The sequence below is a fragment of the Symsagittifera roscoffensis genome, chromosome 2 (assembly GCF_963678635.1).
Source record: "Symsagittifera roscoffensis chromosome 2, txSymRosc1.1, whole genome shotgun sequence".
NCBI classification, from domain to species: Eukaryota; Metazoa; Xenacoelomorpha; order Acoela; family Convolutidae; genus Symsagittifera; species Symsagittifera roscoffensis.
The window spans coordinates 26109016-26253194 of record NC_087063.1 but is presented as its reverse complement, the minus strand read 5'-3'; the positions used below and the strand labels follow the sequence as shown (position 1 = coordinate 26253194).

General features: G+C 36.9%; 3 protein-coding genes and 1 non-coding gene across 9 annotated transcripts in view; 3 read left to right on the top strand and 1 right to left on the bottom strand.

The window, feature by feature from the left end:
- Positions 1 to 39850: 39850 nt before the first annotated feature.
- LOC134838955 (5'-3' exoribonuclease 1-like) lies at positions 39851 to 106678 on the top strand. 2 transcript variants are annotated; one of them, XM_063854327.1, is made up of 33 exons: positions 39851 to 39986; positions 40513 to 40631; positions 44828 to 45036; positions 49310 to 49419; positions 63565 to 63729; positions 65815 to 65946; positions 70900 to 71068; positions 71675 to 71742; positions 71899 to 72085; positions 75906 to 76035; positions 76233 to 76388; positions 77462 to 77551; positions 77721 to 77991; positions 80594 to 80813; positions 82688 to 82758; positions 83096 to 83188; positions 83369 to 83514; positions 84193 to 84288; positions 89182 to 89325; positions 89815 to 90064; positions 90462 to 90595; positions 92796 to 92944; positions 94602 to 94730; positions 95326 to 95480; positions 95574 to 95627; positions 95881 to 96084; positions 96469 to 96662; positions 101128 to 101287; positions 101894 to 102217; positions 102471 to 102650; positions 103833 to 104081; positions 105780 to 105944; positions 106303 to 106678. In XM_063854327.1, the coding sequence occupies exons 1-33, from the start codon at positions 39912 to 39914 to the stop codon at positions 106420 to 106422; spliced, it is 5118 nt and encodes a 1705-aa protein (XP_063710397.1). In that variant the 5' UTR covers positions 39851 to 39911; the 3' UTR covers positions 106423 to 106678. The 2 variants fall into 2 exon arrangements, with proteins under 2 accessions (XP_063710397.1, XP_063710396.1); XM_063854326.1 differs by having other exon boundaries at positions 101119 to 101287.
- Positions 54509 to 54592, top strand: Trnay-gua (transfer RNA tyrosine (anticodon GUA)). Its single transcript is given in 2 exon segments — positions 54509 to 54545; positions 54557 to 54592. It is a non-coding gene; the product is annotated as a tRNA-Tyr (tRNA).
- An 11328-nt stretch (positions 106679 to 118006) lies between the features above and the next one.
- LOC134840070 (uncharacterized) lies at positions 118007 to 123111 on the bottom strand. 2 transcript variants are annotated; one of them, XM_063855723.1, is made up of 4 exons: positions 122690 to 123111; positions 122054 to 122374; positions 120429 to 120620; positions 118007 to 118493 (listed from the first exon to the last, which is right to left on the bottom strand). In XM_063855723.1, exons 2-4 carry the CDS (start codon positions 122267 to 122269, stop codon positions 118431 to 118433), a joined length of 471 nt encoding a protein of 156 aa, XP_063711793.1. In that variant the 5' UTR covers positions 122270 to 122374; positions 122690 to 123111; the 3' UTR covers positions 118007 to 118430. The 2 variants fall into 2 exon arrangements, with proteins under 2 accessions (XP_063711793.1, XP_063711794.1); XM_063855724.1 differs by having other exon boundaries at positions 122787 to 123111.
- Positions 123112 to 130399: 7288 nt separating this feature from the next.
- Positions 130400 to 144179, top strand: part of LOC134838880 (short transient receptor potential channel 4-like) — a 20163-nt gene continuing 6383 nt past the window's right edge. For 2 of the 4 annotated variants that reach the window (XM_063854179.1, XM_063854177.1), the window contains exon 1: positions 130400 to 131238. The gene's annotated coding sequence lies outside the window, so the exon portion shown is untranslated. Of the gene's footprint in view, positions 131239 to 132872; positions 132942 to 141871; positions 141972 to 144179 lie in introns of those variants that run through there. The other 2 variants (XM_063854176.1, XM_063854175.1) reach the window with 2 other exon arrangements.

Genomic DNA, 144179 nt, shown 5'->3' with positions numbered 1-144179 from the left:
TTATGCCACCGCAAAAATTGTGACATATAATGCAATTGAAAAAAAAATAGGTGGGCAGTTGAAAAACGGTCATGTGTGTTTTGTTGACCTATACATTAAAAGTTCCTGGGAATTTATACCAGAAAGTTGGACAAAAATTACACTCCTCATTATCCTGCTAATAAGAATCCTCTGCATGGATTGGAGTTGTATTTTTTATATTTTTTCAAAAAAATCGGAAACTTGTTCAAATTTTTTTTGCGCATAATTTATTTTTTTAAATTTTGTTTGCCTAAAAAGCGCTAAATGAAGCCTTTGAAATAAGTTTAAGCTTTTCAATTTCACCAAATCATTTTTTACCATTTTAGTAAAATCAACTTTTTTCAGCCGAAACTTTTCATATAGCGAGCGTTACTAGATCGCTTTACTCCTTCGAAATTAGACTAAATTACAAAAATATCAAACCGAGTTTTCCATTGACCCTTTCAAAGTAATTTTAATCACAGCTGAAAGTGCTTTAATGTGATATATCACTAAAAACATTGTTGTTGTTTTTTGCCCGCACTGAAGTTTCATGGATAATAATCGATTATATTGGATTTTCATTGTCAGTCTCTATAAAATATTAAAATAACCGATTATAATCGATCAAAAATGGGTTATAATGATACTATTTATTAAGCAAAAAAATCCAATAAAATCTATTATAATCAATTATAATCGATTATCTTCAACTTATTTTCAAAAAATTTTATCAGAAAAAAAATAATTCATCTATTAAAATCTTTCGTTGTGCTGTTTTCATTTTTTCATAATAATTTTAAACTTAATTTAATTATTTTGTTCTCTTACGAAAATTAACTTTTTCCTAATTTCAATCGCGTTTATAAAAAATTATAAAAAGACTTGTATTTTTGTAACTTTTTTAATTGAGTGTTATTCGCCAAGCCCGCGCTTAAACCAAATCGGGTTGCAGTGGTGTGGTGGTTGTTGTGGCGGACGCGGTGTGGCGGGTGTTGTGGGGGGTCGTATGAGGGGGGAGGGGACATGTGGGTGATGTGTGAGTGACGTGTGGGTGATGTGTGAGTGACGTGTGGGTGACGTGTGGGTGACGTGTGGGGTGACGTGTGGCTGACGTGTGGGTGACGTGTGGGGTGACGTGTGGGGGGACGTGGGGGGATTATAAAAATGAATTTTAATGGAGTTTTATTTTTCGAAAATAATCGATTAAAATTGATTAAAAATCCATTACGTCGTCTAAATTTGCCATGATAATCGATTATATAGACAACATTTTAGTCAACAAAAATCCATTGTAATCGTTTTTTATCCATGAAACTTCGGTGCGGGTGTGGTGCCTGATTTTGTGTGGAAAACAAAAAGAGAAAAAACTCTAACGCACGCGAATACGAAGTTTATCCCCGCATTTCAATGGTTTGAACAGTTATGCGCGGTGCAAGAAATAAACCTTTCACCGCTAAATGTTCACCGCTACTGACTTCTAACACTTTGAAGTTTTCCGCTCTGACAAATAGTTTACCATCGCTTAGAAACGTCAGAGAAAATCCTATAACCACTCTTTTAGTCCTGTCGTACTACATTTTAGCTGCACACTTTAGCTCTGATTACTAAGCAAGCCATGCAATATGTCAAAGCAAAACTGTTTACAGATTTTTATTGTAAGCTTTAAATTTTTTTAAACTGTTTTCACGCTCTCATTTTTGTTTATAGGGAAACACTGGGTGTAGGTTTAGATAATATGCTGACGATTTTTTACTTGTGTCATTTTTTCTATTGAAAACTACAAAAATTCTAAGTTAGTTAGACAAAATGCCTAAAAAATTGATGAAGGCTTTATCACAAAAACTTCCGCCAACTATGTTCTGTACGCTCTGTTTGTTCTGCCGCAATAAAAAAACTTACCATCCCATTTAGCGCACACATCTTGAAAGGTTGTCAAATTTCCATCATACTCAACAGTCACAGATTCCAAGGTCACACAAAAGGAGTAGATTTCCGCCAGACCATCTGCATTTAGTACATTGCCAAAATCACTGCTGTCAGTTTCACGTTCCAATTTGACGTACAGCGAAATGATCTCGGGAACCTCGGCTACGTGAGCGAAGAAAAAGTCGTCGTAGTCAATTGGGAAATCCTGACGCATTTGATCTCTGTGACAGCCGTCGCGTACGTTCAAGCTTGATTTCAGTGTCTAGTTACAAAATTGATAAAAAAGAGACATAGACAGAAAGAAAATAAAGTTTTTAAACGAAATTTTTTATAAAATTATTGAAAAGTCCAAAAGATACTTTGAAAAATGTCACCTAATTTTTCAAAATGACTGAAATTATTATTCAATCAGTAGCATGTTAAAAAAATGGATGCTTTAACCCCTCAGGAAATTGACATCCTCTTCACCCAAAAAACAACTCTTGGTATTTTTTACGATATTCATTTTGGGCTGACAATTTGTAAAATTATTCAAGTTTTACTAATTTTGGGCGTCGTGGGGCGAGAAATTTGTTCGTCATTAACTTCCACGGTAGCTATTTTTGGCTCAATCATTTTTCCAATTATTTGCCGGCATGGTTGTAGTGCAAAACTTTTTGTATGTTAGGTCTCTCTGAGGTTTCAGGAAAGCTCAGATTATATATGCGGTCGACCTAAAAGAAAATTTTTTGATAAAAAAGCAACCGCCATTCGCCTTCGAGAAACTCCTTGCTTCACTACCTGTGCTTACTTATAACTTGTTAAAATGTTTTTAAGATTACGATAATTTGAGAGTTTTGTATTATTTACTATACAAAATACTATTAAGCCATCTGTTGAACTGTAAGCCACTGCCCTGGAACGGGATAGCCAGGTGTCGCTGGCCATGAAAGCTTCGACAATGTCAATTTCTCGGAAGTCAGTCTTGATCCTGATGTTTCCCAGAGAGAGAAGAAAAAACAGGAGGAGGGAGGATGTGAACACAGGCCAGGGGTATCTGGCTACAAATCTTCCGTAATTGTAGAACAGTCGGGAGATGGATTGTTCGGGCAAAAGCATTAAGGAGTAGAAACATGACCTGCCTTTTTGAAAACTCTGATTGTCAATATCTAAAAAAATGTTTTAGAATGAAAGATAATTTAAAAAATAATAATTAAAAGATAACGAAACGCATAAAGCTTGAAATTTTAAACGTTTTTTTTTCTATTTAGAAGAAGTTTTTGTTTCAATTTGGGGAGATTTTAGGTTAAAATGCTGAACACAAAACCTGCTGAGAATTTTTCGCAGTGCAACAGGGTAGATCTGGATCCAGGATTTTATCAAGAGGGGAAGGGTGGATTTTCAAAAAAATGTCAAAAATTTTGTCGACCTTTTTTTTGGTCGACCAGATTCGAGCTCCACCAAAGCATCATAAAGACCCTGCAGGCAAATTTTTGAAAAACAGGTCAAAAAAGGCGTTTTTGGGCACTTTTGGTTAATTTGACCCAAAATTAGCGCTTTTTGGCGCGCGCTTCCCCCTCAAAATTAGTATATATTGGCGCCAATGGCGCTTTTAGAAAATCTTTGGGGTGCGTCAGCCAAAAATGGACATCTCACAATAGTACAAAAGGGGGACCCTTTGGGTCGGCAGGGGGTCGAATTCCTGAGGGTGAAGCGCCCGCCTCCCACCGTCAAAACTACAGAATTCATTAGTGCCAAAATTAAATCAAAGCGAGACGTACGTAGCCCAACAATTTTTAAGAAGGGTATAATCTCCAAAAAATGTGCAAAAGATTGTTGCTGAAAAATAAATGGTTTTGTGTATAGTAAAATAGACATATATAGACATTGTCTGACTATCAAACGAAAATAAATCAAATTATAGATTGTTTTGGAGGTTATATCTCCCTTAAAAATTGTTGGGCTATGTAAAAGGCTCGCTTTGAATTAATTTTGGCAATAATTGATTTCGTAGCTCAGGCATAATTTTTGATTTGCTAAAAAATTCAAAAATGATCCGTTTTTGCGGTAAAATTTTGGGTGCGAATATTGCAAACCAAATTGCACCATAGTAACTCAGCATAATAATTCTGCTAAAATTTACCCAATATGAGAAAAACACGCTTCCAAATTAAAGTTTTTTAGGTTTCGTCCGGATAATTTTAATCAGCACTAAATTAAATCAGTTTATATTGAACCGCTCAAAATGAAACATGCTATAGCATGGTAGCCATTGTTAAGAAGTTTTTTTTCAAAAAATTGTTTCATCGTTTTTTTAGTGACGGGTGAACGACCGGCTTTTTGTCATAAGATAATTTTTATTGCGATTTTTGAAATCCGAATTTAAGTACTGACCATTTTTGAGGCACAACTTGGGAAGAAATGAGCAGATACAATTAATCAGTGGGTATCCAGAAAGACCAGAAGACTCATCTGAAGATTCTTTTTCAGACGCCATGTGTTTTCTGAGCACTGGGCGAATTCTTCCAATTTTTCTTCAAATTTTTATATTTTTTCAACTCTTTTGCCCTTATCAAATTTTGAGTGGTACTCAATTTTCTTTTTTATCCAAGTTCTCCCATTTAATCAAGTTAACTATTGAATATTTTATTCTAAGATTCTTTTTAAAAGAAAAGTTCCCTTTTTTGCGATTGCTGTAAATTTTCAATGATTGTGGTGTGATAAAAAGTGGTACCAATTGAGTTCATTACAAATTGGTTGGTTGTAAAACTGCACAATAAAATCATCTGCCGTTTTTAGCTTCCGATTACAAAAAAAACTTCCTTTAAAATTTAAAAAACAGTCGTAAATAAGTTGAAAACAGGTGTTTCGATTTGAAAGAAAATTTCCTTTACGTCTTCTAGTTACTTTGAGCCCGCAGTTTCCATCACTCAGCAACCTGATTTTAATGACGCACGAATAAAATTAGTGAAAAAGGTTGAAAATAATGCTAAGCATTTTAGTTTTTTATCTTAGCAGAAGTATGGCTTAAATAGTTTCGCTTTTTGGCTTTTTAGTTACTTATTCTAAGCATCAGTAGATTCTAAGAAGTCGTAAATAAGTTGTAAACAGGTGTTTTGAATTAAACCAGGTGTTTCGAATTTGAGTTTGGGCCGATAAAAGGTCGCGTCAAAAATACAGTTAAGCGCGCACCAAAAAACGGGGATATTTGTTAAAAACTTACCAAGAAATGAAAAAGTGTCAAAAAACAGCAAACTGCCCAAAAACACCAAAAACAATGAAAAAGAAACTTTATTCTTCTGGAAAATTATTTTATTTTGCTGTTATTCTACTAATTTTGTTCTTTTAAGGGCAAGTTAGTCAGTTAATCATTTTGTACTGTTAGAACAGGACAATTTTTATTTCGCAATTGACATCGTTCGCAATCGCTATAATAGTTTCAGGACTTAATAGTCCGATCAACTTTTCGATGAAAGATGGCTAGGATGGGATGGGATGTGAAATAACAATAACAAGCAGAGATGAAGAAACCAAGCGTTGCTTCCCAAACTCCGGGAGCCGTAGCTATAACCTTCCAGAAGCCCTTAAAACTGCTTAAAACTCTTTCTGGCTCCACTACTTTAAATTGAAAATTATAGGAGGCATTGTTTTGGTGGCGTTTTGGCAATATTTCTTCCAATGCCTCAAATTCTTTCAATGAAGTCCAAATTTAGCGCTGACTTTCTGTTTTATCGGTAATAGCGTATTTTAGGTGTTTTGAGACTTTTATTTCAGGTTGCTAAACCAATGAGAGCAAGGTATTTCGTACATGATTCGATGGTAATTTTAGACCATATTTTTTCCAGTTTGTCATCGTTGAACTTCTTTCGATTGGGTTCAAACTTTTTAAACTTTTTAACTAATAATTGGAGAAACAGTTTTTCTGACTTTGAACTAATTTTGAGCACTGAGTACCATTTTCTGTCTGGAATGGGATAGTTTTTTTTGCGACATGAAACAGTTTCAAGATCAATTGCGCACAACCGATCCAGGGTCCAAGCAATCTCAAATTTTGTCCCTCCCCGTTGAATTTCTCAAGAATATCTTCCTGTTTTTCCAGTTTTTCTATACACTACCTGTCACAACTTTCAAATAGGAGTATGCGGAATCTTCACGGCCTCGGATATGACCATTTGCTCCTGCTTTTTCTGTATTTGGGCGTATTATAAAGTAAATTCTTCAAGAACTCCAGTGATCAAGTCGGCGCCCGTCTCTGTTTTTCAATTTCCAAGTTGGTTGAGTCCTCCCTCTGGAGTTTTTTGAAGTTCTAAAATGTGAGCTGCGACGAGGCTTTTAGGGGACTTCTGGTTCTTCTAGGTTTTAAAAAGGCCTTTCAGAACGAAAATTCCGCACCAATCTGACGACTGTAGTAACAAATGTAAGCATGCATACCTGCAAACCCGCAAGCACCATCCATCCCCTGGTCGTGAAGCAATAGACTTTGTTCGGAATCTCCCTGGTACTTTACAATCAGTTTGTTCATGAAAAAAAAACAGTTGGCAATTTTCACTTACTGTCATGAGGCGACCTTCGGTACCTCATTCTATTGTATTTACTTATGTATGTCTTATTTAACTATGTCTTAATTATCTACTTATAGTGCAGTAAATTGATTCAAGGACAAATCTCACTTGCCAAATCGTTTGTCACTTGAGAACCTGAAGCGGTCACTTGCGAAAGCCTTAAGTGTGAAATCTAGCCGTTACAACATTCTTGTTATTCAAAACAATACATTCAATCTGGAATCGTTATTCATATATACATTATTCTATTCTATCTATTTATAAATCATATTTAATTCAATATTCGATTTTTACAATCCCGTTTTCCCTACTCCAACTGAGGGAAATCTCATGGCGCAGCCAGCAGTTCCTGTGAATGAAGACAAGGACTGACCTACTCGGAATACCATCCTTTTGGGCGAAAACATCGGTTAAACCACCTTTCATTTGGGAGACTTGGGTGGGACAGTTTTTTTTGGCCGTTAGTCTCAAAGACAAAATTTCACCGGGAGAGGTACTAGTTGCCCCAGCAGAGTTAGTGGATGAACCTAACCCGAAGCCTGAAGCACCGGGGACTGATGAAAGTGCAGCAGATGTAACCAATAGGAACCTCCGAGTTGCAGCAGCTAACAGAAGAATCGATGAGTACAATCAAGAGAGGACGAGGAAAGGACCTCGCATTGGACATAGCTGGTGTTACCATGAGGCAGAGGCGCGTTTGAAATCGCGACTTTTCTTCGCACCGGGAAATGAGGGAAAAAAACGATTTTTGGATTCTTACCCTCACCTGGACCCCAATACTAGCTCTTTCATTGATTTTCACAAGTGCTGCGAAGATCTTTTCAAGGCAGAGCGGGACTACACGGTCGAAAGGATTAAGTTGTATACTACAATTTTAATGCAGGATAATGACTCATTCTCATCCTTTTATGCCCGACTTAGCGCTCAAACTGCGCTGTGTAAGTGGCCGCTCGATCAGGAAAGAGCGACGTTGAAAGACTTGTTAATTGGCCGCATTCGCGATGTGGAGGTTCAGAGGCAATTAATCAGAGCAAAAGCTAATCTTGATGATCCTCTACAACTGGCATTGGAGAATGAGAACGGGGCTAAAACATCAGAGCAATTTCAGAAATTGCTCCCGCATCACAACGCTACTTCCAATACTACCAACTCTATTCGAGTCAAGCAGGAACCAACTTCAAGTACAACAATTCAAGAATCAAGGAAATAGCAGCCGGGGAGGAGGTGTAAACCGTCCTAACCAACGACAAAATCAAAATAAACCATGTTATTTTTGCGGTAACCCGTTTTCTCTTGAACATCGCCGGTCGTGCCCGGCCAGAGAAACTACTTGCATTGCTTGCAAAAAGAAGGGTCATTTTGCTAAGGTGTGTAACAGTACAAAACGACGCGTTAACATGGTACAAAATGACGAGATTTCTTCAGATCAAGAGTGCAATTTCTTTGACGTAAATGGTGACAGCGAGCCGGATTATAGGGTCATGGCGATAGACGTTGTGCAGATTAACAATGTAGAATTTCTGAAGGCAGTGGGAGGACAACCAAGGAGCCTCAGCATTGAGTTACGATCTGGTAACTCCTTTTTCTATGCTACGGTGGACACTGGCAGTCCCGTGTCTTTCTTAAACAAGAAAACGGCGAAAATACTCATGAAGCGGATTCCCAACTTTAAATTTAAGGACGTCGCGAGACACCCATTAGACGTTACTTATGTTGATTATAACAAGAAACCAATTAAACTGTTCGGATCACTAGAAATCCCTATTACGTCGAAGGGTTGGAAAATCGAAAATGCGTGTTTCTTGGTTTCCGAAAATTGTACTCGGAATTTACTCGGGTTGAACCTTCATGAGAAATTGGGAATTGAAACGGTGCAACGCAGACCGGCAGAAGTTAGCTTGGCGGAAGAAGAGCAGGAATTGGATCCGACCTCACAGTTCTGGAGGGATCATTTTGTCAAAAGGTACCCTAATGTGTTCAGCAGGCTGGGGAGGTCAAAAATCATAAAGTATTCACAAATTTTAAAGACCCTTTGGTGCCTAGACAAGTTAAAGGCCGAAAAGTCCCTATACATTTGCAAGATCGAGTCACGGTTGAGATTAAAAAGTTTCATTCATCATTTCATCGTGCCATAGTCCTAACAGCAAGGAAAGATGGGTCTATAAAACTCGCGCTCAATGCTTATCCCATGAATGCCCAAATCTGGCAAAAGAAAAATCAAATGCACCTGTCGATTCAAGACTGGTTTCTACGGACTGACGGATATGCCTACGGAATTCCAGAAAGCGATGGACTGTACTTTACAAGGATTGGAAGGCGTCATATGTTACCTTGATGATATACTGGTTGTCACTAAAGGAAGAGTTGAGGATCATAATGTACTGGTCGAAAGAGTCATGAATCGATTGAATGAAGAAGGATGGGCGTTGAAACTTAGTAAATGTGATTTTTCAGTTAACAAGTTAGTCTGGTTAAGGTATGAAATTGATGAAAACGGTAACGCTCCGAAATTCTCGAAAATAGAGGCCATCAAATCCCTGTTGCCACCAAAAACCCTTAAGCAGTTAAGATCGTTTATGGGGACCCTCAATCACCTTCAACGATTCATTCCGGATTGGCACAAATATACAGTTGCATTCAGAGCTTCGTTAAAAGCGGAGAATAAGAAATCCTTTTTGTGGGGGGAAGAGCAAGACATTGCGTTTCAGAAAATTTTAAATCTCATCGCAAACATCCCTAAGTTGTTTCACCATGATGCTTCGAAAGCTTCGCGAGTTAATTGTGACGTAAATCACAGCGGGCTGGGGGCTTGCTTAGAACAAGATGTGGAACCAAATGTTTGGGCCCCGATCGCGTTTGCCTCTAGGTTTCTAAACTCCGCGGAAATCAAGTATAGTACCAATGAGTTAGAGCTTCTGGCCATTGTATGGGCGTGCGAACATTTCCATACATACTTACTTGGTCAGCGCTTTTTTATTCTAACCGATCATAAGGCCATTGTTTCCGCCCTCAACGAAACGTATGGCAAGAAATCTTATCAGTCACGACTCTCTCGCTGGGCGGACCGCCTTATTCCGTTCAATTATCAAATCGAACATATACCCGGTTCCTCCCTAGGTATTTTAGACTATATTATATGTCCAGATACCCGACTTTTGAAGCACCTTTAATGTCATCGCATGATGAATTATTTGTCATTAAATCTATTCAAGCTTTTCACAATGCTTTAAATTCGATTAGTACTCAATCCAAACCTCAAATAGTGCCGGTGGGACAAATTTCAAATTGTAACCAATTTCAACCAACCAGATCGTTTGGTAAAACTGGAGGCAACATTAGCTAGCTACCTCTCAACTAAAACGGCGGACCAATCAACAGTCGATTCATCTAGCCAATCGCATTTTGGCAAACAGTTTAGTTCGTCGTCTCTAGAGGGCGTCGCGAATAATACTCAACCTGTTAACCAATCCCAACCGATCCAGGATTTTATCAAGAGGGGAAGGGTGGATTTTCAAAAAAATGTCAAAAATTTTGTCGACCTTTTTTTTGGTCGACCAGATTCGAGCTCCACCAAAGCATCATAAAGACCCTGCAGGCAAATTTTTGAAAAACAGGTCAAAAAAGGCGTTTTTGGGCACTTTTGGTTAATTTGACCCAAAATTAGCGCTTTTTGGCGCGCGCTTCCCCCTCAAAATTAGTATATATTGGCGCCAATGGCGCTTTTAGAAAATCTTTGGGGTGCGTCAGCCAAAAATGGACATCTCACAATAGTACAAAAGGGGGACCCTTTGGGTCGGCAGGGGGTCGAATTCCTGAGGGTGAAGCGCCCGCCTCCCACCGTCAAAACTACAGAATTCATTAGTGCCAAAATTAAATCAAAGCGAGACGTACGTAGCCCAACAATTTTTAAGAAGGGTATAATCTCCAAAAAATGTGCAAAAGATTGTTGCTGAAAAATAAATGGTTTTGTGTATAGTAAAATAGACATATATAGACATTGTCTGACTATCAAACGAAAATAAATCAAATTATAGATTGTTTTGGAGGTTATATCTCCCTTAAAAATTGTTGGGCTATGTAAAAGGCTCGCTTTGAATTAATTTTGGCAATAATTGATTTCGTAGCTCAGGCATAATTTTTGATTTGCTAAAAAATTCAAAAATGATCCGTTTTTGCGGTAAAATTTTGGGTGCGAATATTGCAAACCAAATTGCACCATAGTAACTCAGCATAATAATTCTGCTAAAATTTACCCAATATGAGAAAAACACGCTTCCAAATTAAAGTTTTTTAGGTTTCGTCCGGATAATTTTAATCAGCACTAAATTAAATCAGTTTATATTGAACCGCTCAAAATGAAACATGCTATAGCATGGTAGCCATTGTTAAGAAGTTTTTTTTCAAAAAATTGTTTCATCGTTTTTTTAGTGACGGGTGAACGACCGGCTTTTTGTCATAAGATAATTTTTATTGCGATTTTTGAAATCCGAATTTAAGTACTGACCATTTTTGAGGCACAACTTGGGAAGAAATGAGCAGATACAATTAATCAGTGGGTATCCAGAAAGACCAGAAGACTCATCTGAAGATTCTTTTTCAGACGCCATGTGTTTTCTGAGCACTGGGCGAATTCTTCCAATTTTTCTTCAAATTTTTATATTTTTTCAACTCTTTTGCCCTTATCAAATTTTGAGTGGTACTCAATTTTCTTTTTTATCCAAGTTCTCCCATTTAATCAAGTTAACTATTGAATATTTTATTCTAAGATTCTTTTTAAAAGAAAAGTTCCCTTTTTTGCGATTGCTGTAAATTTTCAATGATTGTGGTGTGATAAAAAGTGGTACCAATTGAGTTCATTACAAATTGGTTGGTTGTAAAACTGCACAATAAAATCATCTGCCGTTTTTAGCTTCCGATTACAAAAAAAACTTCCTTTAAAATTTAAAAAACAGTCGTAAATAAGTTGAAAACAGGTGTTTCGATTTGAAAGAAAATTTCCTTTACGTCTTCTAGTTACTTTGAGCCCGCAGTTTCCATCACTCAGCAACCTGATTTTAATGACGCACGAATAAAATTAGTGAAAAAGGTTGAAAATAATGCTAAGCATTTTAGTTTTTTATCTTAGCAGAAGTATGGCTTAAATAGTTTCGCTTTTTGGCTTTTTAGTTACTTATTCTAAGCATCAGTAGATTCTAAGAAGTCGTAAATAAGTTGTAAACAGGTGTTTTGAATTAAACCAGGTGTTTCGAATTTGAGTTTGGGCCGATAAAAGGTCGCGTCAAAAATACAGTTAAGCGCGCACCAAAAAACGGGGATATTTGTTAAAAACTTACCAAGAAATGAAAAAGTGTCAAAAAACAGCAAACTGCCCAAAAACACCAAAAACAATGAAAAAGAAACTTTATTCTTCTGGAAAATTATTTTATTTTGCTGTTATTCTACTAATTTTGTTCTTTTAAGGGCAAGTTAGTCAGTTAATCATTTTGTACTGTTAGAACAGGACAATTTTTATTTCGCAATTGACATCGTTCGCAATCGCTATAATAGTTTCAGGACTTAATAGTCCGATCAACTTTTCGATGAAAGATGGCTAGGATGGGATGGGATGTGAAATAACAATAACAAGCAGAGATGAAGAAACCAAGCGTTGCTTCCCAAACTCCGGGAGCCGTAGCTATAACCTTCCAGAAGCCCTTAAAACTGCTTAAAACTCTTTCTGGCTCCACTACTTTAAATTGAAAATTATAGGAGGCATTGTTTTGGTGGCGTTTTGGCAATATTTCTTCCAATGCCTCAAATTCTTTCAATGAAGTCCAAATTTAGCGCTGACTTTCTGTTTTATCGGTAATAGCGTATTTTAGGTGTTTTGAGACTTTTATTTCAGGTTGCTAAACCAATGAGAGCAAGGTATTTCGTACATGATTCGATGGTAATTTTAGACCATATTTTTTCCAGTTTGTCATCGTTGAACTTCTTTCGATTGGGTTCAAACTTTTTAAACTTTTTAACTAATAATTGGAGAAACAGTTTTTCTGACTTTGAACTAATTTTGAGCACTGAGTACCATTTTCTGTCTGGAATGGGATAGTTTTTTTTGCGACATGAAACAGTTTCAAGATCAATTGCGCACAACCGATCCAGGGTCCAAGCAATCTCAAATTTTGTCCCTCCCCGTTGAATTTCTCAAGAATATCTTCCTGTTTTTCCAGTTTTTCTATACACTACCTGTCACAACTTTCAAATAGGAGTATGCGGAATCTTCACGGCCTCGGATATGACCATTTGCTCCTGCTTTTTCTGTATTTGGGCGTATTATAAAGTAAATTCTTCAAGAACTCCAGTGATCAAGTCGGCGCCCGTCTCTGTTTTTCAATTTCCAAGTTGGTTGAGTCCTCCCTCTGGAGTTTTTTGAAGTTCTAAAATGTGAGCTGCGACGAGGCTTTTAGGGGACTTCTGGTTCTTCTAGGTTTTAAAAAGGCCTTTCAGAACGAAAATTCCGCACCAATCTGACGACTGTAGTAACAAATGTAAGCATGCATACCTGCAAACCCGCAAGCACCATCCATCCCCTGGTCGTGAAGCAATAGACTTTGTTCGGAATCTCCCTGGTACTTTACAATCAGTTTGTTCATGAAAAAAAAACAGTTGGCAATTTTCACTTACTGTCATGAGGCGACCTTCGGTACCTCATTCTATTGTATTTACTTATGTATGTCTTATTTAACTATGTCTTAATTATCTACTTATAGTGCAGTAAATTGATTCAAGGACAAATCTCACTTGCCAAATCGTTTGTCACTTGAGAACCTGAAGCGGTCACTTGCGAAAGCCTTAAGTGTGAAATCTAGCCGTTACAACATTCTTGTTATTCAAAACAATACATTCAATCTGGAATCGTTATTCATATATACATTATTCTATTCTATCTATTTATAAATCATATTTAATTCAATATTCGATTTTTACAATCCCGTTTTCCCTACTCCAACTGAGGGAAATCTCATGGCGCAGCCAGCAGTTCCTGTGAATGAAGACAAGGACTGACCTACTCGGAATACCATCCTTTTGGGCGAAAACATCGGTTAAACCACCTTTCATTTGGGAGACTTGGGTGGGACAGTTTTTTTTGGCCGTTAGTCTCAAAGACAAAATTTCACCGGGAGAGGTACTAGTTGCCCCAGCAGAGTTAGTGGATGAACCTAACCCGAAGCCTGAAGCACCGGGGACTGATGAAAGTGCAGCAGATGTAACCAATAGGAACCTCCGAGTTGCAGCAGCTAACAGAAGAATCGATGAGTACAATCAAGAGAGGACGAGGAAAGGACCTCGCATTGGACATAGCTGGTGTTACCATGAGGCAGAGGCGCGTTTGAAATCGCGACTTTTCTTCGCACCGGGAAATGAGGGAAAAAAACGATTTTTGGATTCTTACCCTCACCTGGACCCCAATACTAGCTCTTTCATTGATTTTCACAAGTGCTGCGAAGATCTTTTCAAGGCAGAGCGGGACTACACGGTCGAAAGGATTAAGTTGTATACTACAATTTTAATGCAGGATAATGACTCATTCTCATCCTTTTATGCCCGACTTAGCGCTCAAACTGCGCTGTGTAAGTGGCCGCTCGATCAGGAAAGAGCGACGTTGAAAGACTTGTTAATTGGCCGCATTCGCGATGTGGAGGTTCAGAGGCAATTAATCAGAGCAAAAGCTAATCTTGATGATCCTCTACAACTGGCATTGGAGAATGAGAACGGGGCTAAAACATCAGAGCAATTTCAGAAATTGCTCCCGCATCACAACGCTACTTCCAATACTACCAACTCTATTCGAGTCAAGCAGGAACCAACTTCAAGTACAACAATTCAAGAATCAAGGAAATAGCAGCCGGGGAGGAGGTGTAAACCGTCCTAACCAACGACAAAATCAAAATAAACCATGTTATTTTTGCGGTAACCCGTTTTCTCTTGAACATCGCCGGTCGTGCCCGGCCAGAGAAACTACTTGCATTGCTTGCAAAAAGAAGGGTCATTTTGCTAAGGTGTGTAACAGTACAAAACGACGCGTTAACATGGTACAAAATGACGAGATTTCTTCAGATCAAGAGTGCAATTTCTTTGACGTAAATGGTGACAGCGAGCCGGATTATAGGGTCATGGCGATAGACGTTGTGCAGATTAACAATGTAGAATTTCTGAAGGCAGTGGGAGGACAACCAAGGAGCCTCAGCATTGAGTTACGATCTGGTAACTCCTTTTTCTATGCTACGGTGGACACTGGCAGTCCCGTGTCTTTCTTAAACAAGAAAACGGCGAAAATACTCATGAAGCGGATTCCCAACTTTAAATTTAAGGACGTCGCGAGACACCCATTAGACGTTACTTATGTTGATTATAACAAGAAACCAATTAAACTGTTCGGATCACTAGAAATCCCTATTACGTCGAAGGGTTGGAAAATCGAAAATGCGTGTTTCTTGGTTTCCGAAAATTGTACTCGGAATTTACTCGGGTTGAACCTTCATGAGAAATTGGGAATTGAAACGGTGCAACGCAGACCGGCAGAAGTTAGCTTGGCGGAAGAAGAGCAGGAATTGGATCCGACCTCACAGTTCTGGAGGGATCATTTTGTCAAAAGGTACCCTAATGTGTTCAGCAGGCTGGGGAGGTCAAAAATCATAAAGTATTCACAAATTTTAAAGACCCTTTGGTGCCTAGACAAGTTAAAGGCCGAAAAGTCCCTATACATTTGCAAGATCGAGTCACGGTTGAGATTAAAAAGTTTCATTCATCATTTCATCGTGCCATAGTCCTAACAGCAAGGAAAGATGGGTCTATAAAACTCGCGCTCAATGCTTATCCCATGAATGCCCAAATCTGGCAAAAGAAAAATCAAATGCACCTGTCGATTCAAGACTGGTTTCTACGGACTGACGGATATGCCTACGGAATTCCAGAAAGCGATGGACTGTACTTTACAAGGATTGGAAGGCGTCATATGTTACCTTGATGATATACTGGTTGTCACTAAAGGAAGAGTTGAGGATCATAATGTACTGGTCGAAAGAGTCATGAATCGATTGAATGAAGAAGGATGGGCGTTGAAACTTAGTAAATGTGATTTTTCAGTTAACAAGTTAGTCTGGTTAAGGTATGAAATTGATGAAAACGGTAACGCTCCGAAATTCTCGAAAATAGAGGCCATCAAATCCCTGTTGCCACCAAAAACCCTTAAGCAGTTAAGATCGTTTATGGGGACCCTCAATCACCTTCAACAATTCATTCCGGATTGGCACAAATATACAGTTGCATTCAGAGCTTCGTTAAAAGCGGAGAATAAGAAATCCTTTTTGTGGGGGGAAGAGCAAGACATTGCGTTTCAGAAAATTTTAAATCTCATCGCAAACATCCCTAAGTTGTTTCACCATGATGCTTCGAAAGCTTCGCGAGTTAATTGTGACGTAAATCACAGCGGGCTGGGGGCTTGCTTAGAACAAGATGTGGAACCAAATGTTTGGGCCCCGATCGCGTTTGCCTCTAGGTTTCTAAACTCCGCGGAAATCAAGTATAGTACCAATGAGTTAGAGCTTCTGGCCATTGTATGGGCGTGCGAACATTTCCATACATACTTACTTGGTCAGCGCTTTTTTATTCTAACCGATCATAAGGCCATTGTTTCCGCCCTCAACGAAACGTATGGCAAGAAATCTTATCAGTCACGACTCTCTCGCTGGGCGGACCGCCTTATTCCGTTCAATTATCAAATCGAACATATACCCGGTTCCTCCCTAGGTATTTTAGACTATATTATATGTCCAGATACCCGACTTTTGAAGCACCTTTAATGTCATCGCATGATGAATTATTTGTCATTAAATCTATTCAAGCTTTTCACAATGCTTTAAATTCGATTAGTACTCAATCCAAACCTCAAATAGTGCCGGTGGGACAAATTTCAAATTGTAACCAATTTCAACCAACCAGATCGTTTGGTAAAACTGGAGGCAACATTAGCTAGCTACCTCTCAACTAAAACGGCGGACCAATCAACAGTCGATTCATCTAGCCAATCGCATTTTGGCAAACAGTTTAGTTCGTCGTCTCTAGAGGGCGTCGCGAATAATACTCAACCTGTTAACCAATCCCAAAAGGATATGCTAATTTATCGTCATAATTCCTCGCCGAAAGAGGGCGTTAATTCATGCTCTCAGTCAACCAGTCAATCATATGCTAGTATGCAAAATTGTGAGTATATATCATCGCCGCGAGAGCTCGACTTTTCATGCTCTGGTAGTCTCGACCAATCACAGCTCAGTATGCAAATGAGATACGCTAAACCGGAAGTTTTTGATCACACTCATTGTCTCCGACCTTACATCTCAGAATTCAGTCACGATATGGATACTTCAATTAATCTTGCTCAAAACACAACTCTCAACTCTATTCTAAATAAATCTAATACTTCTATTGACTTCGCAAATAACACAATCGAACAAACAAATCTCCTCAATTTTGTTGAAAATTTTCTACTAGTTCCCCTAATTTTCGTACCTCAAGTCAACAGAGACCCGGACTCTCTACAGTTCGCCCTATGGATCGCCTGGTTACTGGAGAACAGACTACACAAAAGGCCCTAACTCAGTTCCTCGACAAGTGCCGGAGGCAGAGGCAAACGAGACTGGCCAGACAGGGGGAGATACTCAGAATGGGGGTTACTGCCATCAATAACCACAAACCGCTGGTCACTCAGGATAAAAAGAAAGTGATCGGATTGCCAGGATTGTTCGATGTGGATCGGCTGGGAGAGCTGACAGGAGAGGACCCGTTCTTCGGACCGATTAGGACTGCGATCATTAATAAGGATGTGCAATCCTTCAACAAACTCGGGGCGTACATGGCTCAATTCTGGACGAAGGCGGCGGTGGTGAAAAATTGTGTCCTGATAGATAACAAATTGGCCATACCCGAAAAATTACAAAGTGCTATTTTTATTCCACTTCATCGCTCGCATACAGGCCAGGTGGCCATGATGGTCGCCTCGGAATATATATGGTGGCCATTTCTCAATCGTCAGATCGTTAACGTCTGCGAAAAATGCCCGAAGTGTACTCTATTTGGTAAGAACATCAAAATTTCAGCGACTTATAACTCAGCTAAGCCTTTACCACCGTTGTCAGCTCCGAATCAAGAATTGCAACTTGATTTTGCGGGTCCGTTAATAGATGATAAGAAGGGGAAAATCTATATTTTAGTCGCAATAGATCGTTTTTCTAAGTTCCCTTCGGTGATGTTAACTAAGACAACCAGTGCAAAAAAAAATAGTCAAATTTTTACGATCTTAAATTCGTAATCATGGTATACCGGAAAGCATTAGGACAGATAACGGATCTGGGTTCAACTCTGGAGTCGTTAAAGAATTTTGTAAAAGAAGAGTCATAAAATATCCTCACAGCGGTGGGGGATCATCGGAGTTGTGGGCTGGTGGAGAGGTCGATCCAGACCATTAAACGGAAGTTAGGAACAGATAATTTAGATCCTAATTTTAGAAACCTGAAGTCGACTTTACAACAAATCATTGACGATATTCGGAAAACTAAGCATTCTACGTTGAAATTATCTCCTTTTGAGCTACATTTTGGGAGGAAGCCTAACACTGAGTTTTCTTTAGCGCGTGATAATGTTGTTCATTCTCGAACTTCAGCGCAAGGACTGGAGAGAAACCTCCTAACTCCGGAGCAGCAATCAAGCCAAGAATACAGCCGCGATAGGAGTAAAGTTGTACCCAGAGGAGCGTCACACAGTCCGGAAATCCCCTGTAAATTCAAACGACTCTTTGGTGTGAGCGAGCGTATAGCAGATAGTCAACCTTACAAGGCCTTGGAGATCCTTGCGAAGGCGGCTTACACCTGGAAGCAGTGGAAACGGAATGTGCCTGCACAACAAGGACAAGAACTTCTCCGCGAATTGGCGGCTCGTTATAGTGACCTCGCAAACTCGTTGAAATCGGGGATCACAAAGGGAACCCTACGTTTTTACGACAACGTTCGCGATTCTTCAGCACCAGCACTCTCGCATTCCCAGCGAATGAATGTGTCGTCCTCTTCGAGGACCAGAAGACTCTCAAAAACACGTAAATTAGAAAAATTAGTTTTACAAGATCCTCTAAGAGTCAAAATCTTTCGGAAAGTTCTTGATCGAAAATCGGGAAAGCCTCTGTTCAAACTAGCAAAAATCAAGAATACTCGTGTTACGGACCATACTTACACTACTGACAAAGGGAAAGTCTATCGGAAAAATCACTTAAGCCTAGGACATAAATTTAACCACCCTAAGTTTTCAGCTACGCCTGGCGCAGTGGGAAAACGGTTACAGCGACAAATTGCTCCTCGGCCTCAATCTCAGCCATCTACTTCTCCAGCTACGAGGCACATAAATGAACCTTCGAAGGGCAAGGTGATTGACCTAACAGCAGAGTCATCAAGCGAGGACTCCTTAATCACCGGACCCCAGCTTGAGTTGGTGGAGGCACCTGTTACAACGCCTCAAGGATTGGCTCCCGCGGTCGTTACGTCGAAAGCTCCGGTTGTTCATCCTCTGACAAACCCCGCCTCGACATTTACCACAGGGGCTCAAGCAACGCCTCAGGTTCCGCCCATCACACTTCAGCCACAGATTTCCGGCACCGTTCCTCAGGCTGCAGCTCAGGACCCGGCTGCTACTGGTAATACGGAGGTTGGCGATCCCACCTCCCAATCTACGAGCGATTCCAACAGATCTTCTAATGACGAGGCTTTATGGCGATCCTCTTCGCCATTCAGTCAAGAGTGTAACCGAATCCAACCCTGCGGAGTCTTCGTCACAACGACCAATCACAGAACAGACAATCACTACGCCTTTCACCCCAATTGTTCGCAAAGAATCGCAAGTGCCTTTTCCCAGAACTAAATAGCAAACTACTCCGTTTAAAAAAATCAGAATCGACGAGCAAGATGAAACTTCTTAAACTTTAAAACTCACATAAACTCCGCTCTATTTGTCTTATGATTGGGTTATAGCTGACCTATTAACATGTGCTTAATGTCTTCCTCATTATTCTGCCTTATACATTCTGAAATTTATACTAAGATAAATTTTTTCTTGAGGGGGAAGTGTCATGAGGTGACCTTCGGTACCTCATTCTATTCTATTTACTTATGTATGTCTTATTTAACCATGTCTTAATTTGGTTCGACGAATGGTTTCTGAATGGTTCCTCGAAAGCTACAAAAGACTGATAATTTGTGCAGATTTTACGCAATTTATTCAGCATTTCTTCTTTTTATTTTCTGCCAGAAGAACTTGGATAATGTTCATGTTGTGCATGTTTTGAGTTTTATTAGTAATTTTATGTAAAAGTGCATTTTTTATTTGTAAGTGTTAATTTTTTCAGTAATTTTACTATACAATGTAGTGAATTGTTTGATTATATATGAAATTTAACACTTTAAGTTCCTTTATTTTTTTTACGAAAAGCATCTTAGCAACTAATTTTTTGATGAAATACGGAGAATGATGATGGAAATTGGATTTTGTAGTCCCCCAATTGAAAGAATTAACGATACAGTAGATAAATTTACAAAAATTGTAACCAACTTCTAGTAAGTTGTATAATTTTCTTAAAAATTTACTTTGAGAAAGATGGAAAAATTTTTATATGAAATATCAGACACAAAAAAACTATGATACTACGTTTTTCTCAGTGTAAACTTTTACCGTGGCAGAGCAATTGACAAATTTGGATGACAATTTTTTGGAAAGTTTGGAAATTTCAAAGAATTTTTCAAAAATTAAAGACAAAGTGATAAAAGAGAACTGAAATGAATTGTAGCATGAAATATGACAGAAAAAATAAACCAGTTGAGGTAAAAATAAGAAGTAGATAAAAACATCTTATTGGTCGAAACTTAAAAGTTTTTGCATATTTTTATCTTAGTTCCAATGAAAAGTTTATGCAATTTTGATTGGATATATTTCAATTTTTAATAAAATTTTAGGATTTTAATCTCTCCAGAAAGTAATTCACGCTTCATTAACTCTGTGGCGAACTGCTAATATGCATCTGTCATATGATCGTGGGATAATTATGCGAAAAAAGATAAAATAAGTCATAAAATTAATAAGTATAATGAAGGTGTCATCCGTTCTCCTGATAACGTGGGGAATAAAAGATAAAGTGGGATACTAAAGTAATCAACCGTGAGGAGCTGTCAAGATTTGCCTGATATCCCATGGAGCAGAATAATTAACTTGTCAAAGATAATCCCCTCTAGACAATTTTCCCCCGATAACCTGAGGGAATTTAAAAAGATTCTATCGAGAAAAAAAATATTCTGCGACATATTAGTTTATGATCCCACACTCTGAATCGAAACTTAATTTTTGTCGAAACTTACCATCTGAAACTTACCATTCAATTTTTTTTTCGATTTTTAATATAAAAATGTTTTTTCAAGATAAAAATTTGTTTGCAAGTAAAATAAAAAAAACTTTTTAAAAACTTTCTGAAAATTACCTTCTGAAAATTACCATACCGATTTTTTGTAAGACAAGATAGGCCTTACATATCACAAATCGTAGAAGTTAGCTAAGAAACGCAAGTATCGGCAAAATCGAGCTCAAAAAATTCGGGCGTCAAAAATTTTTCTGAAACTTACCATCTGAAACCTGCTATCTTAATACATTGGGAAACCAATTCCCTATCTTAATACATTGGGAAATCTATTCCCTATCTTAATACATAGCTTGCAGACCGGATGCTTTATTTCCTATTTTAATACATAAGAGTCGGCAACCAACCCCTCCTCACTCTCCCTCACTCTTCTACTACTCGTGTTGCAAATATGTTTTGTTCTATCTGGAGGGAATATAAGACCATTTTCGACAGATCATTTATAAACGTTATCAATATCATTTTGAATTTTGATCGAAGATGAAATTGAAAGAAGTTTTAAATCATCAGCGAACAGATAGCAAATCGAAGAAAGAACTCGCCCTGGCATATCATTTATGAATATTGAAATTAAAATCGGACCTAGAATACTCCCTCGCGGAACTCCATAAGGAACAGAGCACGGCGATGAAAGGACACTGCTAATACGTACATGTTGCTTGCGATCAGAGAGAAATGAACTAATCAGTGTACAAGTTTCTTGTCGAAGTCGAATTTTTCTAGTTTAAAAAGTAATCTGTTGTGTGAAACGCCGTCGAATGCTTTTTTAAAATCAAAAAATACACACCTAAAAACTTCAATTTTATTGTTAAAATAAAAGAGCTTATCAACGTAATCAAGCAGCAGCGTAAACGTACTTCTTCGATATCGAAAGCCATGTTGACAGTCAGAGAGTTTATGGCGAGTTTTTTCATTAAGAAAATTGTACAAAATTTTTTTCCATTCCGAGCGAAATTCATGGTAAGATGCTTATCCCACGGTAGTTTCTGGTATCTGCTTTAGATGCCGATTGATGCAGTGGCGTCATACATGCATTTTTCCAGGAAACGGGCCATGTAAAAGAGATAACTATTTGTGAAACAAAATAAAAGCATAGGGAGCGATAATACTCGCACCGGTTTTCAAAATTTAAAAAGTAATCTGTTGTGTGAAACGCCGTTGAATGTTTTTTTAAATTCAAAAAATACACACCACCTGTCCTGCTACTTTAACTTCTCGACAATTTTTAGGTTTATAGCAGGTTTAAAACTCGCACTTGTCCTTCAAAATGGCCGACATCACTGTCTCGGGCAGAGTATTCCAGTCGTTTATCACACTCGTTAGAAAATTGCTTCTCAGTTCTAAGGTTTGGCTTCGGAATAAGTTTTTTTTACCTCTCTTCTCTCAGTTGATTATCTCGGATAAGGCTCTTTCTTATTTCAATTCTTCTTCATATATCTATTACGTTGTGCCATTTCTGTGCTACGGGTCAGCTATCTGGAAATCATCAAAAGGTGACTTAGGAATCATAGAAAGTGTGCAGCGGAAAGCGATCTCGTGGATTTTCATGACAAGCAATAGCCATATCTCCTATAAAGACAAACTCGTGAAACTTAACATCCTTCCTTTGTCTCTATACCAAGAGCTTCATGTTGGACTGCTGTTTGCAAAAATACTAGCTGGAAAAGTTGACATCGACTGGAGAAGCCATGTAAGCATCACTGACGTTGGAAACCGAAGAGCTCAAATGACACAAAATTTCGTCTGCAAACAAATGTGTCTGAAGAAGTGCGAGTCAGATTTCTGGTTTCGGGCACGTCGTCTTGCTAATCTGTACAATGAATACTTCAAATGTGACATATTGTTTGACCCAGAATGCAAAAACAGACTTCTAGGAATGTACACAAAATTTTCAAAACTCGCTACAACAAATCAGACTAATGCACATGGCGCATTTTATGCAAATGCAACAACTTAGAGACCTGAAGAAACCTACACTTATAACTGAAAACTAAACTTTGAACAATGCAATGACTGGGTTTTATGCAAACCCTTGGATTATATTCCTAAATTTTTGTTATTATATTATTATTATATGTAGGTTGTCTGGTTGCAAGGTTTTCCAGCAAGTTTTTTAGTAACTTAAGGAAGCATACTACAAATTTGCTAAGCGTTTTCTTCTATTGGTTTTGAGAAAGAAATGAACGAATCGCAGTTTTATGAATAATGTGTTTGAAACGTTTTATGAGTTTTGATTATTCTGTAGATATTAGTTAGATTTTTGATCCTGAAGATGCACTAAAATTGTGCAAAAACTGTTTTAATTTACAATTTTTAACGTAATCGAAATAAACAAAATGGAGAAAAACTGGAATCAATAAGTTTGAAACGAAGAATAGAAAACGAATACAGCACGAGCTGAATTTAAATTTCTAGCGATCAGTCGGTTCATTTTAATGTCTTATTTTTAATTTCGCTTTTAATCGCCAACATGTTTGACCTCGAAACTTTCCGAAATTTGAACGACGAATTGAAATACGAGCTGTATAAAGACTTGATCGAAAATGTTACTTATTTTAAACGAATTATCGAAAACTTAACTGTATCAACGAAAGATGAAGAAAAAGGAAACAAATTTATTGATCTAGAAAATTTTAAAAACACGGGCAATTCGAAAATTGCAGAAAACAACTTTGAAAATGAATGGAGCAAGATTGAAACTCGGAGCGGAAATCAGAACAAACGAAGCAAAAATAACCAAGAAAACAAGAATAACCAAGAAATCAAAATACAAGCAACCAAAATTCAAGTTGAAAAATTCGACCAACAACGAAAACATTTATTTGGTGGGCACACAATTTCTGCATTGCTGGAACGCGTGAGAAATAGTAAATCGCGACATTTTAAAGATGTAACTACGCTAATTGGAATAAATGACTGCCTCTCAAATGATTTCGACGCGAAGGAAGCCGTGAGTAGCTTAGAAAAACTAATTTATCTCGTAAATCATAAATTCTCCCCAGAAACAATTTCACTATGTACTGTAACTCCCTTAGGCGCTTTTAGAAACGATTTTAATCCAAATGTACAGAAGCTAAACAAGCAAATTCTTAATTTAGTACGGAATGTAAAAGACTTGGGCGAAGTAAAATTGGATATTTTAGACATAAACAAAAATTTTAGTCAAAATACCGATGCGCTTAGCTCGGATGGTTTGCATCCTTCTGATGGGGGTGTTGAAATTTTGGTGCAAAGTTTTAGAGATTCTTTTAGAGGTTATGATATTAATGCAAACACATGTGAGATTCTAACCCGCCCCAGAATGAAGCAAACCCAACAATCATCAAATTTAGATCCAAAAACGGCAGAAATGATACAATTTTTAAAAAAAAAAGGTGCAAAATTCTTTAGGAAATACTAGTTTCGCATTTTTTCTTGGTGCAAACTTTGGCGATTATTTAATTTATTATGCTGAAAATTAAATGCTGGTTGTTTTGTGCAATATTTCTAATTTCTAAGGCTCAGATAGAAAATATAGAAAAAACCATTGTTTACTGGGGCTATCTAAGCTGCCATCAAAAGATGTTAACATCGAAATGTGGGATAAATGAGAGGAGAGCTACCACACTGACTCATCTTTTCCTTTTTGCGTTGTTACTAACCCAAAGTGGGGATGTTGAAAAAAACCCTGGTCCTATTGAAACCATTGAAACAGTCTACGGCGTCTGCTCAAAAAATTGTGCAAATCTTAAATTTGTTCATTTTAATTTTCAAAGTATTATTTGAAAACGGATGCAATTGAAAAAATTTCTTGATGATATGGGCGAAAATACAATTATAGGAATTTCCGAAACGTGGTTTAAAAAAGAAGAAAGTGACAATTTATGGAATCTCCACCCTAGAACGCATGCGATGTTCACATATGATAGGCAATCAGCGGTAAAAAAAAGAAAGGCGCTGGCGTTTTGTAATATATACCAGTCAAGGTTTTCCAGCAAGTTTTTTAGTAACTTAAGGAAGCATACTACAAATTTGCTAAGCGTTTTCTTCTATTGATTTTGAGAAAGAAATGAACGAATCGCAGTTTTATGAATAATGTGTTTGAAACGTTTTATGAGTTTTGATTATTCTGTACATATTAGTTAGATTTTTGATCCTGAAGATGCACTAAAATTGTGCAAAAACTTTTTTAATTTACAATTTTAACGTAATCGAAATGAACAAAATGGAGAAAAACTGGAATCAATAAGTTTGAAACGAAGAATAGAAAAAGAATACAGCACGAGCTGAAATTAAATTTCTAGCGATCAGTCGGTTCATTTTAATGTCTTATTTTTAATTTCGCTTTTAATCGCCAACATGTTTGACCTCGAAACTTTCCGAAATTTGAACGACGAATTGAAATACGAGCTGTATAAAGACTTGAATATGTTAGTTAATTTGTGTTATAATCGAAGCAGATCAAACTTTATTGATTTTTTGGAACAATTAACGCTTAACATAGATAATGCATTTTCAGTTTCTAATAAAAGTACGCTTCTGGGTGATTAAAACATAAATTACCTGGATAGCAAAGAAAAAGAAAAATTTAGATTCTATAATTATTCCATATGGATTGAAGGTTTTTTGTCTAAACGAAGAGACCAGAATTAGTTCCTCCACTAAAACTCATATCGACTACATTATCAGTGACTATGAAACAAACGGCATTGAATTTTGTTTTGATACACCTTATAAAACCGATCGTTTTGCTTCATTTATTTTGACGGATATAAAATGCGGCAAAAGTTTACCGAGGATAATTTCGACTTTCAATAAGAAAAATTATCAGAAAAATGTTCCACTCTCCGCTCTTCCTTGGTATCTCTTATATCAATGTTCTTATATCTCTTATATCAGACGCACAAAACATATTATCGACGAAGATTTATTTAATTTCTAGTGCTCTTCAGCAACATGCTCCAATCAAAAAAAATTTTGTTCGTAATTTTAAACCAAAAAATGTGTTGAAAACGGAATGGTTCGATTCAGAATGTCACCAATTGTTGATTAAGAAACAGAATTCACTCAGATCATATCTCAGTCAAAGCACAAGCAATAATTGGTCAAAGTACCAGTTTTTACGTAATCAAATGAGCCAATTGATTAGAAGTAAACAACTCGATCTTTCAAAAAATTGTTTTTCACTTCTCAGCACTATCCAACAAAAATGGAAATATAATAACCAAGTTAGAGGTACATGTTCTGGCAAAAATCGAATTACAGTTCTACGAAAATCCTTCAGTGAAATAATAAACCAAGACAAAAAAATTGCCAATCATTTAAATTACGTTTTTTCAAATTTATGCGAATTTTTTGGCGCTAAAAAGCCTCCGAATTACATCAAATCTGCCTCTGAATATGCGCCTTTCCATTTTCAACACATTACAGTGAAGCAATGCTTTGATATAGTTCGACAAACTAATGTCAGAAAACCACTCGGACCTTGTACCGTACCTGCTTGGGCAATCATTGACGGTCAATCAGTTATAGTTCCACAGTAAGATTTTGTCATAAATACTTGCTTAGATGAGAACATTTTCCCGATCGAACTGAAAAAAGCACACGTAACCCCTTTGTTTAAAAAAGATGACCCAATGGATGCAAAAAATTATGGGCCAATATCAATAACTTGTGCTTTTTCTAAAATTTTTGAAAAAAAGTTGCATGCCCAAATAACAGAACGTCTTGACAAATTTCAAATAATGACACCATTTCAATTCGGATTTCGCAAAAACATTTCAACACAAGATGCTCTTGTTTATGTGACTGCCCTGAGGATTTTAGTAGGTCTAGCTGGGGCAGTCCGAAGGCAGATAGGTAACACAGTACTCTGTGGGTGCAATAGACGCCCACTTGAGAAAATTACTGCCTTCAAAGTTTTGTCTGTTTGGTGCAGCACCGAGCAGGGAAAGCTTTTTCTTTAAAATACAAGTTCGACTATTGTACTACGACCGACTAAGAGTACATTACACATACGTTTTTTCATAGAGGTATTCATATTCTGTCATTGTATTTTAAATCAACATAAACTGTGCTTGATTGGGTAGTGAGTGCACTATCTTTTAAATTGACTGATAACATCATATTGTGCTAGTTTTCAAATCTTACGACCGATAATCGGTTAGTGTGAATAAATTTTATACAAACTGTACTCTGATAACATACAGGGATTCGTGGTCACTATTTAATAGAATCTTGTGAAACTCATTGTGTTGTGTCATTATTATCGTTAATAAAATTATAAGGTCACTAGCAATCGAGTTAAAGTGTATAGGCATTAAGAAGTGACAAATAGAGAATGAGTCTAGACAAGTCAAGGATACCAAAACGAGGTAATAGCTCTAGGAAATTCATACCTGAAAAGCAAAGAAAAACGATGACCGATCCTTTTGTGGATTGGATCAGGCGATCCCGGTCCGACAAAGGGGAGTCGGTTTCAGGCAGAATGGTTGAAACGAGAAGTCAGAAGACCTCAGAAGAGCGTAAAGAACTGTTAGAAGTGGAGATCAACACAGACCATGTCATGAACGACAACCAGGAAGTACATGGACTGGAAAGGAGAGGCAGAAGGCTGGCAAGTGAATCTACCTCGGTAGAACAAGGCCATGATTTTGCCACTTCCACCGGGACATTGGATCGAGAGGAGATGTCGGAACTGTCCGACATCTCAACTGAAGTAGCGGCGACGAGAAGATCTCCGACAGACAACACTATGATGGCAGGCGGAACTGGGAAACAAACAACGTCATCATCGTTCTCAGAAAGAATGAAGAACACCTTCGGAAACATCTTTCCATTCACCATGGGAGGAGGCGCAGGGAACGAAGTTGAAACCCGGGAGGAAGAGGATGAAGAGAAGCAAGGGGACTTTGGATCTCAAGTCAGCCTCAATAATTCGATCCAGGAGAATGAGGCATACGTCGGAAGAGAGACTGGAACCATGGACAAATTTGGTGTAGTGACAACGATAAGCAAAGAGGCAAACACACCGGGCCAGTCAAAAGACTTCGCGATTATGACGAGTTCAGAGCCACAAACTGGAGAGAGTAGAAACAGAGGGCTAGGCAACGCGTTAGCGGATCCTGAAATAGATAAGGAAAAGACTTCGAGACAGAGAGTCAAGGCCCAGATCTCGACCAGCACGAAGCTACCTGGGACCGACAGGGTTGCACCGCCACTAGTAACGCCACTCGTGAATAACGGGGCAGCACTAGAAGAAGCCTTAAACAACATAGTGGACAGTTTAGGAGAACAAAATGAACAGATGTCAATAAGGATGAGTGAACTAGAAAGAGCAGTTCACATTGAAAGAGAAAGTCTGCGAGAAGAAATAAACCGCAATAGACAAGAAGTTGGCAGGAGCGAAAAACGCTTGAAAGAAAGAACGGACGAGCACATGGCGAAGAACTTGTCGCGAATGACAAGAGAAGCGGAACAGCGAGAGTTACGCTTAAGAGACGACATGGAGAAGTTAAGAAATCAGCAAGAGCAGTCTCTTGGGACTCTTGACACAAAGATAGACGCGATGATGGAGAGGCGAACTCAGGCTATCATGGATAGGTTGGACGGGCTACTAAGCAGCAAGAGTGGACCAAAAGAAGGAGAACCGAACTCGGGAGGTCCCAGCAGGGAACCGAGGGTGAACTTCAATGAACATCAAAAGAGGAAGACGTATGGATCCACTAGAGGCAGGGGCAGTTCATCAGGCTATGCCACAAGGGGTAATGGAACATGGGGCCCGGACAGTAGAACAAGTTCAACGGGGAACAGACAGAACTCTAACGAACGACCAACGCAAGGCACACATGCGACTGGGAGAAGTGATTCCGGCAACAGGGGGCATGCAAGCCCGAGAAGGAGTCATGTGGGCCAAGCGGGAAACACTCACGGTGATACGGATTGCAGGGATGCACCGCAATCAGAGCCTTTGACGAGGTGTGAGGACACTCAGGCGGGACACTCAAGGGATGCTACGGCAATGGCCACAGCATTTGAACCACTAAACAGGTCTTTGGAGACGTTCCTTACAAGGTTATCCAGAACCAATGAACGCAGTGAGAAGTCCAGAAGAGTCTTTAAGAAACCAAGATGCTATAAAGATGAATATGATGGCTGTATTGATACCTGGATAGAGGTAATGAAGCTGCATTTCGAGGAAGAGGACTTGTCGGAGAGACAGGAATGCAGTGCGCTCACCAGCAACTTGGAAGGGACAGCCCTGAACTGTGTCATGGCCAAGAAGCAAAATCAACGTGACACTGCTGAGAAAATCATCGAAATCTTGTTAAACCGTTTCGGATCAGGGGTGCAGGGGCACCAGGCGATGATGCGCTTCGAGAAACGGAGGCAACGAGAAGATGAAACGATAGACAAGTTTCTCGATGACTTGGAAATCATTAGAAGACGCAGCCAACCGGATGAGTCAAACCGAAGGATGAACCTGGCCGTAGCCTCAAAATGGTGTGAAGAATGATGAACTTCGAACAATGCTAGCAACGCATTACACACCATTATCAACCAATGCGCCGACACCAGAGGAGTTGAGGCTCAATTCAAAAGAGTATCTTTTGTTGAAACCTCCTTCGAGATCTGGATACTACAAGAACAAGTATGGCAATTTTAACAACGGACCAGCAAACCAAGGGAACAATTGGTACAAACCGAGGGATGATATGGACAAGAGACGCTCTTGTGCCAATTGCAGTTCAATGGACCATCATGTGTCAGCATGTCCAACTTACAAACAAGGCATGAAAGCAATAGGCTTTAGCCTCGAGGACGAAGATGCGTCAGAATTGGACCATGAGGATTTCATGAGAGGAGTAATTGCGAAATTCGGCCCGAGGTGTTTCTTTTGCAACTTGGAAGGTCATTTTAAATCAGATTGTCCGCAATTCTGGGATGCAGTGGCAGACATCAAGCTTCCAAGACATGAAGAAGGTTTGTCAGGAGTGAAAGCCAGCAAGGCTCGCCTTTTGAGTGAAGCGGAGGCACGCAGAAAGGATAAACCTTAAGAGCTGGCGGCAAAGAAAATGCAAGCGGTAACAGAGGTGACACGTGAACCGGAATCAGCAACTGCGGCTGATGACTTCAAGATCGATTATAGGGCAGCCGCGAGGGACGCTCTAAATAGAGTGCAGCAGGAACTGGTGACGAATGAGATCGAACAAAAAGTGAAACTTGAACTGGAGAATGAGAAACTTCAGGAGCAGCTGAATACCTTCGAAGCAACGGAGTTTGAGGAGACGAATGCACCAAGCAGTTTGAGCATGAAATTTAATGTGATCTCCGGTCAGAGGTTCGGCATGGTGCCGCAAGGAAGCAAGATACAGTCGATAATTTCAGTGGCTGGACACCAGGTGATCAGAAATCTGAGTGAACCATCCGAGTTCACTTTGATGCATTTGGACACATATGCAGATTATCTGAGGCAGGTGGAGCCACGCACCGAGTCGAGAGCTGTGCGAGCACTACTAACGACGGGTGGCCCTCGCATGAAGAAACTTCATGGACGCTACCTTGAGGTCTATGGGCCGTATCAAATAATGCTGAACGTGGATGGAATCAGTATCTACACCAGGACTTATGTAACAACAGATGATGACCAAATGGGGCAAATCTATTTGGGTGAAGAGGAACTCAAAGTCCGCAGGATAGGCCATGACGCAATGATGGAACAAGATGCAGTACACATTGGGTATGAAGCAGATGTGACCGCACATCTGCTCGACACCAACGGAACAAAACTCGGAGTCACAGGGCTTCTGGACACAGGAGCGGTAGTGAGTGTGATGCCGATAAAAACTTGGGAAATAATGGGCTTCACGCGGGAAGATCTAATTCCAACGAATCTCCAACTGGCCGCCGCCAATCGAGGAGCTATCTACGTGGCCGGAAGAACGCCAATAACGGTCCTCCACATGGGAGGACGGGATCTGTGGATGAGCTTCCTGGTGGTAGAGAATCTAGACGACGCCGACCAATTCATCTTGGGCCGGGATTTTGTCAGGAGTTTTGACGTGATGATTGACTTGAACAACGGTCTGATACGGATTAGAAACCCGGACCGAAAGTATGTTAAGAGACCAATTAATAGGATAATAACAGACGAAAACAAGGTACCAATTTTTTTGGATAGAAAAGTAAAATTACAACCAGGACAAGCTGTGGTAGCAATTTTTAGAATGAGAAATTTGAATTCGTTAAGTGATAGTAAACAGGTTTGCTTAGTACTGAATCCAAATAGTCAGAGTTCGGTGATTTTAGGCCGGAGCTTCTCGGTAACGCGAAACGGACTGTGTGTCAGTGTGTTGTTGAACACACTGGACACCACGGTTTCAATCCAGCGTGGAAAGAAGCTTGGGTACGCTTTGCCGATGAGGACCGACTATGAGGAGAGCACAAAACTTGAAGAAACATAGTGTGAAAGACTGTCCTTATCATGCCAATAAAGATAAAATTTTAAAGAGGATTAATGAATTAAAACCTATTCATAAATTGTTTTCAATGAAATCCGAAACGGACGACGGCTTATCAAGCTGCTCGAACTTTCCGGAACGCCCCTCGTCATATTAACTAGAATCCGACAAACCGGTTTTGCCAGAGATAGAACATTTAAATGAAACGGCCACTTTTCAAAGACTGATGGCTCAGGCTTTGACGAGAGTGACCAAGAAGTACGGGAATCTCGTGATGTGTTACGTGGATGACGTAGTCATAGCGACACCGACCCTGGAAGACCACATTGATAGGCTCATCAAAAGAGCTGGATTGAAGTGCAAACCATCGAAATGTGAAATCCTTAGGGATTCGATTAAGTACCTAGGAAGAATGGTGGATAGGCATGGTGTGAGGCCGGACCCGGAAGCAGTGGAAGCAGTGTTGACATGGAAGGCCCCCAGAACGGACACACAGCTCCTGAGCTTCCTAGGGTTTGCCAATTACTACCGAGAATTCATAAAAGGATATGCGGACAAGGTGTATCCGATGCAGAAGCTGATGCGCAACAAGGGAAAAAATTCGAATGGAACGATGAGGCACAGGTTGTTTTCGAGAACATAAAGCGGGAACTGTGCGAAGCGCCAGTGCTGGGCATGCCTACAGAAAAGGGCATGTATGTTCTCGACACAGACGCATCGGTGGTAGCCATCTCAGGAATCTTGCATCAAGAGCAAGAATGGAACGGAAGAACAGTTCTCCGTCCCATTGCATACGGCAGCAAGGTCTTGAGTGACACAGAGATGAAATATGGCGCACCAAAAGCAGAAATGTTTGCAGTAGTCACCTTCGTGGAAAAGTACCGTGCATACTTGGGGAGCGCTCCCTTCAAGTTACGCGTGGACAACAGAGCGTTATCCTGGTTGAAAGCCTACTCGATGGATCAGAGTTATATTGGTATTCCAGGGCATGCTGAGTTACCTGTAGAGAAAGCAGCTGAGATAAGGATTCTATCCAAGGAGGACCCGGTCCCCTTGGATCTGTTGCTGCGTTCAAACCTGGTCCAACAAGAACTCTCTCGCATGAACATAAACAGCCTCTCATTATTGGATAAAACGGTGCAGGTCACACCACAAGTGATGCGGATGCTGGGTGGATTGTTAGAAAGAGAAGTGACCAGAGATGACCCCGAGTGGACAGCAGCAGTGGCATCAATAACAATCAGGGAGACGGTGAAGATCATGCCGTCCAGACAACAGCACGAAGAGAACGAGAGGGATTGTAGGACAATAGTTCAGCAACTAGTATCCTCAATACCCCAAGAGATTTTAACCAGTAATTCCTACGGACAGAGAGAACAAGGGAGCAGCAAGCGAAAGAAAACCGTCACCTTTGTGGAGCAGGATAAGGGAGGTAAAAAGGTAGAACAAAATCTGCTGCAAGACTATTTGTCCGGGGAGACGAATGATGAAAAGAACCAGCGATCACAAGATCAACACCCGGGACAAGAAAATTTGTCCGGGGAGTCTGAGATAGGCGAGAAGATTCCTGATGAGAGAACAAGGTTTTGTCCGGAGAGTTCAGATGGATGCGAAGAAGGCACAGACATGATCTGGAGGAGCGTGCAGCCTCCAGCACAACCTCTTTGACGGATGATGATTCCCGAATCTCAGGAATGGACATCTATTCAGACAGGAACTCGAGTTCGGGATCAGAACTGTCAGAACTAGCGATACACACGCTACTAGTGGAAACTCGGGCAAGGGACCTGCACAGAGAAGTGTACCAGGATCCTGACAGTGATCGCTACCTAATACCAAGCGAAAGAGTCTTTGACAACGCAGTGGATGACTTGGAGACGATAGCGGTATCGAAACGTTCGATAAGCCTGTTGCCGCAGAAAGAGGTAGTCAGGACTGATCTTTAGCCGTTTAAACAAGAAACACAGCCGTTGGCGAAAATTTGGTGCGTTAAGATGGAAGAAGACACACACCAGCCCAACGAGCTGAATAGTCAGATGAGGGTCATGAAGACGTACATAAAGGCGAGATACCGACTCTCGGACCTTCTAAGGGCGCAGAGAAATGATCGCATGACAAGCAACCTAAAAAGGTGGTTCGAGAATGGTTCGCCGGATACAGGGGACCTCGAGGAAGATAGTTATCGCGTCCTGAGACAATACTTCATGCAGAAGGAAGGGAGGTTATATTTGAACAAGGACGGGATCGTGGCTTGCAAAAATAGAGAGGAAGACAGAGTCCTATACAAGTATAACGCGATAATCTTACCGCAACTCTATCAGACAGAACTACTAATCAGGTCACATGATCAGATGGGCCATCAGGGGATCGACAAAGTATATCAGAGGATCCTGAAGCGCTTTGAGTGGCCTGGGATGAAAAAGGCATGCGAGAAATGGGTAACAGCATGTCTGTCATGCCAACAGGTCAAGGATCCAAGGAAGTTGCGATTTCCTTTACAATCGATCGAGTCGTCTGAGTTCAACGAGGTGGTGCAAATAGATCACCAAAAGATATGCATGACAGACAATGGTTATAATCAGGTGCTGGTCATGATAGATCATTTTACGAAGTATGCAGAGGCCGTGCCCTGCATAAGAGCCTCGGCGGAAGAGACATGCGACCACCTGATCAACACGTGGATAGCAAGACATGGTTGTCCGATGACGTTTCAATCGGATAATGGAACAGCTTTCGTAGGAGAGCTTACGAAAGAGCTTATGAGACGCTCACAGGTCGCTCAAGCTCACTCCACGACATACCACCCCCAGACGAACGGCTTAGTGGAAAGAAAGACTGAACAGGACGTTAGTGTCGATGCTGAGAGTATATTGTTCCAGGTACATGACCGATTGGGACAGATACCTTCCACAGGTGATGGGAGCATATAACAGCACGCAACACTCCACCACCGGAGTCAGTCCACACATGATGCTAACTGGACACGAAAAGTCATTACCATTAACCTTCTTCTACCCAGAGTATGAGGGAAAGAAAACGTCCCCACAGGTCTACGTGAGGGATGTGATCAGACGCCAACAGGAGTTGAACGATTTGTGTAGACGAAATACTCAGCAGGCACAGGCAAGGCAGAGGAAAAGATTCGACAAGAAAGCAGCTGGTGCAAAGGCTTACTCGGTGGGAGACTACGTATGGGTATTTCAGAACGTTATACCACCGAAAGGGACGAAAAAGCTCCTAAAAAAGTGGAGGGGACCCTTCATGATTACAGAGGTCCACCAGGAGGGACGCTTTTATAGACTGAGTACTGGCCGAGCCGCCCACTACGAGAACATAAAGCCACACAATCCATCGACAGAAGACTGGTGTATACCTGCGGACATGGAAGAAGAGGATTATCTAATGATGGATCCTGCTTGTGAGGTCAATGAAAAAGGCACCAGGGAGAAGAACGATGGAAACGAATTCGTAGAGGAAAGTACGGATACACCACTGGACCTGGATCCAAACGAACAGATCGAAGCGGACGATGAAACCTTACCCTACGCAGAGGAAGATTGGCAGGATCCCGAACAGATAGAGGTTCCCAAGAACTTGGAACCGGATCTTCCGTTCACGATACAGACTGGTCAGAAGGACGGGACGAGACCAAGAAAGAAATACAATCCTTACGGTGACGACTTTGTAGTGGATAGGATAGATCTGAAGAAGATAGTGGAGGAAGTAGTGGGTCTAGAGGAAATAACTGTGTCACAAGACATTGACATAGTCGATGATCACGACGATGAGTGGGTTGACGACTGGTCAAAACCCAAGGTAGAATTCGACGACGAGCAACAGCAGTCATACGAACAAGACTTGACGAACCTGCGTGTCTTAGAGTGGCTGAATGAAACGACCTCGAATCCTGAGGAGACCAGTGTCACGATTCAAGATGTAGATCGTGAAAGCATGAAATACATCAAGACCGAACGAGACGATCCTTCCTGGGCTGCCCAGGAAGGACGACTACTCATTCCGGCTTCTAACCTCGACTTGATACCCGGTATGTGATCTAAGGGGACGTCGATGGATATTTTTGTCCGGGGAGTGGAGGTAGGACTTACCCACACTGAAAACTTGATAATAAAAAAAATTAAGAATAGCAAGAGAAACAGGAGACTTAGAAGCAGAGACAGGCGAAAAACCTAGGAAACCTGACATAGGCAGGGTAGTTGAGTCATTTTTTAACTTACAAAATGAATATTCAAGTAACATAATACTAACAGACAGTGATTTCATACTCACAAACAGAACATGTGCGATAGCAATCACAGCAGACATGAGTTTTAGGACAGCGTTAGCGGCAGATTTTAAGAGAGAATACAAAAACGTGGAATTCCTTTGGAAGCAAAGACCAGGGATAGGGGGCGTAGCAGCCTTACCTCCGGCGGCGTCGCAGATACCGGGAAAATACCTATGCTTCTTGGTAACGAGGGCGACGGAGAAGCAGCACGTGGACCCAGAGAACCTAGTCTTGTCCTTGACGAGGCTGAGGGACTTCCTTGTGGAAATGGACGTGAAAGAGCTCTCGCTTCCAGTGTACGATCCAAACAGAGGAAGACTGCATCCCCGGGAATTGTACGCGCTTGTACACGTGATATTCTCTGATACGAACATACAAGTATATCTACATAAGAAATATTACTTAAGTATAGGCTGAGTGATGTGCGAGAGAGTGTTAGGCCAAAGACTAAGTTGTATGTTATGTGTTATGTTATGTTATGTTATGTGTTAGGTTATTAAGATCATGGGTAAGTAGGGGTTAGTGACCATGAACAACTAAATGACGATCTTAGGAATAGATCCAAAGTTCGGACTGTCCAATCTTAGGTCGAATTCCAAAATTTTAGAAACCAATTGATTTTAATAAATTTTAGGATAAATATCTTTTTATCTGAACTGTTTTTAAGCAAATTTTAACGATATATGTTAAGGTGAAACTGACAAGTGTGATATTTGTGACTTATTTTCTAGATCCTGATTGACCATTTAATTACTCACTTGAGTCAAAATCTTGGAATCAAAACCGAATCAAACTTGAAAGAATAGAATGGATAACTTCAACTTGGATGAATTGATGGACCTGGCAGAGGCATATGTAGGACCGATGATAGATGCGATCTATCGTCGGCTGATCGATCGAGACTTCGCTCTGGAGGACCCAGAGGTAGTCATGTGCTGACCGCCCTGATCAACATCTTGGGGCACGACAACCGTGGGGACCGCCCCACGGAAGTCCTGTTGATGGCAGCATATGGAGAAAGAGGAGTACTAGACCGCCCGAGCATGAGAGTGATGAGGTGGAGAAACGGGGCTCTCTCAGGGAGTGACTTGGCGAATCAGCCTGGATTGGGAAGTTCTAGGACCTACCAACCAGGTGAGATGCCTATGCCCTCCAAGCCCAAACCTGGGTTGACGAGAATGCATCGGGAGATGAACAGCGAGGCGATCTTGTCTGGTTACCACTGAGACAGCTGTGCCACCAAAAAGGGGGAAAGTAGAACAGAAAATTCAGACGAACCAAACCATGCAAGATCTGGATGAGATGAACGATGAACTGAAAAGTACGAAGAAGGAGCTGGACGAGATGACCAGAAGCATGCTCCAGATGGAGGAAGATCGGGACATGTGGAGAAGGTTGTTTGAAGACTGCAAAAAAAGCAGGGTCAAGAGATTGAGCGCTTAAGGCAGGAATACAAAGAGCGATCGGAGCAGATGGCGTTGACAACGGCCGTAGAGAAAGTGATACCTGCAAGGGATATTCCTCGTGGGCAGTCCCCGATGGAGCTCTTGACGCCTCGAGAAATGAGTCAAACAATAAACAGGAGGCACCGACGAGAGAACAGTAACGGAAGTTAGATTGTCTAAAAGATTTAGATCTTTTTGAGACAATGTGCAAAATTCTAAACATTCCGATGGGAGTGAAGAAGATATGGGCGAGGAAACGATTGAGGCCATGGCTCAGAGCTAACATGACTGCATGTTTGTACGAGTATGCGAAGAAGCATATGTCGAAGCATGGCAGAGTGTACAGTGGATATTAGCTGGACATTGGAGCACGAGCTTTTAAGCGAGCTCTCGTGACTCGTCGGAATGCAGTGACCACCGCTGTGAAAAGAATTTCCAGGACAAGTGAACGTAGTGGAAAGGAGAAAGCAGAGATGCTGAAAGAAGATTTGGAGAGAAACGTGACGTTGTGTCTCCACAACAGCTTCTGCAGGAACAGAGAATCTAACGTGGATCCCCTACCTTGTTGCAAACAGAGGGTAGAAGAGCAGAAGTGTTGGAGGACGGCTTCCAGCAGCGTCAGGATAGCTAACGACGTGTTGCAGGATACGGAAACTGAGAGTGCAGAGTCAGTATCTCAGGAGGAAGAAATGGAACCTTGATGAGTGACCGAAAAACAAGATGCAAAAAGAGACGAAATAAGAAGAATTTAGAAGTTTTAGAACTTCTAAACGACGAAAAAAGAAGAAAACAAAGGAGTGATGAAGAAAAAGTTAAAACTCAGAATTGTTTTATGTGTGTGAAAAAACTCAAGTGAGAAACCAAGCAACCAAGTTGTAATTGAAAACTGAAACATTTAGTTGAGTTTTGAAATTGTTGCATTTATAAATTTGCATTTTGATTTTAGTCGAGTGGCTTTAGAGACACTGACTTACTATTTATTTAGAAAGGCTTAAGTGAAGGAGTATATTTAATTATTCCAGCCTGCATGACTGTTTTTAATCAGCTAGGAGAACCGATCACTTTGTGGTGACATGGAAGGCTTGAGTAATCTCTCGAAGAGGGAGATTATTTCATTGTTCTTGCTAACCACAGAGTTTCTTAGTTTTAATATTCAGGACAATAACAAGCAAGATTTCCGAAGTGAGAAGCATAGTAGGAAAATTTTAGCTTGTTGGTTGGCAGGACTGTCCTGCAAGCCAACACCTTTTAAATCTAATAGAAAAAGTTTTAATCGGGACATTGACACTGGAAGTCAGAAAATATGTTTTATCTTAAGTCATATTCTCAATGTGCAGATTGATGAAAGAATTTGAAGGCTATAGTGATGTAGTATGATGCCATTTGTGTTCTGCAGTGAGTCGATGTGACGTGGAAAAAGGTAATTTCGTGCATTTTGTAAATTCTGTTCGATGACACTGTATCTATTTTACGAACATTGCGTGATTCAATGAGGACATTGACCGGACTGTCCGGCGAGTATGTGACATTCGACCAGAATGGCCAAAATGCAATCTCTGCAGAATTCGAATTTTTAGCAGCGAGCCTTCCGGATTGGTGATTATTAGGAATTAAGAACGTTATTTGAACGATTGAACAAAACGTGAAGGTTAAAGGATTCGGAAATTACTGATTTTTAAATTTTCGAAGTGATTACGTAACATTTCTGAGAAACGTCAGAAACGGCCATTTTGGCAAAAAAGCTAGAAAACAACAGAAAAACATTAGCTGCGATCACGAGAAGCACGGAAATTGTGAGAAAAAACGACAACAAATCGCGGAGTTAACAGAGAGCACTCCGAGTTGCAACTATTGTGTCACTACAATAGTTGCAAGGCCGTTGCAGACAACGGTGAAGGGTGGAGAACAGCCTTCCGGATTAAGAAGAAATCAAGATTAGCGAGCTTGATTCAGTGGATTCAAGAATCCGGAAGGGTTTCGGAACTGAGACTTTTATTCTTTTATATAGACTTTTAGCTTCTTGTCATGTCCTGATTTGAATTTAATTAACAACTGGCTTCATTTTGATAAGGATGAGAAGCTAGGAGCTGGGGGGAAAGGGTTGATCCATCTTCGATGGAGATGATGATTTTTATCTACTGAACAAAAACAATAGTAATATAATAAATAGTAGTAGCCCTGTTTTTAGGAGTGACCTCGTGGTCTGGGGATACTGAGACTCAGCCATGAGCTCACTATTTCTGCATGTAATTAAGTTAATTTGAGTGTTTTGACCGAAGCCGAAAGCAGTAACGTTTTTGTCGACCCGATGTTAGAAAAGACCACCAAAAGTACTGGCTTGGTAGAGACGGTGAAAAGCATATAAAGCTCTGTTTAGACGTTAGCCAGTCGTCTTAGGACTTAGTTTTATTTTCCGTCGATATGTATCTTCCGGGCGAATGTTACAAAGACGCGGTTTTCTAAATACTGCTACATAGCCCATTTTTTTGCTATTATGCGGCTGATAACGCGAAGAGTTTGAGTGGCATACATCTGGAAATATTTTGCCCTAAATATGACGAAAATGACGCTCGCCCCTGGAGAGATAAAAACAGCTGTAAAAATGCCTAGGAGTTATGAGTTTAAAAATTCCCCCTAAAGAGGGCTTTCAATCTTTTTTCTACTATGATACGCCTCAAATCTCATGGTTTTTACAAGTCAATCGTAATTTTCTGGATTTCAGATGAATTTTTGAAACTACTTTCGATACTTGCCACAAAAAAAAAACAGAAAATTAGATAGGGCGATATGGGAATACCCAAGTTTTACAGATGGATCAGTGAGCGCTATCCCTGCCTGTCGGAAGTTATCAATGAGACCCAGGTAACTTGAAAGCACCTATCTCTTAACAAAATTTGGATATAGTTCAGGAATGAAAACACGAGTCGGGTTAAAAAAAAGTTTCGATTCTTGTAGTAATCAGCATCAATAACTGGAATTAGATCATTTCTAAAAATGGAAACTTCATGGAAATGAATATAAGAAAGTGGAGTTAAATCACACAAACAGTCAAATTGAAATAACCAGCGAGGGTTCTCAGACAAATAAACGTAGCCTAGCGTATGTATGAAGCTCGTCTTTGATGTTCAATATAAAATTCATTATAGTTATGCAAGAATTGGGCCATTTACCTTTATACCGCCTCATATGAATTTATATCTGACTCTTGTTTTAATTTTTATTTTTATCCAGTGCGTCCAATTTTGAAAAGTTCGTTCTTTTGCGCTGCTGCATTCGACGCCGGTAAAATCTGAAAACATTCATAAATTATCAGATGCGGAGATTTAAAGGGAAAGTGTCAAGAATCAAAGTTTTACCCTTCTGTGATAATTTTGTGATCTGCTTTAAGGTTCCAGAGTTTGACTGCTTGTACCTGGACATGAATGGAATTATACACGTCTGCTCACATCCAAGTGACGACGTTCACTTTAGAATGTCAGAAAAAGAAATGTTCGTGGATATCTGCAGGTACTCATCATATGCATTGCGCGAAAATTTCGATCTAGAAGCAGGAACTTTTTCATTCATGCACTGCGAAATTTCTGATATCTATTTCAAAATTGTTGATTAACACTGAAAACAAATAAGACATTTTATTCATTCGCGTAAAAAATTTGTGAGCTTGAATTTATTGAATGTTTAAATATAAGCAGTTTCACAAACATTGAAATCATTTTTTTCCCTAATTACTTCAAAAAAGTAAGACCCGAATTATAATGTTTTTAAACCTACTGTAGCGGCAATTATTTTGTTAGGTTAGCCAAAACATTTTTTTTACCGTAAATTGACCAGTTTCAGTCGTTTTACACCAAATTTGTGTATGAATTGCATAAAGGTCGACTACTTTTTTGGCTCATCGGACAACCTTCGTAAAACATGTATCTGAAATATGACCGGAAGGGCTTAATTATATTTGATCATTTATGGTTTGCTTAGAAATGCGTGAAGTAGACTAGAAAAACCCGACCTGAGGAGTAAATGCAAGATAATTTCATGGTCGATAAAACATTGGCTAAAAGATGTGGATTGTTTCTCTTACTCAGTTAAGAGAAATCGCTATCCCGCGGGTTAAGTTTTTTGTACATACATTCATAACTCTCGTTGTACATTGCATTTCTTGTCGTAGTAACATTCCTAATGTCCTATTGTTCCCAATTTTGTAACGAAAGTAACGGAATATTTGTGCTCGGGGTGGGTTTTTTTTCTTCAGACAAGTTTCGACTTTTTAACTAGCTATTTTTGACAAGATTTCTTTATATCATTTAGAAGGTATTGTTGTCCTGAGCTTAAATTTGAAAGGATATTTTACCTATGATCATTTTTTGTAAAATATGGGGGTTTACAGATTGCCATTTTGGCCAATTTGGGACAATTAACGCGCGATATATTTCAGTCTTTAATCTGTCATATATTTCAGTCTTTAATCGGAGATTTAATCAGTCTTAGAAATTGTTCCAAATTGTTTGAAGGAAGCTTATTTGTCATAATTGATTAAATAACTAGGAGCGAAAGCTATCACTTTGTACCGTACTTTTTATGGCGTGTGGGGGGATTAATTTTCACATAAAATCTCAAATTTGAACAAAAAAACTTCTTTTTTATTACATTTGATTTTTCTATGTTATTACTGCTCCGTAGATCTGAAGAGGCAGTCGGAACATTCAGGGCTTCGCCCTGATACGAGCAGTCTTTTTACTCTTGTGAGAGTGAGTGCCTTGTAATGGGAAAATTTTTCCGTTTAACAAACAAGTTTTCTTGCAAATCTATAAGAAAATGAGCATGCTTTATAACGAAGCTCACATGCTTTTGTGCAGCTGGCAATTTATTTCGAGGTTGCATGCAATGCGCCCTATTAAGGTATCAAAGTTTCGCGGTTTGAGTCCCGGATGCACCTCTTTTTTTGCTGCCTATGTATTTAGGTATTTCGGCTAATTGGTCTTTGTCTATTTTCGGCGAATTGGTCTTCGTCTACTTTAGGTTTAATATTGCTATATTTTTCTTTTCTCCAAACGCTTAATTTAATTTTTTTTACACCTGAAAGCTAGAGAGTGAAGTGTTTCATTACGAACCCAAGTTGCTAATTTCTTAAGCAAAGCTTGCGTTATAGCGTGAACTTTCTTTTTTTCCTACCTAAGTCCAAATAATGTTTCGAGTCGACTTTCGAGGCAAATATTGTTGCGACAAAATGTTTTCATTTTGAAAGTGTTCATTTTGATCAATAACCAGCTGTTAAGTACAGCCAATGCTAAGGATATTAACACAGACTTTTATATTACAAATAGCACTTTAGCTTCAAGGTATCATGAATCTGTAGCGTAGAGGTAGGGAAGGAGACCCTACCTCTACTAGTGTTGACTAGTGTTGCGGATTTGCTAGGGATCATGGAGCAAATGGGAGGACGTGAGAATGTAAGTCTCCAGCTCGGGGTTTCGGTTTTTCAAAAAATTTAGCATTGGCAATTAAATAGCAGCTGTTGTATCTCCTCTATTGATCGCTAGTGTTTTATTGCTGGAGAGGGCAAATAGAAAAAATTGCACCTTTTTCTTTTCACTCGTTACGTTTGATCGCTTGGATTTGCAAAGTGCTGTTTTGCCTCTGTCTAAATTCTATGTTTAGGTTTTTAAACATTGCATATATAACGATAAAACTTAGAATTTTATTTTATCTGACGAAGATTACTCACAGCTTCCTGGTGTGCAACTGAAGCTCTGTCGGCCTAAATTCCGAATTCATTTTATTTATTCAAATTCCGAAATTTTTTTTATTTGAGTGCGTTTGCGTGCATGGGAACATTGCTTGTTTTTCCTTTCCTCGGATTATTTTGTAAAAGTTGGCGTTTTGGGTGTCGAATTAGTTTTCTTGTCAAAAAAATCAACTGTGTAATGTTTTTTTTTAATCGAAAATCTCATTAAAAATCTACAACTAGTTTTAATTGTAGTTCTGTTTTTTTTGTGTGTAATTGCCCATTGATAACTGATCAACTTTGTCGAACAATAATCAGAATTCCAACGAAAATTTTCTAATTTAGTGTGCTCGGCTCACTAGTTGTGGGTTAAGCTTTTATTCCCTTATTTACTCTTGTCGTTGGGTTTCGTTCATTCAATACGGGGCAAGGTTAGTGAGTTAATTGATCTTATAATTTTGTTCTCGTTTTGGCGAAGGGTTTTCATTAGATATTAAATCGTCTTTTGTTAATTCAAATTCTACTTATTGTTCACCGAAATAACTGTTGAGTTGCGTCCAAGGAAAAATCAAAATTTTTTGGAGTTTTTCTCATTTAATACGCTTGCGATTAGCAAGCGTTAACAAATCGTAATTTAGACTTTTTTCCAGGTTAATTACTTGTATAACAGAGTTATTGAATATTTCGCCAATTCTCTCATCTTCAGTGAATGATTAATTGTATCAGCAAGTCTGAATAACTTGCGTCAACATTCCATTTATCAGGTGTTTTGCTAATTTGCATTATTTGGTAGGAAAAATTGCCAATAGAACAAACAATTTTAGTGCTTTGGATAACGCAGGAGGCAGCTCATCGTGCTCTTTAGACTTGGCAACATCGAAAGTCTCCAATTTTGAATGTATAAGACAGTGCTACGTTCGAATGAATTAAACTGACATCACTTTGAAATTTGCCAACAGGAGCAAAGATAGATTGAAAGTCAGCAGCAGTAGTTTTACCACTGTGCGTAATCGGGGAAAGACTTGAAGATTTGATGTACTTAAATAGTGGCCCAATGCTTCTGTTTTTTTTAACCGAATTGGCGTAGACTTTAAATTTTTTTAAATTCATTGATGGCGGCGTTTTCTGGCTAGCAACTGGTTAACAGAATCACTGAATTTTTTTGAGTCAACTCTGTTTATATCGAACACAACGGACATTTTTTCAGCATATATGGGTTTTCATTGTCTGCTCTATTTGAAAATTGCTTTTTAATTTGGTTGTAAATTTACCAACTCCAATTTCATATAATTTCATTTTTATGTCTCTTTTACCCGCTATAATTGGCTGAAAAGGTTTTGGCTAATGTTTTATGTCTGCTTTTCTACCATTTACTAATTTTTATTCTTAAAATGAGCTTAATTTAAGAGAAACTGAGAAATTTAATTTTTTATAAATCTAGTTGTTTTTTTTCGAAAAATTGTTTTTGGTTTCATTTGCTGTCGTCTAAGTTAGTCATGCTATGTTTGTGCTGAATCCGAAGTGGTGCTCCGCCTCGGTGCACCAGGGAATTCGATCCCCCGCCGACCCAAAGGTTACCCCTTTGTACTATTTTGAGATATCCGTTTTGTCGACGGACCCTAAAATGGGGTCTTTATAGTTATTTAGGAGAGCTCAAAAAATCAATTTGGTCGACCGAAAAAATAAGTCGACAAAATTTTTGAAATTTTTTGAAACTCTTCTCCCCTGCCTCTGTGTTTCGAGAAAATCCTAGATCCGCCCCTGCCTGACGACCAAATGAAAGCGCTTTAATTGCTGCCTGCCTTTTTTGAACAAGGATGTGCACTTAATCAGGAAGCTTAGGTAGTGGCAAATACTCTTGAAACAGTGTCCTGAGCCTGAATGCTGTAGTAAGCTTCTTGTTTCGGGTATTGCTTTTTGTTGGGCTGATTTTCATGCTTTTAGAACTCCTTTTTGCCTATTAATGTTTTTTGTTGTTCAGGTATATCGAAGTGCTGTTTCGCATCATATCTCCGAAAAGGACATTTCTGATGGCAGTGGACGGTGTGGCACCGAGAGCGAAGATGAACCAGCAGAGAGCGAGGAGATTCAAGACTGCCAAGGACACCCAGAAAAAGGAGAAGGAGGCCCAGGCCAAGGGGGAGGTGCTTCCAGATGAACCCCCCTTCGACTCAAACTGCATCACACCAGGTTGGGCTCATGATAAAGCTAAACAGTGTGAGCGACTTTTGGCTTTCTATTAAAGCATCACATTGCTCTTATCCAAGCTTTCAACCTATCATAATTGTTCCAATCACTCAAAAAGAGTGGGAACGGGAAGGAAATATTGTATTAGGGTTTTTTAGCAGATTTTAAATATCTTAAAGAAAGCTCCAAGGGCCAAGTTTCGTATCATTTTAAAGCCGCGATTTTAATTCGAAAATCTCAGAAAAATGTTTGTCGAAAAAAGATTTGAAATACTCTCACTGTTTGTTTATTACAAGGCTGGGTCTGTTCCGTTATACGGCCCAAAAATGAAGAAAGGCGTTATGGGACGGGGCAAAATCGAGCAATTTCTATCAAAATTTAGTTTGTCATTTGATAAAATAGCAATATTTTTGGTCCTTTTTTTCGGCGAAATGAGCTTCGGTATCAGCGGCGGATTTAGGGGGGGGGGGGCGGACGCCCACCCTCAGGGATTCGACCCCCTGCCGACCCAAAGGGTCCCCCTTTGGTACTCTTTAAGAAATCCATTTTTGGCCGACCGACCTTCAAATTTTTTAAAGGCGCCTTTGGCGCCAATGTATACTAATTTTGAGGGGGGAGCGCGCGCTGAAAAAAACGCAATTTTTTGGTCAAAATTGTCCAAAAAGTGCCTAAAACGCCTTTTTTTGGACTTTTTTCAAAATTTTGCCTGCGGCGCAGAAAATTTGGCCAATACAGGGACTAAACTGCGCTTAGGGGAGAGCTCGAAAAATCAATTAGGTCAAAGGTCGACAAAATTTTTGAAAATTTTTTGAAAATCCGCCTCCCACCCTCGAGAAAATCCTAGATCCGCCCCTGTTCGGTATAATAATGATTTCCAGCTTTTGTCTCGGCTGGTTTCATTTTCAACCAATCATAATTGAGCATATTTATCTCATTTGTTCCCGTTTTCGAAATTGTCTAAAGTATCTATTTTGGGCCGTATAACGGAACAGACCCTCAACTTTAACGCAATTTTTGCTGTTATAAATTTACATAAATAGTTTGCTTTTTACACGCTTGATCAGCTTAGTGTATTTTGACTTAACTCTAACTTAACTCGCGAATAAAAACAGTTTTTTTGTTTTCAGTTTTTTTCAGACTGATTAATAGCGCTTTTTTTTGAAAAATCTTTTCTAAGGAAGTTACAATAGTTATAATCTGCTCTAATTCAATAGAAAGAAAAGACACCTCCGTTTCTTGAGGACTGTTTGCGATGATCTTGTCATGTCTATTCTTTTGGACAATGGAGTTTCATAGAAGTTACATGATGAGAGCCACTTCCAGAATGCCATCCACCGCTTTTTTGACATACCATAGCATTGTATTATGAAATTTATTTGATCCCAACGGCAATTACATCGAAAGACATTGTCTCTAGCTGTGACAATTGTATCGCACGTCTTGTAGTTCCCGGCACAGGATACACTTGCCAGCTGCTCTGTTTCACTCATAAAGCGCGTTGAGCGCTGCGTTTTCAAGCTCATTTCAAATTTGACAAAAACACAGTAATTTTATCACAACAATTAGGCAATGAAAAAACTGAAATTTAGTCTGCCACCAAAGCAATGTTTCACATTAAATTCAAACTTTTAATTCCTTCGGCATTAACTGAAACAACCATTTTTAATTCAATAATCCAATTACAAAGTTACCGAAGTAGAAATATGAACTTTTTGTTTAATAAGTCTTGAAATAAGTTGTTTATTAGTTTTGTAATTTAAGTGATTAGAAATACTACAATTTGTAAATTTTTGTAATTAGAAATACTTCAAGGTTTTTTTTGGTTGAGCTTGATTTTTATCGAAGCTCCTTTTGAAGTTCATTTTCTACCCATAGCTCAAGTTATGTCGTGATTTTTGACCCTTCGTTTGAAATTAGTGAAATCGGGAACTAAGCATTAAATCTATATTTTTTCCGAGCATCACTTGTCTTTCTCATTCAAGCAGTTGCAAGAAATTGGAAGTCGCTCTGTAATTTGTACAATTACCAACCCATTTTGATTCTGCATACTATCTTTTTTTTTGCTTAAATGGTTGCGGCTAATGGTTATTTCAAGAAATTTCTGTTTCTGGAGTTACGGGGAGTAAACGGTTCGAATTTTAAAACATTTTAGCATAAAACTATCTTTGACCAAGTTTTGGTTTCGGCTCAACTGGCGTCAACCCAAAAATTGTCGACTTAGTTGTCGCCTGGTAAATGATTTTAAATGCTTATTTTACATTAGGGAATTTGTTGTGTTTTTGACACGTTTTATTCAGGTTGATCATTTTAAGACATGTAGTTTGTTACTTTTGTGATAAGCAAGGGTTTTACATCCGGTAACAAGTTTTTTCCGTACTTAATTTTGTTCACAGAATAATCATAATTAGAAATGGCAAATTTACTCATGTGCCATTAATATAGGTTTAGTGTGAGCTTGCCAAGTCGCTGTCGTCTTGAGTAGGTCGTTCGATTGCTTGCTATGTAGGTAGTATGTGCAAGATCTTGTAATCTGATTTTTTTCTGGGTGTTGACAGAAATCTTCGGTTGTTTTTATGTTAATTGGGTGTCAGCTTTAGTTCTGTCTGCTGGTTAAGTGTTCATTTATTTGGTGGGATTTTTGCTATAATTACGATCTGATGCATTAGAAATTTTGTAGCATCTATTCGATGCTTTTTTGCGGCTAGTGTTTGTGATTTATTAATTATCCGTGGCTGAGTGGTTAGTGAATGAGACTCATAGTCGGTCGCGGATCGAATCCGAGAGGAAGCCGTATTTTAACTAATTCGAGGCTTATCTCTACTTTTTCTTATTGCCTTTTAAAGAGCTGCTTTTTGTCGTGTTCTCGCTTGTGTTTACGAAGAGCAGTTTCGCCTCTGTTCAAAACAATCCGACCCTCTTAGTAAAATCTAGAAAAAAATATTATCTTTCTAATCCCTTTACCATATTGTATGAGGTTTATTATATTGTACCTTTACTATATTGTACCTTTAGTATATTGTAGGTCATGATAAGTTTTACTTTCAGGAAAGTCTTAAAAGTTTAAGTCGCTTAATTTTTTTTTTCGTGGTTTGCTTTATTTAAAAAAAAATTTACGTCATTTCTTTTTTTTTTGTTAAATGAAGGAAAACTCCACTATCGAGCAGCAAATTTGAAAAAGTCACTAAAAACGTTTCATAAATGGATTTCTCTTTTGATTCAGTTTTCTTCAAATGAGATAACGTTGTGAAAAAAGTGCCTAACAAGGAGTATTTGAAAGTCAAAGATCTTCAACGTGATATATTTTTTCGAAATTTGAAAATTTCTAAAAACTTTTCAGTCAACCTTGTTTTCAGTTTTCTTGTTCTTTTACATTTTTCTAACTGTGTCTGTTGGTTGTGTTGTTTTTTGCATATTTTGCTCAATTTTTCGTGTAGCCTTTGTGTTTATCAAAACTTTTTAGTCTATTTTTTCGATCAGTTTGAAAGGATGAATTTTGAGGCAAAACGAAACAGTTTTTGCAAGCCCTAAGTGACTAAGTGATACCAAATCTAGCAAAGTTTCGTTCATTATTTTGCTCACAATTTTAAGACTTTATTGTTTAGTCTTTTCGTCTTGTATAACTTTTGTATTTTTCTATGTCAATTTTGAGCATCGTAATTTTTTCAGAGTATGTTTTTTGGCTGCTTGATTCTAGTTAGTTTGTTAGTCTTAGCTTGTTTTCAAGCAACTTAGAACCTTGGTTCTGGTTATCTTTTTCGGTTTGACATACCATTTTGTCTGCAATGGCTTTGGGAGAGATTAAGTTTTGTGACTAGCCTATATAAAATAGGAAATTCTAAAATCATTAAAAAAACTTTTGAAAAAAATTGGCCATTTTTCAGGCTCACTCTAGGTGTACTCAAGTTTCGGCTGCATAATTATTGCCCGGAAAAATTTGTGTCAATGCTAATTTCAAGCTTGGGCGGATTTTCAAAAATTTTGTCGACCTTTTTTAGCTCGTCCAAATTGATTTTCCGAGCTATCCCAATGCACTAAAAAGACCCTGTTTTGGCCAAATTTTCTGCGCAGCAGGCATATTTTTGAAAAAAAAGCCGGCCAAAAAGGCGTTTTTAGGCCTTTTTTGTTAAACGTTGCACAAAAAATTGAGTTGGACAAAAAATAACTTCCTTGTGATTATACTTTGGTGAAGCCTGAAATTCGAAAAGCTTGGACTTAAAATCAGATTGGATTTTGGACTTTGAGGTTGCTTTAAATAGATAGAGTTATTGCTTAATAGGAACTGAATTCATGGACCGTCTGCAGCAGCACCTCAAGTACTTCACAGCCCAGAAGGTGTCCACGGATAGCAAGTGGCAGGGAGTAGAGATCATCATGTCGGGACACGACGTTAGTCGCAGTTCAATTTTCGTTAAGCTAACATTGCCCCAAAGAATTCTTTAAAAAATCTGCTTTTTCTGCCCTACGAAAAATTTTTAGTACTCATGCGTTTATCACAAAAAGTTACTGTCTACTATCAATTTTCGAGCAAAACATTTCAATGTAGTACATGAGCAGAGCCCTATCACAAAGAACATAATAGATTACTAGAGTAGTGAATCGATATTATTGTTGTGTTTTAGAGAATAGAGTAATTTTATAAGCCAAATTCTGCCAATTCCTGCTTGATAAAAACAGGTATTAAAAAATTTATGGGATCGAATTTTTTTTCTCAAAAACAACTATACTGTTACTAACTTTCTACTACCATGTGAAAATTCTGGGGGGAATTTTGACCCATATTTTTAGATTTTTTCCATTTAATCGAAATTTACCCTCCCAAATTTACCGTTTTAGGTCCAATCGAAAGAACGAGTTGTGGGAAGCTCCACTTTATAAGCGGTTACGCCCAATTTCCACAAAAAATTATGGTCCTCGGAAAAATCAAAGATTTTTTTGAAATTCCGACTTTATATTCGAAAACTATCCTCTCAAATCAGAGATTTTGGTATCATTCAGAAGTCTAGCTTGTGTGAAGTTCTCCTGCAGAAGCGGCCTAATTATTTTAGTGTAAAAATTATGGTTCTCGGAACAGTCAATTGTTTGTTTTGACCGTTTTTCTAACTTTTTGATTTTTCTCGGAAACTACCGTACAAAATCTGAGTCTTTGAGTTCATTGTAAAGAACAGCATTAGAACGTCCCCTTTTAGAAGCTACGCCCATTTTTATCAAACAAATTGTTAGCGTCCTCATTAACGTCAATTTTTCTAAAAAAAAATTACCGTTTTTTGAAACTGTAATTTCTCGAATCTGAGACTTTGGGTTCAATCGAAATAACGTGTTGTGGGAAGCTTTCCTATGTTAACAGCTACAATAAAAATTTTCAGCACAAAAAGCAATGGTTCTCGGAAAATTCAAATTTTTGAATTATCGATCGTTTTTTGGAAACTTGACTTTTCTTGAAACTACATTATCAGTTCTTAGGTTAAGTGTTCAATCGAGAAATTTTCTCTGCTTAAGCGGCCATGACGTTATTTTTGCAGAAAATCATTATGGATTTTGGAATGTCAATTTTTGGCCGTTTTTCATAAAACGAGAACTTTTCTCACAAGCGGCGACTCTTTAATTCTTTGTAAGAATTATGCTGTGTCTTCAGGAAGATTCCAATATCTAAGAAGTTTTAACTCCTCACACTTATTTTAATGCAAAAACAACTAAGGTTTTCAATTTTACTCCTTAAAATATTAGGGAGGTTATACGAAATGACGAAAAATAGAATTTGTTTTAAGCTCAAATTTAATTTATCGAGGTTTGAGTTTTGATTTATTTTCAAGTTCAGCTCATTTACTTGGTTAAAAGGAAGGCAAACTCCACCATTGAACAGCAAAAATGTAAAGGGTATGATAAACGTGATGGACTTAAAATTTCGAAAATGGAATATTATTATCAGATTTCCCAGCGAAATAAAAGTTTTACCTTTTGATCCAGTTTTCTCAAATTGGGTCTATTTTACCAAAAACGTGTCAATCGTAAATTGTTCCAGGAATACAAAGAGGTTTAGAAAAAAATTGCTCGCTTCAACTTGAAAGCGTTTTCCACCTTAAATTGGCGAGGGAGGAGGTTTTACGAAATAACGAAACATAAAACTTGCTTAAAAATATACTGCGACATATTTCTGAAGGGCGAACTATTAAAAGATTTGAGAGCTATACGTGTCTCATTCTTAATGGACCTGGCTATTTTCAAGGTACCACTATCGTAGTAATATCTACGGTAATCCTCCAACTATCCTACTAAATAATTTTTATGGGCTCTTTTCGGATTAAGTTAGCATCCTCACCACCTCCCCCCTCCAGATAGACCAAGTTAAGTCTTCCACCCCAGCATTAAATTTGCATTAAATTTGTTCAGCGCTGCATATAAAATGCTCGATTCTGATTGGCTGAAAATTCCAAACTTTGAACCAAGTCAACATGCTCCACCAGGGGCGGTTAACATGCCCCCCTTTGTACTATTGTGGTATCCATTTTTGGCTGACTTACCCTAAAGTTTTTTATCAAGGCGCCTTTGGCGTCAATATATACTAATTTTGAGGAGGAGCGCGCGCGCCGAAAAACGCAAGTTTTTGGTCAAATTTTCCAAAAAAAAAGCCTAAAACGCCTTTTTTTTTTTTTTTGGTTTTACAAATGGATATATTTTGCAATTAAGTTGAAATTGAAAGCGCGACAGTGAGTGAAACAAACAATAAAATACCACTCGCGTGGAATTAGCGGCTGATCGATCAGCGGCTGCATGATAATTAGCGGCTGCATGATAAATATGTCATATATTTTTTTCGCGAGTGCACGCGAGTGGTTTTTTAATTGTTTGTTTCACCCGCTTTCGTGCTTTCAATTTCAACTCGAAATTTAAATTGCCAAATTTATCCATATCCATTTATGGGGGGGGGGGGGGTGAAAGGGGGAGAGTTCTCATGCTGGAGAGACCGAATGCTGGAAAAGTTTCAACCAATCAATATCGCTACGCTATATATTAATTCTTATATCGAAGTCAATAATAACAGAGAATGATAATAAAACATAATAGATGCAAATATAAAAGGTGCAGATATAATAAATTTAGTTTTTTGTTTTTCCATTTTTCGTAAATCATATCTTTGAAAAGTTAACTTTGTTCCAATCCGCCTTCGATCCGGCTTTATTTTCATTCATCTGCTTATTGTTTAATCGCTCAGTTTTAACTTCAATGGCCTGGATTTTATTGCTTACTTTGAGATTTTTTGCCATTTTCCTGAGATTTTTGAATACTCAATTCTGAATGGCTGAAAATAAGCCAAAATAAATTTCCTAAGACCCCTTTTTCGTCCTGTTTTTTTTTTTCAAAAATTTTACTGCGGCGCAAAGTTTTTGGTCAAAATAGGGTTTTTATACTGCTCTGGAAGTGCTCAGTAAATCAATTTTGTCGACTTAAAAAAGATCGACAAAATTTTCGAAAGTTTTTGAAAATCTGCGATTTTATAATATTGAATGTATAAAAAGGTTGAGAACAATATACTGATAACATTGGTTGGTTTGCCTTATACAAATGCGATCTTTTTATTCTTAAGCCGACTTCTAAAATGGCCGAACTTCGAGGAGATACGAAGGTGGTCAATTTTTTCACTGGAGCTTTTTTTGTGTTTTTCTTGTAATCTGGATAAAACTCTGAAGCGAATTTGAAGTAATTTTGAGTAGTTTACCAAATATTCTTTAATATAGGCCAATTCGGCCTATTTACAAATTGACTTAAAATTGTGAACAAAATATTTTGAGATAGTACTGAAATTTGATTGGCTTATTCTAGCCAATCAGATGAAGCAAAATAATTTCAGTTCGAGGTTGAAATGGTGGCCAGTCAATAAGCAGAATGGTCTAAGAGCAGAAAAATAGAAAAATATCAATTTCTGTGAGCTAATCGGTAAATTATTTATCAGAATCGTAAATAATAGCAAAGCAGCGAAAATTGCATGCATATTTTGAGCAATTTAATCAAGAATTTTTCAAAAAATTTAATCAAAAAAACTTAATGAAATTAGTCAATTCATGAACAATTTATTCGTTTTCTTGGTATTTTTTGACGATTCTAATATTCGTTTTACCAATTAGCCCGTATAAAACAGTATTAGTCAATATTTTTCTGTTTTTCTGCTCTTGGGCCCATTCTGCACTTGGGCCATTCTCCTTATTGCTCCGCTTCCGGTTGAAATATTGAATTTTGGGTGGAATAAGTAAAAAGAACCGAACAATTGTAAACAGACTGGCGTCGTAACTTTACGCGTTTAGCCATAATTTTGTGTAAAACAACTAGAAAAATCGAACATTTGAAAGCTGGGGAAGCCAAAATTTTGAGTTTGGGCCGTTTACTTTACTCGTTTTTACGGTTTCAAGGCTACAGAATTCGGTACTTAATTTTTGGCATTTTTGAAATGCATATTTTATACAGAAATGGTTGTCAAAAATAATACATGCATAGGGGGGAATAGTTAACAAGGCCAAAGGGGGAGAAATAGTTAACAAGATCCAATAACTCAAAATGCGTCGGTCGGTCGTTTTAAAACTTTTTCTTAAACGTAATTAACCTGCCTTTTTCGCGCAAACTTATTCGATGCTTTAATTGTCATCATCAAAGCACTAACTAAATTGAACAACTTTAGGGCAGTCTATTTATGCTAGAATTCCAATTAGTTTCTTGGGACCCCTTTATCACACTAGTTTCTTGAATTCTACTGGGCTTGGTGGTAGTGGTGGTGAAAGGACGGAATAAAATGGTGGCCAATCAATAAGCAGAATGGAATGGTCCAAGAGCAGAAAACAAAATATAAGCTGATCGGTAAATTAAAAATAATAATAGTCAATATTACCAAAGAAACGAATATTTAAAGCATTATTTGAGTAATTTAATCAAGAAGTCTTAAAAATCAATGAAAAAAAAAATGATGAAATTATTTAATTCATGAATAATTTATTCCTTTTCTTGCTATTATTGGCGATTCTTATTCTTGTTTTGGCTCTTTTTCCTTTTGCTTATGAAGACCACATATGATTTTCATGGCCCAATTAGTCCGTATGCCGAATTCAACAACAATCCGACAATGTGAGCAAAAAATTACTCTAAAAAATTTTCAGGTGGGGAGAAAAGGAAAAAGAGCCCTTGTTTTTTTTAAATTAATTTACCGGTATTAATCAGTAAAAGTTAATATTTTTTCTGTTTTTCTGCTCTTGGACCCATTCTGCACTTAGACCATTCTGCTTATTGCTCGGCCTCCGTATAATATATAGAGCCACGAGATAAGTGTTGAAAGTTGAAATTCGTGTCTTTCGGGATACATTGCATGGACAATTGTGACTGTTTTTGAAACACATGAACACGCGTAAGTTAATTGGTTGGATGGAATTGGAAACAGAGAAATTGGGCTCTTTTAGCATTCGCTCTATATCACTGCAATATTTGCTGAGAATATCCGCCGATAGCTCAGTTGGTAGAGCGGAGGACTGTAGAGTTTGCTGTGATCCTTAGGTCCCTGGTTCGAGTCCGGGTCGGCGGAGAATGTTTTTGTTAATTTAGAACTTATCATATGGTTATTTATCATATGCTGTGATCTATCACGATTTTGTTGGATCTTGAAAGTAATTTTTGAAAATTCGCATTAGTTTTCTGGGTACTACTATGATAGAGTGGTCCCACGATGATAGACAGGTCCTACATACATTTAGCATGTTATAATTTTGAAAACTAATTTGTGAATAAATTATTCGTTTCAAAAATCTCGCGGAACTGTTCAGTTCAATAATTTTAATTATTATCTTGTTTGTATTAAGAAGTATCCTCGCTTGAATTTATTTTAAGGTTTAACAACCATAATTGGGGTGACTTCTTTGTCATTAAAACTCAATTTTGGCGGTTCTTTTTTAATTTTCTACCTTAAAATGGTGACGGCGAATGTCTTACTAAGTACCGAAAGATCTCTTTCTGAATGACGAAATCATAATTTCAGAGCCCTTGGTGTCTTATTCGCAAGGGAACTGTTTATTTTAAAGGGATTTTTTCGGGGTGGAGGAGAGGTTAAAAAGTTTTGAAAATTTGTCGATCTGTTTTTAGTTCGACCAAATTGATTTTCTGAGCTATCCGAAAGGCATATTTTTATGCATTTTTGGAAAAGGTTGCATGAAAAATCGCGTTTTTTTTGGCGCGCGCTTCCCCTTTAAATAAGTAAATATTGGCGCCATTCGAAAAATTTAATTTCCATCAGCCAAAAATGGATATCTCTAAATGGTACCAAGGTGGAGGGACCCTTTGGGTCGGCACGGGGTCACCGCCCCCTAAATCCGCTACTGCATAGTAGTAGTGTTCTGCAAATTAACCCATTTTTTTCCGTATGGGATCCTTTTCCTTTTCAATCCACCTCACATGAGCATCTTTTTTTATGGGGTAAGGAGTAGTTTTACAAGGATATTTATGAAGAAGACCAAATATGTTTGTCATGACCTAATTGGTCCGCATGTCAATTTATATAATAATTCGACAATGTGAACAAAAATTTTACTTGAAAAATTTGCAGGTGGGGGGGACCTCGAACGGTAGATCTCGGCAAATCCATGTGGTTGACCTAAAAATAAGATCGACAAATTTCTAATTTTTTTTGAAAATCAACTCCCCGAAAAAATACTAGAGCCGTCCCTGGGATTGGATCATCCCTTCTTTATCTATCCTTCCTGAGTTATATCCTTTTGGGTATACTCATAGAGTAATGTCAGATAAGGTACACCGTCTGCTCGTCACGCTATCTTATTTTCGGCCGGATAGATTCGTGTAACTTCTTAGTCTAATACCAATCTTAAAATCTTGCGAATGCAGGTATAGCAACTGCACCTGCATTTGCAGTAACAGTACTATAGCCTTGGTGTCATACTCATGTTGTTATCTATAACTATATTATTGTTATTAATTATTTCAAGGTCAACCGTGTGTGACCTTTGTTCGATTACGAAGAGATTCAGTTCTCTCAACTGTAGCAACAGCATACAGTTAGCCATTAAATCTCAGGCTACATAAAAGATGGTTTCAATATTAAATTAAACTCTTTGGAAACCAACATCGTTTTCACTATCAAAACCACAGAGGTTCTAGCCGGTATCACATGGCGCAGCCAGCAGGATCCGGGTTTTTGTCTCAATACAACAGGACAGGTATGAGAATCCCGGTATTCTGGATTTCAGCAAACTCGGACCCACCATGGAATTTTGAAACCTGGTCTGATCAATTCTTAATAGCTGTTACGGTCAAGGAGAATGTAGATCCAGAAGTACTATTAGAAGAACCAAGAGCAGAACTGGAAGAACCTCTACCCAATCCTGAACCACCAAGAGAAAACGAGGATGCGCAGGCAGTAGCAGAGAGAGAAGCTCGTAACAGATTAGCACGAGATAAAGTTCTATAAGAGAATGAAGAACGTAATACACGAGGAACTAAAGTGGGACACAACGTATTCTACCACGAAGTTGGAAAGCGTTTGACATCCCGACTATTTCTAGCTTTAGGCTCAGAAGGCAAAAAAATTTATACAAAAGAATCCGCCCACGGAGGTATCCAAACTCAGGTTTCGGGAGATAGTGAGATTGGCAAAAATCACTTTCGAAAAGACAAAATGTATCACTTATGAACGATACAAATTATTTACACGATCACATGAATGGAATGAAACACTTGAATCCTTTCATGCGGCATTGACTGCACAAGCAGCCAAAGCGGAGCTGGGGGGGGGACTGGAAGAAGAGCTAGTTAGAGATCTGTTTATATCCAGGATGCGGAATGTTGTACTTCAAGACACTCTAACGTTTGAAGCATTCACACCAGAAGAAGTAAAGCGAGCAATAAAATTCGAACAAAGTAAGCAAATTGCGCAAGTATTTCAAAGGTCTTCAACAAGTACCACTAATTCGGGATTGTTCAACACGCAAACTAAAATAAAACAAGAACCAATCATGGAAATTGGAAACAAGGGGTGTAACCCTAGACGTCAGGGTCGAGATCAGAACAAAAGGAAAAATTACGAAAATCGGAATGGCACAAGATCTAAGGGAGATCAGAAACAATGCACGAGATGTGGAAGAATATTTGGAGAAGGACATTTGAAAATCTGTCCGGCAATGGGTAAATCGTGTAAGAATTGTAATAAACCCAATCAAATCACGAAAATGTGCAGATCACAACAAGTTAACGAAATCAAAAACGAAAATTCGAGTTCGGAAGAAGAGTGCAATCTGATACAAAATTTTGATTCCTTTGAAGAATTCGAAATAATGTCGATCGAAAATGAAAGAACGTCAATTGTAGCAGTCGAGCAATACATCGATAAACGAGTAGTAACTAATGCCCAAGCAGAAGGAAACTGTGGTCAACAAGAGCCAATGGCGGAATCAGTGAAAGTCGAATCCACAATCTCATCATGTAGAAGCGTTGAAGGCTTTGGTGAGAGTTGATAATCATATTGTGAATATGACCATAGACACGGGTAGCCCAGTATCATTTTTGAATTGGACATCAGTAAAACAAATTCAGGACGGATCTACGAGTTCAAAATTTATTCCTGCGGAGAAGCTTAACCTGTCTGCACAGTTTGTACACAACAATAAACGTCCGATTCTGATCCTAGGAGCGTTAAAAGCAAATCTACGTTCTGCTGGATGGGAAGTGCACGGAGCACAGTTGTTAGTCACAGAAAAACGCATGCGATGTATTGTGGGATTAGACCTTCAGGGAAAATTGGGGATTCATACTACTCAGAAACCAGCCCCAACAAGAAGATCCAGGTTTGACGTGCTACTATGCGAGCAGACAGAAGGTTGGAAACAAAAATTTGGAAACAAAGGGGAGTCGAAAAATCATACTGTGAGCACAAAATTTAACAATCCATTATGTCCGATACAAGAAGAAGGTAGGCGAATACCTATACATATCCAGGATAAAGTACAAGCAGAATTTGAAGTTTTTATCGGAAGGACATCAAAAAATTGGATAGATGTACAATCGATTGTTCATTGCTCCAATTGTTATCACGGTTAAGAAAGACGATTCAATGAAATTGGCCTTGGACGCAAAACCCATCAGTAGACAACTGTATAAAAACAAATATCAGATGCTAAACGTTGATGAACTGATGGATGGGATTAGCCAAATAATAACTGCGAGAGCAGCAGGCACACTGTACTTCACAGTGTTGGATCTAAAGTACGCTTATAGTCAAATAAGATTAACTGCGGACACAGCGAAACAATGCAACTTTAACATTGTTGGGGGTCAGGCAACATGAACTTATAGGTTTCTGACAGGTTTTTACGGGCTGGCGGACATGCCCGCTGAATTCCAAAAGGCGATGGACAGAACATTGAACCATGCGCAAAACACCTTTTGCTTCTTAGATGATATTTTAATTGTCTCGAAGGGGGAAGAAAAGGAACACGAGAAATTGGTTCGGACTGTCTTACTATAATTGGATGAAGAAAATCTTGCGTTGAAATTTTCAAAATGTGAATTTTTTCAATCATCGGTTAATTGGCTAGGAGGTATTTTGCCATAATTTGTCGTCAGAAGGTATTTTACCAAAAATCACAAAAACAGAAGCAATGGCAAATCTTCAACCCCCCAAGTCGTTGAAACAACTTAGATCCTTCATGGGCAGTAGTAATCATTTATCTAAGTTTATTCCGAACGCGGCTAGCTTAGCAGATAAACTCCGATCTTTGCTGAATGAGGAAAACGAAAAAAGATGATGAAAAATATTCGTCTGCCAGTGAAAAAATTTGAGCGGGATAGCCAACATTCCGTAGTATTTGAAGCGAGTAAAAAGGCAGTAGCAAATATTGGTATGATTAATTATTATAATCCATCTAGAGAAACTCGGGTAAAATTTGACGCAAGCCATAGTGGTCTAGGGGCAATCCTTGAACAACTGACAGAACAAAATGAGTGGGTACCAATAGCATTTGCTTCGCGGTATCTAAATACCCAAGAAAAAAAAACTCTAATGAACTTGAGCTGCTGGCAGTAGTTTGGGCCGTAGATAGATTTAAACATTACCTGTTGGGAAAAGAATTTGTTATAGCAACAGATCATAAAGCATTAACATCCGCGTTGGGGGAACATAGATCGAACAAAACGTACCAATCTCGACTCACTAGGTGGGTGGATCGATTACTGCCTTATCAATTTAAGGTTATTCATATCCCTGGAAAGGATATGGGTATCGTTGATTATCTTTCGAGAGAACCCAATGGGAAACCATGACCCGAATCTGAATTAGATGAAAGATTTGTGGTAGCTTCGATTGAGAACTTTCATAAAGCGCTCGAATGTTTGAACAGTAGGCTTATTGGTTCAGATCCGAAGTTTAATGTAAATATTCTAGAACATTCTGGAATAAGAAACAATATTAGCCACTGTAAAGACAACTCATCACATGGTTGCTATGGCAACCAGTTTGTTCAAAACTGGACAAGGCTCGACTGGAACGAAAACGGTCAAAGCTCACGTTTTCAAAAAGAATTAACGAGCAGAACACACTAAACAAGATTTCTCGTAACAAACAGTCGGTAAAAATTCAGATATTAATAATTGCACTAATTTAACAAGAAAATCGGGGGAAACTGTGAAGATGGAAAAAATCAGTCGGGGTCAGGAAAATCGAAGAAGGTGGTGAAGATTATGAATAGACCAAACAAAGAGAGGGAAGAACTGACAGAGCAGGTGACAGAAACAACATTCTCAAGAACCAGAATGGTAAAGAGAGGAGCGTGCAGTAGACAGGACTCGGACATTTCGGAGTCAGAAGTACCACAGATTGAGTGGCGAGCAGTCGATAGGTAGATTAAACCTAACAGACAATCAGGAACTTCATCTGCCTGCCCAATAGCAGCAAAGTTAGTTTCATTCTGGGACCTCATGGGGGCAGAACGAACGGATAACCCGAGAAGTATGCTCGAGCTAGAAGCGCAAACAGAATTGGAGAACAGAGCTCAACAAGACCGAGAAATTGACATAAATGCTAAAGATTACAAGCCGCCGATAGTAGAAGTGGATCTTACTGCAGAAAGTCCGTCGGACAGTCCGGAAGTTAGTGTGATCGGGAAGAAGAAAACAACTCATAACTCTAGGAAGGACGAGTTTCGCCAAACGGAGTTGCATAAGGGGGAAGTCTGAATAACCTCACCAAGGTGCTCGATAGAAGTCTTCTGGCGGAGTTAATTTCAGAAGATCCCTGGATGGATAAGCTTCGAGTGATAGAAAGAAACGATCCGCATAGCTTTGAACTATTGGGCCATATACAAATCCCCTCTGGCATCAGCTGTCCGTGGTGGATGACTGTATACTAGTAGACAACAGGCTGGCAGTCCCAGGGCAGTTGCGACAAGCAGTCTTGAAGAGAGTTCATCGCGGTCACCCAGGCCAGGAAGCCATGCTAGATGCTTCGAGATACCTGTGGTGGCCGCACATGCATAATGACATCGTCAATATGGCGGAGGAATGTAGAAGATGCACTCGCTACGGTAAGAACGCTAAATACATCATACCAAAAAATGCTAGTAAACCTCTTCAGGAAGTTCAACTGGACTATGCAGGCACTTTAGAAGATCATAAAGGGAAAAAGATATATTTGCTGGTAGCAATAGATAGGTATTCGAAGTTTCCGTCGGTAAAATAACTAAATCACCGGGGGAAAATCGTCAACGAAGTTTCTTCGTTCCTACATTGACACCCACGGAATACCCGAATCAATCAGAACCGATCAATTATTTGGATTTACGGGTAAAACAATGAGAAAATATGGTTCTGAAAACAACATAGAGCAAAAATTCTGTCCCGTTGGGGATCATCGCGTGTGCGGATTCGTTGAACGTACGATTCAAACCGTCAAAAGAAGATTGGGGGTAATGTTACTGGATGAAAATGTGATATCGATAAAACTCTGTCTTAGCACTATCACTCGAGATCTTCGATGGAGTAAGCAAAAAACAACTCAACGTTCGCCGTTCGAAGCTCATTTTGGTCGACTACCAAAAACTGAATTTAAAATTTTGCGTGATAAGTTCTTATAAAATTCTGATCGTTTAGATAAGGAACATCTGGAACGATCGGCTCTTACTGCTTCGCAACTCAAAAGGCGAATCGATCAGTCAAGAGACGGGCTGAAAATTGTCCGTAAAGGCCAAAATAGTAGTGATGTAAGTCCTCTCTTCAAACAACAAGCGGACTCACCAACGGATCGAGCTACAGCACGGGCACTGAAAGAACTACTAGAGGCGAATGCCAGGTGGAACCAGACCAGACGGGACACATCGGCCATTGATCTTAGGCGCATTGTGGACGAGACAAGCACCATAAATCCTGAATTACGCAAAGAAATGCTATATTCGTGGGAGCGCGGATTCATTGAGGACAAACCAGAAAACAGTGTCAGTCAGGATCAATGGTCCCCCATACTGCTACGAAAGAACGAAGGGAGACGCAGCAGAAAGGCTCTAACAAAGCCTTTAAAGGGGAAAGTTACATCAGAGACTCAGTCTACTGTTGACAGCTGCTGGGGCAATCTATCGTAAAAGCGACATTGCCAAAGCCAGAGTTAATGTTCAGGATCAAAAAGCATATCTTCGGTCCCCGACAGGGGAAGAGCCTAAAAAGAAGCAGAAAAAGAAAGCGCAACGTAAACCCGAAGAACAAGAAGAAGTCGAAGATAGTTGGTCGGAGGAAGAAGTTCTGCCACCGCAGAAAAAATTGGATCCGGAGGAAGCTAAAATTCAATTTCAAGATAGTCCGACAGTGGTCACCTCTAAGGACACAGTGCAGGGTAGTGGTCTGAATCTTGCGGTTGAAAGGGCTAAACCTAACAATGCGGGACCCTTCTCTAAGCCAACTAAGACACAGTGGGGGACATAAATGAAAGAAAAGAAGCAACCAATTCAGAACATCCCTCGAAACAGAAATGCTGATGCAGCAGAAGAAAATCAACTAAATGAACAAGCACCAACGTGCTCGTCAAGTGCAGCGATGGTTCCACCGTCGACTTCCACGCCGCGAAATATTTCAGCCGCAAAATCAAAACAGATCGCACGTCACACATCGCCGGAAACGATCCTGAACACATTCAATAGCAAAGATCTAACCCCAGAGGATTGGAATAGAATGGCTGATCAAGTGTTAGAAAGAGGAGTACAGCGGGCAGCAGAAGACATACTGAAACCAAAAGATGATACGAGAGAAGCTGACGATTCTAATAATCCGCCAGGATTTTCTGACGAGTCGGAAGAGGGCGAAACCTATGTACGTAGGAGTGGGCGATCGAAGAGAGGTTCTAGTAGATATGGCGACACGATCAAGCATTCAGTAAAATTTATCTCTTCACAAAACGATCTGATGGATATATATAAGGCTGCTTTATAGGCATATCGCATTAAATTGGCAACTTTTAAACCCGATATGAAAAACTCGATCGAAACAAAATTTGGCCTCCTGGAGAAGCATCTATTTAGAAGGAAATTTGGCAGTGAGGCGTTGGATAGAAATCGGTCCTGGAACGCAGAGTGGCGGGTTCCACTCCACTTTGATGAGGAACATGAAGAAAAAGAAGGAAAATGAAGAAATTCCTCACTAGAGACATTTGCACACGCAAAAACTTATTAAGCTGAGTATCAAAACTCATATGTATTATTAAAAATTTTATAATGTAGTATAAAATTTATTTGTCGACCGGGGAATGTGGTACAGCAACAGCACCTGCATTTGCAGTAACAGTACTATAGCCTTGGTGTCATGTTCATATTGTTGTCTACAGCTATATATTGTTATTAATTATTTCAAGGTCAACCATGTGTGACCTTTGTTCGATTACGAAGAGATTCAGTTCTCTCAACTGTAGCAACAGCATACAGTTAGCCATTAAATCTCAGGCTACATAAAAGATGGTTTCAATATTAAATTAACCTCTTTGGAAACCAACATCGTTTTCACTATCAAAACCACAGAGGTTCTAGCCGGTATCACAGTCTAATACCAATATTAATCTTACTCTTATATCTCCTAGTCTCAATAGATCTAGTGTACACCGGTTTACGCGAGTTAGTTCCAGAATGAGAACAACTGTATTCTAAGTTTAATTCAAACTGTTCTGAAATAAGTGGGTTGTTAGTTTGATGGAGTATGATTGGTTAGTATTTAATACTTTATAGAGATAAAATATCATAATAATAACCAATGATAAATACTATTTTAGATCTGGTTCCACTCCCGGGTCTCATCTGTTATAAGAGTTTGATGATGATGATGCTCGAATCTGATTGGTTGAAATTATAATCGAACGCAAAAAGTAATTTTATCGTTTTCTTTACAAACAAGCCTAATTAAGAAGTTTGATTATTTGGGCCTTTTAACAGAAAAGACCCTCCCTCACTTATGTACCTAGTAATGAAGATGTTGAGATGAAGTTGATGGCGTGTGGAAGTGGAACCCTTGTTTATTGTTGTTCAGGTTCCAGGAGAAGGCGAGCATAAAATCATGGAGTTCATCAGAGCGCAGAGGTCCAAACCAGACTACGATTCAAACACACGACACTGCATGTATGGCCTGGACGCAGACCTGATCATGCTGGGATTGTGTTCTCACGAACCACACTTTTCATTACTCAGAGAAGAGGTAAGGTTTAAACGTGTCTGGCTGGTCTTAGATATACTTTACAACCCCAGCCTTTCACTGAGTGAGATGGAATTGTACGGAATTCGTCCATCATTATTTACGAAACAGGCAGTGGCGGATCTAGTCAGTCGAAGTAGTTCAAAAGGCACTTCACTTTCTCAAAGTTAGAATTATATTTACCCGGACGAATTCTGCAAAAAAGGAAAAAACGTGATTTTTTGGCCCGGTTGTTTCTTTCTACATGCTTCGTTTTTATGTTTGAAAAACAATTCTCAGCACTTTCGATTTTTGTTATATTGTATAAATGTATATATCAGGGGTGGATTTAGGGGGGGGGGGCGCATTTCTCCATCTCAGGGATTCGATCCCCTGCCGACCCAAAGGGTACCCCTTTGGTACTTTTTAAGAAATCGATTTTTGGCCAACCGACCTTAAAAACTTTCTTAAAGCGCTTTTGGGGCCAATATATACTAATTTTGAGGGGGAGCGCGTGCCAAAAAACGCAATTTTTTGTGAAAATTTTCCAAATAGTGCCCAAAAACTGGTTTTTTGACCTGTTTTTTTTTTAAAAATTTGCATGCGGCGCTGAAAATTTAGCCCAAAATAGGGGAAAAACAGTGCTTTGGGAGAGCTCGAAAAATCAGTTTGGTCGACCTAAAAAAAGGTCAAAATTTTTGAAAAATTTTTGAAAATCCGCCCCCCTTGAGAAAATCCTAGATCCGCCCCTGATTCCTAGCATCTTTTTGGAATCATATCAACTGTCAAAGCTATTTTTTGATCCGAGTTTCCTTTTTGGAAGGAGCTATTTCTAAGACGGATTAAATCTCCGCTTACGCGTTATTAGCGCGAAATATATCGCGCGTTAATTGTCCCAATTTGGCCAAAAGGGTAGTTTTTAAACCCCAACTTTACAAAAAATTATCACAGGTTAAATATCTTTTCAAATATAAGCTCAAAATAAAAATAAATTTTGAATGATATAAAAATATATTCCGTCAAAAATGGCTAGTCAAAAAGTCGAATTTGTCTGAAGGAAAAAAACCCACTCCGAGCACAAATATTCCGTTACTTTTGTTATGAAAGTCGGAAGACAAGAAAAGGCCACCATTGGTATGGAGCAACAATTTTTTTTGAAAATTGTTGAAAACGTTTTTCTTCGTTTCTGTTTTTTTTTATTTCTATCGGTTTTCTGCAAATCTGTCAGCTTAGATGAAAACTAATCTTTTTTATTAATTATATTCGTTAATTTTTGGGGATACAAGCACCTAATTTTTTCTCCGCTGTGAGTCTGAAACTGAAACTTTTAGCAAAGTCAGTTTTTTGCTATATACATAGTTAACACCAGGGGCGGATTTAGGATTTTTTCGAGGGGGGCGGATTTTCAAAAATTTTTCGAAAATTTTGACGACCTTTTTTTATTTTTTACGTCGACCAAAATGATTTTTCGAGCTCTCCCAAAGCACTGTTTCGTCCGTATTTTGGCCAAATTTTGAAAGGCCAAAAAGCGTTTTTAGGCGCTTTTTGGAAAATTTTTAGGGTCCATCACCAAAAATGGATATCTCAAAATAGTACAAAGGGGGACCCTTTGGGTCGGCAGGGTATAGAATCCTTGAGGAGGGGGGGGGGGGGGGAGTTGGGCCTCCGCCCCTCCCCCCTAAATCCGTCCCTGGAAACAGGTATAGTCTGAATGGATCTATTCAGTTAAACAGTAATACGGCAATGATGAAAGTCAAAATTAGATTTGGAAAAATTAGCTCGATATTACAAAGAAATGCTGGTTATCAATATGGTGCAGGCCGAGCGAACCAATTTCATCTACTTTAACCTCAAACAGGTTCTTTTCCCTGTTTGTTTTTGCCGTTTTCTTCATACAAGTTCACAAATATGAGTACAAATGCGTTCTGGAGCACCGTTAGACTCCCATTTTTGCCGCCGTATACCGAGTTTATTGAAGGCTCTCGAGATCTGCCTTGTGTTTGGTAGTAATAACGATCCAATTCAGTAATTCAGTTTTTTTTTCATTTTTATCAGAGTTAAAGCCGAAAAGACCCAATAATCTTTGTGAAATTTGTGGGTCAATTTTAGGTCAGATTCGGCAAGTTTGCGCAGCAGGGAAAGCAGAATTCGCGAGTGAGCAATGCTGACAGAACTACTTTTCACCTACTTCATCTGTCGCTCTTGAGAGAGTACCTGGAAATGGAGTTCAAACCAATCAAAGTTAGTCAAGTCTAAAACTGAACTTCAGGACGATGGGTTTTCTGGCCATGCCTACTTACGATATCAGCAAATCTGATTGGCTGAAATAAATTACTGCGAAATCCATATATTATAACGAGGCCAATCGACTGCAATTATTTTATCAGATAGAGGCTGAGAACCCACAACCATGCAGCAATATGCTCTGAAAAAACTTGTATTTGCCCCAAAAACCATAAGATATAAAAATTGTTGCCAAAATGTTCCTTTTCAGTCTTTCGTTCCGACCTCTTCAAGAATTGAGGAGCTATGGTCAATGGTCATTTTCCACGCGTTTTTAGGTGCCTCGAAGCAAACTCATTATAAAGCACTTCCAGTCGTGATTTGGATTACAAAAATTGCCATAGTTTTTTTCGTACCGAGAAAAAGTAATTCTGAGTTTTTGGACTTCTTTACCGCTGGGGCGATAGACAAAGGATGCTGAAAACTTTCGAATAGTTTTAGGGACTCTTTTCCACTCCCCCACATTTGAATTTCAGTTTTGAAAAACAAATTTATGTTATCATTATGTAATGAAATTTGCATGGTGAACGAACTAATTTTTGTGAACACATTTGTTCTTCATATATTACATTGTAACATCATGCATTCAGCCATGATAACACGTAAGACAACTCAAAAAATATAAACTTGAAATGTGGAGGGAGTGGAAAAGAGCCGCTTTACTGAATCTATACCTAAAAAGTTTCCTTTTATCGTTGCGATTATTACACGAGCGTAGCGTATTGTGATAGCACGACGCAACTTTTTTTCCAAACTAAGTCGCAAATAAAAGTGCTAATTTTGGTGGCACTTTTGAATCGGTAGGCTGCTTTGTGTGAGCGTAGTGTATTAGTATGAACCTACATTTTCCAACCTAATAAAAATGCTTATTTGGTGGCCTTTTTGCTGTAGCCTTGGAAGTTTTATAGCATCTGTTCTCTGCTTCGTTTGTGGATTGTGTTTGGCGATTGTTAAGCATCGGTGGCCGTGTGGGAAGGACCTGAGACTCATAATCTCTAGGTCGCTGGTTCGGATCCGTAGCGTATCAAAATAGGTTTTTTGAAACAAAAGTTAGGCTGATTTCTACCTTTTCAATTTCATTTTTTTTTGTTATTCTCACGCTAGTGTTCGGACTATATCGAAATTTGGCATCAAAATTTTTATTAATTGGAGGCTTATTTCTACTTTTTCATATTTCACTTTATAGCGCTGCTGGTTTGTAGTTTTCTCGCTAGTGTTTGCGAAGCGCAGCTTCCTCTAATATTTGCTTTGGTAATTTATTTGACAAATTAACACAGTTGATGCTTTATGATTCATCAATTGAACCAGAAAAAGCTATTTGCTCCATACAACAATTATAAAAAAAATCGTTATTTCAGAAATTTTCGAACTCGATATATTCAGCGAGGTTTTTGAAATACTAAATTTATACGCAATTTATTGCTTGGAAAGATTGTGTGGTGGCCTTTAAATTGATATAGTCCGTAGATGCAAAATTTGAGTTTTTGTGCATTTAAAGCTCCTGAATCTTTGCCGCTTCTCGCTCGTGTTTGCGAAATTGCAGCTTTGCCTCTGTGTAACGCTTATTGCATCGTAGAACTTTTTTATGTAGTAGACTTTTTGTTGACTAAATGACAACCTCTGAAACTTGTAGGAATTATGTACGTCGGATAACAAGAGTATTTGCGTCAGTTTATAAACGAGGTTTTTCGGTTTTTTCGCACATGCAAGCTTGCGATTGTAGTTTTTTTTTACCGTTATTCTATTATCTATTTAAATGCGGGCTTCACTGTCTTGCCATGTTTAATCTTTTTCACTGTAAAATTTTCGCTTGTTTAACAAAAGAGTTTTTTCACGTTTAAGCAATATCGTATATTGCAATGGTTGAGTTTTTTTGAGTTTCCAGTTTGAATTCAGTGTTTATTTCACCATTTTTGAAATTAGCAACCCAATAGTGGGATGCTGGCAGGGCTGCCAATTATTTGTTTACGAGATACGACGATTTTTGTGATTTTTCAGAATTTTTCAGAAAACTCAAATTAAAAAGAAATTCATTAAATTTGCAATTCCCAACCCTATAATGGGGTGCTTTCAGAGTACTCTCAAGGATTGTGAATCTCGCCTCCAAATATGACTGCTGAAATTCTTTTTAGTTTTCGAGATATGACGTGTTTGATTATTTTTTAAAAAAAATTTCAGAAAACTTATATTTAAAAAAATCAAGATTTGAAATTCCTAGCTTTGTAGTTGGGATCTATTAGGGTACTCTCAGCAGTTTTAACTTGCAAATTTTGTGTCCAAATGCGACTGCTCAATTACTTTTTTTCTCCGAGATTTGACGTTTGTTCGGTCATTTAAAAAAAAATTGTTCAAAGAACTTAGATATAAAAAGGTTCACAAAACTTGAAGTTCTAATCTCTAGAGTGAGGCTCCTTCAGGGTTCCTCTAGGGCTAAGGAATTTTGACTACAGTTTTGACTGCTCAAATCTTCGTAAGTTTCAAGATATGACGTTTTTTTTTAGAAAACTTATTTGAAGTTTCTCAAAATTGAAATTTCCAATGCTGTAGTTAGGGGCTGCGAGATTACTCTCAAGAGCTGCAAATCTTGCGTCCAAATGCGTGCGCTCAATAGCTTTTAGTTTCCGAGATGTGACATTTTATGTGTAATTTTAGAATTTTCCAAAGAACTTAGATATAAAAAACTTCACTAAGTTTTATGGTTTTTCTAAACTTGAATAAAAAACAATTTGAAATTACCAACCCTGTAATTGTGCGCTCTCTTAGAACACTCAAAGGATGCACTAACGGTTTTTTATGAATTGTGAAAAATAAGAAGCACCGGAGGTGCTTTACGCGCTAGTCTTCGTTATATCCTTAGTTCTTTAAAACTAACTTATTTTTTCCAACCGAAAACGCTCATTTTAGTGCATAGATTTTCTTCCATGAATTTTTAGCAAGCGTTATTAAAATTATAGTTTCTCAAGGATTTTTCTTATACACTTTTGAAGATATCGGACTCTCAAGCTCACTTGTAAAAAGACATTTACTTCGGCTTTACTTTCTGTAAACTTTGGAAATTTTTCAATAAACTTCAATAAATCAAGCGCTTTTTTGTTCCCGTGTCGTATATTTTTCAAGAGTTAAGAATGTAGTGAAGACTCAAATAGTAAAGCTTAAGTGATTTTTTGTGTTTTTTATAGGAACAAGTCATAAGGCGTTTTTAAGCTCAATTCTGTTTGTAGCTGTTTCAATTTTGATTTTTTTTAAGTGCAGTTCATTTTGGTTGTTAAAAGGAAGGCAAACTCCCCTATCGAACAGCAAAAGTGTAAACTTCACGAAAAACGTGATCGATTTCAAGGAACCAGTTTTTTTAATTTGGTTAAATTTAATTAAAAAGCACCAATCATAAATTGTTCTTGAAATTCAAAGAGCTTCATGGGTATATATTTTTCTTTAAAATGCGAAAGATGAAGTTTTTTTTCATTAAAAAAATTGTTTTTTTTTTGTTTCTTCGCGTTCTCTTTTCTAACTCTCAGTTCGCTTTATTGATATTTTTCAGGAAAATGGTGTTCACGCTCTAATTTGATTTTTTGAAGTCTAACTTTGATATTTAAAATTCAATTAAAATTACTTTGCTAAAGGGAAAAGTCTAATTATAGCCTTCTTTTGCGAAAATGCAATTCAGCCGAAAAAATGCTTGACTTTGGTTCAAAAGTACATTTTTTGTTTCACATTTCCCAGTGAAATAGAATTTTCACCTATTGATCTATTTTTATAAAAGATGATTAGTTGATAATTGACAAGAGTTTTAAGACCATTTTTTGTGGAAAAGGTTTTTAAAATAACATGTCATTTTCTAATTTTTTGTTCTTTTTGTTGATACTCAAAAACTGTTGATGGTTGGCAAATGCTCTGTTCGCAGTTTTTGTTGGAAATCTAGCGAAGTTTCAAGTTCCGTTTTTCACCGTTTTTCCAAATAGCTCTTTGATAGTGTAGAACAAAGTGGTTCTGACTTATATAGGTTGTGGATATTGTTTGTTTATTTTTGTTCAGAAAAAGTCTTAAAATTTGTTCACGCTCAAGTTTGATTATTTGCTGTGTGGCTTCTGATTTTTGAATGTCAATTCTTTTCCTCTATTTAAAGGAAGGCAAGTTAACTAACTAGTGTAGAGGTCACGAAAACTTAAATGATTTCTAGTTTTAAAAAAGGACTTGATTTTTTGAAATGCCAGCAGATTAAAATCGTAACCTTTTGATCCCGTTTTCTCTGAATTGGCTATTTTTTTTAACGTGTCAATCATGAATAGCTCTTGAAATTCAAAGAGCTTTAAAGCCGTATATTTTTCCCTTTGAAATATATATCTCTTTTCTTCGAAACTTTGAAAAATTTTCAATCAACTTATTTTCGGTACCTTTAACTTCTCTTAATTTTTCCAACCATCTGTTGGCTATGTTTTTTTTGTGTAACAGGAGTTTTGTGATTGTTGCTCTCGTATTAGACTGCATGCTTGGTATCCTGGAGTAATTCTTCTAAGTGTTAATTTTAAGCGAATTTGACAAATGAATGGCAAATTCCGCACTACAAAAACAAACGCGCAATCAGCGCGAAAAAAAATGTGAATGATTTTTAGGTTCAAAGGTGGATATCCAAGCGGAATAAAAGTTTTACCTTTGATCCCGTTTTCTCAAATTGGGGTAATTTTACCAAAAAAGTATCACTAGTAAAAGGTTCTTGTAGTTGAAAGTGGGTTAAGGCCATGGTTTTGTATTTGAAAAAGAGCTTCAAAAAAATCAGTCGTTCATTGACACTTTTCCAACTTTCTGTTGGCTATGTTTTGAATCTGTGTTCGAAACACTTCAAGCTTACTGAAGAGCAACCGAATACTTTTTCAAAATCGCTCTCTACTTATATGGTCATTGGAAATTGTGTAGGAGAAACTGCCGTTTGATTTTGACGTGGAGCGCATTATAGACGACTGGGTGCTGATGGGGTTTCTGGTTGGCAATGACTTCCTGCCTCACCTGCCTTTCCTCCACATCAACAAGAACGCACTGTCCATACTACACAACACATACATGCGCATACTACCCACTATGGACGGTATGAAAGTTGTAATATATGTTCAGGCTCAAAATTAATTTTCAGCGGTTTGACTTTTGATTTCTTTCTGGAAATTCAAAGAGCTTTAAGGGCATATATTTTCCCCTTTGAAATTCGAAGGTTTTACAAAATGAAACGAAAATCCTCCTGACATATTCCTGTTATGGTGTAGGTAATTGAGTTCCCTAAAATTTGTTGATAAAAATTTTTTATTTTGTCTTTCATTCTCCCCAAAGAAGAATGAAGACTTTGTCTGATTGCAAAAATTTGAAAAAAGTTTCGACTTTTCCTCTTTTCATAAATGATTTCTTAGCCTGGCTTAAGTCAAATCCGCTTTTATGAATCATGCGCGAAAAGTCCGATTTATGTCAATTTAAAAGAAAGTTTTTACAGTCAATTTTGTTTTACAATTGAGCGCTCGAATATTTTTGAACCACAAATGGTGCGAAGCTCTGCTTCGTCTGTATAAAAATTAGTATACGGCTGAATAAGGCTATTCCAATCAAATATGGTCTTCTTACCTAAAACTAGCCGAAAAAAAAACAACTCGTGATGACGGGAAAAACACTCAGATTTTCAAATAATTTTCGGTACTCGTTTATTTAGGTTACCTGAATGAGGATGGAGCGCTGAACTTGGAGAGGTTTGAAATATATTGCAGAGCCCTGGGCGAGGTATGTGTCAATCAATCGAAAATGATTTAAAACATTGCCGGTAATTTATTATTGTCTCTAACCTAGGTTGTGCAACGTTTTACATCAGTTATTTTTTATCCTCTCCCTTTCTTGTCGGAATTTTGATACTATTCTTTTAGCTTGCTTTTTTTAAAGGCGGACCGAGAGTATTTTGACGACATCAATGCAGACATGCAGTGGATGAAGAGCAAGCGGCTGGGAGATGCGATTGAACAGCACCACCAGACACACCTCTCACCAACCACCACAAGCACAAACAGCGCAGCTACAGCTGTGGACAAATTGGCCTCAGGGACCGGTGGTGGAGAACGCTGGCTGCAACGTAAGATGTCTATTGAAATACGTTTTTTTATGCGCCCTGATGAGATGAATGCTTTGGCTGTCTCAATGGAAATTTTACAGATTTGGATGATTACGTCTCAAATGGCATAATTCCCAAATGGCATAAAAAGTTTTAAATTTCCCAAATGGCATAAAAAGTTTTAAATTTCCCAAATGGCATAAATTTCTAAAACATTCCCAAATGGCATAAAGTTTTGTAAATTTCCCAAATGGCATTAACAGTTCAACTTTTGAAAAGTGACAGTAAGATTTAAATTAACTTGTAAACAATATAACCGGAATATTCAATAGAAAGAAAGAAATCAATTGAACTTTAATTTTTACAAGTTTTGGCAGATTTCTGAAATACTATCCCAATACTCGTCAATATCAAGCGATTGCATTTCGAATCTTTGTTTCACGTTCCATCAGAAAGAATAAAAGTTCCATCAGAAAGAATATTTCTACATTTCGAAAGTGCTTTCAATTGCCATTCGCTTGAGAAAATCACAATACCCCACTCTCTGTCGATTTTTAATAAAAACTTTTTTCCATCCTGTGTTTCTGCCCATTCATCTCGAATTCTTAACGATTCGATACTTCTAGGAATTTTAGGCAGCATTGTGTATCGTTGGCGATACAATGTCGATTTTACATTTCTGAATGAGACGACACTTGTATCACTGGCTGCGGCTACAATTTTTTTCGTAACTTTGGGCAACTGACTCGAGCGGGTTTTGGAAAATTTGCGAAAGAATTTTAGTTTTTAAAGTGAGATCTTTATAGCGGTTATAGTCGGGCATATGGGCATGAGAAGTTGGATGAGTCAACAAGGTATCCATTTCAATATTTGAAGTGAGCCTGGAGCCGCATTTGGTGTAGCTTCGATTTTTTTAATAAAAATATCCGTCATAATACAAATTGCAACCTCGTCCATTTTTGAAAACTTCAATTTGGCTCATTTTTAAGAATTTAGTTCGGCTTGAATTAAATGTTGATGAGTGATTAAGTAATTTGTTGACAAGTGAACAAAATAAGGCGTGAAAACTGTCTGGAAAGATCTTACTTTTTCACGCCTCAAAGTTTTCACACCTTTATTGAAAATGTTTATGCCATTTGAGAATTAATTTGTTATTATGCCATTTGGGAGTTATGCCATTTGGGAAGTTACCACTTGGATGTTACAATTCTTAATCGAGATAGAAGTTTTCATTATACTTGCGACTAGCGAGCGTTATCAAATCACAATATAGAATTTTTCAGTTAAACAATATGTTGAGCAAATGTCATAAATCATTTGAAAGCTTGACTGATAATTACACACGCAGCCGTATTGTAATACTACGAAGAATATTTTTCCAAACTAAGTCGCAACTAAAAGTGCTCATTTAGTGATGCTTATGGTATCGTACTATAAGCATTTTAATGGCAGATGTTGACGCTTTATTTGTGACTAGTGTTGGCTTACTTCGAAAAGACCGTGGCGCAGATGCGACAACGTAAAACTCCTGAATTACAGATTTAAATCCGAATTTTTGCGAGGCTTATTTTTACTTTTTCATTTTTCCGTCTCTTTTTTCACTTTGTTTTTGACTTATTAGAGCTAATTGTTGCCGTTTTCTCGCTTGGTTTTGCAAAGTGCAGCTTCGCTTCTGTGTCAATTTGATTTTTTCAGCTTCTCCGGTACTCTTAGTCTTGACAAAACGTCCACGTCTGGGACGGCGAAGATCCTTGCAGGACCCGTTTTCTTTTCAAACTGAAATTTTCCCGTTTCAAAGAAATTGTCGGCCTTGACAACCTGGCGTCTCTCCTCTCTCTCTCTGTCTATATCTTGTCAGTTTAGTTGCCCCATCAAGGACGTTTATTGTGCTGTAAGCAGTTTCATTGTAATTGAAATTCGTTTTTGCTTTCAGCGTGAAATTTGTAAATCTACTAACCCCTGTCTTTCTATGTTGTCCTTCTTTTCGCTCAAAAATTTTTTCGCTCTGATAAGATTTTGACTCATGTGATATCGACTCAGTGCCCTGATTTTGCGTCGTTTGAAAGGAATATTTTTGATACGCTCGTGTTTCTGGAGGAGGATGTAACAATTTAGTGTTTCATGACAACTGCTTTGTTTTCGGATCAACGGAAATTTACCCAACTTTTGTCAGCTTAGGTGCCCATCCTAGAGTTGAACTTTATTCGAGATTAGCACTTGGAACTTTGTTGCTGTAGTTTTTGTCGTAGAGGTAATGCTAATTTTGTGCAGTGTGCAAGTAGTGGTGCGGAGCTCGGCTTAACTGCTATGTTATAAATGGGTAGATTTTATCAAAAAAAAGTATCAATCATAAATTGTTCTGAGTTTCAATGAGCTTAAAGAACAAGTCAGTATTTTTTCCTGTTTTCATGCGTTCATTGGCTCTCTTCTATTTGTTTTTGTCTATGATCTAGTGAGAGTAGTATTATACTACGAATCATTTTTTTCCTACGCAACTTGCCAATAAAAAATCTCATTGTTGGCGTTTTTTCCTGAATAGCGTCAACAATTTAGTAACATGTTTTTTGCTTTATTGGTGTCCAGTGTTTGCCTTTTGTCAAGTGACCGTGATGCAGGTGCGTATAGGTCTGCCGTTCAATTCCGGCACATAGAAAAAAGTTTCTTGCTGAACCTTATATTAACTCTTTCAGCTTATTTCACTTTTCCTTTTGAGAACATGTTTGCCGATCTCTTGCTTCGCCTCTGTTTTAGTGGTTAAGTTAACAAATTTTGAGTTTAAATGACCTTTGAGATTCGAGATGAAATACAGCAAACACTATTTACCCGCGCTTTAGCTTTCGTGCGGAATGTAAGCTCAGTGGAGGGCTATTTTTTGGGCTAGTTTCAATAAAATTTTGGTTACACCTTTGAAGCTATCTAGGCACTGGGCTCAAATGTAAGAAGATGCTTTACTTCTGATCAATTCTGTGAAAATTTGGAGAATTGAGAAACTCGAAAAACAAATAAAATGGGGAATCAGGATAATAATGAATATAAGCAAACGAGATTCCGTCACACTTCTAAGGAAACAGCACAAAATTCCTACTGCTCGGAATATAATCGAGTACCGATCAGCACACTACCTTCACAGGTTATGCCGAAACGATGCTCCAGCTTTCACGCATATAAGATTCCCAAATTCTGAATTCCGCTATAACCATCGAACTGGAACATTACTGTTCCCTTTAACATGTAAAACTGATTTCCTTCGTAAGTCTTTCTTATTTACATCAATCAGAAACCTTAACACAATAATCCGAACCTTGTTTAATCGAAAACTACCGTACACATTGACAAAAACTCTGATTAAAAATTTCATCATAGGAAAAGATGACACCCTGTTACCCAATAAGGAGAGTCTTTCCGCATCCAAGGACATTTATTTTGTTAAATCAATTATTTGATTCGTCCTCGTAGTAATTTATGTTTTTTCTTGTTATGTTATATAACCATTGCGTAATATTGTACACTAGATTCTTATACAATCAGTTCTGCAACTGCATAAGTATATTGAAACAATAAAGTGTCCCCTCTCTCTCTCTATCTCAATTTGCTGGACTAAATTATGCGCATATCTATGAACTCTATTCGCAAGCGCGACATTTTTTAGCGCGGAGATTTAAATCAGTTTCCCACGTTTTATATGTGTAAGCTCATTTTCGTCATTTTGCTTGTTTTTGCGAAGTACAGCTAAGCTTATGTGTAAACTTCTTTTTTTTTGCTAATAGTGTTAAGATTTTTTCTATGAAACTCGATCTTTTGTGTTTAACATGAATGGTTTCCAATTGTCTGATTTTTTCAGAGCTCGAAGCAGGCTTTTTGTTTGATGAAGATGATGATGATGCTGAGGGTCTAGAAGGGGACGATGACAAAAAAGAATCAGATTCTAAGAAAGTTTCCATCCCGAAGACCAGCAATGTCACCGAGCTAAGGTATGACGCTCACCATAGTTGCTCCAGCTTCTATACCAGTTGACACTGATCTTTTCTGATCGTTTTTCATTTCTTCAACTATGTTTTTTCAACAATTTTTTGCAACAATTTCAGTTTTTTTGTTGAACTAAAATCCGCACCACATCCAGTTTAGTAAATTGTTTTTGTACCGTTGCCGTTAGCATTTACTGTTGTAGATCTCTCTTCTCGCACGAGTTCCAGTCGGGTACTTACGATAATGAGGAAGGAGACGAAGATGGAACAAGGCAGGACTTATCAGAAGACAATCTGGAGTACCTGCACTGGAAGAGGGTTTACTACATTGAGAAGTTCAAGATACAAAATCCAGACATGTAAGTTGGAAGGGGTTAAGCAACAAATCGTCACAAGCCTTAATTCGTAATCAGTGAAACAGTGGATTTAACCCTTCTGAGGTGTTCCAACTCCTGTGCTCTCCAAGGTTACCACCCTTGGTGCTATTCTTTTGGTTGACAACTGCTTAAATTTTTCTGTATGTACAGTTTTTGAAGACAAGGAAAAACTTTTTTCATCAAAACCTTCCAAAAAATGCACTGAAACTTCGTTTTTGGCCGTGATGCGACAATTGGTATTAGGCGAAAGTTCCTAACAAGTGACAATTCGTAACAGTAGATTAAACGGAGAGCACTGATTTATGCGCAGTATTTCTCTCGTACCGGAGTTAAGCGCAGCGGAGCAAGCGCATTCTACTTGCCAATGCCTTGTTACGAATTGTCCCTTGTCGTTCCGACCATTTGAAAAATGTGGAGGAACTTGGTATTTAACGTGTTGTAGTTTTTTCTTGTTTTTTTTTGTTTTCCACGCAAAATCAGGTACCACAAAAAATCATCGGAAAAGTCGAGTGATATATCATATTGAAGCCTTTTCAATCATGATTCGAAGGAAATTAATAATTTGTGAAAAAATTTCTCAGTGTCGAGAAAAACAGGTTCAACATTTTTTGATTGTGGGTCTAATTTTGAGCTAGTAAGGTCAACATGCAGGCTTACAATAGCTTATTTAAGCTTAAATTAGGCCGCTAAAACTTGTTTTTTTTTCTTGTGTTAGTTTTTCGAGTTTTCAGCGAAATTTTAGGAAGCAAAAAATGCTAAAATTTCTGCAAAAATAAACAAAGTTATTAAATTGTTTGTATGATTTTTTCTCGTTTTTCTAGACATTTTTGTGACAAACTGAGTCCAATATTCAATTTTCTTTACTTTTTTTTATTCATTCTTGTAAATGAACCTTTGAGAATAGTTAAATAGGTTTTTACTTATAACAATGAAGGGCTGAAGCAAAATAATGAAACAAGACCGTTGAATTTTATGTACCGTAATTTTTGTTTACGTGTTTGTGAAAAAGAAGAAATGGTTAAGAAAGTTTTAGCACATTTCTGTAATGTTTTTAGGGATTTCATCCGACAACAAGTGGAACTATACATCAGAGCCCTGCAGTGGAATTTGCACTATTATTACAACGGGGTGCAGTCTTGGTCATGGTAAGACAAAGCGTACATTTCCGATTTTTGGATGCAAAATAAAATTTTTTGATGATACCTACTTTTAAACAACAAGTCTGACAGCAGAATGATTTTTGCAGAAAGTTTTAATGACGAAAAATATGGACTTAATCTGTAGTATTTGAAGCTCTCATAATGAGTGTCGCAGGTTTTACTCTCAACACTACGCTCCATTTGCCTCCGATCTGCGTGACTTCACAGACGTGGACATGAGTTTTGACCTGGCAAAGCCGTTCAATCCCTACGAACAACTGCTAGCTGTTCTACCAGAGAGGTCTCGCAATCTCCTCCCGGATGCCTACTCACATCTGATGGTGAAGGGCCCTATTGTGGACTTCTACCCCGAGGAGTTTGAGCAAGACTTGAATGGAAAGCAGATGGACTGGGAGGCTGTGGTGCTAGTGCCCTTCATAGACGAAGTAAATCCAGCTTGAATTGAATGATTTCCGGAAAGCAAAATTAGAAATAGCGATTAAGATCTAGTCTTCATAGTAAGATTTATTATACATGTAGAATGGTTAAGTGAATACGAACGAAGTGTTCATTCATTAAGAGTCAACCTCTTAAGTAGGTCGCAATGATTTTCTTGTTTTTTTAGGCGAAAGTCCCAAATTTTTTCTACGCTCAAATTTGACTTTTCGCGGTTTACTTTTTTTCAAGTTTAGTTCATTTGTTTTGTTAAAAGGAAGCCAAACTCTATCAAACAGCTAAAGGTCACGAAAAACGTGATTGACTTCTATTTTCGAAAGTGGATTTTAATTTTCAGATTTTCCAGCGAAACAGTTTATCTATTGATCCAGGTTTGTCAAATTGGGTTATTTTTTTGAATTGCTTATTTCTTTTTTTTCCATTGTTATTGCACTTGCGAGAGCAAGTTTCTTGTAATCGAGAACTAGACTTTTTTCCCGTAAACAACTGTTCTGCACATCTGTATGAAATTGAAGTTGCTTTATTAGTGAACCTTTGCATCTTCGAGACTCCTTCCCACTTGGCTTAAAGGTAACGCGGTTTTCTATGTACCCTGAGGTCTGGGTTTTGATTCCCGGCTGGATTTTGCTTTTTTTTCTATGTGATTGAAATTGAAAATTGTTTATCTGGGAAAAATTGAATGGTCGGGCTTTCGTTTGTCTGCTTATGTTTTGTTTGCTTAGTTACCACGTCGGTTATTTTTCTTGTGCAAGTGTTTTTGATTTACTCACTCCTGTTATTTTTAAAGTTACTTGTTCCGACCTTGTATGGTTTCCCAAATTTTTTCGTTTAAAAGCTTTATTTGACCTAATTGCTTTAGGCTTATGTTTTTTCGGCGTACTTGCCTTATTTTATGGCGTTTCAAAGACAAAAAATGTTTGGTTTTCCGGAAATTCAGGTTGCTTTTGTTGCAAGTTTTCAATGTTTTTACACTTGCGAGGCAAAGTGTATCAGAACGAAGTTTATTTTTGTTCCAGCCTAAGTCGCAAATAAAATTGCTGCTTTTGGTGGCACTTTTGAAGCGGTAGGCTGCTGTAGCAGTATAAGATCATATGTACTTTGACGTTTGATTCGTAAAAAGTTAACTCAGCTGATGCATTTTTAATTCATTAAATGAACCGAAAAAAAATTATTTGTTTCAAACAGCAGTACAATGATAAAAAGCTCGATTTCAGAAATTTTCCAACTCGATGTATCTTGCGCAGATTTTACGCAGATTTAAATCTGATTTGAATTAGCCGATTTTTTGCTAATTCGAGGCTTATTTCTAAATTTTTTTATTTCACTTGATAGAGCTGCTTTTCGGACGTGTTCTCGCAAGTGTTTGCGAAGCACAGCTTCGCCTCTGTAAAACTTAATTCCTCACTTTTTTGTAAGTATAAATTCTGATGGCATTTTTAAGGTTCGGATTATGGCGTAGTTCGGATTATTATATAGGCCGTCATTATTTTTTTGTTTTTTTTTTCTGGAAAAGTCTTAAAATGCTCTTAAAACAGAAGAAGTGCATTCATACTTAAAAATGCACCTATTAATGCCTTCAAGTGTATATGACTTTTTCGAGTTCAATTCAAGATCATTTGCTAGAAGGTAGGCAAAAAGCGCTCTCCAAATATGAAAACTGAAATGGCGCAAAAAAACTTGATCGATTTCTAGTTTCGAATGTGGAATTTATTGTTAGATTTAATTAGTATGAAGTAATTTGTTTTTCGAAATTCGAGCTCAAAGTTTTACCTCAAAATGTTTTGTTTTTGGCTTTTTTCGTCAATCAAAATTTACGCTGAAACTACTGTGTCCATTACTGCAAAGAAAATTATATCAAAGTAAACCCAACAAAGTTTAAAAAGCGTGTTATCTCTAAAAGTTTGAGTAAAATGTTTTAAAAAGTTTTCAAATAAAAAATGGGCAAAGTAAAATTATATACCATTTTAAAATTTTGTTGGGCTCTAAAAGAAGCTCACTTAGATATAGTTTTGCCAGTAATTGACCCGGTAGTTCAGCGTAAATTTTGATTGACGAAAAAAGCCAAAAATAATCCATTGTTGGGCTAAAATTATGGGCCCGAATTTCGGAAAACAAATAACACCATACTCTGCTAAAATTGTAGCATATTTGGAAAACAAATTAATTGTGCTAAAATTCTGTGCAAGTTTTGGCTTCATCATTTTTTGTCTAAAATTTACCAAGTTTGAGAAAAACGCCTTTTAAATTTCAAGTTAGGCGTTTCATCCGGTTAATTTAAATCACCACTATAAGCCGCTGTAGCGCTAAAGAGATGATTGAAAAAACCTAAAATTAAATATTATTTCAGGAAAATTGTAGCAATCAACCGATAAAAGTAAATGATGTATATGCATATTTCTGCGTTAAGTTGCGTTGGTAATTTTTGCCAACAGTAGTTTCTTTTAGCGAATTTAAATTGCATGCGCAATTTCTGCAGAATGAAAGCGCAATCATTGCTACCTGGTTTCTATTTGTCAAGAATGTTTGAAAACTGAGTATACAAATCTTGGAGTTGGTCAACCGCACAATTTTTAACTCTTGTCTTAATTGTAGCATAGACTGCTGGATGCCATGTCCCAGTGGACTGGACGTCTGAAGTTGGACGAAAAAAGACGCAATGCGCGGGGATCGATACTGGTCTACCGATTCGATAGATCACTGGACTACGAGTACCCTGCAGTGCATCACTACGACACAATGGATCACTGCAAGGCTAAAATCACAGAACATCCCTTTAATAAGTGGGCCATAAGCAAGCAAGATGTGAAACACGGTAAGACTGGGTATAACTCTCAGCAACATGAAGCTAAAAAACTCCAAAAACTAGTTTTACATGCCTAAATAAGTTAAATTAGGCATAATTCAGCTCGTAAGCCTAGATGCGCACACCATATTCGTTCCAAATTAGACCAATAATCAAAAATTTCAAACCGGTTTTTATCGACACTGGGAATTTTTTTGTAAATGTTCGAATCACGACTGAAAGGGCTTTAATATGACATATCACTCAACCCAGTCCGATGATTATTTGTAGTACTTGATTTTGCGTGGAAAGATAAACTAAAACATTATAAGCGTGAATCAAAGGTTCTTCAATTCCGGAGAGATTTATGAAAGTCGAAGTATAAAAAAAAGAATCGAATACATTAACCGTATGTTTTCGGTTTCCTGAGTTCATTAAAAGTTTTGCTATTTGCTGGTAGCTGTTTTTTCATTTTCAAATTTTTCAATCTGTTATCTTGCGTACTACCAGAGTTGAAATAAGCCTCAATAATCAAGTGATTAGAAGTGATTGCGTAGTGTGATAATATGGTGCCACTTTTAGATAATTTTTTCTCAAATGTATACTTTTATAATTTAGCTTGCATAATTTGAGCATATTAGCATTTTAAATACCTGTTGTATTCGAGATTTCTTTTAATGTTTATTATAAGTTTTCATACTCTGATTTGGCGTAGTTTTTTCTTTGTTTTTAGTGATTCGACTCAAAAAGTTTCTATTTATTTAATATAGGTGCAGTGGCCTTTTTTTGCCTATTTTGATGAGCAAAAAAAAACAATTTTATGTGTTTTCATGATTTGAGGAGGAAGTTGAAATTTTTTTTCATGAATTTTATTGGCTCGAAGGGTGTATGCTCAGACATTGTCGGCTTTGTTAACTTTTGATTCGATATTAATTTAACAATCATATGTTTTAAATGGCTCGTTTTTAATTGGCTTTTCTTTTGCGGGAATTTTTTTGGAAAACTTTTTTGGAATTCGAATGGTTCTAAGAAGATACCACATCTGACCCTGTACGAGCTGTCTTTGCTTCTCAATGTTGCTCGGGAAAATCGCTATGCATCATAATGCATTAGCGCTCTGCGATAGTTGTCGTAACGATAACAAAACAAGGCATGCTGTTTCAAGAATAGTCGGACGCTATCATAGCATCCAAGCATTGATTTAGAGTAATTTTGTTGAAATTGTCGGGGGCAAAGCTTTTAGCATGTGTGCCCATTAGCATGCGATAGTTGCTTTATCTGGGTGTGCTTTATAAGGTAGGGAAGGAGACCCGCAACAAAATAAGAGGGTTGGAACCAGGGCAGGGTCGGATGTTTGTAATGAACTTCTTCGTATATTAGTTAAAATGCGTCCATTCTATAAATTCAGGCATGTTAGTTGCCAAATTTCTTTTTTTTCAAATTGACTGGTTCTGCTAATGCGTCATAGTTGGCTTGCGTGACTTAGCAGTTATGTAGACTCATAATTGGTGTGCGTCACTTAAGGAATTTTGTAGACTCGAAGTTTTACTCATTCACTTTTTCCAAGTAGCGTTATCGGTCGTATCTTTGCTTGTGTATGCGAAGTGCAACTTCGCCTCTGTGTAAAAATTTGGCTAAGTGAGTAAGAAAAACGTGAAATAGCGAATATTCAATTTACATTTTTTGGGCATGCTAATTGACACACATGCATTTGTCCGTTTCGCTCGACAAAACAAACGGCTATTGACACTCTTCAAATGCCTTCTGGCCATGTTTTTTGACAAAAAGTAAAGCAGTAGCCAAATTTTGGATAATTAATGAAAAATGCAACGTCAGGCTGAAATAGCTTAAGCATGATAAAGAAGGGAACTACCGATGGAAAATTTTACTGTAGTTTATTTCAGGTTTGCTAGAGGGAGTGAAGCTAGATGTCTACTTCGATGGATTCCCAACGACGAAACACATCGAGTACACGGTTAGTCTGACAAATTAGTCAAACAAATCCCTTTGTAAACAAATTCAACGGTATACGTCAATAGGCACAAAAAAAATTTTCTTTTCTTTGAAAACCATCGAAATTGCGTGCAATTGAGAAACTTGTTGCTCCATAATTTGGTCAATTGATATAGTTTTTATGTTAAAGAATCTTTCTCGAAATTTTCCTTGTTTCTTAAGTTTTGACCGCAATTGAGACCGATCATTGTCATCAGTTGAGGTTGATCTTCTATGACAACCAAATAAGCGAATATCTGATCGAAATATTGTCTTGTTGTTTCTCATTGTTGCGATTCAAAATAAAGTTGGTTGTTTAGAGTGAGTTGCGGGCAGCTGGAGTGAAAGTGTTCCAAGGCAACAGTCGCAGCGACAATATGATTATCAAAATAACTCCCAGAGACGACCTGAAAGTAAGACCAGAAATCAATTCGAAGTCAGTCAGCAATGTTGCTATTTAATTCGATAGAAACAAACAATTACGTTGCTATGGACAAGATTAGGTAAAAATAACCCCGAATGGGAGGTTCGGGAAGAGAATCATCGTTAATTTTGCATTGCGCGCTGAGTTTAAGAGAAGATTATCTTTTTAGTGTCTGGATGATGCGACGGAAAAATTCTTTTCATCAGCTTCTGAGATGATGGATAATAGTGCGGTGGATCTGAAATCTGTGGTTTTTGTCAAGTGGCCCTACTTGAAAGAAGCCAAAGTTGTCGCAGTTTCAGACAATGACAACAGGTACTTTTTGAGGGAGGGGGGATAATTCCCAAATACAGATAGCAAATGAAATGAGCGAAGTTTGTTGCATATTGGTTCTTTTATTTTTCAAGAGTCGATGAACGTTTTTTAGACTCTTATATGGGTCGTGATGATCTTTTCAAGCAAGTTTTGTCTTCATCAATTTTTGTCTAAAATCAGGCAATTTTGAGAAAAACGCGTTTTAAATTTTGAGTTTTATGCGTTGTCTGAATAATTTAAATCAGCGCTATTGCATATCTCCAACCAATATGCTCTAAATTGCGCAAACTATCGGTTTCTAATTTTGTGCAGAAAAAAAATTGAATTTAAAGTTCTTCTTCACTCCGTGGTCCGAATAAAAAAGCTTGTCTATTCGATCATTGATTTATAATTGAAGATAGAGGAAAGAAATGCGTACTTTAAAAATTATCTAAAATATGAGATTACAGATTTATAAGAAACTAGTCCTATTTTCAAAATGAAATCATTTACTATTTTCAAAATAGTTTTATCTCTTGACTCGGCAGATTTTAATCTATATTTCTGTGAAAGCGAAGCAGTGTTGTTGAAAGAAAAAAAATTTCTAAGAGATGTAATGAGAGTAGATGGTTTTTCCAAGTTATGAAGCTGAATACTACTTTGTTATGCTTGTCAAGTTAAATGTAGAAGTGATTTCAGGCTGTCCAAAGGGAAAGATGGCGAAATTGTGCACCAAGAATTGGCCAAGAAGGACAAAGCAAAACTAAGACAGGAGTATCAGACAATCATAGACTGGTAAGGTACCCCTGAAATTTCATTTAGCCTAGAATAGCCTAGCTTAGTAGTTTATACATACAATCAGGGGCGGATTTAGGGGGGGGGGAGCGCGCCGAAAAAACGCAATTTTTTGGTCAAAATTTTCCAAAACGTGCCTAAAAACGCCTTTTTTGGACTGTTTTTTGAAAAGTTTGCCTGCGGTGCAGAACATTTGGCCAAAACATGGAACAACCCGTGCTAAGGGAGAGCTCAAAAAATCAATTCGTTCGGTCAACCTAAAAAAAGGTCGAAAAAATTTTCGAACATTTTTTGAAAATCCCCCCCTCGAGAAAATCCTAGATCCGCCCCTGCATACAATCTATATGCGACTGCATGTTCGGTGCAATTGAAAATCTAATTAATATTTATACTGCAAAAACGGCATGCACATTTTATTGACGAGGTATTTTGTCGTCAATTTTTAGGTCAGCGATTTTGAATTGTTCCTGCTCAGTCGAAATCCTGGAATATGACCATAGTTTGCTCAACCTTTATGCGCCCTCGGCACTTTTTTGTACTATAAAGAGTTTTCATGGCATTTTTGAAGGTTTTGGCCTGAAAGTTGCACACTCCCCATTCAAACTTAAGATATTCTGTCGCACAAGGCGTTTCAAGAAAATTTTTAGTGTCGGCCAGAGTTGGATTTCGTTAAATTGTAATGAAACTACTATTAAACAATTTGGCAACCAGAGTTGAAGAGGGCGATGCACCCTTCCCTTCAAAACGATGCTTATTTTAAGAAACTCTCCGAAACTATCAGTCCTGGTCAAGGAGTTAAATCGTGATCAGAGAAGTTTTTGAAAGAAAGTCAGCTATTGCAATCAGTTAAATTAATGACTTGTCTTCGGCATTTACCGACACAACAATTTTTGCCCTTGAGATCGGCAAGGATGTTGCAATCGCAATCAGGTATTCGATTTTTCACCGTAAATAACTTAGTTCACAAAATAGTCAAAATTAGAAATGATAAACTTATGTTCAGTTCATATTGAATTCAAATTTCTTTGCCTCTGGAGTACCTCACTAGCCGGATACGGCAATGTGTTTCAGTGTGCCGGAGATGTGGTGAGGGATTTAAAGAACTTATCCTAAATACCGGTTTAAATCCTTTGCAACATTTCCGGATCACTTGGTCAGGAGGTTGAAAATACGACTGGGACAGCAAAGGTCCTGGGTTCGAATATAACCGAAATTTTTTAAAAACCGTTTCCAAAAAATTGTCGGCTTAATATGTGTTTGCTGATGTTGTTGTACGCAGCTTACATTGTTTTTCCTTTTAGCGCTTTGATTCTTTCTGCTGTTAACACTAGCGATCTGCTTAGTGTATTATTACGAACCTTCTTTTTTTTCTAACTTAACTCGCAAATAAAAGTGTTCATTGAAAACGTTCACTTATTTGGAAATTTCATTGTAGCATTGGAAATTGCATAGCATATGTTCTCTGCTTTTTATGGCTAGTGTTGGTACCTATTAATTAAGCTTCCGTACGTATAATTTTGGCTTATATTGTATCGGTTTAGTGACCTCTTGTTCAGTCATAAAATAAAAATATAAGACAAAAAATGGAGGTTTTTGTCTGCTTAATGATTCCGTCGCAATTTTGTCGGCTTAGTGGCTGGGTGTTTTATATCTGTAATTTTTTCGGTAGATTTTTTTGTAGTTTTTTAAATTTTTCAAGTGGTTAAATATAGTTCATGGTTTCCTGGTTTTCATACTCGCCAAAGTTTTCTGTTATTAAAGAAAATTTGCATTCATTTTTCAGTTTTTTCGGGTGCAAATTTTATTATTATTTTTTCTAATATAAAAGTGCGTAGAATTAGTTTCAATTTTAATTACCCTTGCCTATTAGCAAGGGTATTGCAATCGGGTACTAGATTTTTTCCGTAAACAATTTTGATCTCATGATCTTTTCATCTCTTGGGCTCCATCTTCTAACAGTCTCAGTATCTTGAAAATTCAAATAAAACTACTATAGTTTAACAAGTATTTAGGTAAAGCCCGCATCAGGTTGTAATTGTTTTTTCAAAAATTTTCTCATTTTTTCGGCCTAGTTTCTGTCAGTTCATTTCCCGATTTTTTGAAAAACCATTTTTTATATGATAGGAGATCATTGACTTACTTTTTAAAGCATTTGAGCAAATTTGTACTACAACTAAAGCTCAGTAAATTGTAAATTTACCAAGTCTGGTTTTGGTTTATTTTTTTCTTTTTTTTAGCATCTTTTTTATATTATTTAAACAGTACCAGTTGTTGTATCGGCTCTGTCAACTTTTATTGCATAATTTCAAGAGCAAAGATATTCGCATGCGATTATGTGGTTCATTTAGCATGGGTCGCTATGTGTTTATTGATGTGTTTAAGGATTCAGCAATTTTATTTGAAGTCCATTCAAGTTGATGGAAAAGCGTTATGTTTTTGTGTCAAAATTTTTTCGAAAAACTGCATAAATTTCGAACATTTTTTGGCAATTATGGTTTGACCTCTTTCTCTGCCAAGATATATGGCAATTGTCGCGTGTTTTCTTTTGAAAACAAAATTGTTTGCGTGTTTTTTTAAAAATTTTTATACGGGCGTTTTTGTCTTTGTTTTCTTTTTTTTTTGATCCAGCTCTCTTTACGTTGCGTATCAAGTTCATATTTGATACCGTTGATGTAATTAGGTTATTTTGATCATTATCAGAGTTGTTTTCAGATTTTCTTTTTTTGATTTTTTGTTTCTATAAATAGGGTGGGGGAAGAACTGTACTACGCATAAACGTGCGTTTCATGAAGTTTTTTTTTGGATTTATAAAGTGTTTCCTTATTATTTATCCTACAGTTTTTTTTCAACAGAATTCAATTAAACTTTTTACTTATGGTTTGAGACACATTGTCTTTTGATTTTTGACATGTTATTCTGTATCGAAAGTGGTGCGAAGCTCAGCTTCGCCTCTGTTTGAAGTAGTATCAGAACTACAAGAATACCTATTTAGAAATAGGAATTTCGCGTTTGTTAAAAAAAGTTTTATTATAACTTCTTCGCATAGTTCCGACCACTGAAAGAGGGAAGCAACTTTGTATTCGGGTGTGTTTTATTTTTTGTTCCGACCACTGAAAATGGGGAGGCACTTTGTAGTCGGGTGTGTTTCAGTTTATTTTTTCGCGCAAAATCAAGTAGCACAAATAATTGCTGTAATGATTCGAACGATATGTCATATTCCAGCCTTTTCAGTCGTGCTTCGATTGACCTCAAAAATTTTCAGAAAGTTGTCCCAGTATCAAGAAAAACAGGACAGGTTATGATTTTAAAAATTTTTTCAAGCGAATAAAGCGAGCGATCAGGCTTACAATAGCTTATTTATGATTTAATTAAGCCGAGAAAATTGAGTTGTACTTGATTGTTTGCAGGTTTTTGCGTCATTTTAAGAATCAAAAATTCAAATAACTTACGGACAAAAACAATTTGAAAAAGTAAATGATTTTTTTAAATGATTTGTTGTCCAATTGGCTTTTTTTACCCTGACTGTGGAATATAAGTTCTAGTTTTTTGTTCAGATCCTTTCATCAGACCACGCAGAAAAAGCCCCTTTAATTTGAAAAAACTTGTTTTTGTTTGTCTGGTTTTTAAGACTTTTCGTGGGAACATTCAGTGCTACTTGCACAGTAACAGGCTATCTTTTTTGTTTTCTACGCAAAATAAGGTACCACAATTACTGGGTTGAGTGATATATCATGTTAAAGACATTGCAGTTGTGATTCAAACGACATAAAAAATTTCTAAAAATTTTTTCAGTGTAGAGAAAAACCGGTTGAACATATTTGATGTTTGGTCTGATTTCGAGCTAATAAGGTCTTATAATACGCAAATACGACAAAAACTTTTCTCCAGGAATATCAGTTTTTGAAGCTTTTTAGCGCCTTCTTGGAAACAAAAAATATTTTGACATCTGATTTTTTTTAAGTTCACTTAATTTCCTTTGTTAAAGGAAGGCAAACTCCACTATCGAACATCAAAAGTCTTAAGGTCTCAAAAAACGTGATTGACTTCTTTTTCGAAATTGGTTTGTGATTTTTAGATTTTCCTGCGAATTAATATACCTTTTGATCCAGGTTTCTTAGGTTGGGCTAATTTTTATCAATAAAGCACCATTTATAAATTGTTCTTTAAGTTTAAAGAGCTTTAAGAGCATATATTTTTTCTTGAAAAGTTGAAATTTGAATTTTTCAAAAAGTAAATTAGTTTTTGTTCTGTTTCCTGGCTTTCAATACTTTTTTTCAGCTGTCAATTGACTATGTTTAAGAGTTGATGAACATAGTTCAGACTCTTCTATAGGTCGTGATGGTTTTTCCTTTCGTTTTTTATTTTCTTAAATTTTATTCAGGCTCAAATTTATTTTTCCGCGATTTGACTTCTGAATTGTTTTTAAGTTCAGTTCATTTCTTTTCCTTTGTTAAAAGGAAGGCAAACTACATTATCGAACAGCAAAAGTGTAAACGTCACAAAAAACGTAATCGACCTCTAGTTTCTATAATGGAATTTAATTTTCAGATTTCCCAGCGAAATAAAAAAATCTATCTATTGATTCAGTTTTCTCAAATTGGTTTCCTTTTATCAAAAAAGATCAATCATAAATTGTTCTAGAATTTAAAGAGCTTTCAGGGAATCTAATTTTTTTCTTCGAAAAATGAGATTTAAAAAAAAAAAACTATTTTTTTTCTGTATACTTGCGTCCATTGACTTTTTTCCAACTGTCTGTTGTCTATGTATTTTCTGTTAAATTTGAAAATTGGGAACAAGTCAATATTTTTTAGTTTTTTTTTGCGCTTATGACTCTTTTCAACTGTCGGCTGGCTATGGTCAACAAATATCAGCTCAATTCTCTGCTTTGTTTAGGTACTACGAGAAGCGTGGTGTGATGCTGTATGAGAGAGATGTGAAGCCACAGAGTCAGAATATGCTGATGGTGGAGGTAGTTGAACTGGTGGGAAGGAAGAACGTGTACCATCAACAGTCGGGCACAGTTACACTCGAACCCAGGTAACATCTAGTACAGGGCGAGAAATAATTTCATGCTTCTGAAATGCATGTGTATAGGTTATTGTACTCTTTGTGGCAAATCTACTCTTCAATGAGGGCACATCGGTAGCAAATCGAAAAAAATCTTGGCACCTTGGGTTTTGTGAAGGATAAGCTTTCGGCGTTCAGCTTCCCAAGTAAACTCAATTGAGCGATTCCCTATATCAAAGATAGAAATTCTTCCAAAACTATTATTGACTGACTCTGGATAATTTGTTTTGTATAACCAAGCTTTCTGATGTGACCTAGTTCTTACTACAGGGTTTTTGTTCAATGATCTAAAAAAAATTAGAGGTTCTAGACTTCGATTGGTCTTTTTTATTGCTTTTTTTTCTCGTTTTCTACAACAAAGGGACATCATTGCCAATTGTATATTCAAAAGATACCTAGACGTAAAAGACCTAGACACCGAATTTTATCTAAAAGCTGGGTTTATTTGGCTGTCTTCAGGTACGCGAGCAATACAGAGGTGTACCCTATTGAACTCTGCGTGCATGGTATCATGACCCAGTCCAAAAAGGTGGAAAAGGTCAACAACCTGGATGAAATGTTTCCACAGGGCTCGACTCTGTTCCTAATTGGGTCCAGTTACTACGGGGAGGAAGCAACAGTGGTGGAATGTACTCCCCAGGGCTCAGTGAAGTTCGAGTTTTACCAGAAGGTGGAACCCAATTTCGAGAACATCATCAACAAGAAAGACGTAAGAGACACTTGAAAGACATAAATTTTGACGTTTAAAATCTAAGAGAGCAAAAAGCACATGTTCTCATGTATCAGTAGTTGATGCTGATTCACTTTCCTGACCTGTAAAATTATCTGTCAATTACAGACGCAATCTTACGCCGAACAACGGCTTCCAGGATTAAAAAGCCCGAGAAAACGCTTTCTGAATATTTCACTTGCGGAGAGTAGCTTAAAGGAAAAATATGGATTAGAAAACCCTTTGTATTTTACATCGTCAAATCATTTGGATCATGCTATACCTTCAAAAATTTTCTAGATTGGCGCCCGAGGGCGTTAAGAAAAAAATTGAACCAATGAAGTTGGTCCAACTAAATTGAATTGTTTGTTTGTGTCTCACTGTTGTCTACGTTTAGACTTGGGCCACCATGTATTTCTCGCAGCGGGAAGTGGCGGACAGACTGAGAATAAGCCCTCTGCTGGTGGGCAGAATTACTGGATCCATATTCGTACTGCCACCTCCTGAGGAGAAGGAAAAAGATGACAAGAAGTATGTGTAATTCAATGTCTTTATTTAACTGTGTTAACACTTGCAAGCTTGTATGAACCTACTTTTTTTCCAACCAACTCGCAAATAATTGTGCTCACTTTAGTGGCACTTTTGCTATTATCACGATCTGTAGCCTTGAAGTTTCATAGCATCTGTTCTCTGCTTTGTTTGTGGCTTGTGTTGTCGATGGTTAAGCGTCCGTGGCCGAGTGTGAAGACGTTAGACTCTTAATCTGGTTCGAATCCGTCGCGTAGCAAAATTTGATTTTAATTTTTAAAGAGTCGATGAACGTAGTTTAGGTTTTATGATTTTTTACTGATTTTTTTTATTAAAAGCTAATGAACGAAGTGAGTTGTCACTTATTTAGGTCGTGGGTTTTTTCTTTACTTCTCTATAAAATCATTAGCTATAGAGAAGACAAATAACCTTCGGCAAAATTATAAGTGCAACAAACGTGGGCCTTGTCCACAAAACTGGATCTTTGTATGACTTTCGTTTGTCGGCTTAGATCCCACATTTTTGCTTGTACTTTAAGCAATGATCATGGTGGTTGCAAGAGTTCTTTATTATAGTTTTTTTTTTATAAAATCACTTCTTTGGTCTCAACTGGTTTGTGCTCAAATCAAAGAGTGTCGGCTTTGTTTCTACTTCGTAATTTCTGTTCCGTTGCTAATTTGAAATTCTTGCTCGCCTTTTTTTTAGAATTTCTTTGTGATAAAAACAGGTATTATAAAATTGTATGGAATTGGGTTTTTTATTTCATTTTAATTTTTTTGAGACGCCTTGCAATTTTTTCTTCCTGCAAAAAAATTATTTTGCTTACTCCCCTTTGTGCCTGTGTAATCTGCTAGTCTCTTTTTTGCGTTATCAATTGTCTACAGTCTTCGAAAAAGTCTGTGGCGGATTATTTGACCCCTGTTGGATGTTTTTTCTTTTCTCAAAAACTATCCTCCCAAATCTTAGATTTTGGGTTCAATGGGTTAAACTGGTTATGGGAAGCCTCCCTGCGTGATCAGCTTCACTCAATTTTTTTACGCAAAGAGTAATGGCACTCGCACAAATCAGAATTTTGATTGTTTGATCGTTTTTTGAAATTTTTACTCGAGAACTACCCTTCCAAATCTGAGATTTTGGTTTCAATTGAAATAGCGCATTAAAAAGCTTTGATTCTTGGGAAAGACAAATTTTTGATTTAATGACCGTTTTTTGGAATTTTTTTTCTCGACAACTATCTTGCCAATTTTGATATCAATCAATGGTTTAATAGAAAGAACTTGTTGAAAACCTACCTGCTTCAGCGGTCATTTCGAAAAATGTTCTGGCCTTCAAAATGACCAAATTTTGAAACTGACAGTTATGTCAGTTACTGTTTGCGCTCGCGATAAGCAAGAGTTATCAAACTGGAATTTAGACGTTTTTCTACTTAAAAACTGGTTTAACAAAATCAATTGAATCACTGGCTGACTATGCTGCTGACTGACATGCTTAATTTCAAATTTAACACAACGGATTTGGCTTGTGCTGTAGACAATTTTCATTTTAGTTGCAAGTGCAATTGTTATTCATTCTGATTTCAGGGGGACTTGAAAGATTAAAAAAAGTTTTCATAAAATCTTTTTGCTTTCGGTTCAATTGGTTTCAGCTCAAAGCTTGTTGGCTTAGTTGCCACATCACTGATTTTTTTTTGCGCTGCAAGCAACTTTCATTGTAGTTGCAAGTGCAGGAGCTGTTCATTCTAGCTTCAAGGGGGACTTGAAAGATTTAAAAAAAAAATTCATAAAATCTTTTTATTTTCGGTTCAATTGGTTTCAGCTCAAAGGTTGTCGGCTTAGTTGCCACATCACTGAAATTTCTTGTGATATAAACAATTTTCATTGTAGTTGCAATTGCAAGAGTTTTCCATTGTTGTTTAAGGTGAGACTTAACTTTTTTTTATAAAATAATTGTTTTTTTTTTTCGGCTCAACTTGTGTCTGCTCAAAGAGTGTTGGCTGTTTCTTTTCGTAAATTTTGTTCCATTGTTGCTGATTTGAAATTCAAGTGTCTGGCATGTTTGCCTGGAATGAACTTCTATCTAGACATATGAAACTTATGACTTCATTTTTTCAAAAATTTTCATTTTCATTTTTTTGTATGTGTTGTATCGCTAGTGGTTCGAAGGTCCGCTTCGCCTCTGTGTAGAAAAATGCTCGTGTTTGTAGTTCAGATGGGAAGCAAGGCGGCGGTGGCTTGGATCAGGGCTGGTGTGTTAATATTGGGCTGAATCTGAAGTTCACCCGCAGCAACGAAGAAGTCATGGGGTACACGAAGAGAGTGAACAACGAAGACAACCTGCACCATGGTGGAGGAGGTTGGTAACACGAAGAGGTTGTACATTACTTTGGAAGCAATTGTGAGATAGGAGTCGCTTTGATTTTTTAAGACGGATTAAAATCTGCGATACATTTCTCGAACACTTTCCGGAAATGCCAATTTTTGTTGCACAAATGCCTAGCGATTCCTTGTCGCTTAGGGCTTCTATTTCTTTTGAGAACTAATTGTTGCTACTCTGACTTGAGACCGTTCGACTGTAGGTGAGTGATGCTTTTATCAAATGTCGATTTGATAAATATTTTCGGAGCAAACCATTAGTTAAAATTGAATAGATGCTGGTTTTTGTTCCGACCGTTGAAAATGGGGAGGAACTTTGTATTCGAGGTTTCTTTCTGTTTTCCACGCACAATCAGCCGCCACAAATAATCATCGGACAGGGTTGAGTGATTAATCATATTAAAGCCCTTTTAGTCGTGATTCGAACGACATTTAAAAACTTATTGAAAATTTTCTCAGTGTTTCCGTTAAAGTTTCAAAAGTTCGTTTTTTTTTTCGTTTTTCTAGTCACTGTTCTTTACATAAGCGAAGCGAAGTGTATTATTACGAACTCTCTTTTTTTCCAACTTAAGTCGCAATTAAAAGTGCTCTTTTGTGACACTTTTGGTAAAGTTCAATTTCATCATATTTAAGCGTATTTAAGCAGGGTGATTTAATAGCATATAGTGGTGGTTTATTTTTGGCTAGTGTTAGGTCCTGTTTGAAAACAACAGGATTTATGAAAATGTATGGGATTTGTTAATTTTTGTTTTTTTTGCGACCCTTCGGAAATTTTTTAAACTTTTCGCAAAAATTTCATTTTTTGCTCAAACTACTGAACCAATTTTCAAACCAATGGTGGCATTGGAAAAACTGGCTGCTATTCTATGTGTCTGCATATTTTGTTAGTCTCTTTTCAGTTTACACCACGTTCTACGGCTTTCGAAAGTTTCAGTAGGAGGTTTTTGACTTATTTGATTTTGAATTTGTTCATTTTCTCTAATAATAAATGCATAAATCTGAGATGAACGTTTTAACTAAAGAACTAATCATTGGGATCTCTCCATCTCAAGCTGCTATTTCCTAAATTTGGAAGAAAAAAGTTAGGGCCTCAAACAAGCCCTTTTTTGACATTTTGGTTATTTTTTAAATTTTTTTGACTGTTCTCAAAAACTACCCTGCCAAATCGGAGAATAAGATTTCAATCGGAAGAAAAAACGTGGTATTGTAATAGTTATTTTTTTGGTCGAGTTTTTCCCGCATCGCAGTGGCAATTTGATAGAAAGTGCAGCTGATTTATTGGTGGCTAGTGTTAATAAAATTACAAGCGACAATGAAGCAGATGTGCGAACGTGTTACTCCCAAGCCTTGCAAAAAAGTGTCTCAAGGTGTCTTTTCAACCTTTTTCTTATTTCACTTTGTTTTGCCTGTTCAGAGATCTTTTTTGCATTTTCCTCGCTTGTGTTTGCGGAGCGCAGCTTCGCCTGTGTCAAAAACTGTTTTCCAATTGACTTTTTTTTGACTGGTCAAACATGCAGAAAAAGAGGACACCAATTTGAAAAAACATTTTTGTATTTTCTAAGACTGGTCGGAACATTCTGTGCTACTTGCATAGTTACCGGCTATCCTTTTTATGTTTTGCTATCCCTACTTTATAGGTTGGCTCTACTCTGAGAAGTGCATGGCTGTTATACAAGAGTACATGGACACTTTCCCGGACATGTTTGCCCTCTTGATGAAGAACCCTTCGGCCGACAAGTTCAAGGCACAGAACATTTTTCCTCAAGGTGAAAATTGTTCATTTGAAGCACTCATTTTATTAGAGGCACATTTAAAGTTTTCGAAAGGGGAGGGTTATTAAAAAATTTTTTCAAGTCAACTGAATTGATTGTCTGAGACACTCAAATGCTTTGAAGGTACCTATTTAATTTCAATGTGTGTTATTAGGAGCGCACGTCAAATTCAATCATTATTCGCGTCGAAGGTTGTTCATACAGAATTGGATGTCATAAATAATAGCGAAGGTTATCGAGTTTCTGAGGAGAAACGAGTATATGCCCATCCCCCGCCGCATGCCACCCACTGCTTGAATCCCCTTATGCATTTGATTATTATTGTTTGGTAAAATCTATTGGGGATTTTATTCAAGGACATTTATGTGGAGTCAGAAGTGTAGAAAAGTGTTGTTAAGTTCGAAGCTGGCCGTGGCTGCGCATGATAACGTAAAAAACGGTAAAAATCTCAAATGAGACTTGAAAAGTTTTAACGTGCAGTTGTCTTGTTTATAACTGTATGGACATAAGCTTAATCGATGACGTGACGTGTTCCTTTTCTGCGTCAAATGAAGTTGTTTTTTAACTGATTAGATTGGCTGTGTTCTAGGATGTGATGCGCAGCAGGAGTTGGACAAGTTGACTAAGTTCTTGAAGGGAGTGTCTTGTGCTAAGGCGAAGAAGATCTCATGCAGTAGTCAGATACTGGAAGAACAGGTGCTCACTCAGATCCAGACGGAGATCGAGAGATGCAACATTGCTAATGTGAGGAGTATATTTGTTCTCAATTGAATTAGGTTATGCCTCATCATGTTTTTTTTGTGTAGTTGTAGTGATTTGAATCCAAGTATGTTTCAGTACAAATCGAAAAGGAAAATGTTGGCCAAAGGAAGCCCCGTTAACCTATTCCGGGTAAGTGATATTATTATTTTGTGTTGGCTATTGAATTTAAATTGCTAGCTTCTTAATAAATATATAATTTTGTTTTTAATACATAGTGTATTAATTGCAACTTGCGCTAATATTTAAATTCATTATTCAGAAAAAAAAAATCTGAAAGTTTCAGCTTCATTTTGTGTAGAAAATAGTTCAGTTCCATTCTATTCAATTCCATAAAATTTTGTGAAAATGATTTGTCTAAAGAATTCAAATTGTTAATTTTTAGCCCTCTGATTTGAACGGAAGTCTGATGCCGGACGAGTCCACTCAGTTCCGGATGTTTGACCGGGTAGTGAATGTGCGCGATGGGTTTTGTGTGCCGGTGGGCCTGCGAGGCACGGTAATTGGACTCCCGTCTCGCAAACAGGCCATCTCGAGAGATGCCATTTTGGATGTCTTGTTCGACGAGTCATTCTTAGGGGCCCATCAGGTGAGTCTGAGCATTATTGCTCTGATGAAATTAATTTTTCGAAGAAGCTTTGAATAATATAGAATAGTTCATGGTCTCTTTTCCTCGTTTTGATGATTACAATCCATAAATGAAACCAGATAATTAAACGCAGTTTTTGGTTGATTCTTCGAAAATATCATAAATCTAAAAGTTCTCGCCAAAAAGCTGAAATAAGGCCAAAATTAATTATTCTGTTTGCTTTTGTGCCATAAAGTGTAAAACCGCCCAATTGAATGAGTAAAACCGCCAATTTGGTGTAATATCGACTTCTAACTGGATTTTCTCCGCCAATGCCAAGCTTTTTATACTAATTTATAATTTTTCTGTTACTTCATGTATTCAACAGGTTCCACTGTGCTTCAGGTGATGCCTGGTACATGGTTTTCAGCCTACAGACTCCCTGCCACCTCCCTCATCAACATCACCCATGGCCACAGACAGCAGCGGACCACACGAAAGAGCACTGGAGAAGCCAAGGCATCAGAACATCAGAGAACGGATGCACGGATAATGCCCAAGGCGACAGCTACCTCAGAACACCATCAGTATCACACTAGGTCTGCAAATCTGTTACAATATTCTACGTTTCCATAAAAATCGTTTTTACTACACCGTCTTTGTCTTCTGAATAATCTTAATTAAGTCTCAATGAACGAATTGTTCTAAGTGTAAAATGCATTCATACATATAATGGAATCTTGAATGAGTTTATTATGAATCGATGAATGTAGTGATACTTCAATCCAGCTCGTGATGATTTTTTTAAGATAAAATTTTTTCACCCTGTTTTTTTTGCGGTTCGACTTTCTAGCAAAAGCAAAGCTTGTATTATAGTATGAACTATCTTTTTTTTACAACCTAAGTCGCAAATATGGTTGCGACGCAAATACTGTTCGGACAAAATATGTTCATTTTGATCAATAACCAGCCAGCTATTAAGTACAGCCAATGCTAAAGATATTAACACAGACTATTATATTCCAAATAGCACTGTAGCTTCAAGGTATCATGGATCTGTTTTTAGAACTTATGGCCGTTTTTCTTAAAATTTACACTATCAAATCTAAGATTAAAATATCCATTGAAAAAACAGGTTGCGATAATTGGTCATGCAGAAACGGCGACTCCTTATTTTTTTGTAAGGTGTATATTATCTCCTTGGGAAAATTAATTATTTGAAATTTCTTTCTCTTGCTTATTTTTGTAAAGAAACAACTAAGGTTGAAGGCAAAGTCCAATGTTTGAAATCACACTTTTCGTGCCGCATCAGTTTAGCAAATTCATTCAATATCAACCTTGTACCTCCAGCTTTAGCTGGGCCCCTAGATTTTTTATCGAAACTTAACACCCGCAAGAGGGAATGGCCCCCAAAAAACTGTTGTTTTTTAAGTAAATTTTTCTCATAGTAATGTGTACGTAGGGAGTACTATAATATTGGTCTTCGTGATTTTTTCCAGGAAAAAGTCTTAAAATTTGTTTTCGCTCATTTTTTTGCAGTTTTACCTTTGTTTTCTTTCAAAGTTCACTGCATTTCCATTGTTTACACAAGCCAAGCGTAGTGTACTAGAATGAAGAATTTTTCCTAACCTAAGTAGCAAATAAAAGTTCTCATTTTGTTACATTTGGTATATTTCAATTTAATCATACTTAGGCTTTTTAAGCATTGGCAGTTTGATAGCATATGTTGTTGTTTTTATTTGTGGCTTGTGTTGGGTCCTGTTTTTAAAAACAGGTATTATGAAAATATTTGGGATTTGTTGTTTTTTAATGTTTTTTGCGACGCTTTGAAAGTTATTTTGCACTGTACTGTACATTACTGTACTGTACTGTACTGTTCATAAAATACACTGTACTTTTTTATGGTGCCAATAAATAAATCGGCTGCTCTTCTATGTGCATGCATTTTTTGGTAGTCGCTTTTCAGTTTACCCCACGTTCTACGGCCTTCGACTGTCAGTAGGGGTGATTTTGACTTGTTTAGAATTTTTTTCATTTTCTCAAATATCAATGCACAAATCTGAGATGAAGGTTCAATCAAAAGATTAAGATATGGGGCTCTTCCCTTTTAAAGCGGCGATTGCTTAAATTTAGTAGAAAAAAGTTATGGCCCCAAGCAAATCTATTTTTTTTTCATTATGGTTTATGATTTAAGCTTGCGATTAGGAAGCGTTATCAAATCGGAATTAAAACTTTTTCTCTAGTTAACAACTAATTTAACAAAATCAGTTGAATCACTTGCTGATATCAATGCTCAATTTCATGAAAATTCATATTTAACTACTGGGTGGCGACTAGATACTACAAAGTTTTCTGGGGGACTTGAAAAAACCAGTAACTCATTGAATCAAGGCTTAAGATGTGTTCAATAGAGAAGTTATATAACCGCGCACATAATGCAATTAACAAAATTGAGACAGAAAACAGCATCCAGAAAGGAAAATTAAAGTGTTTTTTTTTAAATCGTTTTTTTTTCCCGGCTTATTTGAAATATGTCAAAAATTGTTAGCCGTGTTTTTGCTTCGTAAGTTTGTTCAGTTGCCTTGCGTGGCATGTTTGCCTAGATTTCCTGTTTGAAAAAAAAAAACAGGTAAATATATATATATATATATATATATATATATATATATATATATATATTATGGCCCCAAGCTTTTCGCTTTTCTCAAAAACTTTTGAACTTTGATCGCTTTTTAGAAACTTTTTGAATTTTGATTCGCTTTTCTCAAAAACTTTTGAACTTTGATCGCTTTTTAGAAACTTTTTGAATTTTCTTAACAACTACACTATCAAATCTGAGATTAAAAATTCAATCGAAATAAGCTTTAGTTGAGACTTAGGTGGCCTTCCTCGAGTTATTACGCTTGCGATAAGCAAGTGTTATCAAACTTGATTATAGACTTTTTTCGGGTTAATAACTAGTTTAACTGAATCGCTTGAATCATTTGGTGTCTTGCTTCATAATGAATTCAAATTTCTGAGCGTCTCCGGCACACTTAGTCTGGAGGTAATGAATACGCCTGGGATTCCAAATGTCTTGGGTTCGAATTTGGAGAAAGTCCGTTTCAAAAAAATTGTCGGCTGATGTTTTTTCGGTTTAGTTGCCATATTGTATGGTTTTTTTAAAGTTTGTTTTCACATTATACTTGCTTTTACAGGGTGGCCATGGTATCAGTGCTGTCAGTGCCAAATCAGTGAGAGGTGTGATCTGTTCATCGCGCTTCTCTACTGAATCAAAATTAAAAATCGATACAGGCCTACACATTATAAGATTTTTTCGGGTAGTATGAGCAGATCTGAGAAGAAGAAATAAGTTGGCTCGAAAAAGTTAGGTGAAAAAAAAATGGGCCAACGAGTTCGGCCAATGACAGGAAAAAAAGTTGGGTAACAAAGCTAAAAAAGTGCCTGGAATTTATTTTTATCAGTGCGAGTATCAGTGCTGTCAATGCCTGCGATTTCTCAGACACTGTGGCCACCCTGTTTTAGTGTTCTGATATCACTCTGTGCTGTTTGTATTTTTGCTAAACTTGACCTCGTTTATATATATTTGATTTCGGCCTATTTTTTATCGGCTTAATGGCCTAGTTTTGAGTCGTTTCAACGGAAACACAATTTTAATGCTCCTGTCTAGATTGCACAAAATGCTAAGTTTCCTATAGAATTATAGTTCAAGTTCTTCATGCTAACAATTGTTTTCCGACTTTGTTTTTTTTTCGGCTTCATAGGTTTCGGCCTATATTATATCGGCGTTTTGACCTCATATTGCGTCTTTCGACGAGACAAAATCCTTTTATGTGTTAGTGTCTGTGTTTTGAGGTTGAGAGGGACTTTTTATTAGTCATAATTTTTATAAATTTTTTATTCGGCTGTTTTTTTTTCATTTTTTGGGCTTAATAGGTTTCGGCCTATATTATATCGGTTTGTGGGCTCATAATGTTTCATTTGACGAGCAATTAAATTGTTTTGAGGGTGAGGTGGACTTCTTAATTTTTCAGAAGTTTGAACTTTTGTTGATTTTTTTTCGACTTCCGACAAGGTTTCTGACGAGGTATTTTCGGCTTTATTATCGCTGTGTACATTATCTCGCGATGCTGATTTCACATTCTATTGTTTTGGCATGTTTTTGTTTTAAAATTAGCTTCATTCATTTAATAGATCTAGTTTTCTTTTCCTTTTGTATCGCAAGTGGTGCGGAGCTCAGCTTTGCCTCTGTGTACGAAAATTTTGGTTCTAGTTTTTCTCAACATTTTTCAATTTTTTTCGAGTTGTGTTGTATCGCAAGAGGTGCGAAGCTCCGCTTCGCCTCTGCGTAAAATTTAAGATGTTTTCTCAAAAAAACTACGCTGCTAAATCGGAGATCAATGGATTAACCTAAATCAGTTATGCGAATTTTTCTTGCGCAAGCGGCTATGCCCTGCGTTGATAGCCTGCAGTGATAGCGGCCTCTCTTTTCGTTTCAGAGTTCCGACGAGAGATACTCTATTTCCCGCTGTAGTTTTTTTTCTTATTCATGCGTTTTTATATAATGGCTCACGTTAAAATCGTAGCAAATGAGAGCTCAATTGACCGATTTTATTTTGGAGCTCTCATTTTTCCCTGCTGGTCTCAAGACAACAATGAATGCAAATTTTTTTAACCTAAAAGATCTGTGTATATGACCAAAACGAGCTGGAATCTACCCTTTTCTACAAATGATTCCTTCGCCCTTGGCTGAGGGGCGGTTGTCGTCACTCATGAAAATGTTTTCGAAAAATAGGATTTATGCTATAGTATTTTCTTTTCTTACAAATAATTTTTTCACATAGCATGTTTTCCTGTATCGCAAAAAGTGAGAAGCATGGTTTCGCATTTGTATAAAATTGACGACAATTTATCATTAATACAATTGCTTGAAAAGCCGCCTTCGAATTCAACGCTTCTTCTAACCTTCATTGTTCGGAGCATATTTTCCCCCGATGAGTCACAATCAACGTCGGTTTTCTGTCTTTAATTAGAATTAGATTTGCATTGTTATAGTGCTGGCAGTAGACATAATGGCTTGCATCAACAGCAGAGTGGGGGCAGTAGTAGTATAAGACAGTTGCTGGACAAGGCCTCTGCGGCAGCTGTGAACGAAAAAATGTACCAGAAATCGAAGAATGCTAGCTCATCTGCAAACAAATTCACTCCACCCACGAATAATTTGGTGAGATCGTAATCTGTTTGAAACAACTGGAAATGTGTATCTTTGAGGAAATATAATTTGCATGGATAGCAACCATACTAAGTTTAATATTCAATTTCTACACCAAGTTTAAGCTATGGGAACCGTATATATAATTTTTATGCTAAGTTATGACAATCCTCAGTTTTTCTAGAGTGTTAACAAATATTGAAATATTATTAATATATATGTCATTTGGTATTTAGACTTGCGATCAGCTTAGTGTATTTTTACGAACCTTTTTTTCCAACCTACCTTGCAAATAAGTGTTCATTAAGTGTTCACTTATTTAGAAATTTTACTAACATTGGAAATTGCATAGCATCTGTTCTCTTCTTTACTTGTGTTTGGTGCCTATTAAGCGTCCGTGGCTGAGTGGTTAGTGTGTGAGACTTAATCTCTAGGTCTCAGGTTCGAATCTCAGACGAAGTTTTTTTTTTTTTTACTAATTCCAGGCTTATTTCTAATTTTTCTTATTGTACTTTATAGAGTTGCTTTTTGTCGTATTCTCGCAAGGGTTTGCGAAGCTTCGCCTCTGTGCAAATAAAGGCGAAAGGGCAATTTGTCTTAAATATCAAATTGTTTCAGCCTTTTGATCCCTATCATGCACCTAATTCTACATATCACGCGGGACAATCCCATAGCGGCTCGGAACCCTCGCCCGCATTCGTGAATTTAACACAGCAGTTCATGGAGAACATGCCCCAATCCCAATGGAGTCAACAGATCTATGCACAACATCAGTCTATACCTATGAACAAAGAGACCTCGTATGATAGCAGTTCAGACTCAGATGTGCCCACGTTCGATTTCAGACACAAATCCTTCTCTCGGAGGGAATGCGGTCCAGGTAGCATCCCAACAGGAAGTAACATGAGTGAAAGTCAGTGGAAGCAGATGCACAGTAAGCAGGTACGCTTATGTTTGTAGTAATCATAAGGCTTAACAGTAGGTCATGAAAACAATTTTAACTTTTTGTATGGGTTGCAATAAACTGATTCCCGGTTGAATGAGTAACAATATACAACATAATTTCGAGCTTTGAATAAACGAATATATGGTTCTATTAATCTACAGCTGTTAAAGCTGTAAATATCTATTTCTTGACACTTAACCCCTTTATAACCCCTCACCCTCCATTGTCAAAAATGTACTGTTTCTTCAGTCATCGGCAGCACCGGCTGCAGTACATGAGTACTACTCTTCGGTAGTAGGAGATCTGACAGATCTGGACAATGCTAGCAGACAGTGTGCCCCCTTCGCAGATCTGTACGAACAGCACAAGATGCAGCAGTTCAGCGGACAGCCGAACACTGCTCAAGTCCAAATACACTCTCTACACACGGTCAGCAAAAAAGTACAATGGGGATGTTTTAGAGTCGATGAACGTAGTTCAGACTCTTATATAGGTCGCGATGATTTTTTCACGTTTTTTTTCAGGAAAAGTCTAAAATTATTGTTCAGGCTCAAATTTACTTTTCGCGGTTTGATTTTTTTAAGTTCAGTTCATTTTCTTTATTAAAAGGAAGGCAAACTCAACTATCGACCAGCGAAAGTGTAAAGTTCACGAAAAACGCGATCGACTTGGCGATCGCTTTCGAACTAAGAGTCGTAGTTCAGAGTTTTGTTATATTTAGAGGCGTGTTTCAAGCTCTTACATAAGTCGTGATGATTTTTTTTCCAGGAAGTCTTGAAATACTCTAATAACAAAAGATGTGCATGAAGAAATGAATAAAATTTTTTCTTAACAATTCAGTCTTCTCGAATTGATTTTATTTTATCAAAAAAAGGCCAAGCATAATTTGAAAGTCACTTTTCTGTCAATTCATTTCTGTTTCTTTGCGTTCGTTGACTCATCCAACTGTCTTTTGGCTATGTTCAAGTTAAACATACCCCTGAACTATTTGCTTGTGAAATGGAAGATTTTTCATTTACTTCGTGTCCATACTTTTGATGTATACCGCTCAATGCTACCAGCAGACTCTTCAAATAGAAAATCCTATAGCAGGATGTCAATAAATTTCGAAACTATTGACTTGATACCTATTTTTTGCAATACACTTCAATGTATCTATCAACTTTTGCTTTCCTATGACAGATTAGTAACCAAAGATTTCGTTGAACAACACTAGGTTAAAAAAAAACAAGTGGCTTAAATGTTTCTCTATCCAGGGTTGCTATCTTGAACAACTCCGGTATAAAACGTGACTTGAGGGTTGCAATGACCAAGTACCGATGAAAGTGTAGGAAGCTCTTAATTTTGGTTGCTTGAAAATAATGACTCATGGGAACATTAAATCTGGCTCGGTTTTCTGAGCATTTTTTTCTGCTTTCGGGGGTCGGGCTCACCTAGACAGTTTTAACCACTTCACTATTCGACCGACATTTTCAAGAAGACTGACTTATAAAGCTCTGTTAGATAAGTTGTTTGAATAAAAAATGTTCAGATTTAAGAGCACTTGTTAATCGCTTGTTCTAGTGGATTTGTTTGGCCCAGATTATCATAGATAACTTGAATTCTGTTTAGGGTTTTGCCTGTACACTGAATTTATTGGGCAAGTCGTACGATGGTCCGATTTGTGCTACTGAAGTTGAAGCACTTACCGAGGCCTCAACAGGCATGATCAAGTTTCTCAACTCCCTTGTACTCTCTCAGAACAGAGAAGCCTTCCAAGCATATCCTGGTCTCTATAAACCCCAGCAGTTCTACACTCCCAGACACAACGGAGTTCCTAAACTTCTCAATCAGAACGGGTCCACTTACGTTCAGCAGCAGGTCAGTACTCAGCTACTTTATTGTTGCCCCCCGCCCGCAAGTCGGCTTCTTTATAAACCCCAACGAAGGGGGCGGGCCCGAATTAAAAAATTATACCCAAATAACAGCTTTTTCAACGCAAAAAAAATCATGCAAAATTCATTTTTTGTCTCGATTTTGTCATTTATCATATTAATCTAAAGTTGCGGAAGCCCCGTGATAATTTTGAACCTCCCGCAATGGAAAAGGCCATTTTTATTCGAAAAACGCTTTCAATCCACTCTCTAATATCAAACCTGTTACTTAAATCATTTTCGCCAAAAATTTTTTTTTGAAGATTGATAATTTATCTATCTATTATTATATATTTAAATACGGGCTTCACTCTCTCAACATGTTTAAGCTTTTTCAACGTGTTATTTTTGCATGTTTAACAAAAGAATTTTTGCACGTTTAAGCTGTATGGAATTTTACAGCTTGAATTCAATTTTTTTGTCAAGTTTGAAATAAGCAACCCAAAAGTGGGATGCTGTCAGGGTTACCCTAGGGGCTACAAATTGGGCTTCCAAATATGAATACCCGAATCTTTTTAGTTTACGAGATACAAAGATTCTGTGATTTTTTTCTCGAAATTTAATTAAAACTTAAATTTGAAAACTTTTACAAAATTTGGAATTGTCAACCTGCAATTGGGTGCTGTCAGGGTTTTCTCATGGGTTGCAAATCCTGCCTCACAAATTGACTGCTCAAATTCTTTTAGTTTGTGAGATATGACGTCTTCTATGAATTTTTCAAACATTTTCAAAGAGCTTACAAATAAAAAATTGAATTTCTCAACTCTATGGTGTGAGTTGCTCTCAGGGTATTTTCAAGCGTTGCAGATTAGGAATCCAGATATGATTGCTCAAATCTTTTTACTTTCCGAGATTTGACGTTTTTTATGATTTTTCCAAAAAAATTTGATTGTTTCAAAAAAAAACTTTTCAAAGAAATTATAATAAAATTTGACAAAAGTTGAAAATCTCAACCCAGTAATTGGGTGCTGTCAGGGTACTCTCAGGGTTTCCAAAACTTGCCTCACAATATCCCAGCTCAGATCCTTTTACTTACCGAGATATGATGTTTTTAAAGATTTTTAAATTTTTTTTTTCACAACCTAGATATAAAAAACGTAACAAAAGTTGATATTATCGACAGTATAGTGTCAGATTCTGTCAGGGTACTCTCAGACATTGCAAATTTTTCCTCCAATTGTGACTGCTTAAATCGTTTTAGTTTCCAAGACGACGTTTTTCAATAATTCTTTAAAAGTTTTCAAAAAACTTAAAACTAAGTTTAACAAGCGTCTCATTCATGAATTCAGTGATTGTGCCAATCAAACTGTTAAATACGAGGAGTTTACTTGTTGGCTGTCAGCCATTCTGAAACCCAGTAGCTTCAGAGATTTGACCATTTAAGTTTAAAAACGTTTTAGTTGGAATTTTTTTGGTCAATTTTCTAAATGAAAAGCCTCGTTGGGTGCGCCCGTCTTTTTCTATGGTTGCATTCCTTTCGTTGTTTTTTTTTTTAATTTATTTTATATATCAACAGTTTTCACGTTAAATATTCTATTTGAAGCACCGGAGGTGCCGTACATGCTAGTTAAGATTTATTTCTTTTCATTTGCGCTCAAATATTTGCTTTGTTGGTTTTCATGAAAATCAGTTAAAATCTTGATAGGTGTTGGTGCCTGGACAGATCGACACGACAGGAAGCAATGTTTTTATGCCATCTGTTTTGGGCCCGAATATGTTCAACGTCAGCGTCAATCCCAATTCCAATATGTTGTATAACAACCAAGCTCATAATCAGAACCAAGACCAGCAAAACACTCCTAACTTCCAGGTAAAAACAATAAAAGTTAATTAAATCAATTTTATGTTGCATTAAGTTTGAGATTTGAAGCAAGATATGATTTATGCTAAATTTAAGAATTGACAGGTTGTTATTGTTTCAAAATATCATTTCGCTTCTGATGTAGTGGCGAATACTTGATTAGATTGTGCAATTTTGTTCAGAAAAAGATTCATTTTTTGTTGTGATGAAGTGATGTTTGAAATCTGCGTTTCAAATTCATTAATCAACTGAGCGCTAACAATAATCGGGCGTTTTTTCTGGCCTCCTTGAATTGTGTAACCCTTTTCAGATTAAGTGTTTGCTATAAAATTGAATCATCTGGTCATCGGTCCTGTTGATATTTTAGTCTAATGCGGGACCTCATGTGCGGGATCCAAACAAAAAACCTCATCGTCGTGGAAATAGAACCTCTGCAGGCCGCGGTAGATCGCTGGGACAAAACTGTGCCATGTCGTTTTACGGTTGAACAACAGCTAGTTAGCTACAGAACAACCGTCATTGTACCATGGAACCCAGAAGGCTTGCAGTCGTTAGGTGCCACAGGGGCGAAAAATGCGAATTAATAACTTCATTTAACTAAGTTCACTTTTTGTGTGGTCTATTGTCTAATTGTTGAAGTCGAGAAAGGGTATTAAAACACTGATTACACTTGCGAAGCGAGTGTATTAGTACGAACGTTCTTTTTTTCCAACCTGAGTCCCATATATTGGTGCCACTTTTGCGGCAGCTTTTTCATTGCATGTGCTTTGACATTCAATTAGTAGTAAGTTAAGACAGTTGATGCATTTTTAATTCATCAAATGAACTGAAAAAAGTGAGTAATTTCAAACAACATAACAATGATACAAAGCTCGATTTCAAAAATTTTCCAATTCATGTATCTCGCAATTTTTTTGAATTGCATAATTTATACATAATTTGGCTCTATGCTTTCCAATTTTTTACATGCAAAATTGTGTCTATTTGTATTTGGAGCCACTTTTGCTGAATGGCATTGGCAATTTATTAGCATATGTAGCTGCTTTATTCGTGACTTGTGTTTATCTATTGGAATGCAGTAGGTCGCAGTTTCGAATCTTACACGTAGCCGAGTTTTTGCTAATTCGAGGCCTATTTCTACTTTTTCCTATTTCACTTGATAGAGCTGCTTTTTGGTCGGGTTCTCGCAAGTGTCTGAGAAGCACAGCTTCGCCTCTGTGCTTAATATGTATTCTGTATATGTCCCTGACAAAGTTTTGCCTCGAATAAAAGGCTTTGAAATTCATGACTTCCGTAACTCCTTTTATTGATAAATCGATGGCAGAGCGAAAGGAGTCATCGATTTGCATTAAATTTTACGTGCTTTTATTCCTTTTATTGCAGAATTTAAATATCGTTTTAGCCTAGAAGAGAGGCTGCTTTGTTGTTTAGTTTTCTCTTTTTGAATATGTGCTATCAATATTTGAATTTGGTTGCTAATGCAATGTTTCTGATATTGTTTTTTTTTTGTGAAAATGAATTGTTCACTGGCGAATAAAAGAATATTATTACGATTTGTTTTTTTTTCTCTATTTTCAAGTCAACTTTGGTTCAGCTAACAGTCAAATTTGTCCAGCTGCTCAAGTGGTACTTCTGTTTGGATCAATATCTCAAGATCCTACCAACCGTATAAGTTTTGAACCTTATAGGATGCTGTCCTCCTTTTTTGCCCCAACCCTATTTATTTTTCCCCGCATTAATTTATCTCGCTTCTTTTACCCCCCTTTTTTACCCTATGTCTATTTCAACAAAGACTACCCTGTTTTTCGTATTTAATGAAATTGGATTACGTGGTAACAAAGAAAGATGATACATTTATGAAACGGTTGCTGAATAAATAGTAAATCTAAGCTTAACGACGGCATAGCAAGTAAAGTGAGTTTGAGATTTATTTTTCAGGTTTTCTAATGAAATGGATGGTAACCCAGGACTAAATTACCAAGGCATAGACATGTCACGTACAGGTGTGAACAATCAGCGTCCATCCGCCTCCAACTACTTGCTTCCAGATGGGGAGGCAGAGATTGCGAGGTTAGAACGCCAGCACAGAGTTTTCCAGCCGGCCATGTTGGATTTAATTGAACGGGGAATCGAAGACGAGCCGGTGTCGGGATACCGAATCCTGGACGTTGGCTGTGGACCTGGGTTCGAGACGGTTTTGTTGGCCAATAAAATCACCGCGGTCGGAGGGGAAGTGATTGGCGCCGATAGAGACGAAATCTTTTTGCAATATGCCAGACAAATCAACTCACATAACTCGGTTAAGTATCGCAGGTGCGACATCTCGACATGCGACGACAACTGGTTCCCGGAGAACTATTTCAACCTGGTATATTTCCGACTGACTCTTTGTTGGCTGTCGGATGTGGAGCGGGTTTTGAGGAAGGTGCATCGCTGGTTGACGCGCGAGGGAAGAATCATGTGTATTGAGCCTATTTTCGAAGGCGGATTCACGTACCCTTATTCCTCTTTGGACAAGAAGTTCGGCGAGGCAGCCAAAAGGTTGTTGAGTAACGGAGACGCATTTATAGGAGCAAGATTGCCTGAGCTATTTGAGTCGCTCAGCATGAGGATCCTTTACGAAGAACCTTTCGTGTTGTTTGGAGGACCTGGTAGTGCGTATTCACATTACATCAGAGACTCGACGTACTATCTATGTGATCTGTTGCTTTCAGAGAATTTACTCTCGCTCGAAGATGTAGCCATGTATAAAAAACGTCTTGAAAACCTAGAACAGTCACCAATGACGAGAGAGTATTCTCAAATACTGGTTAAGTTTATTGCGTGTAAACAGAGTTCGATTCCTGCACCGAATCTGATAAATGTGGACTCTATGCAAGCTCACAGCGAGGAGAACAACGAGGATGAAGATGGAGGTGACAGGACAGTGCTTTCAGCTGATAATTTAAATCAGCAAACATAGCTGTCACTTTCAGGCATATTAAAAAGAAGCGTTTAGATTCGGGAACATATAGATATAAAGGTCAGAGGAAAACTGCATTGACTCAAGTTTCAACTCTTGACATGTTATAATAGCTCGATACATAGTTTTGTATATATATTTATTTACTTTTCAATTCCGACTTTCTTGCATTGCCCGATAGATTAATTAGTGTAACACATACGCCGGTGGAATTCAGTTTTGTTCAGTTGTGTTTTGCGAACGCTTGTACCAATAATCAATGTACGGTAAAGCTAGTTATTTAAGCGCAATTCAAATGTTCCCTTTTAGCTTTTTTCTGCAAACTGCGATCAACCAGAAGAATCCAGAAAGGGTATGAAATTTGAAATAAACTTCAACGTATGTACATTTTAATTCGAAAATTAAATTTTTCCATCTGATTTTTTTTTCGATATCTTTGTTTGTTCTTGTGAGAGCTAGTGTCTTGTAATCAGGAACAAAACTTTTTTCTCATACACAACTTTTACAAATTTGTAAGAAATTGAAGTTGCTTCATTGGCGAACCTTAGCAACGTGGCCTCGAAGTAACACGGTCGCCTTTTTTCTAAGATCTGAGGTTCGAGTCCCAGCTGGAACTTTTTTTCCAGTAAAAATGAAATTGAAAATTTTTTTTCCGGGAAGCATCGACTCTTGTCGGAATTTTGCTTGTCTGCTTGCGTTTTGTTGGCTTTGTTGCCATTTTTTTTGTACTGTAAGCAATTTTCATCTTGCGATAAGCAAGGATATTGCAATCGGGTACTAGACTTTTTTCCGTAAATAACTTCACAGAATCGTCAATTTTGTAGGAATGATAAATTTCAAAGCATGCCAATTTCTTGAAAATTAAAATAAAACTTCCTCATCTGGGTAGTTAATAGGTGGAGTACGTTTCTGGCAGATATTGATTTTTCAAATACATTTGATGAAAGGATGATTTTTTTTGGATTCGTGGTCCTTCGACAAATTTAGGTATTATTAAAATGTATGGGATTGGGTTTTTAGCTTTTTACTTTTTTGAGAAGCTTTCGAATTTTTTAATATGCTTTGTATAGTTCTTGGTTCAGCAGAAAAATACTCTACCAAACTTCAGAAAGAAGCGTATCAATCTTAATCTCCTGTACGCCTAATTTCGATTTTCTGATCTCTTTTTACTATAGTCTACTGTGAGGGAATAAGTGACGCATTTGTTTGGATTTTTTCATTTTCTGAAAAAAATCTTTTAAATTCAAGATTTTGGGTTTATTGGATGGAACGAGTCATGGGTAGCTCACCATGCATAAACTGCGGCGCCCAAATTTTTTCCAGAAAAAGCTGTGGACCTCAGAATAGTCCAATTTTGGTATTTTTAACCGTTTTTTGATTCTTTTTGACTTTTCTCGAATCTTACCCGACAAGTTTGAGATTTTGGATTCAGTCTGAAGACTGGTTTGTGGAATAATTTTTGTGCATGTGCGGCTGTGCCCATTTTTTTGTGAACAAAAAGTCATTGCCCTCGGAAAAGTCAATTTTTTGATTTTTGACCGCTTTTTGAAATTGCGAAATTTTTGATCTGAGATTTCGGGTTCAATCAAAAGAACAGATTGCGGAAAATGTCCCTGCAAAATCCACAGCGCACATTTTTCATCATGCAAAAGTTATAGCTTTCGGAAAAGTCAATAATTGGTTTGTTGTACCATCTTTTGAATCTGACTTTTCTTGATAAATACCCTCTCAAATCTTGAATTTTAGCGTTAAATCGAAACAACAGATTGTGTGAATCTCTTCTGTCTAGCAGCTATGCCCCAACATTTAACACAAAAGAGTGATTCGTAGAAAAGTCAAATTCTTGATTTTTTGACAGCTTTTTGACTTTTTTCAAAAACTACCCTGCCAATTAATAGGTTATGTGGTCTGATTCAATCGAAAAACCCGGTTTTAGGAGGTTTCTCTACTTAAACGGCTACGGTCGTTTTGTTTTAGAAGACGTTTTTGATTTCGGAAAGTCGAGTTTTTGAACTTTTGACAGTTTAAAAAAAACTTTTTGATTTTCTTAGAAAGTACCCTATCAAATAAGAGATGAAGGGTTCAATAAAAAGGGTTTATTTTCGTAATAAAAAGTGAAGATTTTTTTTGGTTCTTTCTACTGTCGCTTGCGACAAGCAAGGTTAATAAAATCGGGTACTAGACTTTTTTCCCGTAAAAAACTTTGTCCACAGGATCACTACTAGCGGATCTTCACGTCTTAAAGAGAATTTTCGTTTTCTTCGCTTCTTTCACTTAGTTAGTAGTTAGTTTTGTAGCCCGTTTCTTAAGCCCTTTTCAGTTTGTAATTGTCTTTTCAACAAAATTTCTCTATTTGTTTTCGAATTCGGATTTTCGTCCTAGTTTCTATTGCTTCATTTTCCGGTTTTTTATACGCCATTTTTTAAAATCTGGCCTGGCATTTTTCCAGCTTTTCGAAGCAATGCTTTTTTCTAATTTGGACAGTTTTACTGTTACTGAAACTTCACAGTTTGTAAATTTACCATCTCTGACTTCTTTAAATTTACCATCTCTGACGTGATTATGTTATATCGACTTAATCAATTTATTTTGCGTTATTTCGACGAAACTGTTATGAAAAATTTCAAAAAATTTAAAAATTTCTACGGCGCATCCAAACTGAAATACATAATCCCAAACGGAGATATTTTGCCATCGAAATAACGCAAAATAAATTGACTGTGTTTCAGTCTGGATGGGTCGTAAAAAATTATAATTTTTGTGAAATTTTTCATAACAACAGTTTCATTTTTGGCTCAACAAGTTTCGATCCAAAGTTCCGACGTGGCCCTTTTTTGTCGCTTGGTAAATGGATTCCATTTTTAAGGGCTGTTCTTGAACTTCATTCGATACAAATATGAATGAAGTTTTTGCAGCTGCAATTTTTCAACTTCGTCAAGCAATTAAATACCAGAAAATTAACCAAAAACAATAAAAAAGCAATCAATAAGGACAGTATTCTTGGACACTGAATCCGTTTATTACTGTTATATGGGTATTATCTTTTAGTTGATTGTGCAGGATAAAAATCGATGAGTTCGAGTAGATATATATGTCAGAGAAAGTGTCAATTTTGAAGCACTCAAAAAATTGAATCCTTAGAAATTGCATGTTATTGTTTAAAGTGTGACAAAACGTTGCAAAAACCTCATACTCTCCTATTTCTATACACCACCAAGCGAAGTTAATTGTAACAGTCGGTTAAAATGTAACATGTTTTCGTTTTAAGTTTACTTTTCAATGAAATCGAATCGAACCAGTCAAGCTGATTTTCTCGTGACAACTGAAAATCAGAAGTTAAACACAACAACCGAATTGACAAAAGTGGGTAGTCGTTCCTAAGTTCACTTCAATCCAACTGCTGAGCGCAATTGATTTACCTAGACATTTTCACGAGAGAAGTGTTGTCTGCTTTTTGACAGAAAATCAAGAGTGGCTTCAGTGGGCGATTAAAAAGAGCAAGGAATTTATCTGAATCTAGAGTAGAGTACAATTTCACTGGGGACCCTTCCCAGTGGACTGACTTTGTGGTCCCAAGTTCAATTATTGCAAAACTTCTTGAGATAGCAAGTTATCTTGATCAAGACTGAACTTCGTACTTGAGTTAATCCCAGAGCTTGCTTGTCATGTCTTGAGTTACTGAATTTATTTACCAGAGAATGTTTCACGTGATTATGTTGAAATCAGATGAAAATACTAGTTGATCTATTTGAATTAGATCCGATCCAACACAAAGTCAAATCAAAAGTATTAATTAACAAATTCTTGACCATGTTTTTAACGGCGTGTTTTAAGTATATAGAGATCTCGAGTTCCGCGACTACTTGAACCGTTAATTGGCTCGGACCGGTTAAGATAGAAAAGCACGAGAAATAGTGTCTCTGGCGTTCGAGCCAATGGATATAGAGCCTATCATTCTTGATTTCAATTGTGCAATAAGCGGATAATTGTAACACAGTGTTCTTTGGCGCTCTTGGGTGTTTCAGTCATCATAACTACGAAATAGAACCCACTAGACACGGCACCGACCTAAAATCTTATTCTAGAGTACTGATGGATTGGTTCTGCTGATATGTGTCCATCTCCTAGTTGCACCATGCTAGTTTTTTTGGGAAAAAATCAAAAAATCATTTCTTGGTTGAGCTTTCCCAATTGAGGCCTTGGAAACTGACTTGAGAGAGCCACTAGATAACCAAAAATGACCGGATAAAATGTACAAAAGGCACAAAAATAAGAAATTTAACTATCGGAAAAATAACAAAAAATCAATTTGAAAAATAAAAATTGATAAGGATAGTGTTGTTGGATACTAAATTGGTTGGATACTATTACATAGGTCTTTATCTTTAGTCGAATGTTCAAGAAAAAAACGAGAAGGCGGAGTATGTATATATGTCGAGGAAGATGTCAAATTCGAAGTACTCAAAAATTAAACATTAAGAATCTACAAATTCTAAGGATTCGAATTGTGACAAAACGTTGAAAAAATCTCATACTATTGTGTGTCTAGATACCACACAGCGTAGTTAACTGTGACAGTCGGTCATAATGAAAGATGTTTTCGTTTTGGATTTGATTTTTTAAAATTCGAATCGAACCAGTCATGCCTGATTTCTCGTCAAAATTGAAAATCCGAAATTAAACACAACATCCGAAAAGTCTGGGAGTGTCTACATTCACTCCAGCTCTATTGCTAATCGCGAAAGTAGTTTTTCACGAGAGTAGTGTTGTCTGCTTTCGACAACATCAAGAGTGGCTTCGGTGAGCAAGAAATTAAAAAGAGCAAGGAATTTATCTGAACTTAGAGTGCAATTTCACTGGGGATCCTTCCCAGTGGACTGACATTGTGATCCTAACTCATACTAATTATTACAAAACTTATTGAGATATTAAGTTATCTTGATCTTGATTGAACTTCGTGCTAGAGTTAATCCCAGAGCTTGCTTTTCATGTCTTAACTTACTGATTTTAATTACCAGAGAATGTTTTACGTGATTATGAGATGAGATGAGTTTAATAATTGATCTATTTGATTAGATCCAACACACACTGTCAAATAAAAAGTTTTAAACAACAAGTTCTCGACCATGTTTTTAACGGCTTGGTTAAAGTATATGGAGATTTTGAATTCCACGTCTAGTTTAACCGTTAATTGGCTCGGACCGGTTGAGATAGAAAATCACAAAAAATAGTACGAATTTGAACAAATTGAAGTGATCATTGCATTTGTGAAGCAAATGTCTTGTAATCGGAAACGTGCAATGTATGTCCTGTGATCTGACTTACAGGTGCCTTTCGTCTTAATCTAGAAGTAACGCATTTTACATTGCACCCAAAGATCTGAGATATGAGTCCCTTCCGGTACGTGTTTATCAGTACATCAAAAACATAGCCAACTGACAGTTGGAAAAAAGTAATGAACGCAATGAAACTGAAACAAAAACTGACTTCATTTTTTGAATTTCGGGGCAAAAAATAAATGGTCTTAAAGCTCACGGAATTTGTAGAAAAACTTATGATGACCATTTTTTGGCTAAATTTTACCCAATTAGAGAAAACTGGATCAATAGGCAAAACTTATTTCACTGGGATATCTGATAAATAATTTCCTTTTTTGAAATTACAAGTCGATCACGCTTTTCATGATTTTTACATTTTTGCTGTTCGATAGTGGATGTTGCCTTCATTTTAACAAAGGAAATGCACTGAATTTATTAAAAAAATTGCAAGTCAAACCACAAAAAATCCAAATTGAGAGTGAACAAGTTGTAAGACTTTTTCCCTGAAAAAAAAAAACAAAAAAAATCAGCAAGACCTATATAAGAGTCCTCACTACGTTTATTACTTTTAACAAAAATTTTTTCGGAAAAAAAGTGAATAGTCGGCTTTCGTTTGTCTGCTACCGTTTGACGGCCTAGTTTCCAAATCTTTTGCTTTTGAATTTTCTTGTGGTTTAAGCAATTTTCTCTTTAGTTTCAAGTGTTTTTGATTTAGTCCTGTGTTTTGTAAATTAACCGACACTGAAAGTATATATATACTGTAAACATATATATACCGTAAACAACTTTGTCCATAGAATCACTAATAGCGGATCTCCACTTCTTAAGAAGGATCTTCTTTTTCTTCGCTTCTTTCACTACTGTCTTTTCAGCAAAATTTCGCTATTTTATTAATTCGGGATTTTTTTCCTTGTTTCTGTCGGTTCATTTTCTGGTTTTGAAACGCCAATTTTAAAAATCTGGGCGGACTTTTTTTCAGTTTTTCGAAGCGTTGCTTTTTTCCAATTTAAACAGTTTTTTACTATTACTGAAACTTCACAATTTGTAAATTTACTAGTTTACGTTCTATCACTTATTCAATTTATTTTGGGTATGGTATCTGTGTGGTATTATGTATTTCAGTATGTATGGGTCGTAGAAAGTTTGAAATTTTTTGAAATTTTTCAAAATAACCGTTTGTTTTCGGCTCAACAGGTGTCGCATTTTTTGTCGCTTGGTATTTGGTTTCCATTTTAAGGGCTGTTTTTTAATTTGATCTGAATTTTACCCAAAGTTCCGACGTGTCGCATTTTTTGTCGCTTGGTATATGGTTTCTATTTTAAGGGCTGTTTTTGAATTTTATCTGATACAAATATTAATGAAGTTTTTGCAGCTGTAATTTTTCAACTTTGTCAAGTTACTTTTGTTTTTGGATTCAGATAAACTTAATATACGCTCAAAAATATATCAGTAAGCGGCCAAGTAAAATTTGTAAAAAGTTTTTTTTAAATTGATTGTTAGTCTGCTTATGCTATAAATAATTTGGTTCTGTTAGTCGTAGTTTTTCGAAAAAAACTGATCTGATTGGTAGTGTGTTATTGCGCTTAGCAAGCGTTACCGAACTGGAATATAGACTTTTTTCGGGTTAACAACTTGTTTAACAGAGTAACAGGTATCTTGGTTCATAATGAAATCAAACTTTTATGCATTCCCTGCCAACTGATCCTGGAGGTAACGAATATGTCTGGGACGGCAAAGTTCCTGGCCACAAATCTGACTTGGACTTTTTACATTTTTTTTTCAAACTGGATTAATTCTATTTCAAATAAAATTGTCGACCTATAATTTGTCGGCTTAGTTGTCACATCTTGAAATCGAATTTTTAAAATGTTTTATTGCGACAAAATTTTTTCAAGTATCTTTCTTTTTCAAATATTTTTCTCCAATTAGTTTTTTCTGTCTCAATTGTTATTCACTACCGTTCAATGCTAAGCTTGCAAGTGTTGTGAAGCTCTGCTACGCTTCTGTATTTAAAATAGTATCAAACGCAATAAGCAGCACAATTAATATCTGAACCCTTTTTCTTTTTTCAAAAACTCTTAAGATTATTTTCTAACGGAAATCAATAGTAGCAGGGATTAATTGAGTTTCACAAATCTTACTTCATTAAGGGTATGTTTTTCATTATTTTTCATATGCTTTTCCTTACAAGAAACTAAGTTTACAATACCAAAAATTGCAAAAACTTACTTTTTGAAGTTCCTTGCTGCAACAATACAACGAAAAGTCAGCTGATTTGGCTCAGATGTTCGAAGTTTTTAATTTTATAGCGAAACCTGTTTGCTTCTTGAAATTATTAAACTTTAAAAAAGAAGTGCATGCTTTTTGCATAAGAAACCTGCGACATGATATAAATATGATTTTCTCTGCGTGATTCAAGTATGAATGTTCTGATGCGGAATGCAGCTACTCGAACTGTTTTTTTCCCGAAGATCAGGCAGTCTTCGGAAATTACAGTGTATACGAATCAAGTTTGAATATGGGATTACAGCGTTCCCGGGTTGACCAAAAATGCTTATCTTACAATTTCCATATATGAAAAAATGCTTGTCCTACAATTTCCTTCTGTTTCATAGACTCAGAAAATTGTTTAAAAAACTCTAGGATAAGCATTTTTTCATATAGGGAAATTGTAGGACAAACATTTTTTCATTTATCGAAATTGTAGGATAAACATTTTTTTAGCTTCAAACTAAATTTTCGTTTTTGATGAGCAAGGTGCTTTAAATTGAGCAAAAGCAATCTTAATTAATTTAAATTTGATTTTTCATAGTTTTTCATCACCAGACTGTTTTATTTGGTTCAAATAGCCGGAGAAACTAGATTGAATCTTTTTTCAATGGTTTTTTGAAATTTGTATGATTAGCTTTTTTCCATACATTTGATGTAGGCAATAGTATGATAAGCATTTTCGGTTTATGGAGGTCAACCCGGCTTGGTTTCCTGTCTTGTATCAATAGAATCAAGTTATATTTTGGGATATTTGAAAACTTGAAAAGGGGCCGCTATGTTGGCTTATTTTCTAACGAAATTACAATGTCCCTTTTATGACTGGAATAGGCAAAATATTAAATTGGACTGAAAAAAATTCTGTTTCCTACCATTTTTTCCCAATAATTTCTAATTTTAACACTGATGCTTGCATGTTCATTAAGTTCACGTCACTGCGGTGTTCACGTCACGATGGTGTTTTCATTAAAGCCTTAACACAGCATCCATTTACGTTCAATTCATTTTACATCGCGTCACAGACTACCTACAAAGGCATATTTTCATCGACTGTCACTTGAGTATAAAATCAGAACTTCCAATCTAATGATGTACTGTTTCCTTTGGCATGAAAAGTTCAAGTTCAAAGTTATTTCGAAAATTGTGGAATGTATATCAATTTGGGTGTGCAAAAATATCGTATCTGAATCGAAATGGCATATTTCATTAGCATCTCTCCAATACATCATTTCTCATCGTATATCCATAAAATGTGAATTGCTTTTTGGGTACAGTTCGCTTTTAAGAGAAATGAGTTAAGATTTCGCAACTTCTGATGGCTAAAAACGGAACACTTCAAAATGGTGATCAATTAGTTCTATTATTGCCTGGCTGGTAAGTTTTTATTGTTTGTCAACCAGCCCAAATCTGTTTCGTTGAATTGATTGTCTTTCGATGAAGGAAATAGCCTCATTATTCACAAAATTGATCACAACTTGTTTCTTCTGAACAATTTCAGGCTGCAAACATTCAGAACAAAAAAATTAAAATAATAGTTTATTCCGCAAATTAAAAAAAGTGTCAGAGAAACTAGCAGAATTCATTACAATACCGTATGCAAAGAAAGATCTTTTGTGCATTTATTATCACTTTACACTTTTACTTGACATCATCAAATGGGCTGCTGCATCAACTAGCACGCGTACTTGATCGTAATTAATCGTTCTTATTCGCTGATAAGATATGGATAGACTCGCCAGAAGCGATTTTCGATTTTTTTAAATTATGTGAATTGCTGCAGCTGCTAATGAAGCAGCCCATTGCGTTTCACAAATTACTAGAGTGTGTCAGTTGTTGTTGTTTTTGGGGAATGTATTGGATGTTGTTTTTGTTGGTACAGCGACAGGTTAGGTAGCTCCTCTCCTGTCGTGGCCAGTCGTTACTTCATCTTCGCTCATCTCATCTTGTCTACTTGTTCTTGTTTAGATCCGACTTGAAATCATTGTAGTCCATGTCAGCCTTGTCGTTAACCTGAAGATGGCATCCAACGTATTAAGCTGCTACCGCGAGCACAAACATGTATTTAATGACATTATTTAACGCCCATTTGCAACAACTTAAATCGTGTTATTTTTTTTAAAGTAGAGCTTAGGCATTTTCGTCAGTCATTGTAAAATATGCAAATTGGAAGACAAATAACAAGAAAATAATCAAAATAACATATATTTTTTTTATTTAAAATTTTTTTAAATTGAAGTTGTCGATTCCTAAGATGAAGCTAAAAACTCCAAAAACTAACTTGATTTGAGTAAAACAAAATTTTCAAGGCTTAAATTAAGCATAAATAAGCTAATGTAAGACTGCTTACTAATTCGAAATAAGACGAAAAATCAAAAATTTCAAACCGGTTTTGCTCGACACTGGGAAATTTTGTTAAACATTTTTTTAATGTCGTTCGAATCACGACTGAAAGGGCTTTAATATGATAGATTATTCAACCCAGTCCGATGATGACTTGCGGTCGCCGATTTTACGTGGAAAAAACTGAAACACACTGGAATACAAAGTTCCTCCCCATTTTCAATGGTCGGAACAAAAACTAACATTAACCCAAGTTTCCAACTATCATTTGAGATTCTGAAAACATTTCATGGTTTAGTCGTCTTACACAAACACACAAATAAATACACAGCCAAATTGGGTTATCCAGTAGCAGGCACCGTTTTTAACACTACATTGAGTTTACATCATCGCGCTCAAAATTAGTGTACGATCGTTGCTAAAACGGCTTTGAAAACTTCAAAGGAAAACGGTTTTGAAAACTCCGGCCAATGCAGAACTAGTTTCTTCAAAAGCTTCATTTTTCATCCAAGGTACAAAGAGTAAGGTCAAAATGGAGAACACCAGGAAAAGATTAATTTTGAATTACTGCAGAGAAAACTAATAAAAACACTTCAAAAAAATTTATATTGCTAAAAAAATTTCATTGACGCTAATAGTTTTTTTTGACTTTTTCAAACAATTTCATTTTACTTATATTTTTTTATTGGACATCACTGGTCTGATACCAAATAAACGTGCATCTGACAAACTCAAACCAAGCAAGGAATCATAAGTAAAAGGTGAGAAAAAAGGAGTTCTGGAAATTCCTTTAATCAGATAATATCATGAATTCAAATTATTTGATGATGGCAAGAGTAAAAATTTCAACTTGAGAAAAAAACAATCGTACCAAAATCTTATCTCACAAACTTTTTTATTATTTGTTGACTTGAAGTAATTTGAAAAATCATCATAATTTTTTGCCCTCCATGATACAAAATATGTTAACTTAATTGAACATTAACCGAAACTATTTAGTCTGAATGAAGCTAAGTCAAGGATAGTAAAAATACAAACCACTAGGAGTAAGTATATCAAAAATACCAAACGCTAAAATAAAAATTTCTTAGAGCTTAAGAAAATCAAAATCTGTGATGTGGCAACAAGGCCGACAAAACATAAGCAGACATACGGAAGTCCGACTTTTCCATTTCCCGGGAACAATTTTTCAATTTCACTAAGCTGAACAAAATAAGGGACTCGAATCCTAGACCTTCGGGGGAAAAGCAACCGCGTTGCTACCTACCTAGACTACGTGGGAAGTAGCCTGGAAATTGTTTTAGCTCATTAATAGCTCAAGTTCAATTTCTTTCAGATTTGTAAGAAACCTTGTTTACAGAAAAAGGTCTAACTCCCCATCACAGGACACTTGCTCTCGTTAGTTAATAAATCAAACCATCAAAAAATTAAATAACTTCCGCGACCAGCTTACAAAAAAAATTGATGAGCGAGTTTTATATTTCAATCCACCGAAGAAAAAAATTAGCGTTGAAAATTTTAACTGCTGAAAAAATAACAAAAACAAAAATTTTTAACATAAGCGCGTTTTAAAATAAAAACAGCTAGTTCTGAAAATCTCCATACCTGGAACTCTGCGCCGCACTCGAGTTTCTTCTTGAGGACGGTGTTGGTGGATGCATATGTCATCCTCTTCTTCACTGGGGCGTTGTCTGAACACCAGAACATGTAGCCGATCTTGTCGGTGGGTGTGCCGTCAGGACGGGTGAATCGGAAGTCGAACACGATGAATCGCGGCTCCGCGTCTACTAGTTGCTCCTGTAAAGCAGCAAGACGATAATGAAACACTACAAATCACAAAACTTAATCAGAAATGAAGAAAATATTAAAAGAAATGCTTCGAATTCAAATATACTCAACGTACTCCTCGAAAGCAGGGATTCTTAATTCAAATTTTTAATGTCGACTAAATTGGCTGGCCTTCCTAGCTCTCCCAAACAGTTACAGCCGCCTTCAGAAGAGCTAATTTTAGTTCCCATTAAATGGACGTAATAGGTGTCCTTGAGAGGCTGGGAAGGGTAAGTGGGAGAGCTCTCAGATCATTCCACTAATGCAGTGGTGCCTCTACCACTTTTACAAGTCCACTACTTCAATGTTCCCTGACTGTTCTGAGCACGCAAAAAGAAATTTATATTCGAGCAGCTTTTCTTTCACGCAAAAATAGGCGCCATAGAGGGGAGGGGGGGGGGGGGGGGCTATTAGCCTAATGGAGGGACCGAACAATAGAAAACTTTCACACAATCAGAACTCTCAGTAACCGCATTCGCTGAGCTCTTCATGCAGAAAATCGAAAGCAAAGTTAACAGAGTGAATTATTACACTTGCAATTGGCCGGTGGTAAGCGCGCTTTGCACGTGTCGGCGCCTCGCTCTGATGACCACCAGGAATTTACGTAAACAGTTTTGCGTCTTCTTTTTAGCCCGCTCGCAAGACTTATCAGCCTGAGTGCATTATCTGCTGATTTTGTATTCGATTAATATTCAAATTAATGTCCTGAAATAATTTGCTTTCTTTCACATAATCGCAATTTCTTTCAGACTTTGAATAGTCTCCTCTGATTGGCTGACAATCGTTTATCCGTCACCGGTCCTTCTATTATACGTCTATTATACGACGGTTATTGTCACCACTGCGGCACGTCGTACAAAATGACGTCGTAGAGTAATTCATAATTTTGAGTCAGTATTTCAGACGTGATGCGAGAAGCAATGAAAGAATTCGAAAACTATAAAATGTCATGAATCAACAACAAAATAGAACATTTCTGTTTATCAGACCAATTTTCAGCGAGTTGCAATTCACTCTTCACTGCCACATCTCAAAGAAGAGATTTGAAAATTTTCTGACACGTTAACTAAGCGCCTCAAAGCTCCCCTACCCCATCCAAACGTTTTTCAAATTTATTCTTTGCAAAATTACTTATGCACTACCTCTGTTCGCTTATATGTTAGGCTCAGCCTCCACCAAAACAGCAATGCTCATTGATAACCACCTCTCAAATCAATAACAATTTTTAATATCATAAATCAACCAAATCATCATTTAGGACATTTTTATTTTTCGACATGTTTTTGTACAGTCCAACCCCTTCTGGCCACGAGTAGGCACTGAGAAGTTTTGGTGAGAATGGTTGATATTAAAACTGCGGTTGAAATGCATTATTTATATATTTTTGAACTAGTTGAAGAGACCTTGAGGAAGTCAAGGTGAGTCCTGTTGAGCTGCTCGTCGTCCGACTTCTTGTCCACCTTGGGCACTAGGGCATTCAACTCCGAGTCCATCAAAATCTCCTTCAGATCATCACTCAGTTTGAACACCATACACACCGGGTTCTCCGCCGCACTCTTCATCTTGAAGTCATTGTACTCCTTAATGATGTCATGGCTCACTCCAATTCCACTGGACATTTTGGATCTACTCGGTCTAGATTGTTGTAGGTTCTAGAGGTTAATTAAGTTGCAGCTGCTCTGTAGTGTCGTTCTTGTTGGTTAGCAACGATTGCACCAAAACACCTGAAAAAGCAAACCACACTGACATCGAATGTCACCGATAAAAAACTCAGATGTTAAGCCTGCTGTGCCTATAATAGTATAGGTAATCAATTGAATACTCTTAACATAAAATCACAGATTAAGGCCAAATAAATGAGCGCTTTATGAGACTATCGTCAGTTCATACAGATGCTCAGAACTACAGCCGATAAGTTCGAGATTTTTCGGAAGATATCATCCCGGAGCGCATTCCAATAGCTGAATCATGCTTACAATCTGAGATTTGATTCTTAAAAACGTCACTAAAAATGGACAAAATAGGCTGAATTTGCTTACGGCAGAATGGGATCGGATGTGAAGTTTCTCTGGGCAAACTTAGTTCGCAAGTTGTTTTATAATATGTCTAACTATTATATCTACTAGTATTACTAACTTTTGATGCCAATGTGATGTGATCTGCAGCGCGTTTTAGCCGTTGGAAGTTTAAATTGAGCCAGTCAACTAGACTTATTTGCTCTCGAAAAGCAAGCACGGAGCAAATGCTTAGTTTGGATGTGAATGTCTCAACAATTTCTATGTCTACTTGTTGTGTGTACCAGGCAGGCGCTTTCGATTCCAACCAAGGCAATGATTCTAATTCTACTCTAATCCAAAGCAGCAGTTTAATTTTATAACAACGCAAAAATCAGATGTCACCAAGTTTGCATTCAAATGTACTTCTACTGAATACAGCAAGCGCAAATATGACCAAATCGCAAGTGATCAAATTATGGTTCTAATTCTGTTTTTGAATCAGAACAGTGGTCAATTTAAACAATGTACTAGTACTGACTTGGCTGAATAAATTATAAATAAAAACTGTGATCCGTTCAATAGTGTGTTTATTCATCTGCAAATGTTCCTAAAACACTGCTGTGCCGTCATTGTAAATAAACACTTACATGACAAGAAGTTTCGTGTCTGTCTGTCTATTAAGATGAAACAGGTTTAATCAAATTTAAAACTATTAATGAAATTTAAAACTTTTAATGACTTCCTCTTAAGTAAAACTTATAAACTAAAAACAAAAAATCGATCTTGCCATACATGCATACCAACTATGCTTCTGTACATGGACAGCCTGCCGCAAAAAAGTCTCAGTCTCAGTCTTTTTGACAACTACCTATCCATTATTCCTAAATGGGGAAATTATTTTCTATTTAAAACCCCTTCATATGAAATTTAAAAGCGCAGACTAGTGACTAAGTGCCGTTTATTGGGCAGGGGGTTTAAAGGTATCACCGCACTGCTCCTTTATTCGGAAAACATCTACAAAAAAAAGTTCAAAAAAAGTACCGTCGACCTACCTCATCTAGTGCTATATTTTATGCGTGAATAAACCAGCTGAATTACAAGCCAGTCGAAACTGCACAGACTATATGAACCAGCCGAAAAAATAAGTAACGAAGTATGTGAGCCAACCGTATCAAAACTGTTACGTAATTATTACATAACTTTATGTAAGAGTTACGTATTGTGGCTGGTTTTAACTTCGGCCTATTTTTTACATACCGTCACACTTTGTACAGGCGAAGCTGCATTTCGCACGCAAAATCGAAACTCGGCAAAAAAGAGCTTTAAATTATTAGAAAAGGCTTTTCATTTAAATCAGCATAGAGAAAAAACATTGTTGTCAGCAGTGAATTGATCCTCAACATGCGGTTGCACTTTTGACCTTTTACCACTCCAGTATGGATGACAAGAACTTCGGAAAGCAAAAAAGACAGCTCCAATAAAACGGAACTAAGACGTAATTTTTTTGCACAAAATTAGCTTTTGGGCTAACAAACTAGCGAAGGGCTATCAAAATCTATTGCTTGAAACAAAACTTCACAAATACAAGAAGAGTATATAATCCCATTACATATCAAAACATTTACACAGAGGGAAAGCTGAGCTTCGCACCACTTGCAATACAAATTTGATTAAAATCAAACGGAAAAATTGGAGAAAAAAAATCAAACAATCGTTTTTGTCAATTAACAAAGCTGTCTCAAGCAGTTGTATCACCTCTACGCCAGATGGTTGGTTGATTGAATTTGAAATTATAATTACCATGCGGAAACAAAGCCGAAAATGCCTGAGCAGAAGAAACCTTTCATGCCAAAAAATTCAAAAAAGTTCCAAACTAATAAAAAAAATTATGTCCTTTCTCCCCTCAGAGCAAACGCACACCGAACGACGCTATAAGAGGCCACCGGGTCAATATAAATTAATCGAAAACTTATTAACCCGAGAAAGACAAAAACTGAAAAAAAGACATCTTGACAAATCGAGTCGGTAAACCAGTATTAAAAACAATTTTCGGCCGGATTTTTAAAATGCTAAAACACTTAAAGAAACTACAGTGAATTGTTTACAGCAAAAAAAAGGTACTTAGATCTGGCAAATAAGCCGACATAACATAAGCAATCATACTACGGTACCACGAGTCCAGATGAATCCTGTGGACAAAATTGTTTACGGGAAAAAAGTCAAGTTCCCGATTGCAATACCCTTGCTTTAAAATAAAAAAAAAACGTTTATCGAATGTCATAAAACATTTATGAAATGTATAAATTATACAATTGCCTCATAAGCAAAACTGATTTGCACTTACGAAAGCTCGAACGAAAGCAATTGTAGCCAGTAGACGACCTTCAGACACGATAACAAATAACAAAACAATTTTGTCTAACACACATAATGGTAGTTTTAAATTCATTTTTTTCTGGTCACGTCTAATTTGATGGTCGTATACTTTCCTATATCCGCCCACTAAATAATTGGGGATCTATCAGCCAAAAGTCACAGAACAACTAGGCAAATATATACCGGACAGAAATAATGACGCTTTAAATTATGGGGCAGTACAAAAGTGTCGAAGTACAAAAGTGCCAAAAATATTGCTCAACAGTACCGAAAGTTATTTTAAATACTGTTTTTACTCATCCGTAATCACTGAAAAAAAAATTTAATTCAAACTTGAACAAACAAAAATTTTATGAAAAAGCTTAATTCAGCAAATTCGATGGGGGCAAACTAATTGGTCTTATTAATTCCATAAACGATACTTAATATTCAGAGTTTGTCAATATTTCATTAATCAAAAAATATTCGAGACCAATTTATGAACAGTCGCATCATTCAGGGCTTTGCCCTGATACGAGCAGTCTTGTTTAGTTTAGCTGCAAACTGTAAAATTTGACAAAGAGCCGACAAAGAAAAAGCACGCAACATTAAAACGCAACTTGAACTAATGAAAAACTTGAGCCTGCAAAAGATTGCAACTTTTTGATACCTCACAAGCTATGTATCGCACAAAATGGTATGTTGCTTGTCTAATAGCTTCCTTCAATTAACTTTTGAATGCTTTCTAAACTGGTTTGATTTGTCGGCTACGCTATGCTCAAAAGAAAACCGGTGAACAAAGAGAATTAATTATCCCAAATTAGCAACTTCCAAACCCCAATAACTTTGCAAAAAATCACAGCTGAAAATTCTTTTCATTCCGAGCCCAGGACAATAATATCTTTCAGAGGGTACCAAAAATAACAGACTGTTTTAATATTCTCTGCATTGATGGTACCTTAACGCTGGATGATTTGCATATACTATAAAAACCAACACAGAAATTTAACTCATGACTCTTTGACTTTAATTGAAAAACATATAACACGCATTTGCTTGAAATTAAGTTCCTGAGGGAACGGTACTTGAAAACATGGCTTGTCAAATACCGTTTTTGACTTAAAATCAAATTGTCTGGGCTCAAACAATCACTGTACGGGTGACTACCTTGTTAAATCTAACGTCCACTTGTAATCATGTTACATGGTATACGTGCGGGCAAGCAGATCCGGTCCAGGAGCAGATAAAATGAGAGATAGAAAATATCTCGAAATTATATGCAAATTTTTATGCTGGCGTGGTGTTGTAAACTGTATAAAAGACTAGGCTACCTTCTATCTATAATTTAATCAGTTATCCTAGTATTCTGTTAGCAATTGAAGAAAACTTATACGAATTGCGAAAATCCCCCCGCGCTACCTTTAGAGAAAACTCCTTGTTCATGACCTGAATAAAAAAATGTGCAATAGAGTTATATGCATCAATTTGGCATCAAAAGCAAAAACAAATGCCAGCCAATTTCTTTGCTAATATTAACTTTAAAAGGATTTACTTGCAATATTACAAAGACAACCAAGCGTTTCTCAATAAACGCAAACGTTACTCAAAATTTGCTATTCGACCGTTCTGCGGATAAAGCAGTCTTTTCGTGTCGAGACATCCCTGTTCGATTATCAATCGAAAACAACCTAAAAACGGTTTCTGCGACGTTCTAGCAATAAAAACGCAAATGATCCAGTTTCGGACAAATAAATTGCCTGCAACTAAAACATGGAAGCAAATATTGCGCTCCTAAAGGTAAGCGATTTGAAGTTTTGCATTTTAATAAGCTTTCAAAACCAATTTATTTCCGCTTTGAAACTACACCCTTTAGGTGTTATTTATGACACCGTGAAACTATTTTGAGGCAATCGAATAAGAAAAAACAACGCTTCGCTGCTTTGATGGCTTTGAAATATGTTCGTATTGTTCAAGTTCATTGTACATATCAACTAGATAGCAGACTAGCGAGAAAATGCTCTTACACAATAAAACATTGGCTCTCGGCCATCAAGTTGCGGATAAGAAAATATGGTTTTTATAATTACCTTTATTTCAATGCCAGTTTTGGAAACTCAACCAAGCCGTTTACTCCTAATAATTCCCTATTTATTCAAGTAACTAGAAAAAATTCACGGTTTTATAAAGTTCGCCAATTCTGTCATCATATCGAGTAAAATATAAGGACAAGACAAGGATAGAGGTTGGAAGTGTCCAGTTTTTCATGGATCGTCTGCGTTTGAGTCCGAGCACTTAAAATACGGGTAGGCGGTGAGGTTGCAAACGGTAAGTCAAGGGCTACGCAAGCGGGTTCCGGATTCCTAAATATGTTGTTATAAATCCAGACAAACCAAGTGCGTTCAAGCGGCGAAGCCAGCAGGAGAACATAGAGTCCATTTCTCAAGGTGACCCGAATTCACAACTCGTTAAGAACTGCTAACTGGGTTTAGGAAATTAGACGACAAGCAAATTAGACCATCAGAAAATAGCGGAATTTAGACAATAACTTGCGTGCAAATTGCGTGAATACTGGTTGTCCGTAAACTCCGTTTTTTACGGTCGTCTAATTTCTTGTCTAATTTCCTAGGCCCCACTGGTAACATATTAGTATGGTTGCGTGGTTGCAAGTAGTTGTGTTTGTAACCTGCTGTCGCGCCAAAGGGCTCTTATCTTAACTCCGATCTGTATATAGCCCTGCTTGAGCCAGTTATGGGCAGACAAATAAGTTAATATTCCACTAGCGAAGGGCTATCAAAATCTATTGCTTGAAACAAAACTTCACAAATACAAGAAGAGTATATAATCCCATTACATATCAAAACATTTACACAGAGGGAAAGCTGAGCTTCGCACCACTTGCAATACAAATTTGATTAAAATCAAACGGAAAAATTGGAGAAAAAAAATCAAACAATCGTTTTTGTCAATTAACAAAGCTGTCTCAAGCAGTTGTGTCACCTCTACGCCAGATGGTTGGTTGATTGAATTTGAAATTATAATTACCATGCGGAAACAAAGCCGAAAATGCCTGAGCAGAAGAAACCTTTCATGCCAAAAAATTCAAAAAAAGTTCCAAACTAATAAAAAAAATTATGTCCTTTCTCCCCTCAGAGCAAACGCACACCGAACGACGCTATAAGAGGCCACCGGGTCAATATAAATTAATCGAAAACTTATTAACCCGAGAAAGACAAAAACTGAAAAAAAGACATCTTGACAAATCGAGTCGGTAAACCAGTATTAAAAACAATTTTCGGCCGGATTTTTAAAATGCTAAAACACTTAAAGAAACTACAGTGAATTGTTTACAGCAAAAAAAAGGTACTTAGATCTGGCAAATAAGCCGACATAACATAAGCAATCATACTACGGTACCACGAGTCCAGATGAATCCTGTGGACAAAATTGTTTACGGGAAAAAAGTCAAGTTCCCGATTGCAATACCCTTGCTTTAAAATAAAAAAAAAACGTTTATCGAATGTCATAAAACATTTATGAAATGTATAAATTATACAATTGCCTCATAAGCAAAACTGATTTGCACTTACGAAAGCTCGAACGAAAGCAATTGTAGCCAGTAGACGACCTTCAGACACGATAACAAATAACAAAACAATTTTGTCTAACACATAATTGTAGTTTTAAATTCATTTTTTTCTGGTCACGTCTAATTTGATGGTCGTATACTTTCCTATATCCGCCCACTAAATAATTGGGGATCTATCAACCAAAAGTCACAGAACAACTAGGCAAATATATACCGGACAGAAATAATGACGCTTTAAATTATGGGGCAGTACAAAAGTGTCGAAGTACAAAAGTGCCAAAAATATTGCTCAACAGTACCGAAAGTTATTTTAAATACTGTTTTTACTCATCCGTAATCACTGAAAAAAAAATTTAATTCAAACTTGAACAAACAAAAATTTTATGAAAAAGCTTAATTCAGCAAATTCGATGGGGGCAAACTAATTGGTCTTATTAATTCCATAAACGATACTTAATATTCAGAGTTTGTCAATATTTCATTAATCAAAAAATATTCGAGACCAATTTATGAACAGTCGCAACATTCAGGGCTTTGCCCTGATACGAGCAGTCTTGTTTAGTTTAGCTGCAAACTGTAAAATTTGACAAAGAGCCGACAAAGAAAAAGCACGCAACATTAAAACGCAACTTGAACTAATGAAAAACTTGAGCCTGCAAAAGATTGCAACTTTTTGATACCTCACAAGCTATGTATCGCACAAAATGGTATGTTGCTTGTCTAATAGCTTCCTTCAATTAACTTTTGAATGCTTTCTAAACTGGTTTGATTTGTCGCCTACGCTATGCTCAAAAGAAAACCGGTGAACAAAGAGAATTAATTATCCCAAATTAGCAACTTCCAAACCCCAATAACTTTGCAAAAAATCACAGCTGAAAATTCTTTTCATTCCGAGCCCAGGACAATAATATCTTTCAGAGGGTACCAAAAATAACAGACTGTTTTAATATTCTCTGCATTGATGGTACCTTAACGCTGGATGATTTGCATATACTATAAAAACCAACACAGAAATTTAACTCATGACTCTTTGACTTTAGTTGAAAAACATATAACACGCATTTGCTTGAAATTAAGTTCCTGAGGGCACGGTACTTGAAAACAAGGCTTGTCAAATACCGTTTTTGACTTAAAATCAAATTGTCTGGGCTCAAACAAACAAAACTAACCGGTAGCTGGGCGGTAAGCTCTAAATTATTACCACACCTGAGTTCATTTAATAAAATAAAAAATAATTAGATTTATATTCTAACTTTTTTCAATAAGCATGTTTTCCATTGTTTTCTCGATATGGCGAGAATGAAAATCAGAAAAATCAATGAAAATCAGAAAAAGCAAAATAATATAGGTAGATCAATCTTTTGCATCCGATCCGTAACTATTAAATTGAAACTTTATGCCACATTGGATCTCCGATGAGATTTTTTCAAGCAAACTGCATAAAAAATACCCTATGCCATAAAAAAAAACCCTATGCCGTATCTCTTTACCACGCTTTCATATCATTGAAACAAAAAGTATTTGAACCCCACGCAAAACCCCGAAAACTTTATGACCTGTCACCATTGTTTGTCGGAAAAATATTCTGCTTCTTGAGAAAAAGGAAAATAAAAAGACTTCAGGAAACCGTTCGTTAAAAGCGTAACAGTCGGACATAAAAATAATACACGTGTATCTATTTGAACTTTCCATTTTTGGCGAACCGGAACAGGTCGATGCGGAGTGCGCATCTGCTCTTGTGTAATCACTCCCATTATTGCTGACTAACGGAAATGACCATTAATATTTTTCTGTCCCAGTATTTTCGACTGTTTCGTTTTCCTTCGTTGCTTTAAATCCCATCAAGATTTTTTCACTTTTATCGATAATTTAAAACTTTATTGTTTAACTTTAATGTTCTCTTTTGTCATTTTATGATATTGTGTCTACCATAAAAATCTGAAGCGAAACTATGTTCAAATATTTATTCAGATCATGGTCATTAAACTCAGCGGAGTGAAAAATTTGTACGGGTGACTACCTTGTTAAATCTAACGTCCACTTGTAATCATGTTACATGGTATACGTGCGGGCAAGCAGATCCGGTCCAGGAGCAGATAAAATGAGAGATCGAAAATATCTCGAAATTATATGCAAATTTTTATGCTGGCGTGGTGTTGTAAACTGTATAAAAGACTAGGCTACCTTCTATCTATAATTTAATCAGTTATCCTAGTATTCTGTTAGCAATTGAAGAAAACTTATACGAATTGCGAAAATCCCCCCGCGCTACCTTTAGAGAAAACTCCTTGTTCATGACCTGAATAAAAAAATGTGCAATAGAGTTATATGCATCAATTTGGCATCAAAAGCAAAAACAAATGTCAGCCAATTTCTTTGCTAATATTAACTTTAAAAGGATTTACTTGCAATATTACAAAGACAACCAAGCGTTTCTCAATAAACGCAAACGTTACTCAAAATATGCTATTCGACCGTTCTGCGGATAAAGCAGTCTTTTCGTGTCGAGACATCCCTGTTCGATTATCTATCGAAAACAACCTAAAAACGGTTTCTGCGACGTTCTAGCAATAAAAACGCAAATGATCCAGTTTCGGACAAATAAATTGCCTGCAACTAAAACATGGAAGCAAATATTGCGCTCCTAAAGGTAAGCGATTTGAAGTATTGCATTTTAATAAGCTTTCAAAACCAATTTATTTCCGCTTTGAAACTACACCCTTTAGGTGTTATTTATGACACCGTGAAACTATTTTGAGGCAATCGAATAAGAAAAAACAACGCTTCGCTGCTTTGATGGTTTTGAAATATGTTCGTATTGTTCAAGTTCATTGTACATATCAACTAGATAGCAGACTAGCGAGAAAATGCTCTTACACAATAAAACATTGGCTCTCGGCCATCAAGTTGCGGATAAGAAAATATGGTTTTTATAATTACCTTTATTTCAATGCCAGTTTTGGAAACTCAACCAAGCCGTTTACTCCTAATAATTCCCTATTTATTCAAGTAACTAGAAAAAATTCACGGTTTTATAAAGTTCGCCAATTCTGTCATCATATCGAGTAAAATATAAGGACAAGACAAGGATAGAGGTTGGAAGTGTCCAGTTTTTCATGGATCGTCTGCGTTTGAGTCCGAGCACTTAAAATACGGGTAGGCGGTGAGGTTTCAAACGGTAAGTCAAGGGCTACGCAAGCGGGTTCCGGATTCCTAAATATGTTGTTATAAATCCAGACAAACCAAGTGCGTTCAAGCGGCGAAGCCAGCAGGAGAACATAGAGTCCATTTCTCAAGGTGACCCGAATTCACAACTCGTTAAGAACTGCTAACTGGGTTTAGGAAATTAGACGACAAGCAAATTAGACCATCAGAAAATAGCGGAATTTAGACAATAACTTGCGTGCAAATTGCGTGAATACTGGTTGTCCGTAAACTCCGTTTTTTACGGTCGTCTAATTTCTTGTCTAATTTCCTAGGCCCCACTGGTAACATACTAGTATGGTTGCGTGGTTGCAAGTAGTTGTGTTTGTAACCTGCTGTCGCGCCAAAGGGCTCTTATCTTAACTCCGATCTGTATATAGCCCTGCTTGAGCCAGTTATGGGCAGACAAATAAGTTAATATTCCACTACGATCTAAACGTATCCTGGTAAGAGCGAACCCTGTAAACTAGCAATTTAACTGAGTTAGCAACATGTCACTAAGAACATACAAACTTTTCCTTTAACATCAACTAGCAGACCAACCGAAAAACCATAATTTCGAAAGCCGAAAAAATTGCAAATATTTAAAAACACAAATGAACGAAAATAACCCAAAATGAATCAATTTCAAACTGACAGTTAGGGTAACGTAAAGGCTGTCTTAAAAATTTGTCAGATCGAACACTTGATTAAATTAAACTTCGCGAGAAAATACAGATATATAATTCTTTCGATTTATTTTGTTTATGAGTCATAAAATATGGAAACATGTCTCAGTCTCTTACGCAAATAAGTTTTGGGTACTTTTTTGATTAGCCCTTTATTTGTAGGTGCAACAAAACTCTCCTGAGTACCATAGGAACAAAAAAGGTTTTCAAATGGACTTTCTAAATAGACGCAATTGTCCTACATTCCAAATCAAAATTCCCTGTTTTGGCAAAAAGTCATATGCAATTTTGAATTGTAGTAATGCCGACAAATTTCCAATATAAGTGGGGAGAGTTCAAACTCCATATTAATCCAATGTGTCAAAAGGAAATCAAATAACTCAATAGAAAAGCTGAGATTTGATTAAAAAAGCTTGATAAATCTCTTTATCTAGAAACAGATTATTATTTCAACAGACAAATGGTTCGGAAACCAAATAAGGTTAGTTAAATGAACCGTAAACAGGGAAAACAAAGAAGTCCACATTTGTTGGGAAACAATAAGACAGATTTGAGGTAAGTGTTCATACATTCTCTTTTAGCGCCAAACGATTCTTTTCGTGCCAAAAAAAAAACACCCAACTAATTATCTTTTGTTTTCTAAATTCACTAAAACACCAATTCGAAGCAGCGCTTCTCATACGATTATCAAGAGCTGATTCAAAAACTTAAAAAATTTATATCGTTTTTTTTTGTTTCAACTGCTCTTTTTTTTCCAACCCAGCGCAGCAGTCCATATATTGTCGCGAGTGGTGCCATCTTCAAGCCCTTTAAGTTGTATCTAGCAGTCGTTCACGTAAGTCACACATGAGGTTAAGAAAAATAGACTCTATAGCCATTGGCTCAAGGGCCAGAGACGCTATCTCTTGTGCTTTTGTACCTAAATCAGTCGGAGCCAACTCGGTTCACTTAGGTCATGAACTTTAGGGTCGTTACAGCCTAACGACTACTACCAAAATACCCCCACTCTAGATAGAAATAGGTACGCCCCATCGCTGGGTCTCTAAATATTTTGAACACGAGAATGCTATTAAAAATAGGGCTGGGAACTCAAGTAATTACTACTAGAGCGTTGAGAACATTTTTAAATTTAAGTTTCGAAAAAAAACCATTAAAATGTCACATCTCGAAATTTTTAAGGACTTGAGCAGACATATGTGGAGGCAAGATTCGCAAACTCCTCGAATGACCTAACAGCCACTAACTAAAGGGTTGAGAACTTCAAAATTTGAAGAAAAAAAAATTAAGTTTGCTAAAAATTTTTTGAAAAAAATCACAAAAACATCATATCTCGAAAACTAAAAAGATTTGAGCAGTCAAATTTGGAGGCAAGATTCGCAAACCCCGAGGGCTGGAAATTCAAGAAAAAAATAAAATTTAAGTTTTCTGAAATTTTTAACAATCACAAGCAACGTCATATCTCGTAAGCTACAAAAACTTGAACAATCGAAATTGGGAGATTGGAAGTGAGATTCGCAACCCCCGATATCATTCTGACACAGCCCAAATAGTGTTGGGAATTTCAATACTTGAAAACATTAAAATCTTGATAACTACAAGAGTTTGAGCAGTCAAATTTGGAGTCATGATTCGCAATTCTTGAGAGTACTCTGATACCACCCATTTACAGGGTTGGAAACTTCAAGTTTGATAAACTATTTTAAAATTAAGTTTTCTGAAAAATCTAGAAAAAATATTTCGTACAAAAATATTTTGGATTTGGGCATTCATAATTGGAGACCAAATTAACAACCCCTGGGGGAAATGTGAGGGCATCCCACTATTGTGTTGCTAACTTTTACCTCGATCGAACAAACACTAGACAAATTAAACATGGGGAGATTTGTGTCACACGCATTTAAATATAGTATAGATTAGTTTTTGTTGGACATTGAACATTTCGTCCATTTCAGATGGATCAAACTAGAACTCTCCTTATCTCAACAAAACCAGATAAAACGCATTCAAGAAATTAAATTCAGATATTCACGACATCTGGATAGCAACTCTGGAACTAATCTACTTGAAATCAAATAATTTAAATAAAACTCAATAAGCTTAATAAAGTAATACTCTTGATGTTTTATAACACTCAAAAATTTTAGACCGTCAGGTCAGTTGAGTTGGGAACTTTTATGTTGCTTCGAAAAACTTGAGCATGACAAGGCCAATTCGAAGTTTTGAAAAACGCATTTCAAACAAAAAACTTCTTGATATGACCGACTGGCACAGTAACTCAGATTCCAACAAAACATCCACATCGAGAAAAATAATTATCTGAACATTTCAGTTTTTCAATTTTTTGGAATAACATAAGCCAAAGACTAAGATGATATAACATAAGCCAAAATCCTCTGAAAATTTATAACGGAAACTATATAATCGCAACGTAATAACCACAGCAGCTAAAAATAAATTTTAATAAAATTGAACACAAATAGCAATGATTGCCTAAATTTGAATTTTTATGAAATTAAATATGTCAGCGAGTGACAAACATCTCAAGCTGAAATCCGTGGACAAGTGTTCAACAAAAACCCTAACACCCGGTTGCTTTAACTTTGCTTATCGCAAGAATTTGCTCTTTCTTTTTCATTGCCCCAGTCCTTTACTTCCTCGCCTTAAGAATTTGGGCCTCATCTTATGAGGAGATACATGTCATCAACTTTGCCCTAACCCGAACCAGCTTGTGGACCCGGATGACACTGGGCCACCTCCAACCGTGAACAAAGAGGGATTCGAACCCACAACATTCGCGTTAAGGGTAGCAGGAGTAGACGTATACAAAGACAAAAGAACGAGCAAGAGCCACACCCGATCCAACTTTATTACCCTTGCGATAGCAAAGGTATTCAAATCGGGTACTAGACTTTTTCCCATAAACAACTTTGTTCACAGATTTCAGCGTGTTACTCCAATAAATTCACAGTTCAAATTTTTTTTGTCAGCTTAGTTTCCGCTTTGTTTTTACCATCCCACTAAATCGCTTATTTGAACTTTAGTTTTTTAAAGAATACATAGGTGCTGTTGTGGTCTTGATTTACCTCTGCTGTTACTTTGTAATTTTTATAACCTTGACAGCGTATATATCTTTTTTTTCTTTCTATTTTTTCGATTAAAAACTTTCTTCTGCCCAAATGATTTCGGCCTTTATTATATCGGCTTATTGACCTAATTTCAAGTAATTCAATGGAAACATAATTTTTATGCTCATCTGTGGACTGAACAAAATGCAAAACATCATAATAGAAATTATAATTCAAATTTTTCATGAAAGTTTTTTTGTTCGAACTTTTTTTCCTTGATCGATTATCGTTGTATAGCAAAAAAGCCAATTTCTAAATTTTCTCAGTTGGCTGTATGAGTGCTTGAATCATCTTTATTTCTATCGACTAGCCAGTCGTCTTTCTAGTTTGAAAAGGTATTGCAATCGGGTACTAGACTTTTTCCCGTGAATACATTTGTTAACAGAATGGCCAAAATCCGAAAAGGTAAATTTAGATTCACTTCCTAATTATTTCAAATTTCTTTGTTTTTCCGGTACACTTGGTCTGGAGGTTAAGAATACGCCTGGGACGACAATGGTCCATAGGTTCGAATCTGACAGGACCTATATCTTAACAAGTGGGAAATATTCCGTTTCAAAAAAAAAAAAAATAGTCGGCCTGTTATTTGTCTGCTTATGTTTTGTCGGCTTTGTTGCCATATTGTAGAATTGTTGTTTGTTTTAGTTTTTTAGCAGTATAGTTTTTTAGTGTTCTGATTTGCCTCTGTTGTTTGTAATTTAACTAACTTTGACTTTGTATGTTTTTCTTTTTTTTTTAAATTTTTTTCGCTCAAAAATTTTGTTCTGCTTATATTATTTCGGCCTATTTTTTATCAGCTTGGTGACCTAATTTCTAGTCGTTCCATGGGAAACATAACTTTTAATCTCACCGCTGGATCCCACAAAAAACTAAAAATCTTCGTACAAGTTATAGTGTCATCACAAATATATTTTTTTTGTTTTTCTTTTCCGGCTTGATAGGTTTCGGCCGCTATTATGTCGGCTTAATGGCCTCATATTGCATCTTTCGGCGAGCAAAAAAAAGTGTGCGTGTGTGCATCTCTGTGTTTTGAGGGCAAGGGAGACTTAATAACTTCTTATTAGCTTTAATTTTTTTTTTTCATTTTTTGGGCTTCTTAGGTTTTGGGCTATATTATGTCGGCTTAGTTGTCTCATATTGTTTCATTTGACGTTCAAATAATGTTTTTTGAGTGTTTTGAGGCAAAGGGGACTTTTCATAAGTCTTAAATCTTAAGGATTTTTTTTTCGGCCTAAAAGGTTTCTGCCAAGGTTATTGTTACCCTTCGGGAAATTACCTTCCGATGCTAATTTCACATTCTATTGTCTCGGCATGTTTTTGTTTCAAAACTAGCCTTAGATCAGATCTAGTTTTTTCGACATTTTCGTTTTTTTTTGTGTTGTATCGCAAGTTGTGTGAAGCTCAGCCTCGCTTCTGTGTTAAAATCAGTACATCAAGATCATACAATTTTAATTTTTGGAATGTTATCGGTCTCATTTTTCCCCTGCAAATTCATTATCATTGCCCAATTGCTGTCATGCGAATCAATTAGGACAAGAAAATTATATACAAACCATGTAAGGTCATCACAAAAATGGCGAGGTTGTGACAATATAAAAAAAAATGCATCTGGTTTAGCTATTGAAATTCATGCTGCGGTATAGGATGACCTTATGCTGAGATGACTTTGATTCATGTTCTCGCTAGCTAAGTCGCGCACTAGTCAGCTTTCTATGCAGAAAATTATAATGTAATTAACCAATTCCCCAATGAAAGGCTGTCATGGTCTCAAATACAGTTACCTACTCACAAGATTGAGTGAGCAGGTAAACATATATTTTTTCCTTTCATTTATATTTCGAAAAAACCACGACAATTTCTTGAAAAACGAGCGCTCAAAAACTAATGAAGCCAAGACAGAAAAATGTTACGGAACATAAAAACCGACAAAAACGATCTTAAAAAATTTATCTTGTTGAACCTCTTTCAATTTCAAGAATCTTTTATTATGGACGCATTTTTTAAATAAAAGTAACCCATTTAAAAAACTGGGTCAATCGGTATTTTTTTTTCACTTTCGCATTAGGATAGTAATTCGCCTTTCTTTTAGTAAATGAATTGGAAATAACTGAAAACAAAACCAAATGTACAACCGCAAAAAAAATCATATCTGAACGCGAGAAAAACTAAAGAATCTACTTTTTCCCCTTTGAACGACGCAAAATTAGCCGATAAAAACATAAAAAAGATAAAATTGAGCCAAATCAAGCTTTTAACAAAAAAAAAACAAAATATTACAAAACAATAGTAATTTTACACATTAGTGGAATAAATCATCAAAAAACATTTTCAATTAATGAAAGTTGCCTACAGCACAAGAAATATCCGTGCTGAGCAGAAAAAAACATGAGCAGACAAACAATAGGCTGATATTATTTTTGAAACAGAATATTTCCATTTTGAAAAGAAAAAAGGTCTTGGCCAGATCGTAACCTGGGACCTTTGGGGTCCTAGGCATAGTCTTTGTCTCTAGACCAGTGCCCCTTAGTCACTTCGAAAATGTCAAAAAAAACTAGATCTAACAAAAAAATAAGGCTAGTTTTTATGTCAAAACAATGGAATGTGATATTAACATCGGAAAAAAAATTACCAAACTGTATCAAAACCGAAAACGATAGCTAAGATGGTAACAAAGCCGAACAAAAAATCAACAGGACTTAAGACTTTAAAAAAAAGTCCCCCTCGCCCTCAGAACACAGACACGCACACACACACTTTTTTCGCTCGTCGAAAGATGCAATATGAGGCCATTAAGCAGGTATAATACGGGCCGCAACCTTTAAAGACTGAAAGAAAAAAAAGCCGAATTTGTTTTTGTGAGGACACTATAACTTCTACGAAGATTTTTAGTATTTTGTGCGATCCAGCGGTGAGCATAGAAATTATGTTTCCCTTGAAACTACTAGAAATTAGGTCACCAAGCCGATAAAAAATAGGCCGAAATAATTTGGGCCGAATAAAATTTTCGGGCGAAAACATCAAGAAAAAAAAAGAAAACATACAAAGTCAAGGGTAGTAAAATTACAAACAGCAGTGGCAAACTAGAACACTGAAAAAAATATAATGTACAAAACTAAAAACAATTCTACAATATGGCAACTACGCCAACAAAACATGAGCAGACAAATAAAAAGCCGACCATTTTTTTATGAAACGGAATATTTCCCGCTCGAAACAAAATAGATCCTGTCAGATTCAGGTCCCAAAATGGGCTTATTTGAGGCCATAACTTAAATCTGCCAAAATTAGGGAATTGACGCTGGGAATCCTAATAATTTTTTCTATGATTTGAACCCTCAACCCTCAGATTTGTGCATTTAATATTCGAGAAAATCAATAAATTCAAAACAAATAGACCAAAAATCCCCCTTCTGAAACTTTTGAAGGTCGTAGAACGTGAGTTAATATAAAATAGAGAAGCGAAATATGCAGGCACACAGAAGAGCAGCCGGGTTTTCTTTGGTACCATTTTTTTGAAAGATTGGAGCAGTACTTTTTGAGAAAAATTGACTATTCGGCGAAAAGTGCAAAAAATTTCTAAGCGTGGCATAAAAAACTATAAACAACATACCCTATATATTTTCACCCAATAGTAGCCACAAATAAAGCAGCAACATATTCCTTTAAACGGTTTTTGCTTAAATAAGCTGAAATATGATTGAATTGAAATATACCAAAAGTGCCACCAAATGAGCGCTTTAATTTGCAACTTACGTTAGAATAAAAAAATCGTCGTAATAATACACAACGCTTCTCTTGTGTAAATAAGTGTAATTTTCATACTCGCCCACACCAGCTCAGAGTGTTATCATAGAAACTGATGATGAAAACTTCAATTTGCTAGTTCGAGTACTTGAATTTCAGAATGTTTTCACGTCCCCAGTAACGTACTGTCAAAACCCATCAATTAAAAAAATGTGCAAAAATAAGTGATGTCCGAACTTAACCCTAATTGAGTTCCTGGAAACACTTTTAAAAAAAACTCTCATATCTTTCTGCAAACAAATTCGATTTAATCTCAATGCCAATTAACCCAATGATAGAAAATTGAGTTAATAGGAAACTTTTCATTCCAGTGGGAAATCTAAAAATTGAATTCTTTCAAAACTATAAACCGATTTCGTTTTAACGACATTTCTCACAATTGTTTTTCACAACTGAAGAGTGCATTTTGCCTACCTTCTAGTAAATGAACTTGAATTAAACTCAATAAGTGCTTCTATACCTGAGGGGATTCATATGTGCATTTATAACTATGAACATACTTCTTTAGTTATTAGAGAAGTTTTAAAGACTTTTCCTTAAAAAATCGTCACGAGCTATATAAGAGTCTGAACGAAAGACTCTTAAAAACCGGAAAAAAACGGTACTTAGCCAAATCGGATTTAGTAATATTAGAACTACCAGAAAAACACAAATATTGAAAAGAACGTGTATTTTACATGCAGACATGCTCAAAATAGGTCAGTTGGTTGGTGGCAAAAAAAGTTAAAGTTCCGCAAAATGTAACTCAACTACGTCTATCAATGGGGTTTGAGAAATGGCATTCAAAATTTTAGAAGAAAGCCGAACCTTCAGAAGAGTCCGTGCTACGGGAACAATGCCGACAAAAAAAAACAGACTGACGATCGTCCGAAAAAGCAGAAAACTTCTAGTCTGTAAAAAATATGTTTCCGATGGTATTCCAACCAAACTCATTTCTCGTCTCAAGCAGGTGTGTTAACTCTAGGCCATATTAGATGGATAGTTAATTTAATTTGAATTTGTTATGAAGCAAGTTGAAACACGTGTAACTTTCACGTGCAAAATTTTGTGAATAAAGTTCTTTATGGGGAAAAAAGTCTATTACCCGGGTGAAACACATTTGCTTATCGCAACACCCTCGCAAGGGTAAACTACATAAAATCTCAAAAAAAAAGAAATAAATCTTTCATAACGTACCATATTCGACCAAATGTTTATAACGATCGAAAAATTGGAAAGAGAAGTCAATTGGTACATATTTGCATCAAACAATTAGCTCATAAAACTTCCAGGTGATGTTTCAACAAAAAATCAAAGTTTATAGAAAGATTTTTTTGAATTTCTGTTTCCAATTCACAGAGATGCCAGCATTTTTCATGGCTAATTGCACTTGGAGATTTCAGACTACATGACTGAACTTGTTTCCTCTGAACGTTCCGAATGATTGAATTTAAAGAAACTTGAATGGCGGATCACTTCGCAACCATATGTACCCAAAAACTGTTCCCACCTAAAATAAGTTATCTTGTGCTTATACATGCTTAATTCAAATATTTCCATATGCTTACTACGAATAACTTATCACAAATCGCTGAACTAACAGGTTGCTACTTTCTTAAATTTTGTCTCAATGTAGATGTGAAGACCTATTCCACACCTCAAAAACTTCTCTTTATCTCATTCATGATTATTTCATTAGGAATTAAATTTCGAGTTCATGACCCATACGGTACATATTAAAAGCTCCTTAGAACAGAAAAGTAGTATGCCTCATCAAATTGACTCATCTTTTTTGATTTACAATTTGATTTGCATTACAACAGTTAAACGAATACAAGTGAATCAACACAAATGCTAATCTCTTGTATGTATCAAAAAATCAAAACCCTTATCGCCTTTCAGTAATTTCATTTTCGATTTCATCTACTCAACTTGCAGACCATTTCAACAAAAACAAAAAACACCTCCTTTCATACTTCTTCTGCTTCTATTTGATTCGATTTATAAAGCTAATTCAGTAGATATATCGTTAATAACAACAGACGAAAAGACATCTATCAAGTCGTTAATCATATTCCCCAAATAATTGTCATTTTTCAAATATATTTTATGTACATGTCAAGAGATAATTGATATAATATGAGTAATGGCCTTGAAATGTCAAAAACTTAATTTAGACTTGTCACAGCAGTAGGTATGTTTGCTCACAACTTTTTTCTTAAGACAATGGAGCTTTGCTGACAAAGTTGCGACAAAACCCAAAGAGCTACTAACAAAAATGGCACCGAACGTATTGGCACCGAACGTTTGTCTTGGCAAATTTTCCCTAAATTGAAAAACGGTTATTTACCAACAAAATTAGCTTAGATATTTAGTCTCCAAGTCTCATCTGATGCAGTTTTTCTTACAAAATATTCTGAGGAGAACGAAGATCAATACTAGCTCAATACTAGATCAATACTGCACAAACTTATTTACCTTCTTCCAACTTTCGTATAACTTCCCAAATACCTTTTTAGTACTCTGGTTGCACAATCTAAAACATGGAAAACACAACAGCAGCACTTGAAGAGGGCAAACTTTTCTGATCAAACATTTCAAAGGTACTATTGGATTAAACAGACTTATTTGAAGTTTACTTAGCGCTTGCAGATATAAAACAGCATACTTCCGCTACGAAGAGATTCACATTATTGTTTTTTTACCATCTTCGCGTACGTGCCGGGAAAACTACGGTTTTCACGTCACTTTTGGCACTACAACTCCAAGTATATAACGCTAATTTAGACTGCAAATGGTCCCGAGTAGCGCAATTATTCGGCGGTACATCGACTAGAATAGCGCTCGGCTAGTATTAAGTTTAAAAAATTGAAAATGTTATATATCAGCATAAAAATCGAAACACAAAATTCAATTAAAATCAAAATACAACGAAAAAAAAAATTAAATGACAGTTTTTTCTTACAACTATTTACAATTTGCGCTGCAATCAGCGTTTGGTTCAAGTCAGCCATTACAGGTCCGGGTGTGCCCAAGGGCGGATCTAAGATTTTCTCGACCTTTTTATTAGGACTACCAAATAGATTTTCCAAGCGCTCCCAGAAAACTATTTACAAGATTTTTTGCGCCACAGGCAAACTTTTGAAAAAAAAAAACATCAAAAATTGGCCAAAAAATTGCGTTTTTCGGCTCGCGCTCCCCTTCAAAATTAGTACATATTGCCGCCAAAGGTGCCTCTTGAAAATTTTTAGGGCTGATCGCCAAAAATGGATGTCATAAACGCCAAAGGGGACCCTTTCGTTGGTGAGGGATTCGAGTCCTTGAAGAGGGCGTCCACCTCCCCCCTCCCCCCTAAACCCGACCCTGGGTTTGCCAATGATCACTATTTGTGTTGAGGAATATCATTGGCTTATTGATTGCTTAATTTCTCAGTTGCTCAGAAGAGAAATGCAAGTTTCAATTTGAGCGCACTAAGATAGTTATTTTGTATTTCTGAAAAACAAAGCTTGCAAAATTATGCTAGTTGATAGATTTTTTAATAATTTCAAACGTTTATGCTAGTCGAGCGGTCACCAATCATTCTGACCAGAAATGCCCAAAAAATAGACATAACTCAGAGCCTAGAGAAGTGCTAAAAATTGACGTTTATAGTAGAACTTGATTTGATTATGGAAAAATTGACAGATATATTTCTTCTGCTCCAAAAAAACAATGACCGTCAGTTTCTTTAAATCAAACAAGATTTTACCAAGATCTATCAGCAACCATTGATAGAGCAGATTCAAGTTTTAGAAAATGGATTCAAAACAAAAAGTTCAGCATGTTCATTCAGGCGTGTTTTTGAGCAAAAAAAAGGATTGCCGGTTGCTGTTCAAAAACTTTTTTTTCGACTTTTTTTCAAGTTAGTGTCGTTTTGTGCGTGCTAGTGTGCGTAGTATGATGAGAGAACTATATGAACGCCTAGAATCTTAATTTATTTGACATAATCGACAAAATTTTTCTTCGAAAGATGAATAGCAAACAAAAAACGAATTAAAATATATTTTCTAATTTTTGCAGAATTGTTTGTTAGAAAAAAAAATTGTTAGCAAGAAAGCTAAATGAAGCTTCGGAAACTGATTTTCCAGGAGTATAACTAAATTTTTTACTACTTGAATGAGAAATAATTGTTTACAAGACCTACTCGCTCACTTTACTCGCTCGAAATTAGACTAAAACCCAAAAAACGACTTGAAATGCCGTTCGAGTCATGATTGAAAAGGCTTCAATATTATTTATTGTTCGGTTCATTTCTATGATTATTTGACCAGATGGTCCGTGGAAAAAACACTAAAATAATAGTCGAAACAGCCATTCTTTCGAAACTTTTCAAAATGTTTCGCCTGCTGTGATACCATGAAATCCCAAAGAGCTTCAAATTGAAAAAGTCCTAGTGGTAACACCCAATTCAGGTGATTATTCCGGATCAGGGAAAAAATGTCTCTCATTTTTTATTCAGCATCTAAAAAAATTTCTAGTTCGCTCAACGTAGGCAACATTTATTTATCTTGACACACATTCATCACCTCGTCTGATTTATTTTCGGAAAATTTTTTCACATTCAGTTTCTTTTCAGTTAGTATTTAATGCTTATTTTCCTTCAGGTTACAAAGTCTGAAATTGAAACATTATTTCCAATTTGAGCTCAATAAACAACAGACAAAGAGTTGCCGAGAAAGTCATTTAGCAGCAATTTCGGTACAATTCTGTTAAATTAACCGAACTTGAATGAAAGCCGCTGCCCAAAAAACAATAACAAGCAAATTCCTTAT

What these genes read in the sequence shown, in the direction of transcription:
- LOC134840070 (XM_063855723.1), bottom strand. Translation starts at nt 122,269, where the DNA reads ATGTCCAGTGGAATTGGAGTGAGCCATGACATCATTAAGGAGTACAAT. An exon ending in CTCACCTTGACTTCCTCAAG is followed by an intron (nt 120,621 to 122,053) that starts GTCTCTTCAACT and finishes GCTGCTTTACAG; the next exon opens with GAGCAACTAGTAGACGCGGA. An exon ending in AGTGCGGCGCAGAGTTCCAG is followed by an intron (nt 118,494 to 120,428) that starts GTATGGAGATTT and finishes TGCCATCTTCAG; the next exon opens with GTTAACGACAAGGCTGACAT.
- LOC134838955 (XM_063854326.1), top strand. Translation starts at nt 39,912, where the DNA reads ATGGGAATACCCAAGTTTTACAGATGGATCAGTGAGCGCTATCCCTGC. An exon ending in ACAGAACATTTTTCCTCAAG is followed by an intron (nt 94,731 to 95,325) that starts GTGAAAATTGTT and finishes GCTGTGTTCTAG; the next exon opens with GATGTGATGCGCAGCAGGAG. An exon ending in AGCAGATGCACAGTAAGCAG is followed by an intron (nt 102,218 to 102,470) that starts GTACGCTTATGT and finishes CTGTTTCTTCAG; the next exon opens with TCATCGGCAGCACCGGCTGC.